The 144,179-nt window shown below is 46.2% G+C and overlaps 1 protein-coding gene across 2 annotated transcripts; it reads left to right on the top strand.

The window, feature by feature from the left end:
* Positions 1–55,379: 55,379 nt before the first annotated feature.
* On the top strand, positions 55,380–142,838 carry LOC146809627 (beta-2-glycoprotein 1-like). 2 transcript variants are annotated; one of them, XM_085616479.1, is made up of 8 exons: positions 55,380–55,499; positions 105,907–106,056; positions 128,861–129,046; positions 129,508–129,619; positions 130,408–130,484; positions 134,828–135,007; positions 137,537–137,734; positions 141,455–142,838. In XM_085616479.1, exons 1-8 carry the CDS (start codon positions 55,427–55,429, stop codon positions 141,517–141,519), a joined length of 1,041 nt encoding a protein of 346 aa, XP_085472605.1. In that variant the 5' UTR covers positions 55,380–55,426; the 3' UTR covers positions 141,520–142,838. The 2 variants fall into 2 exon arrangements, with proteins under 2 accessions (XP_085472605.1, XP_085472606.1); XM_085616480.1 differs by lacking the exon at positions 55,380–55,499 and adding an exon at positions 104,190–104,287.
* The last annotated feature ends 1,341 nt before the right edge of the window (positions 142,839–144,179 follow it).

The following is a 144,179-nucleotide window of genomic DNA, read 5'->3' as shown; positions in this document are numbered from 1 at the left end:
AGTGCAGAAAGTCGATGGTGCAGACCAGCAAGATCTGAGGGACTCACCCAGTGGAGGTGAGTGAGGGCAGACGTGGAGCAACCAGGGGAGCCCTTTGAGTTGATAAGAAAGTCTTTGGGGACCCACAAGTCAACAGGCAAGGGATCGCAAAGACGCCTCTTGAGGAAATGCTTCACAGAAGCCCACGGTCACTCGGGACGGGGTAGGTCTCTGATTTTCACTGCAAAACCTGCTGGAGGCTTGGGCCATAAGTGGTCCAAAGCACAAGTTCGTAGAATATTGTGAAGGGGTTGTACTCGACAATAGTGCACGGTACCTAGGTATTGCTGTTTCTCGTCACTCGTGGAGTCCACTCACCTCAGCTCTGCTGGGAACTCACAATGGCCATCGAGAAGTCAGGAAATCTACTTTTGGGGCTGCAGGGACTTTGGACTCCGGCGGGAGCGGGAAAGTTTGCGACCGTTGATTAGAGTTTCTGGTGCCTGCCAAGCAGGGAAGTCACTCCTTGACTCCAAGGGAGAATCTTCTGTCTTCCAAAGGTAGTGGAACAACGAAGGGCCAAGATCCTTCTTTGTAGACCGTCGTCCAGGGTTATCTGCCTTGCAATGGCAAGGTTTGCTATCTTACACTGAAGATAGGGGAGGGACTAGCTCTAGGACCACTCCTCTGGGAGAGTCAGGGTAGGGGGTGGTTACACCCACTTCCCTTTGTCCAGTTGCGCACCAGAGCAGGGACAGGTAGCCCCTGAACCGGTTTGAGCTGACATATGCACAGAGGAGCCTACTGCTCCCCCAGTGCAGGACTTCAAAGCACTCTAGAAGTGCACCCACCCAGCCCCAATACACTAAATCCTGTCTGGAAGGTAGTGACACCTCCCTGTGACAGGATGCCTATTGTTGGGCCTCGTCCACTGCGAGTTTCAGTCAGCAGCAGGAGGGCAGCCCAGTGTCTGTGCTGGTGGCATCCATTTTGTGATGCCAGGGCTCTTTCAGATTTCTACCGTGTTACCACAGTAGGTACATTTCGTCCCCTCTAGAAGAGTGGGATCATACTCCCACACCAGTTACTGGTGTGGGGGTATGATTCCAAGTTGTTTGACACCAAACACGACATGTTTTGATGCAGTTATTCCAAAGTTAGCATTAACCGGGAGGTTATAATGCATTTAAGAGTATATGGTTTAACCGCATCCAGAAACAGCCACAAGGAATAGACCCTGCCAGCTGCAGAGGGGCCCTGCTCAGGCAGAGGTACCCCCTCACATTGTAAACCAAGCACCCTGCCCTCAGGATTTATAGGACCTGCCATAGAGGTGGCTGATAGGTTTATATGTGTGTGTATGGTGAGATATAGGAACCTATACCTCTGTGAGGAGTGCTAACACTACCTCACCCAGGCTGCAGCAGCAGGCCTGTGGTGTCAGATTTAGTCTGTTTACCAGGGGTGGCATAATACATGCTTCAGCCCCTGGTAGGCCTGTGAAGTACCTATGCCCTTGGTACCTAGGGTACCATATACTAGGGGCTCATAAGGTACCACAGTATCCAATCACTAGTGCATCTAGTATGCACTCAAAGTTGTTTAGAGAGAACAGAGAGACTGGGGCACTGATTAGCAGGGACCCAGCCTGACTATAGCCAGAAACCAGTGTATACATCAGAAAAAAAGGTGAGGGCAACATAAGTGCAGGTCCTACTCTCCTACACAACCCCCCCCCCCAAACGCAGGGACATTAAACTAACCTTGACCAGTTGAGCCTTCATGTTCTAAGTGGAAATACCTTGAGAGTCCATCTGCATTGGCATGTTGGGTCCCAGGTCTATGTTCCACTGTATAGTCCATCCCCTGTAGGGAAATGGACCACCCAAGCAGTTTAGTATTTTCACTATTCATCTGTTTGAGCCATAGGAGGGGCTTGTGGTCAGTCTGAACTATGAAGTGAGTGCCAAACAAGTATGGCCTCAGCTTCTTCAGGGCCCACACCACAGCAAAGGCCTCCCTCTCTATAGCTGACCAACGATTCTCTCTAGGGGTCAGCCTTCTGCTTATGAAAGCTACTGGCTGGTCTTGGCCTTCATCATTAAGTTGAGACAGTACAGCTCCCACACCCAGCTCTGAAGCATCTGTTTGAACAATGAACTTCTTTTTGTAGTCTGGACTCTGCGAGATGGGGGCAGTGAACATTGCCTGCTTGAGGTCATCAAATGCCTTTTGACAGCTAGCTGTCCACTGAACCTTTTTTGGCATTTTCATAGAGGTAAGATCATTTAAGGGGGTCACTATAGATCCATATTCCTGAACAAACCTCATATAGTACCCAGTCAGGCCTAAAAAGTCTCTAACCTGTGTCTGGGTTGTTGGAGCTACCCATTCCATTATGGTCTGGATTTTGCTCTGCAATGGTTGAACCTGACCTCCACCTACAAGGTGGCCCAGGTACACAACCTGACTCTGCCCTATCTGGCACTTAGTGGCCTTGATAGTGAGGCCTGATTTTTGCAGGGTCTCCAAAACATTTCTGAGGTGGACCAGGTGATCCTGCCAGGTGGAACTAAAGACAGCAATATTATCTAGATAAGCTAAGCAATAAGTTTCCATACCAGTCAGAACTGTATTCACCAACCTCTGAAAAGTGGCAGGTGCATTCTTCAAACCAAAGGGCATCACCACAAAGTGATAGTGCCCACCAGGGGTTGAAAATGCTGTTTTGGCCTTGGCATCATCAGCTAACTTGATTTGCCAGAAGCCAGCTGTTAGGTCAAATGTACTGAGGTACTTGGCTGAGGCCAAAGTATCTATTAGTTCATCTGCCCTGGGAATTGGATAGGCATCAGTCCTGGTGACTGCATTGAGGCCTCTGTAGTCAACACAAAACCTAATTTCTTTCTTACCACCCTGGGTATGAGGTTTAGGCACAAGGACTACTGGACTAGCCCAAGGGCTATCTGAAGGCTCAATTACACCTAGTTCCAACATTTTCTGGACTTCAGTCCTGATACAGTCCCTGACATGGTCAGGTTGCCTGTAGATTTTACTCTTGGCAGGCACACTGTCTCCAGTGTCCACCTCATGGGTGCACCAGGAAGTCTGACTTGGGGTCAGTCTAAACATATGTCTAAACTGTTGCAGAACTTGTCTGCATTCAGTTTGCTAATGATCAGTGAGGCTGCTTGCCAAAGCAACAGCATCAACTGACCCATCGTCAGGGTTCTGTGAGAGCAGGTCAGGGAGAGGGTCACTCTCTTCCTCCTGGTCCTCATCAGTTGCCATGAGCAAGCCCATGTCAGCCCTGTCCACATATGGCTTCAATCTGGTGACATGGAGCACCCTAAGGGGGTTCCTGGGAGTTCCAAGATCCACCAAGTAGGTGACTTCTCTCTTTTTCTCAACAATGATATGGGGCCCCCTCCATTTGTCCTGGAGACCTGCTGGGGCCACAGGCTCCAACACCCACACTTTCTGGCCTGGCTGATAAACAGTCAGGACAGCCTTTTGGCCATGCCAAACTTTTTGTAATTCTTGGCTAGCCTCAAGGTTTTTAGTTGCCTTCTTCGTGTACTCTGCCATCCGGGCGCGGAGACCAAGTACATAGTCCATCACATCCTGTTTGGAAGGTTTGAGAGGTAACTCCCAGCCCTCCTTCACCAAACATAATGGGCCTCTGACAGGGTGCCCAAACAGAAGTTCAAAAGGGCTGTAGCCAACCCCCTTCTGTGGGACCTCCCTGTATGCAAACAGAAGGCAGGGAAATAAAAGGTCCCATTTTCACCTAAGCTTTTCTGGGAGGCCTTTAATCATTCCCTTTAGGGTTTTGTTGAATCTTTCAACTAACCCATTGCATTGTGGGTGATAGGGAGTAGTGAACTTGTAGTTTACACCACACTCCTTCCACATTGCTTTTAGATACCCTGATATGAAATTTGTACCTCGGTCAGATATAAACCCACTCTGGAGAAGACTCCAATGAGGGCTCTTGCCACTACAGGGGCTGTAGTGGTCCTGAGGGGAATTGCTTCTGGGTACCTGGTGGCATGATCCACTACCACCAGGCTAAACCTGTGCCCAGATGCTGTTGGAGGATCAAGGGGACCAACAATGTCAATCCCTACCCTTTGAAAGGGAACCCCCACCACAGGTAGTGGTTTCAAGGGGGCCTTTGTTGTGCCACCTGACTTGCCACTGGCTTGGCAAGTGACACAGGAGAGACAAAACTCCTTGGTGTCTTCTGACATGTGTGGCCAATGAAAATGAGGGACAAGCCTGTTCCAGGTTTTGTTTTGGCCCAAGTGTCCTGCCAATGGGATATCATGTGCTAGGGTCAAGAGGAACCCCCTAAACTTCTGAGGTATTACCAACCTCCTGGTGGCTCAAGGGGTAGGATCTCTAGCCTCAGAATATAGGAGTCCCTCATCCCAATAAACATTATGGGACCCACTAGCATTCCCAGCAGCCTCAGCAGCAGCTTGCTGTCTGAGGGGTTCAAGAGAGGGGCAGCACTGTTGCTCCTTACTCAGATCTTCCCTGGAAGGTCCCCCTGCCCCCAAGAACTCAACCTGACCAGGCTCAAGTTCCTCTGGGGCAGTTCCTTCTTCAGGCCCTGCTTCTTCTCCCTCAGGAGGGGAATCTGAGATCTGAGACAGAGGGGAAGGCACAGCCTTAACCCTACACCTCCTCCTCTTGGGTAGCATCTGGACCATAGTTTCAGGATCCAGAGCTGGTTCAGTTTTATGCATTTTGGCCTGCGACCTGGTCACAGCAAATACCTCTGCAGGTATGCCCAACATCTCAGCATGAGTCCATAATTCCACTTCAGACCAGGCTGAAGTCTTTAGATCAGGCCAGGGTTACTCATGGTACGGCCCGCGGGCCGCCAGCGGCCCTGCAAGCCTTCCTTGGCGGCCCGCGGACCTTAAAGACATCCTACCTGTGTTTTAAAAAAAAAGAAAAAATAGTGTTAGCAAACACCAGCAGCCCAGACTCTGAGACTCTGCTCTGAGGGGGAAGGGGGATTCCAGTGATTGTCAAAGTGGAGATGCAGGGGCCTAAGAGGTGAAATACAACAAAGCTTTATTAACATGTAAATGGTCTTTTAAAGACCTGTGAAGTACTGGGGTGCTCTGTGCACGCGCTGGGAAGCTTCCTCAGCCCCGGCTGAGGGCTGACACACACACAGGGTGAGATGACAGAGGGTGATGGAGGGAGGGGGAGGGAGACAGAGGGAGAGGGAGGGAGACAGAGGTTGACAGAGAGAGGGAGACAGAGAGGCGCAGTCTGGGGGAGACAGAGGGAGGGAGAACGAGGGAGAGGGAGGGAGAGGAAGGGAGGCAGAGAGAGACAGAGAGAGGGAGGCAGAGAGGGAGGAAGAGAGGGAGACAGAGGGAGGGAGACAGAGGGAGGGAGATAGGGAGAGAGACAGGGAGAGATAGAGGGATGGAGACAGAGGGAGGGAGATGGAGGGCGGGGGAGGGAGGGAGACGGAGGGAGGGAGAGGGAGGGAGGGAGAGGGAAGGAGGGAGACAGAGGGAGGGAGAGAGACAGGGAGGGAGATAGAGGGAGGGAGACAGAGGGAGGGAGGGAGGGAGAGGGAGACGGAGGGAGGGGAAGGGAGAGGGAGGGAGACAGAGGGAGAGGGAGGGAGAGGGAGGGAGACAGAGGGAGGGAGAGAGACAGGGAGGGCGACGGAGGGAGGGCGACAGAGGGAGGGCAACAGAGGGAGGGCAACAGAGGGAGGGCAACAGAGGAAGGGCAACAGAGGGGGAGACAGAAGGGGGAGACAGAGGGGGCGACAGAGGGGGCGACAGAGGGGGGCAACAGAGGGGGGGCAACAGAGGGGGGTGACAGAGGGGGGGCGACAGAGGGGGGTGACAGAGGGGGGGCGACAGAGGGGGGGCGACAGAGGGGGGCGACAGAGGGGGGACAGAGGAGGGAGGGAGACAGAGGATGGAGGGAGACAGAGGATGGAGGGAGACAGAGGGTGGAGGGAGACAGAGGGTGGAGGGAGACAGAGGGTGGAGGTTGACAGAGGGGTAGGGCGACAGGGTGGGTGACAGAGGGAGGGCAACAGAGGGAGGGCGACGGGGGGGAGAGACAGGGGGAGAGAGACAGGGAGAGAGAGACAGAGAGAGAGAGAGAGCGAGGGAGGGAGAGGGAGGGAGAGGGAGGGGGAGGAGGAGAGAGGGATGGAGAGGGGGAGGGAGGGGGATGGAGAGGGGAGAGGGAGAGAGAGAGAGAGAGAGAGATGTGTGTATGCCGGGTCTGCTGCAGGGACCTGTGTTCAACCTCATGGTCACAATTTATTTTTGCTTTAGCCCCGCCACTCCCCCTCTGACGCCGCCCACACCGGTGCGGCCCTCGGCCACAAACCACACTGTAAATTTGGCCCCCGAGAGAAAGTTTGTGAGCACCCATGCTCTAGATCATTGCCCAACAAACATTCGACAGGGAGGTCTGCACTGACCACTACCTTTTTGAGGCCAGTTACCCCTCCCCAGGAGAAATTCACAACTGCCAGACTATGGCTGGTCCTGACATTGCTTGCATTGGTAACCTGGTACATTTCACCCAGGATGATTTGTGCAGGGTCCACCAGATCCTCTGCCACCATGGTGACACTAGCACCTGTGTCCCTGAATGCCAAAGCTTGTTTGCCATTTATGATAGGTGCTGTTTGTACTTGCCCAGATTACTGGTGCTCACTAGCAATGACATATCAAGGTCTCCCTCACAAACTAGCAATGCCTGTGTTGGTCCTCTGACTAGGCCGGAGTCCACATCAGAACCCATGGTCAACCCTACTACACCCTTATTCTGATTACCACCTCCACAAATGACTGCACTAGGGGGAACAGGTGCCTTAGGGGCTGGAGTGGTGGTGGTTTGGTCTTTGTACTTGGTACAATCAGAAGTCCAGTGCCCTTTATGTTTACAGAATTTGCACCAGGGCTTCTTTTGGCCTTTTCCCTTTGTAGACTGTGAATCCCCACCAGATGCAGATTTTTGGGGCCCTTGGAAGACTTCTGGTCTTTTGCCTTATCCCCACCTTTATCTGAGCCTTTAGGATCTTGCTTCTTGGTGTCACCCCCTTGGTTCTGGGTTTTCTGCCTCACCCTGGTTCTGACCCATTTGTCTGCATTCTTTCCCAATTCTAGGGGAGAGGTCAGATCAGAGTCCACCAGGTACTGATGCAACAACTGTTTTTGGCAATTATTAAGGATCTATTCTCTCATGATAAGATTATACAATCCCTTAAAATCAGTAACTCTACTACCAACCAGCCAACCTTCCAGAGCCTTGGTTGCACAATCAACAAAGTCAGTCCAATCCCGAGTCTGTGCTTTCTGGGTATCTCTGAACTTCAACCTGTACTGTTCAGTGGTTAAGCCAAACCCATCTATCAATGTACTCTTCAGGGCTTCATAGTCATTAGCATCCTCTTCTCTAACAGTGAGGAGCTTGTCTCTACCTTTATCAGAAAAGGAGAGCCACAAGATTGCTGCCCACTGTTTCTGGGGGACCTCTTGAACTTTACAGGCCCTCTCCATTGCAGTTATCCATCTGTGGATATCATCCCCACTCTGGTAGGGAGGAACAACCTTGGACAGGTTCCTATGGTCTGGAATGTAATCTCTGCCTCTAGGGACACTGTTGCTTCCACCAGGGGTATCTAACCCCCTCTTTTCTAGAAGCTCTCTGGAGCTCAAAGGCTTCTCTATCTAAGGCCAATTGCTTGGTTCTGAGGGCAAGCCTAGCTTCCTCATACTGGAGCATCTTGTACCTTCTTTCAGAGGAGATCTCTCTGTGTAAGTATGAGTTCCTCTTATGGACAGAATCCTTGTCAGAGTGATATGAGTGGTTAGATTCCCTTGAAGGGGACCTAGGCCTCTCTCCCACTCTGTCAACTCTCTTAGGGAGAATTTCTCTGTCCTGTTCAGACCTTTCTGGGTCTGGCCCTTCAATCACATAATCCAGGTCATCTTGATTTTCATCATCAGACCCAGAGACTATGGCTGACCCACCCCCTGATCCAGATCCACTAGCTCCTATAGCTAGTCTAAGATCATCTGCTACTAGTAGATTTATCAGGTGTTGTGTGGAGGGACTCTGTCCTAACCCCAGGTGTCTTGCAACACACATGGCCTTCAAGTCAAAGAAGGTCATGACCTTATACTGGGGTTGGGTGGACCCACTGGCTCCATCCCTTGAGGACATTCTAGTGTTATGCAGTGTTGCACTACCTACACTAGTTTGTGGCCTACTGATCCTAGCTTGAGCTGTAGCAAGGGTGTGCTATCCCTTCACAAACAACTCTAAGTTCAGTAGAACTTATTGATACTAAGCTTGACTTTTATATGTACCTTGAGTACCTTTAGTGGTTTTCAGTTAGTAATCCAAATAGAGATTTTCTGGTAAAACAATGGCAAGCTGGAATTCCACACGCTGCCCACCAATGTTAGAAGTTGGCCTGGCATATGCTGGTCACTAGTTATAGTGGCCACCTTGCACCAGTCCAATTCGACTCTTATGGTAGATAGGTTTAAGACAACCTTTTAAAGAAAGCTATCCTAGTGGTAGCTGTGGAGAGCAGCCTTCAGGCTAAGTCTCTGAGGAATGTAAAGTAGCTTGTTTTACCTTATAATCTCTTGAATTACCAAATGAAAGGACACCACACAGGTATATATATCAAATATATGTATTTATTACTAGACACACTCTACTAATCTCTTTATTAGATTAGAAGCCAGGAACACATTCAAATATCAACGTTTCACAATAACTTAAGCACAAATATGGCTGGGGCCCTAGGGGCGTACCAGACCATATACTAAAAAAGAGGATTAGGAAAGTCGACTTGCAGAATGACAAGGCCGAGGGCCTGTGGAATCGCTGGGGCTTCACTACTGCAGTGAAAGCAGGTAAGTAACAGACCCACGGGAGACGCATGCAGTGTGTGAACACAGCCGCGGGTTCCCTATTGATTAAAATGGAGCAAGTCGCGGTTTGATTTTTAAAGTTTTAGGGTACTTCGAGGAAGTCTTCAAGCAAGCCACTTACAAGGTAAGCAATTCAAGGGCCAACACACACTAGGGCACCGGAGTGCTTGAGTTACCTCACCCAGGGAAGCCGGGTGCATAGGTGTCTTTTGGTGTCGGGTCGCGTCACTTTTTTCTATGGAGACCAAAGAAGACTTACAGGAGGGCAGCACAGTGTCTGTGCTGGTGACATCCATTTTGTGATGCCAGGGCTCTTTCAGATTTCTACCGTGTTACCACAGTAGGTACATGTTGTCCCCTCTAGAAGGGTGGGATCATACTCCCACACCAGTTACTGGTGTGGAGGTATGATTCCAAGTTGTTTGACACCAAACACGACATGTTTTGATGCAGTCATTCCAAAGTTAGCATTAACCGGGAGGTTATAATGCACTTAAGAGTATATGGTTTAACCGCATCCACAAACAGCCACAAGGAATAGACCCTGCCAGCTGCAGAGGGGCCCTGCTCAGGCAGAGACACCCCCCCACATTGTAAACCAAGCACCCTGCCCTGCCCTCAGGATTGATAGGGCCTGCCATAGGGGTGGCTGATAGGTTTATATGTGTGTGTATGGTGAGATATTAGAACCTATACCTCTGTGAGGAGTGCTAACACTACCTCACCCAGGCTGCAGTAGCAGGCCTGTGGTGTCAGAGTTAGTCTGCTTACCAGGGGTGGCATAATACATGCTTCAGCCCCTGGTAGGCCTGTGAAGTACCTATGCCCTTGGTACCTAGGGTACCATATACTAGGGGCTCATAAGGTACCACAGTATCCAATCACTAGTGCATCTAGTATGCACACAAAGTTGTTTAGGGAGAACAGAGAGACTGGGGCCCGGATTAGCAGGGACCCAGCCTGACTATAGCCAGAAACCAGTATATTCATCAGAAAAAAAGTGGGGGCAACATAAGTGCAGATCCTACTCTCCTACACACACAGACCAATTTCTCCACCTAAAGAGAAGGCCGAAGTAGTAAACTTCAGCAAACACACCTCACTCTGGGATTCCACCTGGTGCCTGTCAAACCCGGACCACACCTTTTCTGGCAATCTACGCAAAGAACCTTAGAATAGTAATTGACAACTAACTCATCATGATCGGCTAAGTGAGCACAGTCTCTTGTCTCCTACTCCCACACATTTAAGGTGCTCAAGTAGATCTTCAAATGGCTCTCCATCAACGCTCCCAGCACCGTCACGCAAACCCTCATCACCAGCAAGCTGAACTACAGCAACGTATTCTGTGCTGGAATCAACACTCAACTGACCAGAAGATCCCAGCCCATAAACAACTCACTGGCCAGGCTCACCCTGAACCTCCCACCACACACTCACATCACCCCACAACTCAAAGAGTGCCCCTGTCTCCCAATCCACAAATGAGCACTCTACAAACTCCACACACACACACACACACACACACGCACGCACGCACGCACGCACGCACACACACACACAAAAACTAAGCCTTATCCAACATTGGCCCCATGTACCCCAACAACCAAATAAACTTCCACAAACCTAACAGACATCTTCATTCAGCCGGACTCCTACTTGCACATCCCAGCATATGCTGAATCATATCCAATTGTCATGAGTTCTACCTCGCACCTAAAGCCTCGAACGACCAGCTACTGCATAACTGCTCCACAATTCTTAAATTCTGCAGGAAACTGAAGACCTGGCTAGACGCGGCTGGCACAAGTAACAGAGGTGAGGAGGGGCGTTGAGTGGACAGACAACAGGATAGAATAACGTAAACTAAAAAAGAACTAAAACCACTTACATTGCGCTCGCCGCTTACCTATGCCGGGCATGCCTGGATCTAGCTCTTTATCGCAGATCTTGGTGCAGCCCATACAGCTCCTGCTTCCGTGCCAGGATTCACTCCTGGATGAGTTGTGCACTATACAACACACATAACATGACATGACATGACGTACCAGTACAGCTTATACTATACATCGGAGAGCATACTCTTATCTTAAGATAGTGCTCTACCCTGGAGGTCATATTCTTTTTGGACACCCCCTACTATACACTGGAAATCATGCTCTATACTGGAGATGATCATATGTTCAAAGATTACTCATATTATACATTGGATTACATACTCTACACTGGAAACCATATCTATGCGCTACATCTCATACTCTATCTCCATCCAAAATTGTACTCTACACTGGAAATTGTAATCGATAGTCCATAGTTTAACTTTGCTGCTCCTGCTATACACCGGACTTTGTGCTCCCATCAAGAGACTGTGATGTACATTGGAGATTGTACTCTACAATGGATGCCATAACCTTCCCTGGAACTCATACTTTACTCTGGAGATTATACGCTTCAGTGGAGACTGTACTCTGGACTGAGTGTTGCACTTTGAAGCTAATTACAATGGAAAAGTCCTTTGCGCACACATGTACACATAAGACATTAGAAAGCTCTTTGCCTACAGCAGACTCATCTTATTTTCTCACTGATGTACATAAATGACTTCTAAGCTAAGCACTGAACAAATGCTCCACTAACCTTATGCAACCAAACACAAACAAACAATATTCACAATCAAATAATCACACTCTCAGATCGGTATGAAATGGCACCTAAAGTAAGAATGCTGTGCCATAATATTCAAATACCAGCAACAACCTAAAATACAATAATATAATATAAGATAACAAAACATTTATACATAACTCAGACGGCTCATATATACTACTCACTATCTTCAATAGACTGACAACATACGACTGCTTAAGACATCCAATGAGTCAAACACTGCCTGAAGCTCATCCAGACTTAACTAAAGTTCACCCAATGGGTCAGAATGGCTACTACTCTCCAAAATAAATAAGCACCAACTAGGGTTGCCATCTTTCCCAGAGAAAAATACTGGACACCTGTTCACATTATAATATTATAATGTTCTGCAAAGGCCCAGATTTGATTCTTAAGTAGAACTTTATATAAAATAGTCTGGATTGAGTTTATCATGGGTTTTCTGTCTTTGTTTACTTTAATTAACAGTCACGGGCCATAACGCCATCTGTAAACCCCATTTACAGTGTTTTCTTCTATCATTTACTGTTTAAATTATGTACTGATAAAGGGAAAAAATACAAGATTTGAGTAATATTTTTTCTTTTTTGTACCTTCAGGGACTTTAAAATACTGGTCATGCCAGGATAAAACCGGTCAGGTGGCAACTTTAGCAACAATTAGTCCACATCTGACTCAATAACATGATAATGAATGGATTTGCACCCCAACTTTAACCCAATGCCATGTTACTTGGACTCACCCTAGACTCCCAACTCACTGTCAAGGAACACATTGTGAAGCACTACTAAAGAAAGATAAACCATTTCTCCCAGAAAGCAACGTCAGAACTGCTGATCATGCCCTCATATTCTCACTTCTGAATGGTGGCGGCACCCTTCCCCATGGCCCAACTTCATATTGTCCCTGTCTAAGGACACCCTGTACACCACAGCACATCTCACCAATGCTTGAAGAAATATGGCCATATCATCCTGATAGAACTCCACTGGCTTCCCTAGCAGCCAGCAACACCCTCAAAACTGGTTGCATTATCCACAGACCCATCACAACCGGCACCCAGGTTTATATGGGTGGCAAACGCATAACCTCCAGTGACTCCTGACACACCTACAGTCAGGACAGTATCAGACAGCCGAGGGGCAAAAAGAAAAAAACAAGGAAACAGACATTCTCCAGTTATGCAACATCTCACCATACGGGCCCTGGAACAGCATCCAAGTACCCATCGTGGCTGGCCCATCGTGGCTGGCCCAACCCTTCTTCAATCTAGGAAATGGTTGGAGACACACCTCTTTAAAGAACACTACATCATGAATGATGCATTAACAGTCCACCCTCACACTGAGCCATCTTCAACTCCAGTCGCTGAATTACTGTATTTTTGTCTATGGCTCTGTACAGCATTTCACTGCCTTGTAGCTATGCAATACTGCATACACACATATATACATTCATTTAGTACACAGACATAGCAAATGCCTAGGCAATGCCCAAGTCAAATGATCATCTTGGTGGGATATACTGCTGTGGTTTAGTGATGAAATATCAAGAATACAAATATCGTGATGCATAAATATCTTGTCAAAAATATAAATCACAAAAATATTGTTTTCCTACACATATAAAGCTAAGTACAAACATATAAAAAAACTGGTTCACACTAATATCACTAAAAAAGACAAAAATATAGATTTTTAAAAGAAATATATAGGTCAAAGTAGTAAATATTTAATATTTTAATATATAGCATAGCTCTAATGTAAAAGACATAAATATAAGTAGCATTTAATACTATGGGGCCGATTCCGATCCGGGTCGGAGGGGCACCAAACGCAATCCGGCTGGAAAAACTATGAGCCGTACGCGTGTTTTCCGCCCGACTCGTACAGCTGTTCGAGCGGGCAAGTACGATGCGAGCTACATGAAATTCACCAACTGAGTCGTTTCTGGGTCCAAACCGCTCCATACGTCTCGGTCGGAAGCTAACCGTGGCGTGCAATGGATGCGATTTACGACGAGCCAGTACGATGCACGCTTCGGATAGCCTGTGCGAGCCGGAGTGTCCGGGTCGCAAAATGTCCGGGTGGTTGCCTTTGGGGGTCCGCATCGGACCCCCTGTCACCCGCAGCCCTACGACTCGGACACATGGGGACACCCAAGGGTCCCCCCAACACAGGCATGTACGGTGCAGATGGCACTGACGCGAACCCACTGTAGGGGGCACCCTTCCGCGAGACGTACCCATTCAGTCAATGGGAGCCCATGTACGCGTCGTACGACCGGCTCCCATTGACTTCTATGTCTGGCAGCATACAGCCGCATCGTACTCGCTCGGTCGGACTGCAGGAATCCGGCTCGGTCGGAAAACACTCCGGATCCGGCTCGGTCGGAGTGCCTTCCGACCCGGATCGGAATCGGCACCTATGTATACATAAATACTTACACAAACTTACACACATAAATATATACTATTAAAAAGAAATGTCATATTATATTACATTTTTTATGTTTTTTAAAATGTAGTAATGTGAAACACATATATATATACATAAAACATAAAATAATTAACAAATTAAGTGAAAAGAAATACATTGACTACAAATAATTAAAAATGTTTAAAAAATGATATAAGTATATGCAAATAATATAAAAAGAATATAAATGTAAACAAATAATATTACATATATTTAAACAATATTAAAAAAGTAGCAACATCTGTGAAAAATGTACTATTCCCACTTCAGTCTGTGCAACAATAGGGAAAGCGCTGGACACCGGGGGAGTAAAATTTACTTTTTCTACTCTAGTCTGTGCAACAGTAAGGAAAGCCTTGAATACCAAAGGAGTAAAATTTACTATTCCCACTCCAATCTGTGCAACAGTAAGGAAAGCGTTGGATTCCAAACGGGTAAAATATAGTATTCCCACTCCAGTTTATGCAACAGTAGGGAAAGCGCTGGGCACCAGAGGGGTAACATTTACTATTCCCACTCCAATCTGTGCAACAGTAGGGAAAGGGTGGGACACCAGAGGGGTACAATTTACTATTCCCACTCCAGTCTGTGCAACAGTAGGGAAAGCGTTGGACTCCGGAGGGGTAACATTTACTAATGCCACTCCACTATGTGCACCAGTAGAGAGTAGTTCACTTCAAACAAATAACATACTTTAACAAATCTATTAAATTGCAAATTATATAATTATTACAATTTGTAATAATTATGATCAATTAAAACCCATATTAATTAAATTAAAATGCCACACTATATCCTCACAAACATAACACAAACAATTAAAATGTAATTGAAATAAAAAAAGTATAACACAATGAACATATTAAGTAATAAGTCAAACAATTATTAATAAATTATTAAATGCTTTTAAATTTATTATTACTTAAATAATTTCCCACCATAGTCTCCTGCAAACACAACAAAGCACACCTAACATATAACATAACATATTACATTATTAAATAATTTATAAAATTATCAATAATTAAATATTTCAATACAAAATTAATAATTAATTCGTATTTAATTATTGCCAAATTAATTAATGAATCCTCTACAAACTAAACAACCCACACCTTAAATGTAACTTAAAAAATATAACTGTGCAATCTACATAGTTAATTATCAATTAAATATTTAATAATATATTAATAGTTAATTATCAATAAATTATCTCTTAATTAACTTCCCACCCTGTACCCTTAAAAACCCAGCAACCCGCACCTAAAATATACTTAGTAAAAATATAATAATTACACAATTTACATAATTATCATCTAAACAATTAATAATAACTCAATAATTCATTATTAATTCATTACACTTAATTAACTTCCCACCCTTTACCCCTCGAAACCCAACAACACGCATCTAAAATATGACTTAAAAAATATATTTATTACACAATTTACATAATTATCAATTAAATAATTAATAGTAATACAAAAATTGATTATTAATCAACCAAAATTAATAAGCTTCCCACCCTTTATCCCTCTCAAACCTAACAAGCCGCCCCTAAAATATAACTAAAAAAAGATATTAATTACACAATTTACATAATTATCAATTAAATAATTAATCAACTTCCCACCCTGTACCAATACTAACCTCACAGCTAGCCACAGGGAGACGGGGAGTGACTTGTGGTGGACCTCCCCCCTTTGAAACACCGTCGGTCCAACATTGAGCTCTATGTGGCACCTGGGGTGAGAGGGACAAATTCTTCCCCAGGTTACTCACTTAGAGGCTTTGAGAAGGAAGGATGATTGTCTGTGCAGCCATTGGATATCGCAGCGGGTCGGATAGGCACAGCTGACAAGAAAGAGCCGCCATTTTAGAGTCTCCTGATGGTCGCGGATAGTTGGGCCTGGGATTCGCAGAGGCCTCACCCGGCTGGGGCCTATCTTGTGTCGGAAGCTGGACTGGCGGAGTAAGGTCTGCAGTAGGCACCACAGGTAACCGGGCCCTTGGGGTCATCGGTCTGCACATCCGTGAACTGAGATCGAGTGGAGTGCTGGGACCGGTCTCGGCCCTGCCCGACAAACACAGGTTGGAGTTAGCAAACCGGGGGCAAATGGACAGACGGTCAGGCCACGGAGGTGCCATTGTCACAGCACCGGGAGGGGGAACCGGGCCAAGTTGAACTCGGATCAGAGGAACCGCTCACGAGGAGCTTCATGGAGCAACTCTTCACTAAACTGCGGGATGTATTTGCGGCGCTGAGACAGGAGGCCTCCATGGATCTGAAACTGATCAAGAAGGATATAGGCGAGCTGGGAGACCAGGTGGACACCTTAGAAAAGGCAGGCAATAGCAGGGAAGAAGAGCTTCACTCACATGCTGGGGAGTTGATGGATCTGCGAGGCAGCAATGAAGAACTGTGCACATGACTCAAGGACTTGGAAAACAGATTGCAACGCTCGAATATACATATTAAGGGGGTTCCTCTCTGAGCAAATGTGGGATGGCTGGAAGAGTTTGTGACCCGGCTCTTCCGACATGTGGCTCTGTCATTAGAAGGTCAAGAGATTGTTCTGGATCACACGCATAGGGCGGTTCGTCCGGCGAAGACCAGGACAACCCCAAGACATGCTCACATGCCTGCACTCCTACCGCCAGAAAGAAGCCATCATGGCGGCTACCTAGGACAAGACAACTTTCCCGTTTGAGGGCCTACAGGTGGGCATCTACCAAGATCTCTCCCAGCTCACGCTTCAGCGCTGCCGGTCCCTGCGTTCAGTCACTACTTTCCTGCGGGATCATGAGATACGCTACAGGTGGGGGCATCCATTCAGGCTATTCTTTGTGTGGGACAAGGAAACGCACGCAGTTAGAACTCTTCAAGAAGCATAGAAGGCCCTGGGAGTGAACTTTGTGGATGGGGACTCGAAAAGCCTGCACCCAGACGAGGAAGAATCTGTCCGGGCCACAACAAAGAGACGAGGACGCCGCATTGGGAAAGACACACGCACACGACCCACCAAAAAAGAAAGTCAGAAGGAACGAGAGGCATTTCTACAGCAATTACAAGTTCGAGACTGAGGCGGAGACCACACGATGGAAAGAGGAAGCCTTGGGAACTGTTACTAGCTTCTGAGAGCAGTTTGGTTACCGGTAGAACCGGGACAAGTTTTGAGAGCGGGGCCCGTATTCCACCCACTGGAGGTCCAAATGGGGCTGCATGGCCATTGGCCAGATGAACCCATGTGCCAAGGCACCCATGGTGTCCACAGGAGGGCAGTTCTTTTGTAAATGCCATGTTACACAGTCTTCTCTTCTATATGTTTCCTAAATTCTTCTTTCTTCTCGCGTCTCTATGGCGCACTATTTCACCGGTCAGGACTTACGTTGAGTGGGTACTTCACAAGCGAGATCTGCTGCAGGGGCTCCGGGGGAAGGGATCAGAAGTTGAGTGAGGTCATCGGGGCTTGTCACACATGGGGATGGCCGATACACCTGACTGAGCACAGACTTGGGTGGAGGGCCACGAGGAAGGGTCAACTCACTAGGCCTGGACTACCACAATTACGTAACCAACCTTCTAATACTCCTTACGCCGGGATGGGAGGGACAACTGTCCCCCTGTTACACAAAAGGGGTTTTGCTGGGTTGGGCGCTCTAGGCCACACACAACATCCAGCGGGGACAAGAGCGGGGGCCACAGACAATCGAGAGGGAAGGGACTCCGTGTTCGATGCATGTACAGCCACTTTGCCTCCATGATGCCCCATAGCATTTCGATAGTGAGCCTCAATGTGCGAGGCCTCAATTCTCAGGTGAAACATAGGGCTCTCTTGTCTTACCTTAAAGAAATCAAATGCGATATTTGCCTTTTACAGGAAATGCATTTAAAATGCATCGACTGGACATGTCTCCGGTCCCGTTGGTTCGACCACCAATTTCTTCCGTCCCTGTCCAGGAAGAAGGCAGGCGTGGCGGTGCTCTTTGCAACACACTTCCCTGGGGGGATACTAGGGGTGCAAATGGAAATACGGGGTAGGCTGCTGTTCTTGCGGGCTAATGGGAGGTCATTCCTACACTTTGGCAACGGTCTATGGGCCCAACGAGGGACAAGAGGTGTTTCTTAAGGACGCCATAACCTCGATACTGGAATCCTCCGGGGAAAACTTTATAATAGGGGGAGACTTAAATATAGTACAAGACTCTGCTCTTGATAGAACCACACACCGGACGGGAGATGCCAGGGCGTTATCCACATCCATGCAGCAGTGGCTGGGGGAAGTGGGTCTCGTGGATGCCTGGAGACAACGTAACCCCGAAGCCCGAGACTACACCTTCTTTTCGGCGGCCTACCTTAGGGATCCTGGATACATCCATAGGCATTGCGCCACTATCAGACCATGCACCCATTAGCTTCTCTTGGAGCCTGGAAGGGGATAATCAGAGACACAGGGTATGGCGCCTTAACCATAAATTGCTTATGTACGATGCAAATATCAGGGAGATCCAAGAGGCCATACAAACCTTTATGGACCATATTGATGATGGTCAAACGCACGTACACCTACTATGGGACACATTGAAGGCAGTCATCCGAGGACAGTTTCTGGCGATAGCGGCCATATTGAACAGGGACAGGTTAGAGAACTGGAAATGGTAGACAGGGCAACAAGAGCAATAAGGACACGTCACCAGCTCACCAATGCTCGCAAGCAGTTGAAAGTGTTGGATCTCGACAGGGCGGAGTATTACCTGCTCCGCACCAAACAACACTTCTATGCCGGGCGGAATAAGGTGGGAAAGTTGCTGGCGTGCCAAGTGCGCTCACAAATAATGCAGCACCATATAGATGATATAGATACTGGACAGGGTGACACAATACAAAGCAATGACTTGATAGCTCTCGAATTTGAAAAATTCTATACAACGCTGTACACGGCTGATCCCTTAGATGAAACAGCAGCAGCGCCATGTGTCACTCAAGCACCGGTCACCTCTCTACCAGCCTTGGACGCAGATAAATTAGAAGCAGACATCACACCAGACGAAGTACTGAAGGCGATTCAAGGTTTGGCATCAGGCATTATTATAAATTTCTGGCTCCGAGCTTACTTCTGATACTCATGCACATTTTTAACTCCTTCAGTACTGAAGGAACGATTCCCACCTCCATGCCTAGGGCCACGGTGGTGGTCTTGCCCAAACCGGGTAAAGACCTGAAGAAGTGCACATCATACCGCCTGATCTTGCTGCTGAATGTCTATCTCAAAATCTTCACCAGCATATTGGTGGCTCGCTTAGCATCACACATGCAGTGGTTAGTAGACCCGGACCAGTCCGGCTTTATCCACAAGCGGAATTGTAGTGATGGCTCCCGTAGACTATGCCACCTTATTGACAAGACCCAACATTCACAGAAATCAGCCTTGCTCTTGTCGGTTGATGCCGAGAAGCCTTTTGACCGTGTCCGGTGGTCCTCTCTGCGCCTGGTCTTCACGAGATTTGGCCTGGGACCGTGATTCCTGCAATGGGTCAATAACACATATAAGGCCCCTGAGGCAATAATTACCGTAAATGGGGTTCGATCTCAACCTTTAAAATCGGGAGAGGCACCCGTCAAGGGTGTCCTTTATCGCCGCTTCTATTTGCTCCGTATATGGAGCCCTCCACGGAACGTATTCGTCAACAAGCCGACATCGCTGGGATTTATATGGGGGATAGGTGCCAGTGCGGTCAGATAGGTACATTGACCCACCTACTGTGGGATTGCCCCAAGATACAGCCCTTCTGGGACTCTATACTGCCTGACATAAATAGCACCTACTATACTGACATAGATACCATGATTTCCAAGTTACATTTTTGTAGGTCTCCCGAATGCCTTAATGTACCCCTTGAACTCCTGTAGGGGGAGAGCCATTACACTAGCTTTAGGGGCGGCCAAACAGGTGATACTGATTAGGTGGGGCAAGGAAAGGGTTCCCACCAGTTTGGATTGGTTACAAAAATGATAGGAGTTGGTAGGAATGGAGAAGATTACATCCAGCATAACTCACAGTCTTCCTCGCTTGATAAAACCTGGAAATACACACTGGAGTTTTTATCTACTAAATTTAACAAGCTTACCGTCCCTATGTACTTACGTGTTCTTGGCTTCACGAGAGATCTACCCGAGACCAGACAACACCCCTGCAGCAGAACCACAAGAAGGATGATGAAGCCCACTAGACATGCTTGATAGTACCAAGGACTGATCCTCACACAACCATCTCATGTTTCTCTTCATCTATACTTCTAGCCTCTATGCCTTTTCTCTTTCCTAAAAATCTGACGTCTTTCCACCAGCCAATTGGTTGTAGGTGGCGAATTGGTTTCTCCCTTTTGAAAACCAATAATGAGATATAACCCATAAATTAAATTTAAAAATAACTAAAAATGACAAACCGTATTGAAAACATTAACAACAATTATACAAACAATTTATAACATAAATTTAATATATAAACTAAAATACATAAAGATATTTAAAAAACAATATTTTTTATACATATATTTTTGTACATTATATTAACAACCCTGATATTTTTGACAATATTACTTACCTTAAAAAAATCAATATTTTGTAAACGATATTTCTGCATATTTGTGTGACTCAATAGTTTTGGTATGATATTTTGTACAAATTCCACTGCTACTTTAACCCCTTCCCTGCTCATGACGGAACCGTTCCGTCATGAGCCACGGTTGGCGTGTGCTCATGACGGAACGGTTCCGTCATGACAATCCTGTTGGCGGCCGCTCCGCCTGCGCGGCGCTGTTTCCCCGCCTGTGCGAGGGGACAACGCAAATGGGCGGAGTCATGACGGAACCGTTCCGTCATGAGCACAGCTCAACTGTGGCTCATGACGGAGCGGCTCCGTCATGAGCACAGGCCCACCACGCTGCCCCCCTGCCCCCCCCAGCGCTGCAGCGGAATGTCCGCGGCAGCGAAGGGGTTAAGCAAACATCTAACACATTGAACTATCAACAACAAAACTTCAATCGTAAACAAATGCAACTGCAACCAGACTGATGTCTTGAAAAACAACTCATGAAAAGCAGTCTCTGGCCTGGTCAGAATCCTCGTAGTGATGATGTGAAGGAACTCCATTGATGCTGCAAGGGGAAAACGGCCTTAACAATGTGGGCTTAGCCCCGCAAGCCGTACCTTGATTGCCTTAACCACTTATATGCCTTAACAACGCATATGCGTGGTTAAGGCAATGCGCTGTCTAGTTGCTGAGCGGAAGGGAAAGACAGGAAGAGGAAAACTCGGACTCGGAAGACTTGGGACTCTGCAGAGGACACGATGAGGTAAGTGGAGATGAAGCTTCGTCTTGGAGGGGGTAGTTTTTCAGGGCAGGAGTAGGTTCTAGGACTAAGGAGGGGGTCGGGGTAGTTTTTAGGGTGCGGGACAGTTTTTAGGGCAAAGGGCAGGGGGAAAAGGGACAGTTTCAGGGCAGGGAGCAGGGTCGGGATAGTTTAGCGATGTAGGGGATAGTTTTTAGGGCTCAGGCCAGGGAGGCTGGAGTCGGGGTAGTTTTTAGGGAATGGGTTTAATTTTTAGGGCTGAGGGCAGGGGGAAAAGGGACAGGTTACAGGGCAGGGTCGGGCAAGTTTAGGGTTGTTTAGATAGTTTAGGGCTCAGGGCAGGGGGACTGGGGTCAGGGTAGTTTCTGGGGTGTGGGTTTATGATTTAGGTCTCAGGACAGGCAGAAAAGGTAATAGCTTACAGGGCAGGGAGCAGGGTTGGGATAGTTTAGGGATGTAGGGGATACTTTGTAGGGCTCCGGGCAGGGAGGCTGGATCAGGGTAGTTTTTGGAGTGTGGGCTTAACTTTTAGGCTCAGGGCATAGGGAGAAGGGACAGTTTACAGGGCAGGGATGTAGGGGATAGTTTTTAGGGTGCAGGGCAGGGGGGCTGGGGTTGAGGTCGTTTTTTGGGTGTGGGCATAATTTTTAGGGCTCAGGGCTGGGGGAGAAGGGACAGTTTATGGGCTGGGTTGGGGTAGTTTAGGGATATATTGCCACCACAGAGACCATATTTCTCTGCAATTGATTTGATTCCCTTAGTCAATATCCCTCATGTACCTGTTTATCCACTTATCAAAAAGGAGAAAAAGATTTGCAGAAACAATTCCAAGAAAATCTCAATAAGAGACTTATATGTTATGTTATGTTATGTTATGTTATCCAGAGCTTTGTTAAGCGCTCAGCTACTCAGACAGAGTGTCCCGGCGCTGACAGACCCTAGACCACAAAGCTTCTACAGAGAGGAGGACTTACATGCCGAAAAGTCGAGTTTTGAGCTTCTTTCTAAAGGTCGTCAAGTTATCACACTTTCTTAACGCCAGAGGGAGGGCATTCCAGGCGAGTGGCGCTAGGTGTTTAAAGGAACGCCCTCCGATCCGGGCACGCCTAGTTGCCGGGACCACAGTGAGGGACAATGACGCAGAGCACAAGGATCTGGTGGGTCGATAGAAACTGATCCTCTTTCTCATATAGAGAGGGCCAATGCCATGAAGCGTTTTAAATGTCATGGTAAGTGCCTTGAATTCAATACGCTTCTTAATGGGGAGCCAGTGCAGGGATTGCAGAAGTCCCGTGGCATGGGAGCGATGGCTAAGGCCGAAAATAGCTCGCACGGCCGAATTCTGCACGACTTGTAAGCGCGAGAGAAGGCACTTAAGGAGACCCAGGTACAGGACATTGGCGTAGTCCAGCCTGGAGCCTATCAAGGCCTGCACCGTGATCTTCCTGTGAGCGATGGACAGAACAGGAAGAAATTTTCTTAGCATTTTTAAAATGCCAAAGCATTGGCCAACTAGGCTCTGGATCTGCGGTTTCAAGGTGAGACAATTGTCCAACTTAACGCCGAGATTTTTGGCCACCGAGGCCACATCCGCAGGGGGAAACATGTCAGCAGGCCACCAAGACCTCCAACACGGATCAGGAGGGCAACCAAAGAAAAGAACCTCCGATTTATCAGAGTTACATTTTAGCTGATTGCAATGGAACCATGTAAAGACCGCGGCCAAGCAGCTCTTAATACGGTCTCCATTGAAATACATATTTTTGCTGCACGTGAAACGAAGCTGAGTGTCATCGGCGTAAGAAACAATCTGGGCTCCAAAAGACTCGACCAGTGCAGCCAGAGGGGACATATAAATATTGAAAAGGATCGGACTTAGTATAGATCCTTGAGGGACTCCTACTTCCAGAGGCGGCACTGTCGCCGAGTGCGGAGGTGCCCAGACTGTCTGTTGGCGGTTGGTCAGAAAAGACTTAAACCATTTAAACACCGTACCTCCAACCCCGAGCTCCCCAAGACGGGTCAAAAGGCGGTCATGAGGAACGGTGTCAAACGCCGCCGAGAGATCGAGTAACACCAACAGTGCTTTTCCCCCAGAGTCCTGAACTTCCTTGATGGCCTCCACCACCTCTAACAGAGCGGTCTCTGTGCTCATGTTCGTACGGAAGCCGGATTGGGTGTGGTGTAAGAGGCCATGGGCCTCCACAAAGTGAGAAAGGACAGACTGGACGTGCTTTTCTGTCACTTAGCCAAAGCGGGGAGTAAAGAAATATGCTATTCTGTATTATATTATATTCATCCATGGAATCGATTCTGCCCCCGATGTTGGCAGTTGTTCTGCATCTTGCTGAGGTGAGAGGTAATGGATGGCAGTTGTTCTGCACCTTTTTCCCAGAAAACATTTGCGAATTCTTGGTACACTTGAGATAACTGAGAATCTTCCTAGTCAGTAGTTGTTGGTCAGTACCACCACCTTGGGAAAACATTACTGTAGACATTTAGGAAATGAGAAGTTTCTTTTAGCCTCTCAATAACCGGATTGTGTCTTCGAAGCAATGTGGTACCTAAAATGATACTGAATGATGGTGCTGCTATGATATCAAAAGAACTAGGGTCTAGGGGGCCGATTCACAGAAATAATCTGAGATAAAATCCTAAACTTACTACTTTTGGTATTCACAGAAGGCATTTAGTAGTAGTAAAGTCAAGACTCCTAACTTTACTACTACTAAATGCCTTTTGCCCAAAAAAAGCAGAGACATTAAATTTACCAACAGTACTGAGTGCGAACAACACCATTTTACCAACTGTAATAGTAGGAATGTAATATACATGATTACCTGACCATGCAAAATGCAGTACATCGGAATGACAACACGTCCAGTAAAAATACGCATTGGTGAGCACAAGAGCAACATTAAATGCAAGAAGACAACAATCAAAATGGCATCACATTTCTTGGAGGTAAATCACACCACTGAGGACATAAACTGGACGGTCATTGAACAGGTGAACAACGAGGCAACACTTTTTGAAAAAGAACAATGGTGGGTGTTCCATTTGGGAACACATATCTCAAGACTTAATGATGACATCCCCTGGGGACAACTCAGATAGTGATTCCCACTTACCCCTTTTCCATCTCCCTATACCAGGCCGCTACCTATTAGTGGTCTCAGGGTGTGAAAACCAATGATAAACGTTGCCTGGATTTTAATGACAGTCAAAGCAAGCTAATTTTGACATGAAGTTGCCATACATAAGGAGGTGTCACCATGTAAGGGGCCTTCGTTGGTATTAAGCTAGCCAGGTTGGGTATGCATACCCTTATGAACGTGTTACCGAGGGCATTTTTTGTAACCAAGTTGTGTCACTCATTTTTTCTCTTAGGATAGCAACCAATGCATCAAGCCACGATTATTATAGCAAAAGTGCGTACCACTGACAGCCACTACTGATCTCATACAGGCGATAAAACGCTAGAGACTGCGTTCTTAGAACAAGGTGAACCACTAGGTTTGTCCCCTTTTTTCAAAAGTGTGCGTTACAGCTGGACAGTACAGCTACTATTTACAATAGTCCCACACCAGCATTATAGATATGCCGTAATAATGGTTAGATCCCGTGTATTATTCCAAGTTGGGGTGTTACCATAAGTATTATGACAAGTATCACATATAAACTTACGCTCCCATGAAGATAAGCAAATACACGTAGATGCAGAAGCACCCGCGTTTAAGGGACGAAGAGTTCAGTTTTCAAGTGGCCATTTTGTGACAGTTAGCACTCCAGCTGAGATGTGGGACCTTAACTCCATAGTCAGGCGGAAGTCGCCTAGCCTACAGGCGGAGAGTGCCATTACGGGCGGCCATTTTGGGTTTATTTAACATTTCAGCCTTTTTCTTTAATCGCGGGCGCAACGCGTAAGGGAATATTCACAATGCTTGATTCTGGTCCAGGGAAGACATGGCTTGGCAGTTCGGGCTGGACTGTTCCCATGAGGCACAGGGTCAAGACTGATTTGCGTATGGCCATGTCTGAACTAGGGTGGCGTGGTGAGCAAAATAACGATGGATTAAACCCGGATCTGTGACTGGGGGTGAATGTTTTGCCAATGTGCAACATTCCGTCCATCACCTTGTGTGTTTTGCTGTTCGCCCTATGTGGGAAGGGTATGCCCCGACGTGGGTCCCGTGCTCACTACGCCACTGGAGTCAAGCTATCCTGGCTGATGACGGCTGATAGCCAGAAACCGGTCTTAGGATGCTTGATTCCGGTCCAGGGAAGACATGGCTTGGCAGTTCGGGCTGGACTGTTCCCATGAGGCACAGGGTCAAGACTGATTTGCATACGGCCATGTCTGAACTGAGGTGGTGTGGTGAGCAAAATAACGATGAATTAAACTCAGATCTGTGACTGGGGGTGAATGTTTTGCCAATGTGCAACATTCCATCCATCACCTTGTGTGTTTTGCTGTTCGCCCTATGTGGGAAGGGTATGCCCAGACGTGGGTCCCATGCTCACTACGCCACTGGAGTCAAGCTATCCTGGCTGATGACGGCTGATAGCCAGAAACCGGTCCTAGGATGCTTGATTCCAGACCAGGGAAGACATGGCTTGGCAGTTCGGGCTGGACTGTTCCCATGAGGCACAGGGTCAAGACTGATTTGCATATGGCCATGTCTGAACTGGGGTGGCGTGGTGAGAAAAATAACGATGGATTAAACCCAGATCCGTGACTGGGGGTGAATGTTTTGCCAATGTGCTACATTCCGTCCATCACCTTGTGTATTTTGAGCTATCTCGTCACCCATGGTGTACGCAATGTGCCTTTCTTTACCCTCAAAGGTTCACAGGTAATTTGGCAAGTCTACACTTTTTAACTAAGAGCCAGGGAAGATCATGGATGCCAGAGCAAAGATGCTCTCTTTCCCAATTCTATGGAGAAGGCTATAGTTTGCTCCATTTTGTGCGCTGTGATACTTGTAGTCTTCAGTTTCTAAAGATGTAAACAGCATACATATGGCCATAGCCAACGGGGGCCTGTTGGGGACCGGTCAGTCCACAGTGTCCTGTGCCTCCCCACGATAATTGCCCACTAATTAATAAATTGAATAAAGCACCCCCTGCTGTACATTATAGGTATATTAAAAGTCACAGAGGAGTTCCATGACCCTATAGAGGAAGGAGGCTGAAGGCCTTTATAAGGTTATGAAACCTTGAGACGACGTACAATATCCTTATGTACTGCAGGGGGTACTTTAACCCTTATAATACATGGTCACACCATCTCCATTCCCACAAACCACTTAAATCCTTGGTACCAGCTCTTTCATATAAGAGAGAGAGCATGTTTGCCAACATGAAGCATACAAATATAATCTCCCAAATTAAACGGCGAACAACCTTTACAACGCGGTCGTTACACCGCAATACATTTACATCGCAGCCATTACAACTCAAGTCGTTACTTGGCTGGATGGCGCTACACACTAAGGAATAGTATGATTTACTATTCAAACACCTACCCTACTGTTACGTAAGCTGGAGTTAGAATAGTAAATCATACTATTCCTAAGTACAGCGCCTCTACCGCAAGTCATTGTAACCACTTGCGCTGTAATAACTGTGATGTAACTTACCGCAGTGTAACGACCGCGTCGCAACGACCGCGTCGTAACGCCACATATTAAAAAAATAAAAATGTGTAGAAGCATGCAGAAAGATTCAAACTTTTGTATATGTACCGAAGGAGTCAAAAAAATAAACATATTGCCATAAATATATCTTATCTTGTAATGGCTGTACAGCTAAACAACAGATGAAAGTAAACTGTTGTTTTAATTATGCTCCATGACATGACCTGCACTTCCTCTGGCTGTGATGTCAGAACTCAATTGTAATAATTTATTACAGTTGAGTTCTGATGTCATTTCTTTATAATCAGAGACAGGATGGGTAATAACTCGCTGATTATAAAAAAATGAGAGACAGCTTTTATACAGGGATTGCAGAATGCTATGTATAATAAGTTTTGTCTAGACTGTTTGCAGTGCCTCAGAGTGGCCCTGCACCTGGTCCTGCTGTTCTATGAACCAGGCCTGGGAGAGCAGGCAGGGGAGATGGAGAGGCGAGGAAGTCAATGGGGACAGGAAAAAGAACAGAAGGGAGAGCCGGAAAGGTGGCATGGACAGGGGAGAGAAATGAATAGTAGCCGGGGAGGAGAGCAGGAGCGGTCTGTCCAGTAAGAGCAGGCGGCATGGATAGGAGAGAGCTAGAGGAGGGTAAACCCCAGGGACTGAGGGAGGAATGGGTTCTACAGGTAAAGGGGGTAGGGCAAAGAAGGAAGAGAAGTGGAACGGGAGCAGGGAAGAAAGGTTGGGCAAATATCTGAGGGCAGACTAAGGCAGGGGACAGGTTTGATGGGTGCCCAGTGGTGGAGAGGGTGTCTTGAGCTGCTCCAGCCAGGCTCCTGGTAGCTGCTGTAGGTAGGGTTAGCACCTGGCTGATTTTGTACCAGCATTACTAGTATCTTAGTGTCCAGTATAGTACAAACATTATAAAAATCATCTAATGCTGATAATGTTCCCCTCATCAGGACATATTTTACACAGTGAATACAAATAAGATGACAACACTTTAAAATGTGTTCTAGAGCTGTCTTAATGATAGCTGACTGATAATTAGAGTAAACCAAGACAGAATAGCTATGTTAAGAATTATTACAAACAATTTGGTATAAAGTTCTTTTAATATATCATGTCGGAACATTACAGAATCTTAAAATGTAAACACAGTGCTGGTATTTTACAAGATGGCAACCCTACTTGTAAGCGATGGGTAGGGAGAGGATATACTGTGAACCTCTTTGAGGTTGATCCACAGCACCTGATCTCGTGCAATGCCCGGCTGCACTGGTAGTTTAACCAAGAGCCCCCCCCCCTCTGCTCTGCCAGTGCACCCTATGTCTTCTGCAGAAGCACCTGCCATTGAAGGCTGGGGACCACACCCAGCTCTGCCAGTGCATCTCTACCCAGTCCTGCAGCACCTGGTGTCGTGCAATGCCCGGCTGCACTGGTAGTTTAACCAAGATGCCCCCCCCTGCTCTGCCAGTGCAGCCTATGTCTGTTCTGCAGAACCACCTGCCATTGAAGGCTGGGGACCACACCCAGCTCTGCCAGTGCATCTCTACCCAGTCCTGCAGCACCTGGTCTCGTGCAATGCCCGGCTGCACTGGTAGTTTAACCAAGATGCCCCCCCCTGCTCTGCCAGTGCAGCCTATGTCTGTTCTGCAGAACCACCTGCCATTGAAGGCTGGGGACCACACCCAGCTCTGCCAGTGCATCTCTACCCAGTCCTGCAGCACCTGGTCTCGTGCAATGCCCGGCTGCACTGGTTTTTTAACCGAGAGCCCCCCCCCCTCTGCTCTGCCAGTGCACCCTATGTCTTCTGCAGAGCCACCTGCCATTGAAGGCTGGGGACCACACCCAGCTCTGCCAGTGCACCTCTACCCTGTCCTGCAGCACCTGGTCTCGTGCAATGCCCGGCTGCACTGGTCGTTTAACCGAGAGGCTCACCCTCTGCTCTACCATTGCATCCTATGTCTTCTGCAGAACCACCTGCCATTGAAGGCTGGGACCCACACTCAGCTCTGCCAGTGCACCTCTACCCAGTCCTGCAGCACACCCTCCTAATCAGAAGCTGAGAGGAATTAGATATGTGCAGGAGTGCACAGAAAGGCAAAATGAGAGGAGACATGTGAGAGTGGAGCTGTAAGGGAGAGGCAAGGAGTGGGAGAAGTTGAGAGACAAACAGGAGAGTGGAGGCTGTGCAAGAGGAGAGAAGAAGGAACATCTCTGGCAGTGCACTTCAATCCTATCCTGCATCACTCCCTGCTAATCATGCACTGAGAGAAACATACATCCCTGCTAATGCATCCCAAACCTTACCTGTTGCCCCCCTTCAACTCCTGCCCTCCAGCATACACAGAACTGTCAGTGCCCCCAAGCATGACCTGCAGTACAATCATGTATCCAAATCTGGACCACCCATCAATGCTGTAAACAATACCCCCTGACATTCCTGCAATGTGCCAAACATAGCTCTTCCAATGCTCTTCAACCCCTCAACGAGGCGCACATGGTTCTGCCAGTGCGCCTCAACGTTCCCCTACAGCAAACCCTGCTATTTCTCCACTGAGACACACACATACGTCATGAGGTGCACCTCAATCCTATCCTTCAGCACACTCTGATACTCAGACATTGAAATTCATCAACACATTTACTAGTGCTCCTCAAACCTACCCTGCGGCACACCCAGCTGATCATCTGCAGAGACTCACAAGGAGCTCTGCCAATGCACCTCAAGACTGCTCTGCTGCACACCCAGCTGATCATGCACAGAGACCCCCATACAGCTCTGCCAATGCACCTCAGGCCTGCTCTGCTGCACACCCAGATGATCATCCCCAGAGACTCACAAGGAGCTCTGCCAATGCACCTCAAGCCTGCTCTGCTGCACACCCAGCTGATCATGCACAGAGACCCCCATACAGCTCTGCCAATGCACCTCAGGCCTGCTCTGCTGCACACCCAGATGATCATCCCCAGAGACTCACAAGGAGCTCTACCAATGCACCTCACACCTGTCCTGTAGCACACCCAGCTGATCATGCACAGAGACTCACGAGGAGCTCTGCCAATGCACCTCAAGCCTGCTCTGCTTCAAATCCAGCTAATCGCACACAGAGACCCACATGCAGCTCTGCCAATGCACCTCGAGCCTGCTCTGGTGCACACCCAGCTGATCATCCACAGAGACTCACAAGGAGCTCTGCCAATGCACCTCAAGCCTGCTCTGCCGCTCACCCAGCTGATCATGCACAGAGACTCACAAGGAGCTCTGCCAATGCACCTCAAGCCTGCTCTGCTGCACATCCAGCTGATCATCCACAGAGACTCACAAGGAGCTCTGCCAATGCACCTCACACCTGTCCTTCAGCACATCCAGCTGATCATCCACAGAGACTCAGAAGGAGCTCTGCCAATGCACCTCGATCCTGCTCTGCTGCACACCCAGCTGATCATGCACAGAGACCCACATACATCTCTGCCAATGCACCTCACACCTGTCCTGCAGCACAGCCAGCTGATCATCCACAGAGACTCACAAGGAGCTCTGCCAATGCACCTCAAGCCTGCTCTGCTGCACACCCAGCTTATCATCCACAGAGACTCACAAGGAGCTCGGCCAATGCACCTCAAGCCTGCTCTGCTGCACACCTGCTGATCATCCACAGAGACGCACAAGGAGCTCTGCCAATGTCTGCTCTGCTGCACACCTGCTGATCATCCACAGAGACGCACAAGGAGCTCTGCCAATGCACCTCACACCTGTCCTGCAGCACACCCAGCGGATCATCCACAGAGACTCAGAAGGAGCTCTGCCAATGCACCTCACACCTGTCCTGCAGCACACCCAGCGGATCATCCACAGAGACTCAGAAGGAGCTCTGCCAATGCACCTCGATCCTGCTCTGCTGCACACCCAGCTGATCATGCACAGAGACCCACATACATCTCTGCCAATGCACCTCACACCTGTCCTGCAGCACAGCCAGCTGATCATCCACAGAGACTCACAAGGAGCTCTGCCAATGCACCTCAAGCCTGCTCTGCTGCACACCCAGCTGATCATCCACAGAGACTCACAAGGAGCTCGGCCAATGCACCTCAAGCCTGCTCTGCTGCACACCTGCTGATCATCCACAGAGACGCACAAGGAGCTCTGCCAATGCACCTCACATCTGTCCTGCAGCACACCCAGCAAATCATGCACAGAGACTCACAAGAAGCTCTGCCAATGCACCTCACACCTGTCCTGCAGCACACCCAGCTGATCATGCACAGAGACTCACGAGGAGCTCTGCCAATGCACCTCAAGCCTGCTCTGCTTCAAATCCAGCTAATCGCACACAGAGACCCACATGCAGCTCTGCCAATGCACCTCGAGACTGCTCTGGTGCACACCCAGCTGATCATCCACAGAGACTCACAAGGAGCTCTGCCAATGCACCTCACACCTGCCCTGCAGCACATCCAACTGATCATCCACAGAGACTCACAAGGAGCTCTGCCAATGCACCTCAAGCCTGCTCTGCTGCGCACCCAGCTGATCATCCACAGAGACATACAAGGAGCTCTGCCAATGCACCTCAAGCCTGCTTTGCTGCTCACCCAGCTGATCATCCACAGATACTCAGAAGGAGCTCTGCCAATGCACCTCGAGCCTGCTCTGATGCACATCCAGCTAATCATGCACAGAGACTCACAAGGAGCTCTGCCAATGCACCTCACACCTGTCCTGCAGCACATCCAGCTGATCATGCACAGAGACTCACAAGGAGCTCTGCCAATGCACCTCACACCTGTCCTGCAGCACATCCAGCTGATCATCCACAGAGACTCAGAAGGAGCTCTGCCAATGCACCTCGAGCCTGCTCTGCTGCACATCCAGCTAATCATACACAGAGACTCACAAGGAGGTCTGCTAATGCACCTCACACCTGTCCTGCAGCACATCCAGCTGATCATCGACAGAGACTCACATACAGCTCTGCTAATGCATCTCAAGCCTTCTCTGCTGCACATCCAGCTAATCATACACAGAGACCCACATACAGCTCTGCCAATGCACCTCACACTTGTCCTGCAGCACTTCCAGCTGATCATGCACAGAGACTCACAAGGAGCTCTGCCAATGCACCTCACACCTGTCCTGCAGCACATCCAGCTGATCATCCACAGAGACTCACAAGGAGCTCTGCCAATGTACCTCAAGCCTGCTCTGCTGCACATCCAGCTGATCATGCACAGAGACCCACATACAGCTCTGCCAATGCACCCCTTGATACTCCTTTCACTCCACCATACACCGGTCTGCCAATGCCCCCCAATCTGTACCTACAGCACAACCAACTACTCAAAGCTGGGACCCACACACAAAGCAATGCTAGTGCACCTCAATCCTGACCTGCAGCCTTCCTGCTATTCCTGCAGTACTCTGTGATTGCATCTCAACCCTGTTCACAGCAAACCCTGATGTTCCTGTGGTATGACAGGCACAGCTCTGTCACTGCGTCTCAACACTGTATGTACTACGTGGCACCTGTGCACAGCTCTACCACCGCGCCACAGAGCACCCCCTACTGTTACTGCACTGAGACCCTCACCTATGCCAGTGCAGTTCAATCCTGACCTGAGCACCCCTGGCCATGCCTGCACTGAGAATCACACACAGCTCTGCCAATGCACTGTAATCCCATCCTGCTCACACCCTGCTAATCCTGCACACAGCCTCACCCGCACACCTGTCAATGCACCTCATACCGGCTCAGCAACACAACCTGCTTTTCCTGCAGTGATATTTACACACAGCTCTCACAGTGCACCTCCGGCATGACCTATTACAACATGCCATCCAGTCCTTGGACCGCCCGACAGCTCTGGTAGTGCACCTCATTCCAGCTCTGCAGCACAACCTGCTTTTCCAGCAGTCATATTTACACACATCTCTGCCAGTGTACTGCAGTCATGACCTGCATTACAACATGCCATCCAGTACTAGGACCGCCCGACAGCTCTGGCCATGCACCTCACCATGACCAGCATTACAACTGCCATCCAGTCCTTGGACCGCCTGACAGCTCTGGCCGTGGATATCAGCCGTGACCAGCATTACAACATGCCATCCAGTCCTTGGACCGCCTGACAGCTCTGGCCGTGGATATCAGCCGTGACCAGCATTACAACATGCCATCCAGTCCTTGGACCGCCTGACAGCTCTGGCAGTGCACCTCACCGTGGCCAGCATTACAACATGCCATCCAGTCCTTGGACCGCCTGACAGGTCTGGCAGTGCACCTCACCGTGGCCAGCATTACAACATGCCATCCAGTACTGAGACCACTGGACAGCTCTGGCCATGTACCTCACCATGACCAGCATTACAACATGCCATCCAGTTCTGAGACCACTGGACAGCTCTGGCCGTGCACCTCACCGTGACCAGCATTACAACATGCCATCCAGTCCTTGGACCGCCTGACAGCTCTGGCAGTGCACCTCACCATGACCAGCATTACAACATGCCATCCAGTACTGAGACCACTGGACAGCTCTGGCCGTGCACCTCACCGTGACCAGCATTACAACATGCCATCCAGTCCTTGGACCGCCTGACAGCTCTGGCAGTGCACCTCACCGTGACCCGCATTACAACATGCCATCCAGTCCTTGGACCGCCTGACAGCTCTGGCAGTGCACCTCACCGTGGCCAGCATTACAACATGCCATCCAGTACTGAGACCACTGGACAGCTCTGGCCGTGCACCTCACCGTGACCAGCATTAAAACATGCCATCCAGTCCTTGGACTACCCGACAGCTCTGGCCATGCACCTCACCATGACCAGCATTACAACATGCCATCCAGTCCTTGGACCGCCTGACAGCTCTGGCAGTGCACCTCACCATGACCAGCATTACAACATGCCATCCAGTCCTTGGACCGCCTGACAGCTCTGGCAGTGCACCTCACCGTGGCCAGCATTACAACATGCCATCCAGTCCTTGGACCGCTTGACAGCTCTGGCAGTGCACCTCACCGTGGCCAGCATTACAACATGCCATCCAGTCCTTGGACCGCCTGACAGCTCTGGCAGCGCACCTCACCCTGACCAGCATTACAACATGCCATCTGGTACTAAGACAATCTGCCAGCTCTGCCAGCGCACCTAACTTCTGACGATCATAGCTCTTACAATATATTCCAATGCGATGTCAGCACTGAGGCACGGTTCTCCTGCTGCCCCTCAGTTGTGACCTAGAGCTCATCACGCTCTCCATTTTTAAGAGTCTAATACCATTTGACTGCTCTGCTAATGCACCTCAGTTCTACACTTTACAGCTGCTCCTGTCAGTTTAACAGAAGTATGCTCACACAGCGTGGCAGTGCACCTCATTCCTGACTTGCAGGCAGCCTGCCATTCCCGCTGTGACATCCACATTAAGATGTACCATTGCACCTCAACTCTTGCAAAACCTCAGCTGTCTCCTGATCAGTGCTTAATATGAGCCAGTGGTTTCCGGTGCTCGGCACCGGCACTTATTCGTCAACACCGCCACTTATGAAAGGTGCCACCTGGTGGCGCTGTTTCTGTAATTTAGAGACGAGCAGCACAACTAATAAAAATAAGTAATACATGTCGCCCAAGCCATTCTTATAGCTTTGGGGGCCTCAATCAGTCTAAATTGTCACACTTGTAGCAGTGTGATGGTTAGTAGTTGTGAAGGTACTGTCATTAGCAGTGCCAATGGGTGGTGCAAGCGGCAGTGGCATCCTAACAAGGGCCCTGGCACTTTTTTACAAATTAAACAATGCTCCTGCTATTCCTGCACTGAATCCAAACACCCAGCTCTTTGCAACAGGTCCTGTTGAAAAGATGCAAAGTCGATGGCCAGAACCTGAATTTGTGTTCAATCTGTCAAGAACCCTGTGAGGCTCACGGCATTAGAAAGATCCTAAAACCAGCCATACCCACCCACTCACCTCCAGAAAGATAGCTATATTTAGATAGCAGCACAGATGAAGGCAGTATGATCCCACAGCAGGCTTGACCTACTATGGGAGAACTGTACATTAACCATGTGTGCATACCCCTAGCGCATGATGGTGTCTCCTCTTACCTGCAAACTATTGCAATGCTGAGCTCAGCCTGAAGTCGAAATGTAAAACAAAGAGACTGACATGGAGGAGCTTAGAACAGATGACTGACATGGGGGAGTTTCGAACAGGAGACTGACCTGGGCGATCTTAGAACAGGAGACTGACATGGAGGAGCTCAGAACAGGAGACTGACATAGAGGAGCTTGGAACAGGAGACTGACATGGGGGAGCTTAGAACAGGAGAGTGACATAGAGGAGCTTACAACAGGAGACTAACATGGGGGAGCTTAGAACAGGAGACTGACATGGGGAGCTTAGAACAGGAGAGTGACATGGAGGAGCTTAGAACAGGCGACTGACATAGGGGAGCTTAGAACAGGAGAACGACATGGAGGAGGTTAGAACAGGAGACTGACATGGGGGAGTTTACAACAGGAGACTGATATGGGGGAACTTAGAACAGGAGACTGACATGGGGGAACTTAGAACAGGAGACTGACATGAGGGAGCTTAGAACAGGAGACTGACATGGGGGAGCTTAGAACAGGAGACTGACATGGGGGAGCTTATAATTGGAGACTGACATGGGTGAGCTTAGAACAGGAGACCGAAATGGAGGAACGTAGAACAGGAGACTGACATGGAGGAGCTTAGAAAAGGAGACTGACATGGGTGAGCTTAGAACAGGAGACCGAAATGGAGGAACGTAGAACAGGAGACTGACATGGAGGAGCTTAGCACAGGAGACTGACATGGGGAGCCTCAGAACAGGAGACTGACATGGGGAAGCTTAGAACAGATTGATATGACTGTCTTTCAGCATTTTAAAGATCATAAACCCCTGTTGCTGTTTACTACTAAATATCACTTCATTTTCGTATCTTTTGCTATGTAAAGTGCTTGGTGGCAGTAGATGAACCTAATGACAGGTGGACTGCTGAGTGAAAGAAGGGGAACTGAAAGAAAGCAGCCACTGAGAGAGAAGAAGCAAAGAAAGTAGAAGGATCCCTTCCTCTCTGTGCCCTTCTTTTTCTTGATGCTTCTCTGAAGGTAATTCTCTGAGACAGGCAGCTGTGGTTATCTACTCATATCACTTACCATACGTAGAACACTTTTTAGTGGTGCTCCACCTCTCCTAGGTTCAGTTACTTCAGAACCTAATCAAATAAACAACACATATTCATCTGAGAGGAGGTTCGCCCTTGTCTTCAACACCTGATCAAAATCAGTACAAAGGTTTTGACTTCAGAAAAACTCTTATTAATATATCAATTGAGTCCTTCAAACACAAAACGATCCCATAAGTATTCTCATACTTTGGACATTTGGTCTTGCAGACAGGACGTATATATCACAGCACTCCTACCTTGAGGGATCCACCAATAGTCTGATTGTCACATCAGTCTTCTTAATCACATTTCATTCAGTCTTCTTTATTCCATTTCACAATCATTCTTTAAAACACAGATACATCAGCCCAGCCAACACATTTCGTTCCACAGGAACTGTAATAATAATTACAATACAAACCTATTCATAAATTATACACGTCGACTTCATTAAAACCCAAACCCCCTCTTCTCACTTCATATTTTCTTGACTTATCACAAATTACATCCAAATATAGATTCAGTTGTGGATCCCCTACTTATGTAGTAATTCTTATAATCAAAATATGTAGTACTCTGCCATAACCATTGGTGCTTGTCATTCCTTCCAAGAGTACAACATTATGTGACATTGCAACACATATGAATACTAGGATGTATTTGAGTATCTACTTGTCACAGAAGATGAACTAAAAAGGTTATTCTTCTGTGTAATATGTTTATACTTATTGTTGTAATTTTGTGGTGGGCCTTGGGTTATTGATTCTGGTCTTCCACATCAGTCTTGCAGAATGTGAGATAATAATTTTGTGCGTTGTATTGTGAGAAGAAGGGGGTTGGGGTTTTAATGAAATTGATGTATATAATGATTTTATGAATAGGTTTGTATTTTAATTATTGGATATGTATATGTTTTTACAGCCCTGAGTAAGCCCTTGTGTGGAACGAAATGTGTTGACTGGGCTAATATATAAGTGTTATATAGAAGGATTGGGCCAGCCTTTCAGAGGCACCAGCATGTGGAAAATCTCTGCATTCTAAATCGAAGAATAGGAAAGGTCCAGAGTGTTATGGTAAGGAGGTAAAGTCACAGGCTTGATTGGCTTGGCGAGGCCTTGGCTTACTGTTGGATGTGGCAAACTCAAGGTGATGATGGACAGGGGGGCTGAAACTTTTCAGACACTCACCCCCCAGTCACAGATCTGGGTTGAATCCATCATCGTTCTTTAGCTCGCTTTGCCACCCTAGTTCAGACCCAGCCTTACGCAAATCAGTCTTGACCCTGTGCCTCATGGGAACAGTCCATCCCAAACTACCATCTTCCCTGAACCAAAAACAAGCATCCTGGGACTGCTTTTGGGGTAACACCCCTCATCAATCAGGCTAGCTTGAATTCAGAGGCAAAGTGAGCAAGGGACCCACGTCTGGGCGTACCCTGCCAACTTAGGGGGAACAAAGCAAACCCATGGAGATGATGGACAAAATGCTGAAGCTTTTCAGACACTCCCCCCGTCACAGATCTGGGTTGAATCCATCATCGTTCTTTAGCTCATTTCGCCAGCACAGTTCAGACCCAGCTATATGCAAATTAGTCTTGACCCTGTTTCTCATGAAAACAGTTCAGCCCGAACTGCCAAGCCAGGTCTTCCAAGGAGCAGAAACAAGCATCCTGGCACCAGTTTTGGGGTACCACCACCATTCATCCAGGCTAGATAGAATCCAGTGGCAAAGTGAGCAAGGGACCCACGTCTGGGCGTACCCTGCCAACTTAGGGGGAACAAAGCAAACCCATGGAGATGATGGACAAAATGCTGAAGCTTTTCAGACACTCACCCCGTCACAGATCTGGGTTGAATCCATCATCGTTCTTTAGCTCATTTCGCCAGCACAGTTCAGACCAAGCCATATGCAAATTAGTCTTGACCCTGTTTCTCATGAAAACAGTTCAGCCCGAACTGCCAAGCCAGGTCTTCCAAGGAGCAGAAACAAGCATCCTGGCACCAGTTTTGGGGTACCACCACCATTCATCCAGGCTAGATAGAATCCAGTGGCAAAGTGAGCAAGGGGCCCACGTCTGGGCATACACTTTCAACTTAGGGTGAACAAAGCAAACACGAGGAGATGATGGACGGAACGCTGAAACTTTTCAGATACTCACCCCTCAGTCACAGATCTAGGTTGAATCAATCTTCGTTCTTTAGCTCACTTCGCCACCCAAGTTCAGACCCAGCCATATGCAAATCAGTCTTAACCCTGTGCCTTATGGGAACAGTCCAGCCCGAACTGCCAGACCAGATCTCCCCTGGACCAGAAACAAGCATCCTGGGACCAGTTTTGAGTTAACACCTAATATCAGCCAAGCTAGCTTGAATCCACATCTGGGCATACCCTGCCAACTTAAGTCGAACAAAGCAAACAGAAGGAAGCCTGTCAACGTGAAGCTCTGGTGAATCTGCCATATGCGCTACAGCAACAACCAGCAATGCAAGTTCAGCACATCGTGCTGCAGCAATGACAGCCAGTGGAGACAGCCAATGTGTAACTCCAAGAACAACTAACACCCGACTGGATCTTCGTGGTACAGCCACTACCACCTGCACCACTCCTTGACCCTCATGGCCTCCTCCACCGTGAACTGGACTCTTTGCACCGGACTTTGAGAAGGTAACGGTTTCAGAAGGATTAAGAGGTCCTTGTATCCAAACCCAGCTCCATCATGGTCGGGCTGAACATGTGACTTTACCCCGGTGTAGCACGACCAGATGACATTGAGTGGCGCTTTGTGCCAATAAGTGCTATATCTACTTAAAACATTAAAATTGCATATCTCTGGTTCTACTAACTAGATTTTTGTCATTCTGGCATCATTTTTCATTAACATTGTATTTATTACATTTTTCTCTGTTTTTCTAAATGGGTGTGGGATTTTAATTGTGTTAGTTTTCACTTTATTACTGTCTGTTTGTGTGCTGCATAATTACTTAACACAGTGCCTCTAAGTTAAGTCTGACTGCTTTAGTGCCAAGGTACCAGAAGGTTAAGTTCAGGCTCATTTAGTGATTTTTTTGGTTCACCCCGACAAGGATTGTATTGGTTGCTTGAGTAGGGTTTCCACCTCCCCCCCCCCCTTAACCAATAACTTGATTTCGTACACTTGTGTGTATGTCTATGCATCTTTATTATGCATTTCCATTTCACTGTGTCATCAATTATCATTTACCATTTTTGTCAATTTGTATTTCTCTTTGTTGTCAATGTCGATGAATCCATATTGTTATTTTCTTCATGTTTCTTTGTAATTAAAGTTTCTTTCTTTTTGCTGTCATTGTGTATGTATAATTATTGGTTATTTCAGTTCATATTTGCTTCTAGTGTCGTTAAAGATTTATAATCAATTCTCAATAATTCCAAAACATCAGTGTCATCTAGTTCTATTTATTTCTGTAGTCAATCGGGATGCATCTCAGTCTGAGTATTTGATGAGTGATGCAATCATCGGTGATCTGCTCCGGAGCTGCTGAAAGACTCATTAGTCACTGCCTCTACACCCAACCTCCCTTAACTATGTCGCCTGGACTCTACATTTTATGGATTTCCCCCCTGGAACCCATTTTTCAAACAATCTCATATTAGATGCCGAGATGACTCTACGTGGTGTTTGTTTATTGGCATTGGCCCGAGTATCTACGTGGCCCCACCTGGGTTCTGGTCCCGCTTGCTCTAACACTTTTGGGCCTCTATAAAACACTTTTCTTCCACTGCCGGTCTACCAGAACTGAGCTGCTTCCCTGCCCCCTGTTCTTTTTTTCTCCCCTCCCTTCCCTCCTTCTTATACTGGGGTCCTGATCCCCTATATTTGATTATGCAACTGTAACTAATGTAACCATGCAAATCTGTTATCTTTGTTATTCCCTACTGCAGAAACCTGAGTAACATGGCTGATGCCCGGTGGAGCTGCTAGACAGCTATAGAAGCGATTGGCCCTGGTTCACTCCCTCAACCATCACCTACCCAGCCGGACATTAAGCATAGTTCTCCTCTTCTCCCCTTTTTGTCTCCCTCTGCCCCCTCCCTCCAAATTGGTTAGTGTCACCTTGTAAATATGGAAAATGGCGCTGCGCCACTGGAGCATCAAAAAAGGTGACGCTCCGGTGGCAGTGAGGGCTTGTAAATATGCCCTCCATGTTATCTTTGCCATTAATATCAATGTGTATTTGTCAATTAATGATATTTATTTTCAATTTCCTTTTATCCCATGCTTATTTCACTCTGTCTAGAGATGCTTGAAGTCTCTTGTAGGTGATGGATGGACCAATAGTTCCAGGACTGTCATCTCACAGACCTGTCCTGAACAACTGGCCTCCATCTCCAGCTAACAACAGACTGGAGTCAGCTTACATTGCGCGGAGAAACAGAGATCAAGAAGTAGTGATTGTATGTCAAAATATTGAGGAAAAAATATTAAGTGAAAAAAGATCAAGGCCTAATTATCAAGAACCAAAATATTGTAATGTAAGTGCATATATGTAGGCCTCAGTATTTTGGACCCATGATGTTTATGTCTTTCATATGCTGGTGAAACACTGATGGGGTACTCATCTGGGTTAGGATGTGCCCAAACCTCCTCCAAATTGGTCTGTCTTTGGAAAGGGCAGTGAGCAAAACCTAGAATTTTGGTACAGAAATTCTCTTCATTAATATTGCTATTTGACATTTGCATAGCTCCCTGCTTTGACATGTGTGGCATCTTGGCGCTCCATATTGTCTATCGTATTGCACGCTGGGTCATGCATTCATAGTCGTAAGTGTGTGGATTCAGGGTGGCCTTAGAGGGAAGAGGGTGCTGTCATTGATGTGGTTCCAAGCAGGGCTCTGAATCATATACATTGATACTGGACTTGGGCGTTCATATATTGGCTACTTACACAGGCATTGGTTGGTAGAAATGATTTCAAAGATGTTTGAGTCCACTCAGGTAGCCAAGACCAGCACTTCATACACCGGGAAGCTGTGAAGACTCCTCTTGAAAATAAGAGTTCAGTGGTAGTAGGTGACAATTATATGTGGGTGCCATGCTGATGTGAACATTTGGATGCAGAAATGCGAGATGGGAGGCTGCTGTTGCTACCAAAGTGCTTCTCAAAGGGGAGTAAGCGTTGGGAGTCAGCCAGAGTACAGTGGGAGGCTGAGGCGGTACCCAGGTGTTACCATGGGTTTCACAAGGAGGTAGTTGGATGAGGACTGAGAGAGAATGGATGACTAATGATGTTTTTTTCTGGTGTCTCTTTCTATGATTCTTGGTAAATCAGGTTGGAACTCCCTACCCCCGGGAGGCATGAACCTATGGTACCACCCGGCTTACAATCTTGTATGTACAATGTATATGGCATATTTGATACTCCCAGAATTCTGATTTTTGGCACATTCTAGCACACATTGATCATTGTCGTATGTTGACTGAGAGCCTTTTTTCGCATTGTGCGTTACAGCAAAAGCAAAGACAACCACTTGTTATACACCTGTGATGAGGTAGAGTGCCTACTAATCCCCTGTGGGCAGGAGATGTAGTTACATACAGCCATACTGCTCGTCAGCTACTCCGGACGAGAGGTGTGATCAGGGAGGCATGGAGTCAACAACCACATGCATGGAATGTACTCAGAGCACACACATGGCAACTAAACACGTTTAAAGGATCAGCAGGTGGTAACCTTCAGAGGGACAAATCCTGCTGCTTGCCCCTGTTATGGCTCCCATACCCACCATGCTTTCTTTCCAGAACTGAAAAAGAGAGGGCACCCTATACTTATTATAATTAAGAAAGTTTATAAAGCGCACAGCCACCCCATGGAGGTTTTCCAGCTCTAACATCAAATAGGAACTGCCAAAACACACATCTCAGAACAGCTGGGTTTTCAGCTTTCTTCAAAAGATTGTGAGTGAGGGACATTGCCTCGGCTGTTCTAGGAGGGAGTTCCACAGCTTGGGGCACTGATATATAAACGAAAGCTCTCCCAAACATGACCGTTTTACTGTTTTATGTTTTACCTAAATAATGGGAAAAGCCAGTGTTGCAGGGATTCTGCACAAACACAGAACTATGCACAGGATTATGGGACCTTGGTGTATTGGGAATGGGTCTTCCTACCACAAGCCCAGGACCGACTAGCTATATTGTCCCACTTGCTCTCCTACTCACTCACAGAGAAGCAAGTGATTACACACCCCAGAACACAACACTCCCAGATCTCTCAGGAATCGCGGTACCAAGACACACCCTTTCGCTCGCACTCTTGCATTTGTCCACAATAAGATCTGACAGAGACACAAAACTGTTTAAAATATTTATTTTAACTAACGTGCCCTAACATGCAGTTTACGTGCCACAACAAGCAGGAAAATGCATAGTACAAATATAGTCAGCATAGCAGCCAGTCCATAAATCATGAAGGGAGATGTCATCATAACAAGGCAATGGAGCCTAACCTCCCTCCCCTTGCTAAGAAGAAGTATCGTGATATGTTAGAGGATCGCTGGGCTTTGTTAGCAGACCCTATACCTTAGCCTATAGATGGTGGATCTACATCATAGGTGCTGTCTCGCCCTTCTCCCTGGAAAGGTCCATCTCCATGTGTGTCCCACCTAATTTGTGTACCCCCCTAAAAACTAAAGTACATTGTCCAAACAACAGCTGCATCAGTATGTTTTGTCTAAGGGCTAAGGTCTGGCCAGAACAAAATAACAGGGGGCATTGTTGTTTGACCTAGCACATAATGTTCAGTCAAAATCCCAGGAACATGCAGTGTATGAACATAGTGTAGTAACGTGCGCAAAAGCAGCAGGCAAGCTGCAACGTGCTCATGCTAAGTTATTGGAAAACGACAATGTCCCTATGGGCCATGTGACATCAGAGGAACCAACCACTAACTGGAGAGTGTTCAATCAAGAACAGAGATAACCCTGAAGAAGCTGGGGACCTAGACTCGGGACAGGCAAGAAGCAGGTTAGGTGGTGGGAGCATGAAGTCCTGATGGCCTCCTTTTCTTCTCCCCAGGCAAGCACTTCTATGAAAACTATGAGGTTTGTCTGGATGGTGAGAGGCCAAAGAGGGAGGGCGAGGGGTGAGGAAGCAGGTTGGAGGGAGTATGGAGTCATTATGCCCTCCTTTTCCTCTTTCTCTGGTACAATCCAGGGAATACCCTGACATACTAAAGACTCATGCAGAATCATGAAATGCTACGTCCTGAACTATATGTTAGAGTCCCAGCAACCAAAAAGAGTTTGCAAGGATCTATGTAATGTAATAAGGTGAACTAATTGTCACACATGAGGGTAACTAGGGGATGTATTCCAAATCCAAAATGTTGATGTCTAAAATCTCTACAATCAAACCAAAATCAAGAAGTGATGAACCAAATGGAAAGGTTTTCACACTAAATGTCATGTTTGTTGAGTAGATAAGACGAATCACTGCAGCAGAAGACGAAGGGTTTTTCCAGAACATGGTACCTATCTATGAGAATGTCATGAAGTGCAGCGCAGCAAGCCACTTTGCTGCGCTGTGTAACAGGGAAAGGGCAGGAATACACCGTACTTAAGGAAATGCAGCGCATCTCTGCCTTTTCCTCTGTGGTGGCGCCCTTTTGGCAGCCAAGCAGCAACACAGGCACCCTCGCGCCACGGTGCAAGGCTGCCAGCATTGCATGGAGGGTTGTTTTTGTGCAGGAAGGAAGACCTTCCTACACAAAAACAATCCTGAGAGGCATATTCCTCTTTCTATGTGTGCTGCAGAATGCAGCACACATGGAAAAAGGAAGTAACAAGGAGAAATAAAGATATTTTTCCTCATTACACCTCTCCTGGGAAGGCGTATTGTTTTGGGCACATTCCCTGGTCTACCAGTTATGGAAAAATCTAAGTTGGCAGGGTATGTCCAGACATGGGTCCCTTGCTCACTTTGCCACTGGATTTAAGCTAGCCCAGCTGATGATGGCTGTTAGCCCGAAACCGGTCCCAGGATGCTTGTTTCCGGATCAGGGAAGACCTGGCTTGGCAGTTCGGGCTGGACTGTTCCCATGAGGCACGGGGTCAAGACTGATTTGCATATAGATGGGCCTGAACTGAGGTGGCAAAGTGAGCTAAAGAACGATGATGGATTCAACCCAGATCTGAGCTAAAGAACGATGATGGATTCAACCCAGATCTGTGACTGAGGGTGAGTGTCTGAAAAGTTTCAGTGCTCCGTCCATCATCTCCTTGTGTTTGCTTTGTTCCCCCCAAGTTGGCAGGGTATGCCCAGACGTGGGTCCCCTGCTCACTTTGTCACTGGATTCAAGCTAGCCTGGCTGATGAGGGCTGTTAGCCCGAAACCGGTCCCAGGATTCCTGTTTCGGGTTCAGGGAAAACCTGGCTTGGCAGTTCGGGCTGGACTGTTCCCTTGAGGCACAGGGTCAAGACTGATTTGCATATAGCTCGGTCTGAACTGAGGTGGTAAAGTGAGCTAAAGAACGATGATGGATTCAACCCAGATCTGTGACTGGGGGTGAGTGTCTGAAATGTTTCAGCGCTCCGTCCATCACTTTCCCAGGGCAGAGTGCGGCAAAACAGCAATTTGTGCTGTGTTACCTTACTCCAGATTTATGGAGCCACTCAGGGCCATGCAAGGGTGTCTTGTGGAGCTTAATATATCACATGTAAGGTTTGTGTCGCTCTTGCACCACGTTGCGTGGTACAAGAGCGACACAAACCTGCTCATAAATAGGTCCTCATGTTTCTTCTGAGATTTGCTCAATGAAACTGGTTATCAGTGCGGATTCTAGCAATTTGGGGATGGCATAACAGTGACTAACGTGGAGCTTAAATAACATTCTCTGATGGACCATTGCTGAAGTAAGCAGCTACTTAGAGAAGTCTGTCAGGTTACAATTCATTGGCCCAATTTACAAAACCGTTATAAATCTACACCTGTACCCCATGTATGGGTTGAGGTGTACCACATTTGGCAAGTCACAAACATTCCAGTAGTACATCTGGAAAGTTGCACCAGCCACAGTTTTCGGGCATACTCCTGGAAGTTGTATACACTAGACAGTTGCTCAAGGGGAAGGTGGTGTAGTGATTTAATTCTAGCCCACTTTGTTCGCCTTTAGTTTTACATTTTAAACATTTTAGGCTGCCTCTGTTTGCTCTACATAGCCACACATAAAACATTTGTTTTGTAACATTATTTTGAGAATATGCTGTATATGTTATTTGTTATTCAAGGACTCCTCTTGGGATTTTGTCTGCAGATTTTGTACAAGGTTGCTGGGAATACATAACAACATAGGGCCATATGTATGACGAAGTGGCGGAGCGTATCGTTAGCCTCCTGGGGTTAACGACACGCTCGGCCACGTCGGAAACGCAAGGCAGCATCATATTTACAAGAATGTGGTGCAGCCTTGCATTTCCCCCTGCGATGGCACTAGGTTTCACAACTTAGCGCCAACGCAGGCACCCTTGCACCAGAGTGCCAGGGTGTCTGTGTGCAGGGGAGGATTGGTTATGTGTAGGAAGGTGCCCCTTCCTGCATATAACCAATCCTAAAATGCCATTTTGTAACTTTCATGTGTGCTGCTTCATGCAGCACACATGAAAGTTACAAAATGGCATTTTTAAAAAGGTTAGTTTATGTACAGTAAGGGACACCTCCCTGTTAGGGGTGGGCGGAATTTGCGAAATCCACTTTCGCAAATGATCGCGAAAATGTTTAAAATTATCGCAAACAAGCGGAAATATCACGAAGATGCGGATTTTTTTTCCCGCATGTTCGCGAGATTTTCTGCATGGTTGCGGGTCGCCAACTTACCCATGTGGTTGCTCGCGGGCGCGGCCCTCTTGTTTTGAGTTGTCTCGCGGTGCATGATCGCGAGAAGAAAGACGTGATCGCGCGACGCATGACGTCACTGCGGGCGCGAACTGTCGCGAGACAGCGCAAATGGCTAAAAACAATCCAACATCTCATGGAGAACGCGACCGGATCAAGAAAACTTGTCGGCGAACGCAGGGATTCAGGTAAGGCGATCGCGCGCGCGCGAGAATGTATTATTTTACAGCGCGAGCAAGAAACAAATTATCGCCAAGCTGCGGAAAGCGGAAAGTTTGACATTTTCGCGCTCTCCGCGGAACGCGAAAATGTCAAATTATCGCAATTTCCGCGAACGGAACTAAATTTTTGCCCAGGCCTACTCCCTGTATATAAACAAACCATGTCATTTTGCTTTTTCCATGTCTGGTGCACAAGGCAGCACACATGGGAAAAGCAAAAATGAGGAGAAATAATGCATTTCTCCTCATCTCGCCACCTTAAGACCAGGGTTTTCCTGGTCTTCATTTTGGCACTGCCTCCTATGTACGCCACCCTTGTACATAGGGGGCAGCGTCAAATACAATGGGTGTTGCGGTGGAACGCCCACCACGTTTGTGGCTTAACGCTGCCTTGTACATAAGGCAAGGCCCCTATCGCCACGCGAACATCACAAAAAGTGATGTTCCCGTGGCGATAGGGGCTTGTACATATGCCCCATAGTGTACTGTTTTCTTTGCATGTTCAGCAACAGTTCCTAACGTTTAGACATAATACGGTCTCACAGCTGCATCTCCAGCACAATAGTTTTATCATGTAAACTGTGTATCATCCCTCTGGGGGCTAGATACAAGAATTCCAGCACAAATAACTGCTCTGGAATGGCAGCAGTGCCTGACATGCACCCCTGGGTAAACTAAGTTTACATTCAAGATGCGGACCACCTACCTGCATACACCAGGAATGAGGTCCTAGGCCAATCCAAGAGATTGCAAATAAAGCCCTGTGCTTACATAGTAAGGGTAGACCTAGACGGATATATAATTTGCCATGGTGGGGGTGTTTGTCCTATGCAGTCTGTTAGTAATGCTGATTACTTTGTTTAGTTGCATCACAGCACATTTGCTTCATAATAGACTACAATAGTTTCAATAAACATGTTGTAAACTTTCTCTGTGTCTTCCTTATGTTTACTACGGGCATACATGAGTAAGTAAGTGAGTAATGCAAGAGGAGGATCTGTTTCTACGGTTCCCATGAGCACTAGAGGGTCATATTCGAGATTGCCAAAATCTCTTGTTATTCTGGGAAGGTTAGGAGTTCAGATGAGGCACTGTGAGCTAGCCAGGATTGGGCCAACAGGTACTGACACCGTAGAGAGACGTCCTAACACACAGTTCTGCTTACTGCATAATCAGTGCAACAGTGGCAAAGATGTACAATTGCACATTTTGTTCTTTTTTCTTTGCCTAAGGGTAATACCTACATTTCCTTTCTTGTAGGTGGGGCTGTTCCATTCCCTTTCCCAATGTGGAAAGAGATTACTACAGCCTTTTACTAGTGCAGATCTTTGACCATCTCCAGGATGGGAATGGTTAGACAGGTTTTTGTGACGAATCAAAACTGATGTGTTTTTGGGCGTTCACAAACTTTCAGGCAAACAACACTTTTATTGTGATATTATTCAACCACTGGATAATAATATGTGGGAGTAAATGGATCTACGCGTGCAAGGTAATCTTTTATGAATGTCTTGCAGTCACAAAAGTACTTTTACCCAAAAATATCTTTGATAATTGGGCTGATTATGAATTGCATTTTAATGTGCATGTAGTACTCAAACTGGCATGCACACATGTCAAGTAGGTGCGTTAATGTAAAGAGCAGCACGTAGGGTAAGCACACAGCAGGAACCAACTGATTAGAATACAAAAAATAATTGAACAGCACAGAATCCAGGGATAAAGAATGTAACAGGATGTTAGAATAGGAAACATTCTACTTACAGACTGCAGATGACAATGCAGTAGGTTCAAACGTTTCTTCGCCTATAACCTGAAGAAGAATACATATTGCCATTAACTTTAAGTACAACTTTTCAAGTCAGACTGTTAACCTGGCCTTTTCAGATTGTGAAGGTGTTTTCTTCTGCCTAGGCGTTTCTAAGAGCTTTACTTTTTCTGGCTCCTTAATCTATCGTGCCCCAGACCCAGATGGTAGCTGGAGTGTATGGATGGCAGAGGTAATATCCCACTATATTCTTAAATGAGCCAATTTCACCATTTTATGGTTTTAAATCTTTTATTGATTTTGAAACAAGAGACAAAAAGACCCTCTGCTCCCTGAGGACAGTGCAATGAAGACAATAAATGTCACATTAGATAACATTACGAAAGTAAGATGAGCGGAGCGGATCTGTGGGAAAAACAATAAGTGGGATGGAAAACAGAAAAAACAGTTAAACCCAACTCTACCTCCCTCCGCCCCCCACACCCCCTCGTCCACTGAAAAGAAAAAAAGGGGGAAAAAGGGAGTACTCAGGAGATCAAGGTGGCTGCTTGGGCTGACGTGAGGAGCCAGCTGGTGGGATTTGTGTATCAGCAAGGCGAAGAAGTCTGAGGTATCGGGGGCATGTCAATTCTCAGAACTCCGCCGTAAGCAAGGTCAAGAAGGGGTGCCACAACTCCGGGAAGTCAGACCCTTTGCCCTAAAGTGAGGGTGAGCTTTTCCATTCCCAGCACCTGCCAAAGCCTCTGTAGCCAGCTGGAGTGCGTTGGCGGCTGGGTGGAGCACCCGTTCGCAAGAATATTCTACGTGGCTGCGCCCAGTGCAATAGCTATCAACCGGCCCCTCCTAGACTTTAGGGGGTATGTTATAGGATTAGGTAGACCCAGGAGAATGTATGCGGGGAATCGCGGGAGTTGTGTATCAAAAGGGCTGTCTACCTCGTTTAATATGTGAGACCAATATGGTTGAATGCGATCGCAGCTCCAGAGAAAATGCGTGAGGGTACCCACTTCCCCACAGCCTCTCAGGCAGATTGCGCTCTGTCGGGGATCAAAGCGATGGAGGAGTTCCGGTGTGTAGTACCAATAGGTGGCTACCTTAGTCAGTGTCTCTGTGAGTCCCATGTGGTATGCTGAGTGCCGCGCTCTATGGTAGATGCCCTCCCACTCCTTATGGCTAAGTGTTCGCCCTAGTTCCCGCTCCCATCGCATTCGACCAGCGTTGTAGGTGACAGTAGAAGTCAATAATAGCTGTTTATATAGATCAGAGATGACTTTTTTATCGGAGGTGGAGGTGATGAGCCATTTTTCGTAGGTGGTTAAAAGGGGCTGAGCGCCTGGTTTAATGTGCGGCTGAAGCGCCCAGTGCCGAAGTTGGAGGTAGGGTAGGCGTTCCGATTCCGGGATTCCATAGTATGTTTTGAGTTGTGGAAATGGAATAATCCCTTCCAGGTCAAAGAGATGGCCGAGGGATCGACACTCGGTGGGACGCCATGCTGCGAAGGCCTTGGGGTCGGTGGCTGGATGAAACTGTGGATTGTTAAATAGGGGCATCATGGGGGAGGAAAAGGAGGACAGCTCGTGGGCAGTTTTTGTTCGGTCCCAAGCCTCCATGATCATGCCCGTGATATATGACGCATAGAGATTAGGTGGCCTATTTGCCTTACCCAGGAAGGGGATGCCCTGTAAGGGCATGGCAGCTACCGCCTGGTCTTGAAACAACCAGTGTTTCTCTGACTCAAGGCCATTCCACCAGATATCGGAGTTGTGAAGCATAAAAGTAGAGTTGGAAGTCGGGGATCCTGACACCCCCCCCTCCGGAGGGAGAACCGCGACCGCGTGCTTGAACCGGGGCTTACGGCCCTGCCAAATGAAATTTGCTAACTCAGTTTGTGTTTGTTGGATCCAGCCTGGGGGGGGGCAGAGGAGAAGGGTCCGGAAGAGATACAGGATCTGAGAAAGGACAGTCATCTTGGTGGCAGCTATTCTGCCCAACCAAGATCGGGTGTGGTGTTTCCATTGCCCCAGCTCCTTGCAAATGTGTGTGCGGAGTTTGGAGTAGTTGATATCAATAGTAGTCGGTATGGTGGGCCCGAGCTGAATTCCCAGATAGGGAATCGAGGAAGTTGACCACTGAAGAGTGTGTTCGTTCTGCAGATGAGCTAGCGTGTCCGTGGAGAGAGAAATGTCTAGCGCAATGGACTTATCCATGTTGACCTTAAAGCCGGAAGCTTGTGCAAAGCTGTGCAGTTCTATAAAAAGGGCGCGCATCGCGGAGATCGGGTTAGAGAGGGAAAGCAGGATATCGTCAGCGTAAAGGCTGATGGTATGGGTATCCCCTCCAAATTTAATTCCCGTGATGAGGGGGTGACTCCTGACCCACAGAGCTCGCGGCTCCATATAGAGCGCGAAGAGGAGAGGAGAGTGAGGGCACCCCTGCCTAGTGCCCCTACCTATAGAAAAGCGTGAGGACGTCTGGCCATTCACCTGAACCGTCACTTTGGGTAAGTGATAACAGTTAAGAATCCAAGTGCGTAGCTTCTCACCAAGGCCAAATCGTTGCAGGACCCGCTCCAGGTAGGGCCAATGTACCCTGTCAAAGGCCCTACGCATCGATGGCCAGCAGCAAGTATTCCCCCCTTGTGCGGGATGTTTTCTCTATCAGGTGGAGAATTCTCTTAGTGTTGTCGCTCGTTTGCCATTCCGGAATAAAGCCGGCCTGGTCCGGTTCTACCAATTGTGTCATATACGGAGCGAGACGGGTAGCGAGTATGCTAGTGTAAAGTTTGATATCGATATTTAAGAGGGAGATCGGTCTATACGCGCTGCAATGCATCTTGTCTTTCCCGGGTTTCGGGATGACCACCAATGATGCTTCTAGCATCTCCTCCGGGATGGCCCCAGCCTGTGCGAAGGTGTTAAATAAGTTGCGCAATATAGGAGCTACTTGGGAGCAAAAGGTTTTATAAAAGGCCGCTGTGTAGCCCTCTTGCCCAGTGATTTGCCAAGCTTAAGGCAAGAGATCGCTGCGATAACCTCCTCCATACCTACAGAATATGCACAAGAAAGGGCCTAATTCACAAATGGCATTTTGTAGTATGCAAAATAATACTGCCCATGAACTACAACATTCAGTTCCCTAACCAATGGCCAGAGACCTCTGTCTATGCCTTCCTATCTTTCCAGTACAGAGCTGCCCGCCACTGCGGCGGCAAGCTCTGCACACATTGGTATATGAATTAGAGGCAAAGGTGAGAAGGACCAGGTTGAGTGGTGGGAAAATAGGGAATAGTTCCTATACTGGGAGTGGGAAGGGTGTCGGGAAATTTAAGTAGGGGTGGGAAGGGCCATGCAAATACAAAACAAACACTCCCAAAAAAAACAAAAGACGATTGCAATTTATAAAATACACTTCTAAAATTACTATGATCCCTAAAGCTGTAAAAACAGGTTAAAATGTACTCCAGTCCAGCCTTGGCGTAAGTCAAGCTGCACACATGGCCAAACACTTGTACTGCAACACACTACCATGTTTCAATTAGTTTTGCAATTTAAGATTGTTTATATGTACTTTTTTAGCTCACACACACAGACATATATTTACATAATTTTAATTATTTTAAATTGGAAAACTAATTGAAGCATGGACATGCATACATATATTTACATATGTGTGAGTGTATTTACCTTTGTGAATTGGTCCCTTGATGCTCTGGTTGGGGTGCAAATTATGCCCTGGTTATATAGCAATTTAAAGAATTTCACACAAATTAATCTTAGTCAAAGACATAAAAACTTTCATTAGTTCTTGGTTAATATCATAAATACAAAGTATAAACACAGTGTGTGAAACAGGCAAAGGTAAATAAATCCTCTATATGTTCCTAAATACTTTCAGTAATTTCAAGAAAAGATGCCAAACATTTCTGGATGCATGTAAGTAAACGTAGCTAGGAAGGGAGTGGACACAGGTCTGTGAGGGGCATGGGATTACATTGTTGTCATACAGAAGGAGGCGGCCCATGAAACGGAGCCCCATAAACTTGTGAGATCACATATTACGTTGACTGGTGTGAGATTTTAATTTTGAATTTTAATTGTTCGGGTGCCTGTGGGCCTAATTGCTCAATCTCTGGCGCCCTCATTTAATTAAATTACGTTATGGGGAGTAATTCTATTTGTTCTGAAATGGGATCACTCCAGGCAATTTTTATGAAACATGATGGTCATAAACCTGGACTTTATCGCTTGATAGCATGACTCTATGCTGAAGGCAAACTATTTCCATGCTGGCTGTAGAAACATTTCAAAGGATTATCCATGCATGGCAGTAACTCAACTGTGGTTGCAGCAGGGCTTGAGAACCACGGATCGATCCGTGTGAATGTTGATCAGTCGAATAGAAACGAAACAGTACGCTAACCTCTCATGATGCTTTGTCCCCCATAGCCCCATTTCTTCCTCTTTCAAAGTGTGCGGCATTTTGATGCACACAAAAATAATCCTACATGCAACATAGGCACCCATGGTGTAAGGGTGTCTGCCTTGGCGCTAGGCTGTCAAGAGAGCGCCAGCACAAGGGAAAGGACAGGAATGCGCTATATTGACTTAAATACGGAGCATTCGAGCCCTTTCCCTGTGACACAGTGAAGCACAGCAAGGTGACTTGCTGCGATGCGCTGCTCTGTGTCAAAACTCAAAAATGAGGCTAGATTAACTTTTAATGGTATGTGGCGTGTTAAAGATTACGCATATTTAGGAATTCTAATTCTAGGTAACTTAAAACACGAATTCCATCTTAAAACAAGGATAAAACCCTCAAAAAGGATTTCAGAAAATTGAATTAGGAATTGCAGAGATACCTCCACCATGGGGGCCTTTGACTGGTTGACCCAACGTTGGTGAAGTTGGAGATTGGTCCATTGCATTCCTACGGCCAACCTAGCAAAGAGGTGCACAGTTCAGTGAAGAGGCGCACATTGGGTACCCGAAGACAGGCACCTTCGATTTCACCTCAAGTGTTTAGACCCATCTTTCTGTGGGGTCAGCAATCGGGCAATGATTGGTGCCTTCATAGCTTTGATGTAAGTCAACCATCCAGGTCAACATTTCCTCCTCCAAATGGCTGACCACTTAGAGGGGCAGCCAGCGGAAGGAGGAGCCTGGGAAGCGAGGCGCTGCACGCATCCCTGCCTCGCCGCGGCCTTCGCCTCCTAGGTGCAGCACTGATCGCAGGTCCCCAGAAGCCGCTTTTGAGGATGATGCAATTGGGCGGAACAGTTCCTGGGGCCAAGAGCCATGACCTCTGCTACCATCCTATGGGTATGTAGAGGGCAGTGTGAGTGAATGAGCATGCGAGAGAGTAGGTCCATGTGTGTTACGGAAAGATAGGGACACAATAAAACACAAGTCAAAAACCTCAGTTAAAAAGATCTCTTCTGCAAATGTTCTGTATTCTAGGTAGGACGCGTGCTATGACTGAAATAATGGTGGCCCATCAGGGAAACAGCACGGGGATTCTTGGTCACATGCTAGCCATCCCTGTGTAATAGGGGCCTAACCATGGCTTATTGCGGGCATTCATTCTGACGTTCTGACACATTCTGCATAATTGTAACTCAGCCACGTAGGAGGTAAACCTGACTCTTAGAAATCCTAGTTTCTTTTCATTGCAGCATCTGCAGTCATGACCACCGAGAAGAGGATTACCAAAGGCAGTGATTCGAGTACCAAAGTGCAAGTTAATTGCTACCCTGGGCTACATCTATTTGACATCCAAGAAGTCCCCACGCTCTGTAAATCTCTTTAATACATTGGGGGAAGCCTGTCCCGCCTGCCTCTTCTTCACAGGTACTGTGCAATCCGTTCACTGCTTAGATACCAGAGCAGCACAGCTTGTATCTGACAAAGGGTGCACTTTGCCCTTATTAGATGCTTTTTGACACAGCCAGTCGAGCAATCAGTACAAAATACCTGTTTTAACTCGAGAATGTGTCCCTCGCATTCGCTGAAGAGTTTGCTGAAAAGACTTCCGCTCTGACAAATGGGGGGAAATCAGTCCAGGGGGACCCTGGAGCGCTGTGACCCCCTGTTTAATAAGAAAACATTGCAGATCGAGTTGAAATGGCATTCCTGTACACTGCAGAAAAAGTAACTCACCAACACGCTCCAAGTTGTCTCTTTTTGTGAACACAGCATACACAAATTCTATGCAAAGTAGTTCAATGGTTTACACACTTGCTAGTGTGATTAGCAGATTAAGACCCCCAGAATGGAAAACTCAAACTTTCATTCCTCCATTGCTGCCCTATAGCGTTCTATTAAATTATATAATTGGGGAGCCTGTTTCTTACAGCGCTTAGAAACTAAAAAACTGCGGTACGAAGTGCTATTAAAAAGAATGCGTTTTTTTCTATATTAGAACCACGAGAAGCACAAAGCCTTCATCTGCACCACATCATGGTGCGTTGTGGCTGATTGACCTTTCCAACTAATGCTCATCATTAGCCATGAAGAATGTAGTGCCTCGTGCCACAGTGTGTCCAGAAAGCTCTCATCTTCACAAGTGTCTTATGAGCAGTTCCGGTGCACGCCTGCTGTGGAAAAGGCAGCTTCCCTTGCATGGTTAATGCCACTGCTAGGATTGATGGTGAACGATTGCACAATTCACACAGCATGGCGGCTCCTAAAACTACACTGGGTGTTTCCTTAGAGTTCATGAGCTGTCCCGAGAGAATGGAGTGTCTGAAAGGTCAGTAGGGCAGGTGAAGAGTTGCCTGGAATGTGAGTCTTGCTGCCCTTGAAGAGGCACCGGCCTCTTGGGAAATGCCTCTGATGAGCCGGTTATTCAATGCAGACTCTTCCGCCAGACAGGCCCCTGTGACATCACACCAGTATAGTCAGATAGACAGCTTGCCATGCGGTACACAGCCTCCAGAAGCTCAGAACAGTCCCCTTTATGGGGAGTCCGTTCCACAGCTTACAAGAAGCCTGTGATCTTCAGTGTGACCTTCCCTCTGTACTCAGCAATGTGACGTGGCCGCCTGTTGATGTTTCAGAACACACACTGACCAAAAACATTCCTACGTGGATCCAAGGTTCACCAGGAAACCGTATATGTCGCCCACTTGTCAGCATGGCCTTTGGCACGTTTTCCTCCCCTGCCCTGTCAATGAACCCCTCCCCAGCGCGCTCCGGCCAGCCTCCTTTACAGTCACTCATTAACTATCCTCTGTTAGAAATATTACAGATTTCGGAGTTTGGGCAATGTGAAGTCCTTCAGCTTGTTGATCCTCCAAAGAACCAGGAGCATGTCTTCTTGCATCAATCTTCTGCTTCCCCTTAGCTCCATCCTCCTCACCATCTCTTTAACGAATGGGCAAGGTAAGGGATGCTTGTCTGGCTCTCGGAAAACCATTTTTTGAGGTATTCGAGATTGCTTTGGATTAGATTGCAACATTTATATAGCGCTTCCTACCTTTATGAGGGAAGCTGAAACGCTGCCTGCATAGGTAGCATGCTACACTCTGTAGGGTGTGTGGTTGGAAGGATGCTGTCTCTGTTTTCATCCTATATGGGATGTGTTTCTATATCACGTGTGATGACATCTGAGGTGCGGTTATTGTGATGGGACGCAGTGCTTAGCAGTGAGATGGATGAAGACGCGTAAGAGATAGGTGTGCAATGTATGTTTTTCCTTAAGCCGGCTTTTCATAGTCCACTTAGAAGGTTACTGCACTGGGTCACAATACAAAAAAGAAACAGCAAAACCAAACATACGCACCAAGTGTGTATGTGACGCACCTCCCCTAAGGAAGAAACAAACGTTTCCCACACAAATATCCCACAGAAAGTACAATGCTTGGAGTATTACACTTCAAGGGTGTGCACCACCACTGCTCCCGCTGTTTCTACAGAGCAGTCTTCTCGACTAAGATAACGTTTATCACAACTGTGGGTTGCACTACCAAACCCAAGATCCAAAGAATAATTTGGCCCATCCAATGTTGTTACTTTTAAATTTCTTTATTCTTCTTTTCGATAAAAAAAAAGCCATGCAGCCAACGCGTTTCGTCTCACTTCAGAGACTTCATTAGGGCTCATTAATTGATATGCGTTTCAAGTTTTTAACTCTGTTTTGAAATGCAATTACGCTGCGAAGTTCAAACTGTCTGTAACTCCGCAGTCGGACTGTACCCTCTATATCCAAGGTAAGTCGATAGTGATTGGCTCCTGTGCCTGAAAAGAAAGTTAAAAACCATAGGAGTTTTCAACCTCAGGCCGCCAGGAATCCACATCTTAGTCCATGCGCTCGAGCGCTCGATCACATGGACTAAGAATTGGATTTCTGGCGTCCCAAAGTTGAAAACTCCTATGGTTTTTAACTTTTCTTTGTATATAGAGGGTACAGTCCGACTACGGCGTTACAGACAGTTTGAACTTCACTGCGTAATTGCATATCAAAACAGTTAAAAACTTGAAACTCATATCAATTAATGAGCCCTGATGAAGTCCTCTTAAGTGGCACGAAACGCGTTGGCTGTGTGGCGTTTTTTTTATCGAAAAAGAAGAATAAAGAAACTTAATAGTAACAACATTGGATGGACCAAATTATTTACTGCACTGGGTTGTCCATTCTCAGACATCTTATTCTAAGTTTGTTGTCCTGAGCAGGTATAAGGTGGGGGAAGAAATGAGATCTGCTGTATCGGACTTTGTTACTGTCCTCCCATATGTGATTGCAATTGTGAGCTGTCAAAAGCAGTCATAGTTTTAGCAAGTTGGGACCCTCAGTGATTGACTAAATAGCCTTGCCTCCACTTGCCATTTAAAGCTTGAAACTTTACAGTGTACATGTACTGGCATCAGGCAGGGAACTTGATGGATGTGCTTGTTTTATTTGTCCTTTGCATGGTGGGTGCTGTGTGGTTGTTTTCTGCAGCTACAAAGGTGCACTACTTTACAGAGCTCTGGGTTGACATGTGGAAGAGGTTGTACATTGCAAAGGTCTTGTTCAACTGACAAAAGAGGTTGTAAAATATATAGGCCGGTCTTCACCAAGATACGAAGAGACTGTACATTGTAGAGTTCTTAGTAAACTGATGGAAGAGGCTTTCCAGTATAGGAGTTGTTTTTTGCCAAAAATCAGAAGAGGTTGTACATTGTCGAAGCCCTGGTTAACCGAAGAAAGGAAACAGCATTGTTATGTTCAAAGTCAACAAATAAAATAGCTTTTCTATTGAGGAGGTTGGTGATCATCAACAAAACAAAGGCTTTCCATTGTAGAGGTCGATGGATGGGAGAAGCTGTATGTTGCAGAGGTCTGTGTTAACAGGAAAAGGGGCTGTGGGATGATGAGATGTTGTGTACAGAAGGATGAACCCAAACTAACCAAGGAACTATGTTGGCAATGTAATTCAGCCTTCTGCTCTCACTCACTAAAATTAAAACTTACAACTTATTAAAACTCACCCTACTGAATGCAGAACTCCACAAAACTTGACCCCGCACTATGAGGGAAATGTTTGTAAGGTCCTACCCTAGACTACGGAAAGGTGCAGCAATGCCATATTAGTGGCATATTGTTCAGTGTACATGAGCTATTTAACAACATGCTTGACATGCTAAAGAGTAGTGCATCTTACTCCACCCTTTTTAGAAAGTGATAGTGTTTGAATGAAGTGCAGGAGAAGGGTATTCCAGGAAGGGTCCCTGAAGGAACCAAAAGTAAGAATTACGAGCAGAGAGGTACAGAGGGCCACTACCCCCCAAGGGACGCACAGACCTCAGGAGAAGGGTTGGTCCTTTCTCTAAGGAATAACTCCTATAGGCAGCTATGTACCGCATCAAAGGCTTCTTACACAGGTTAATAGAAAAGATCTGGAGAAACTATCTGAAAGAGTGGTGACACTGGCACAAATGCTCTCAGGGTCAAGAGGGATGTGGAAGAAAATAATGAGAGGGAGCCAAAGATCCATTTAATTATTTATTTTATTTTAAAAGTTTTATATAGCGCTGGCTAGACCCGGAGGTATAAGAGTCCTTTACATAAGGTTTCACAGATATTATAAAATTACTTCAGTTACACGTTACATCAGTTACTAGAAAAACATTTCCAGAGTGTAGTAGACTAAATAAATGGAGTTTAGAAGGGTAAGGGGGTGGGGTAAAGGGGTAGGAGTTAGACAGAATGGAGAGACGAAGGAGGGTCTGCCCACAGTCCGGCTGGGTAGGTGACGAACGAGGGGGAAGTCAACAGTCCATCACCTCTTTAGCTATCAGGTAGCTCCACCGGGCATCAGACAAACAGCTAGGTCTCAGCAGGAAAACAATAAAAGAGCAAAAGTAGCGTCGGGGAAGAAACAAGACAAATGTCAGAAGTCCGGCTGGGTAGGTGACGGCCATGGCGGTGTGCCGGAGCCAATCTCCCCTATAGCTTTCGGTGCAGCTCCACCGGGAATAAGCCATGTATGCGTTTCGGGTTCCACCATAATAGAGAGAGGAACAGGAGGTGATCCAAAGCCAAGACTCGAGAGGGGTAGGGGGTAGGGAGAAAGGGGAGGAGGGAAGTAAGGTCAGGAGAGAAATCAGTCCTGGTGTTACTGGGGAGAGCCATCAGCTACATTCTCCAGCTGGCCACTGGGACAAAGATGGTGAGAGTATAGGTGATAAGTCCACAACCCATTTCCTCTTTAGCTAAACAGGTAGCTCCACGGGGCATCGGTCAGCTAGCTAGGTCTCAACGGTCAGGAGGAAGATCCAATAATTTATGTCATGATGGGATCATCCATCACAAAGCAGTCATTCTTCACAACAAAACCAGGGCCACATCACAAGCAAAATAGAGCAGCGAGTCACCCAGGATATCGCACCTCCCCAATCTATCCAATGGTGGCATTTTACTGCATGCACCAAACCAAAGCACCTGCCGCTCTCAAGGTGCGACCAGAGGGTCCAACAGAATCCAAAATACATAGATGGCGGTGCACCGCAAAAGTTAACGTTTATTCCAACTCCAAGTTGTATGTAATCCAGAACAACTTTATTTTTCATTGATGATAGCATAGACAGCCAACGTGTTTTCTTCCTAACACATGAAATTCATCACGGCAAGTAGATGGAGACATAATATTCGACCCTGGCTGAATTATTCATATCAGCAGGAGATATGAGGATCCAATACAATTGAGGGACCGGGTTCCCAATGAGTGAAATTTGGAAACCGAATACCATATTTGACGGATGTGCAATTCTACTTGCCCTGATGAACTTCACGTGTTGTGAACGAAACGCGTTGGTTGTCTTTTGCTATTATCAATGAAAACTAAAGATGTTCTGGATTATATACAACTTGGAGTTGGACATGTATATGAATGGACTTTAACTTTTGCGGCGCACCACCATCCATGTATTTTGTACAAAACCAGACCCATCATCATGGAAAATAGGTCTCTGGGGCTAGACTCAAGGACCTCAGAAGCTGCTGATGCAGTTCTGGATGACAAAGATAAGGGGTGTATCCTTTAAACAATAAAGGTGAATGCAACAATGTCTTGCATAGACAATAAAATAAACTGCAAGGACCTGAAGCTGGAGTTTATAAATGCACGGAGACTGATGAACAAAATAAAAAAGAGTTTAATCAAAAGAACGTATTTCAATGACTCTCCCCTGTAGAATGCAGCCAGTGTCTTCCATGTAGAGAACGGAGCCAGTGACTGCGGACCTCCAGAGATGGTGGCAGGCAGCATGTGTCAGGAGTGGTGACATTGCCGGTGTCAAGATGGCTAATAGCACTAGCTCCTGCATACCCTTGATACACACTCCTTGCTTGGTATCCACAACAATCTTTGAACATTTAAGGCCCTATCATCCCATATCTTCAATTTGAATTGTGCTGTTTTTCAGAGGAGCTGTCCCATGCATCTCACTGTCTTCCAAGCACCATGTTTGATAAGTTACCTTCTCAAAAAGTTGGGACTTTGAGAGTAGTATACAAGATGCATCACACATACTACTTTGAAGTTGGGGCACTTGCTCATGGGCAGCAAACTAAGTTGACGTAAGGCCATGAGGCACGTTGTCAAACTTCCTTTGTGTTGGGAAATGTTGTACCAGTTCTCAATATATTACAGCTTGAAAATTCTGTTCCTTGTAAGAACAAGTTAAACAGAGCTAACAAAATCTATCCATGACGAGCTGGGAATGCGTAAAAAAACATAGGAGTTGCATGGTAACATCCACGCAACGCCTTTGGAATGCATTCCTAGCGCAGATTAAGCGATTTGCGCTGTGTTGCTTTACTCAAGATTTATGAAGCCACTCAGGGCCACAAAAGGTGGCCATGTGTGGTCCATAAATCTCTCTTTTGTGTTGTGTCACTCTTGCCCCAAGTTGCGTTATGCAAGAGCAATGCAACGGGCCTGTAAAGTTTCCGACAGTGTGAAATGGATGCAAATTGGGCGAAACATGGGATAGCGCAAGTACGTCTAGGGTGCCACAGAAAACCAGTTCACTAAAGTCACATGCACTCGATTTGCATAGTGTATTAGAATCAAATGAAACAGGCACAGTTATCAAAAGAAGTGTAAGATATTTTCACACGTAATACGTGTAATGTTTGCAATAACTGATATATATGACAAGACTGACCCTTGACAATGCATAGGTTTTTGGTGCTTGCGCAACATAGCATTGTGTTGTTTTAGACTCTTGGTAAATCTGATTTATGGCTTTTAAAGTCCTTCCAATAATCCCAACTTCCCCCCTCTACTGATCCCAGCCACTCTTCTGTTGTGCTGAAGCACATTTTAAATTTGTTCAGTGTAGCAGGGAGTCATCAGGTGAGCTGGAAGACACCCTCCTATCTCCCTCACCCTGCCGCTCCTGAGCCCCCTCCTCGCCTCTTATGTGTACATAAGATTAGATGCAGGCCTAGGGCAAGGTTAGAGCCTTTGCTGATGTGGTCCCTCTGCTGTTATTCTATGATAAGGCTCGGCTCATGTCATAGTCTTTTTTTGTCTGATCTGCGGGTTCATATCTAGACTCAGTGGCAGGTCAGAAGTGACCAGCGCTCATCCTCACCTGGTGATTTGTGACTTTGATCTGTGCGGACGGGTAGCTGGTGTCTGGTGCCGAGGGCAGGCACTTCCTCACACAAGCCAAAGGAACGACTCACCACACAAAAAGTTCAATTAAATAATGGCAACCTTTTGACAGTCCCAGCAAAGAAGCCAGTGTCTTGCTTCATCTCACAACCACCCGAGCGGCGCTGCAGCACATAATGGGCAGTCTGCTATGCTTGTGTGGCTACCACAGACATGGCAGTTCGGGCTGGACTGTTCCCATGAGGCACAGGGTCAGACTGATTTTCATATGGCCATGTCTGAACTGGGGTGGCGGAGTGAGCTAAAGAATGATGATGGATTAAACCCAGATCAGGTGACTGGGGGTGAGTGCTTGCAATGTTCCACTCCGTCCATCATCCCCTTTGGTTTTGCTACCACAGACTTGCCAGCGGCCTTAATCCACACAAGCCCTAGACCCAGAACACAACATGATTGCAAGTGTACCAAATGACTACCCGTAATGATTCCAAAGCTGCTAGAGGTGACTCAGCTGAGGCTGGCGCTAGTTATTTGACTGACATTTCCTCAGTACGACCCCCCCTTGCTGAGGCAACGACTTGTTGGGATTTCAGACTGATTTTCTAAAAGGCCAGTTCATCCGTTTTTGCCTATTTAAATGACATCATCCACAAAGTGACGTGTGACTTTCTCCTTCAATTTCAGGTCTTGTTATAACTGTGCTTCACTGTACTCCTTTTAATGAATGTGCAAGGAAGAGAGTCTGAACTAGACCTGTTTGTGTTCGTTCCTGTTACCTACATAAATCTCTGAAGCAGGCACTGAGCTATCTTACCAGCTGTAAAGAGCTGAGAAAACCTAAATCTCTGGTCTAAACCCAAACCTAGGGGCATATCAGCAAGGCGAGGCGATAGAATTAATGCCGCTTTTGCGGCCGTTTTCGGCCGAAAAGCGGCGATAATTTATCGCCTAATTAGCAAGCTCACGCTAACACGAGAAAACTTGCGTTAGCGTAGGAATTCCTAACGCCCAGCTTTGCATCTCTAATGAGATGCAAAGTGGGCGTTCCTGACCTGACATGACAGGAGAAATGTCACTAAGCGACATTTCTCCTATCATCAAGCCCCACGCTATGAAGCATAGCGGCAAGAAAAGTAGCGATAACCCCTGTTATCGCTACTTTCCTTACGCCTGCTTCGGGACTGACTTAGCCATGATATCCTATGGAAGGTGGATATCATGGCTAAGTTTGTGGGGCCCTATCAACAACGTCATATTGCATGAGATTATCGCTGGGTTTCCAGCGATAATCTCACGTTAGGCAGTTAGCGCGAGGATTTTTATCGCTTTTGAGATAAGCGTTCCTAATAGCACGCTATCTCAGCGATAAAAATCCACGCTAGCCGGCCATAATTATCCTAGCGCTAAGTGCACTTAGCGATAATTATCGCCGGTTGTTGCTGATATGCCCTCTAGTCATGTGATGATGTGAAGGTGGTCTGCAAAAGTGTGATACCTTAGCTGTCAGTCAGAATGATATGTGGAGGAGCCATGGCTAGGAGACATATGAAGTCAGAATGAGACAACTCATTTGTCTCCTTTTGATCACATGAGCAGGAGTGGCCCATGCAGGTAAGAACAGTGGGACGGAGAGGCAGGGTGGGGAGGAGTCGACAGACGACGATGAGGGGATACAAATTTAAGTAAAAGAAAACCACTTACCTTGCGCTTGCTGGAGATGCGGAGAGCGCAAGGTAAGAGGTTTTCTTTTTTTCCCCCTTGTCATCGTCTGTCAACTCCAGTCCAGTCCCACTCCTCTGCCCCACCGCTCTTACTTGCACCGTCGCTCCTGCACATGAAAGCGATAAAAACACACAGGAGAAGCAGTTGTGGGGTGACAACGCTTCTTAGAACATTAGAATATTGATCACTCTCTTAAAGACAATGGAGTGCTCCGGGCTTCTACTGGCTGGTTGAAGCCTATAGAGCAACATTCCAATATATATTTTTTTCAGTGCTGTTGCTGTAAATAAAGGGCTCTTGCAGCTCGAGGGGATTTAAACCCCCTTGGACTCCGAGATGCATTTGCTTTTACAAATAACAACATTCTGCCCTCGGGGGGCAGAATGTTCTAATAGCCTTAGAGCCCTTTGTAACAGGTTATACTGGCCATTAAAGGCCCGCTCCCTTGTTAATGTCCGGTAGAGCCCCGTACGTTGGGCCTTAAGGCTATATTACAACACTGTAACGCTGGGAGCTCCAGTGAAGACAGTGGATTGGCTCAGGGCCAATAATGGCTGGTACAGACCTTCTGCTCCAACATTCAAATGACCTCTTTCAGTTTCTCCCTGTTGATTTTATAACATTCTACTCATGGCTGGAATGTTTTAATGGCGTTATAGCCCTTCTGTCTCAGGGTATAATGCTTGTCAAATGCTCTCTCCTGTGTTATCAGTCCTTGCCTGCGGCGGTCTACAAATCATAAAGAAGTCCTTTAATAGCCTTTATAACTCTTGGCAGTGGGCTATAATGCTATATTAGCAATTTCTTCAGAATAAACAGTGCTTCACTAAGCAAGAGTTAGGCTGTAACCGATTACCAACTGACACAGATTCAGGACATCATAGTATTCCATATAAGAAGATACCAATCTGCTTTCAAGACAAGGAGGTACAGATTGGGCCATTCTCCTCTCTCACAAATACATTTAAAGGCAAAGGTGGGGGGCAGCAGGGTTGGGGAGCAGGGGGCAGAGGGAGCAGGGGGTGGGGGTGGAGGGAGCAGGGGGTGAAGGAAGCAGGGGGTGGGGGGTCGGGGGGGGCCGGGGCGAGGGAGAATAACATTTAAAAAAAGACAAACAGAACAGATAATTTTGCTTCATTTCCCCACACATATACCAGTACACCTGCCCTCTGATGTTATATGAAGCTCATTCATCATGTATTACACTGTTGTAGCCAGACGACCTTTTGGTACCCCGCCATGGATTGCTTTTTCTAAATGTTTTCAGCTGTACTTTCCTGCTCGGACAAACTCCTAATAAAAACTTCTTTGAATGTAAAATAAAAGACAAATAAATTTGAAAACAGCATACACCACAGTTTAGGTATTCAGATGTAGGTGAAATGAAGGTTTGAACTGTTACTCTGATTGAGAGCAGGGTCAAGTTCTCCCGACATGTTTAATGTTCTGCCATCATCTCTCTTCCACGGGCCGGAAGGCTCAAGTTCACTGCTTCATCAGAAAATGCGCGCCTGGAGGGAGGATACCAACATTTCGACGTCATTCAATTGTCTGGCATAAATATTGTGGCTTAAACATTGTTTACAAAAACACCACCCCATTGGAGTTAATAATAGAATATGCACCCAAAGGGATGATATTTTGATTGCCTACATGTAGGACATGGTATTTATGTAAGGCAATATTTTTGTATATAAACTCTTAATGGGCAGCTGGGCAGGAGCTCAGCCCCAGCTTCGGCTGTGCACCGCAAGAGCCTGGCAGCTCGCAGCCTCGTTTTACGCATGCGCAGGAAACGCTCCCCACACAGCAGCAACAAAGCTGAGGCTTCGCCTCAAGCTGCGCAGATTATTTCCAGTTGCAGCACTTTGAATGCTCCCTTGTCTTTGAAGCACCATTAAACAGATTAGAAACGCAAGGAGAGCTCTGCAGGGAAGTCACTGCCCATTGGCTCTTTGTCCCTGGCAAGGCAGAGTTGTGATACAGCCGAATGCTCTCGCCCTCCATTGCACGCACCCAGGGTTGGGCTGCCCTATAGGGCACTTAGGTAGTGACCGATGGGCTGGTCTGACAGGTCAGTGTGTGGGCCAGTTTGTGTTCCTGTTTTATGGTCTGCTGGGCCTACTTTTACTGTTGATTTCTCTGATATTAAAACAAACATTGCTTGCAGCAAGCATAATTCCGTGCAGCCTTCCAGACCTTGCACAACACTTAAACAGCATGTCTTTGCAAGTTCAAAACTGCCCCAAGTGGCAAACATTGCCCACTTTCTTTTTAGCTGTGTAATTCATTAATCAAGGTCACTTTTATTTTGGTGCCCAGGCCCACTTTCTGGTCCAGTCCGACCTTGCACACACCTAACAGCACTAACAGTGCCATTGCAAGGGTGCCATGGCCCTAATGCACACAGGGGAATTTTGTCATTGTAAAATACACTCTTAATTTAGCTGCAGTGGGTCCCTCACAATCCATAGCCCTGTTCGCTATTTCGGTATAAAAAAAAAGAATGCTTCTATGGTTTTATAATGTTCAAATATCATGAAATGACCATTTATGTGAAGCATCAGATGGAAAGAAACACTGCCACAGGCAATAGGTCTCTTCTTGTCCAACTTTTGACTTTGGCAGTGCTTTGTTCTCAATGCTGGGCAGCATTTGCAACAACAACAAAAAAGTCAGACATAACTTGGAATGGTAAATAAAAGAGCTGTAAGTGGCAGCATGGCTGCCGGGATCACTAAATAATTAAAAAAAATGATCAGAGGCGCAGAGGCTGGCGGGATGCAATGTGGAGTGGGCAAGAAGGGGCAGAGGGGAAGCAGAATAGAGCAGGAGGGGCAAATTAAATAATTATGAAGGTGAGTGGAGGAGAAGAGAAAAGCAGCACATGAGGGAGAGGGTAACACAGAGTGTTGAGGGATTTGACAGAGGTTTAAGCACACGAGATACAGAACAAGCAGCACACAAGAGCGAGCAATGTGGAGCATGGGTGGGCAGATATTTGACTGTGGCAGATTCACACGAGGGAGAGAGCTGGAAAACACATGCACTGTCATGGAGTGCTTACCTACAATTAATAAAAGTAGTTCCCTAAATGTGAATAATGGAAGGATACAAGTCAGGCATTCAAAAGGATGGTAAACAGAGAAAGTCAAGCCATTGAATAAAAAGCAAGCAAATGAGGGTGACTATGAAGCCAGTAAGCAGTGCATGAGATCTAAGTGCACTAATGGGATTACTTATGAGAGGCTTGCGCTGCTAGAGCGCCCCTTATTTTGATGCTCCGGCAGCACCGGCCTCTCAATCATATCTATGAGGCGATGTGCAGCCACTCTGCATGGCCTCATAGACATGGAGTAAGACAAAGCAGCGCAAGTTTGTTTTCACAATCAACACTCATGGATTTTGACGTTGCCCCGTATTTACTTTATCACGTAAACAAGGGACAGCACCAAAACCTTACGCCTCCCCAGAGCAAGCGTAATGAGGAGGAATATTAGTATTTCTCCTCATTTTTTCCTCTTTCCAAAATGCCTCTCAGGATTGTTTTTGTGCAGGAGTTGCCCCTTCCTGCACAAAAACAACCCTGCCTGCAACGGAGGCACCGGGTGCCTACGCTGCCTCTAGACAGCAAATTGTGCGCCAGCACAGGGAGAAAGGAGAACAATGCACCGTATTTCATTAATACAGTGCATTCCTGCCCTTTCACTTTGGCATAGTGCAGCGAGGCAAGAAGACTTGCGGCGCTGCCCTACACCTATTTCTCATAAATGAGGCCCTAAGATTTCGATAAGATTATAATAGGTTTTTCACAACCACATAGATGAAAGAGCAATAGAGAGAGGATTGGAAAACACAAGAAAGGAAAGTTGGGTATTAGGGAAGTTAAAAAGAACATAGACAGGAATGTGTAATCCCGTGTGAATAGGATGTTTGTGAGTCTTTCCGAATTCTTCAGTTCATGGCAGTTTGGATTTCTGTAATGATATAGCATGTCTCATAATTTCAGACTAAACAGTATTACATCTTCTAGCGGAATAGACGTAGACCCACTGTGTGTGATATTGTAGTTTGTCAGAGTTTTTCCATTTGTTGCACATTTATTGGAAGCTATGTTCACCGCAAGTGAAGTCAGGCTGATTTAGATTAATTTTGGCTACTAGGGTTGACACATGACCATGCAGCCACGATCAGTAACAGAGTTTCGAAAATTAAAGTTAGTCCCTTTTTGGGTTTCATTTTAATATTGGAATACTTTGAGCATCTAAACATTTGATGGGATGGGTTTCCATGCTCTGTATTGCAGTGCCAGGAAGTGTCATTTTTGTGCAGACCTATTTTGAACATTTTGTCGAAGGCCCATGGGGGACACTTGGATACCGAGGATGCTTAAGTCTGGAAGATATTTTCCCTGTAAAAATGTAGGGATCCCAATGTTGCCAGTTTATTTGTTAATACATGACCAATCTTTAAAAGTAGGTTATAAGCTTTTTAAAAGTTACGAGTTGCTATTTTTCTGTTTTATCTTTGCCGTGTTTAATGTAAACATTAGGAAGTTGTCCATTTGAGAGTACAATTTTTTGGGCATATTTAGGCAAATGACATGACAAAGTGTTACCATCTTCTCATAAATCTGCTAAGGACACTGTCCGAGGACATCAGTTGTTCCAATCATGGTCATATGTTTAAATCCTTGAAAATACGTTTTTGTTCCTCGGAGGGTGTGGGTAATTTCAGTGATCTGAGCTATGTGTTTATTTATCTAGTTTATGCAGTACACCAACTTTTTTAAGGCAATGCTTAATTTTTTGAGTCCTTGGAGTCCTTATAAAGAGTTGTATTTTATAAATCATTTAATGCCATGTGTAACCATCTGGTTCACTTTTACAAAGGCAGGTTAGAGCCATTCTAGTGCTGTGCCTCCCTAGAGGGAATTGTTTATTTAAATGTTTTCAATTTCAGAGGGAAGGCAGGGAAATCTCTGAGGGAGAATTGAAAAGGAGTAGTTGATAGTGTGATTGTCATTTTAATGGCCTCTATCGTTCCCCATCCAGATGTAATATTTTGGTCACTATGATTCTGTCAGAACAGTAAGGTATTGAGTTGGGTGTTTAGCTTTCATTCCGATTGTCTCTTCATCATCTGATTCGAGGAGTATAACTTAGGGCCTCATTACGATGTTGGTCGGAGTTGCCTCCAACCGACATCGCCGCAGATGTGGAACTGACCAGCCTCCGGTCAGCAGTCTTGACACCGAAATTAGGAAACGTCCGCGCATGGTGTGGTTGCAAGCTCATGCTGCGATCCGAAACTGCCCGCAGCATAAGCTCCCTTTGCAGAAAGGAAGGTTTTGCACATCTCTGCAGGGATGTGAATTGGGACACTGTAGGTGCCCTCCAGGGCCACACCATAGGGCCAAGGGAGAAGGGAGCCCTGCTAGGGGCCCCCAAAGAAACTTTACGAAAGCTTTTTTATGTCGGAAAGGCCAACATGGAAAGGCTGTCGTAAACCGACATCATAATCCCGATGGCGTGAATGGCATCCTTAAGGGATTTTGAGTGGTTTTCGACTGGCGCTCGTCGGAACCGAGTCGGTTTCCCCGGCCCGTATACACTCCAACTGCCGACATTGTAATTCGGCGGTCGGAATGTAAACCTTTCATGTTGGTCAGAAAGTCGACCGACATCGAAATAAGGCCCTAAGTATTTTGATGGGCTTTAAGTCCAACTCAAGGCTTTTTCTTCCATCATTGGTTTGATACAGTTTATATCAACAATTTGCGTTATTTTTTTTAATTGAATAACCAGAAACAGTAGAATATCTAGCAATAGAATTTAATATTGGTGGATTAGACTCTTCAACATCTGAAACAAAGAGGATGCCATCTTCCAATTAAGCTGCACGTTTCTATGGTTTGTGTACATTTTCTATGCTTTCAAATTGTTTTTTCATTCTAAGCGATGCTACCAGTAGTGGTTGCAGGCAGTGAGGAACAAGTGAGATAATACTAGGACCCCTTGAGGAGTTCCTTGTTTTATCTCAGATGGTGCAGAAGCAGTGTCTAGGTTACCTTAAATTTAATCAGTAAGGCATTTGGCTTACACCTAAACCCCTTACACTATAGATTTATATATCACTATGGAAAAAGGTATACAGCATTTGTTGCATCAACATCAATTGGAGGTAGTCAGGAGCAGCAGCTTCTACCCCTTACGTAACCTATTAGACCGTGGCACTGCCTTTGTTCCCTCAGTTAGAGGTGGCATCTAGAAAGTAGCAGGGATAGAAATAATGAAGACTGTTTACTTATTGTGTGGTTCCTTCCCCTGGCGCTCCAGCAGGCACCACAAAATCAAACAGGAGTTTGTACAGGACCATGGTTGACACAACAGGATGACCCTGTGATGCCCCATGGATCAAGAGGTGCTTAATGCTGCCAATAACATGTTAGAGTGTCGACGGGGCATCTTCCTTAATGCATAACACATTGTCACACCTGACTTACAAATGGGTACCTGTTCCAAGCACAGGAAGTGAGTAGTGGGATGTAGTTAAATGTGACTGTTTTACATGATGTACATTCTTTTTTCTATTTTACAAACCAGCCTTAGATCAAGACACCCAAGTATGTGAACGTGTCCTTATTAACCCTAAATAAGGTCTACATTAGCTTCCAGTGGTCACTACTTCCTGTTTCAAGTTTATAGGAAACAACACAAATATTGATTTCATTTCAATATCTTGTTCAAAGTGCATGTTTATACCCTATTGTTGTCTCCAGACCAGGCCGTGTGAGCATGCCAGGGAGCGTCCATTCAGGTTTTTAACAGGAGTGAGGAGTGACCATGTCTCTGATATCGCGAGGAGGCTGTTAGTTGATCAACGTGTTCTCGTTATCTTTCAGCCTTTGTACCCTTTGTTTCCAGAGTATGGAACCCTTTACACAACACATTTGCCATTTCTAAAATGATGGTTCACACTCGTACAGCATTGCCATTTCTTCCCATTTCATCAGGACACTCTAGTCCTATCTTCAGTTTATAATAATAACAACCTATTGTGTTCTGGGAGCTGTAGTCATGAGTTGACTCTGTTGAACCAGTTTGACTGACATACCGAGTGTAACACCTCCGGTCCCAGGCAAGGGTGCGCAGGCCTAACAGCAGAGCACACACAAGGAACATCCACACAGATACTCGGTCCGTGCCATCAGCCACGTGCGCTGATGTCACCCTTTATTAAGTACTCCCTGGTCCGCGCCCGGCCCAGGGAGGTGCATACAAACATTGTATTGTAGAGCCCAGGTGGCTCACCACACCGAGTAACAAGGATCCAGAACAGATACTTATGCAGCCAGTTGGCAACCATACTCTAAAATGGCATATGCATATGAAATATTAAGATGTTACCTAAATCAATGGTATTCTTTTACAGTTCTTAATTTGTAAAAAAAAAAAAAAAGTGCCAGTCCCTCGTCAGGGGGCCACTGCAGCTTTCACCACTCATTGCCCCTCTCAGCGCTGCCAATGGCAGTACTAATGCAATTACTAATCATCACACTCTGACAAGTGTGACAATTCAGACTATTCCAGGCCCCCAAAGCTATCAGAATGGCTTGGGCAGCAGGTATTTTCTTTTATATATATTGAATTATTCAACAACTGTTGGTGTGCTCATCTATAAAGTAGACAGACGGCGCGACCATGTGGCAGACTGTTAAAAGCTCCGGTGTTGACAATTATGTGCTGGTGCCAAGCACCAGAAACAACCAGCTCAAATTAACCACTGTCTTTTTATCAACGACTCAAGTATGCAAAGCTCAATGGAGCCACTAGGTTAAAACATATAACCTTAAGGTTTCATAGAGGCCTATGCAATGAATACTTTACTATACTGCACTCTCTTACTGAACATTTTTGCAATTTTCAAGGATGCACGAGTTTACACATATAGTGGACAGTATAGAATATTGCATAGATAGATCTATCTACTATAGGCGATGCCTTTCACTCATGCACAATTGCCTCATATCAACACAATTTAGTTGTGCCCTCACATAGACTCACATTACTCCAAGACGTTTAGGGGTAGGTGACCTGGGGCACAAGCCGGATGAAAAAGCAGAAAATGGTCTGCGCCCACCATCGAGACCAATGTACTTTGCATTCTGCTATGTTTTTTGTGATGGAAGGCAATAATCCATATATTTCAAAGCAGTGTGTGTGTGTGTTGCAGCCTGGTGCCTCACTACCAGTGGCTTGGTCCTAAGACCAGCAGCGGCCTGTGCAGGTAAGAGCGCTGGGGCGGTGGAGCCGGCTGGGCGGGGGATTTCAACAGACGCCGAAGAGGAAAATTTATTTATTTATTTATTTTATTTTCCCTCATTGTCATCTGTCAAATCCCAACCCAACCCGGCTCACCGCTCTTACCTGCATGGGCCACTGCTGCCAGAGACTTGCCCTTTTGGCCACACTTAAATCTCCCTATTTACACATAGCGACACATCCACTTCCACAAAATGGCAAATTCCATTAATCTGTTGTCCCTATTTTCAGAACTCTTAAAATCTTTTGTTCCACAAACTGAACCATGAATCCTGGCCGTTTCACCGACCCAGAAGCCTTGTTCTTTTGCTCAGTTTATTTTCATTATATTCCTTAATTTTCATTTGCTTCTCACAGCACGTGGCCGTAAGCTTTACTGCTTCCTAATCAGTCGCGGCCGGCATGATTCGCACATGGTGGGTGCGGGGGGGCGCGCCGGGTGGCGGTCGCGCGGGGAGGGTGGTTTAATTAAAAAAAGAAAAATTTTAAACGTACCTTTGCGTCCGTCCCAGACTCCCACGTCGTGTCTCCTGCTCTCTCTCTCTGCTCACAGGAAGCAGAAGCAGGCAGGCTCCCTCTCCTCCCCTAAGCCAATCACAACACTGCAATTGCAGCGTTGTGATTGTCTAGGATGCCGTCTGTACAGGCGTCTATGGGGAGGCCGTTTTCTCCTTGTACGCTGCGCAGCAGCCTACATGGAGAAAACGGAGAGTGCTATGACCAGGGCCGACCAAACAGCCAGCGCCCATAACATTGGGCAAGCCACTCCTCCCCGACCCGCCTACCTGCCTGCCCCCAGCCAGGCATACCCGTCTTCTGATTTCTCACAGTCCGAGTAGCAGAAACGTAAAATGGTATTTACCACTTTACGTTACTGCTTCTCGCACTGCGACGCCCACGTGGAGGAGCCTCCCCTGTTCCTAATCTAGGATGGAGAGCACATCCACACTTCTGGTTTGCATCCCCACCGACACGATTTGGAACCAGCCTTTCTCCCTCTTAATAGCTGAACTTATGAATATGATGTGTCTTTTGTACTTTTTTGCAATGATTGCATCTCTCTAAAGTACACTACCGCAGTTGGCCAGTGGCAAGCACACCTTGAGGCCCGTGTTGAATACTTCCATTTGAATATTAGTTTTAGGATAACCTAAAGCTGTGGTTTTGTGTGAAATACAATGTCTCTTAAATCACTTTTTATTTCAGAAGATGTGGAATTGACACCTCTATCAGGTATATTTTCATCAGGAAACCTGCCCTCACAAAAACATATATTAGAACTAAAATAGCCCTGCTAGCCTCATATATGTCCACAAACCTTATTTTGGGCTATTTAGTACAGGTGACTATCAGATCCATTGCTATGTCTTGTCAAACTGGATAAAGGACCATTGCTATCCAGATTGTTCCGGCACCATAGACCTGCAGAGCAATCCTTTGGTTTCATGGGAGTCACAAACATTTTTAAGTTGCTACCAGTGATGTTATATGCCAGAACTCTTGCAGTATGAATTCAGGACCCCAGTAGATTTCTGGCCACCATCATTCAACTCAAAAGTATAGGATATTGCAGGGGGCTTGTATGTGCACAAAAATCAAACATCGCAGTGGTACAGCTGATGGGTTCAGTTGATGAACCATTATGAAACAGTTTCATAAAGCGCACAGATGCTCCTGGGAGTGTCCCGGCGCTAATCCAAGAGCAGGACAGATTACATGGTGAATAACCAAGTTTTTAATCTCTTCCTAAAAGTAGGTTCTGACGTTTCTCGTTCACCGTCCCATCCACATTTTAAAGAAAATTCATGCATTATGGACACAAATGACATTATATTCTTGGTAGCTTCAGTAGTACTGGTCCACCAGACAAGCCCAGACTAGATTGTGGAACTGAGCACAGCATGGTACTCCTCAAGCCCTAGGGTGGGATCGCTATGAATGAGAGAGGTCAAAGACTTCACCGAGAATATTGTGAACCTTCCTAGTACCACTGCGTTTCTAGCAATTGCATTCCCATAACCACTAAATGTGATTTTATTGTAACTGCAGAGTAGAATGCAATATAACATACACAGAAAGTGTATGCACCTTTTCTGCATATCTAGATGTGAAGATGGGGCCCCCCGCCCCCCAAAAACACAAGCCAACCCACCATCTCCAACTGGACACTGATCACTGCCGAAGAGACCGCCACGACCATTAAAAACATCCACTCGGGCCACCACCGACCCCTGCCCCCCTCACATCTACCATAGAGCCGCACACGAACTACAACGCACCATCAACACCACCTTCAAAATAGGAGCCTTCCAAGTCAACTGGAAACACGCAGAAGTCAGACACCTGCTCAAGTAGCCCACAGCTGACCCCACTGATCTCAAGAATTAACAGCCCATCTCGCTCCTCCCTTTCGCAGCCAATTTGCAGAGAAAACAGTCAACAGGAAACTGACACGATTCATTGAAGAGAACGCCGTCCTCGACCCTTCCCAATCCGGATTCCGAAGCAACCACAGCACAGAGACTGCCCTACTCGCCGCCACAGACGACATCCACACCCTTCTGGACCAAGGCCACTCCGCAGCCCTCATCCTACTCGACCTATCAGCGGCCTTCGACACCGTCTCCCACCACACACTAGTCGCCAGACTACACGACGCAGGCATACAAGGAACAGCCCTGGACTGTATCAGATCATTCCTCACCGGAAGAAGCCAAATGATCAGACCCCCACCCTTCCTCTCCAACCCTACGAAAAACACCAGCAGAGTCCCACAGGGTTCATCACTGAGCCCCACCCTTTTCAACATCTACATGGCCCCCCTCACAGCAATTGTACGACAACACGCCCTCAACATCGTATTCTACGCTGACTACACCCAGCTCATCCTCTCCCTCACCAAAGACCCCCCCCCACTGCCAATCTCAACTTCCAGAAAGGAAAGCAAGACGTTGCAGTCTGGATGAACAGCTGCTTGAAGCTCAACGCCGAGAAGACAGAAATCCTCATCCTTGGTACCGCCCCTTCTGCATGGGACAGCACCTGGTGGCCGACCACCCTCCGAAGCCCACCTACCCCCTCAGACCATGCCAAGAACCTCAGCATTGTACTCGACTCACCACTCACCATGAACCTACAGGTCAACGCCGTCACCTCCAGCTGCTTCAACACCCCCCACATCCTCCTCAAGACCTTCAAGTGGATCCCCCCAGAATCAAGGAAGACAGTCACCCACGCACTCATCACCAGCAGACTGGACTATGGAAACGCACTCTACGTCAGTATTAACAAGTCCCTACTCCGCAAACTCCAGACAATACAGAACACTGCCGCCAGACTCGTCCTCGGCATCCCCCGACACGAACACATCAGCCAACACCTACGAAGTCTCCACTGGGTCCCCGTGGAGAAAAGAGTCACTTTCAAAACCCTCACTCACGCCTACAAATGCCTACACAACAACCAACCAAAATACCTCAACTACAGAATCAACTTCCACGTACCCAAAAGAAACCTCCGCTCTTCCAACTTTGAACTGACCAAAACCCTGCGCATCCACAGAGCCAGAGCAGGCGATAGATCCTTCTCTCACATTGCAGCCAAGACCTGGAACGAGCTACCAGCAGACATCAGACTCGCCCCCTCCCTGAACACCTTCAGGAAGACCCTCACGACCTGGCTCTTCAGCTAAACAGATCTGCGGACCCCCCCCCCATCCTCCCCTCAGCACCTTGAGACCCTCACGGGTGAGTAGCGTGCTTACAATTCCCTGATTGATTGATTGATCTTTTTGCTGCTGCTAATGAACATGGATTTCCAAGGCAAAGAAGTGACATTGCCACATTCTTCGATGCATTATAGAGACAAGTCTTTTTATGTGTTCTTGTAAGGTTACAGGCCTTGCTTTATATTAGCAGGGCATTGAATCCATGGAGTGCCTGGCCTGGTGAAAGTATAAGATCCAGGAAGCATGCTTGCTTCTTTTCTAACCAAAGGCATTCTAATTGTGCCAACAAATCAAACATGTTTAATGGTTTGTTTTCTGAGCTTCAAATTAAAAGATGAGAGGAGGGAACTTTTTCATTTTCTGAAGCTCTTTAATAAACACAGCAATTGAAACTTGGCTGAGAGTAGTACTGACATTGTAAGTCCCACCTTGAAGGAGAAGAGATGCATGACACTAGGCTTCTGTGCACCTCCTAAAATGCGGGCCTGACCCCTCCTTGCGCCATAGAGAACCATACATTAGAAACAGATGGAAGAGACTGGCATTTGGGGCAGAGTGGACGCACAGAGCCACTGCTGGCGCGATGCTCAAATATGAGTTCCGACTTCGGTCCCAATGTCATGATAAGGTATGCAGCGAAACGGTATACCATTTGGCATATGCAAGTAAGCTAATAAATATATACTCTTAAGCAGCTGGTTATAACTCATTTAGGTATTAGGCTAATTAGGCACGTGTGATAAAATGTGTTTGGAGCATATCTAACCTTTGCTATAATGCATATATTACTTGCTGACAATATTTACAATCATTGGTATTCACATTATATATAGATGTGTAGTGTATGATAAATTACCGTATAGTGTAAAATACGTCAGTGTGCGTGAGTGCCTGCATATATGTGTGTGTGGAGGGTGGGTGGGGGGTTCGTCCCTTTTGGACCTCAGGAAGTATACCCCAATAATTTTAGGCTATCACAACAATCCTCAATTTCTCAAAAAAAACGCCCAAAAATATTTCCTGGACATTTTACACGTTTTTTCCTATTTCCCGACCAACTCTAAATGAGGGACCTATGGTACATTTAGAGAAAACCTTGTACCCATTGGGTTCATTAGTCTCGAGGTGGCGACGGGCTGGACCCAATGTTTAGAGAAGTAAGGGGCATATTAGCAAGGGCAGTATCGCCGCTTTAGCGGCACTTTTTGCCGATAAAACGGCGATATTTTTATCGCCCTATTAGCAAGCGGTCGCTAACAGCTGTTAGCGACCGCTTAATGGCGACAGCGGCTGTTTTTTTACCGCTTTGCATGTCAGCGATATTTATCGCTAATGACATGCAAAGTAGGTGTTCCTCACTAAAAGTAATAGGAAGAAGTCGCTAACACAACTTCTCCCTATTAGCAATGCCCGCGAAGAGATAAAAAACTTGCGCTAACCGCGATTATCGCTGGATTTTAACACCTGCTAAAATCCTGACTTAGCCATTGTTTTCTATGGAAGGTGGATTCTACGGCTGAATCCTCACCTGCCTATTAGCGACCTTTTTCTTAGCGATGGGAATTCATCGCTGGAATTCCCGCGTTATTGCTGGAGAAGCGCCGCTATCGCTGGTTTATCATTGCCTTGGAGATAAACGTTGATAATAACGCGTTATCTCCGCGATGTAAACCAGCGATAGCCGGCGATAAAAAAATACAGCGCTAAGCGATGATTATCGCTCAGCCTTGCTAATATGCCCCAAAGTTTTCAAAATGGAGCTGCCATCAGTTTTCATCAGTGTATTCACTCGCCCGCTTCTTTGAATAGGCTCTCTTACCTATGGCTGTCACCAGTGCTTTTTGTAAAAGGGATAAACCTTCTTAATTAAGTTAAGTGCATAATCTGCCTCCTGGTCAAGGAGTTATGTCGGCTCAGCTGATGCAGGGTGGAGGTCAGGGGTTAACCTACGTCAGCTCTGCGGGGTCAGATGCTGGTGTGTGGCGCTACCAGTGGTGCAACCGGTGTACAGGCGCCGGGGCCCAGAGGAGTGAGGGGGCTCTTAAAGCCTTCACAAGTTGCAAGGATATTTTAAGCCAGCATGCTCCGGCTTTCTTTATATGTGGCAGTGGCCCAGCTCTGTTTCCTCTCGGTGGAAGGTGGGGAGGCACCGGGTACGGAAATAAAAGCAGCAGAGCCAGGCTCCAGCAGAGCATGGGATTCAAAGGCTGGATTCCCGACAGGAGAGGGCTCCAGGTTGTCAATGGCCAAGTTGCTTTATAATAGGATGACTGCATCATCAGTCATCCAATTAGAAAGCAGCGCCGCTCCAGCACGCGGAAGGCTCGGTGCCGAGAGGATGAGGCAGAGCTGTGACTGCAGAGTAGGGTGACCAACTGGCATTGGTGCAAATTCAGGACGGTGAGTGTAAAAATTCAGGACAAAGGGTCAAAAATCAGGACACAAATTCAGGACAGGAGGTCAAAATTCAGGACAAAACTTCAGGATAATAGGTAATTTTTAAAGACACATCAGAGGAGGTCGCGCAATAGTATATCAGTAACCCCAACCATATCCAAACATACTCAACCATTTGTAAACCTATCCATCATGTATCCTTCCATCTATCATTTCACTCATCCATTCCTTCATCCATCCTTTCACTCATCCATCCATTATCCATCCATCCACCCATACACCCTATCCATCCAGCCATTTACCCTTTCACCAATCCAGTCATCCTTTCACTTACTCATCCATCCACCCAGTCACTCATCCTTCCACCCATCCACCCTTTCAGTCATCCATCCATCCTCCCTTTCTCTCTCTATCGACCCTTTCACTTAGCCATCCTTCCTTCCATCCATCCACCCACCCATCTACTCATCCACTCATGACTTCATCCATTTACCCTATCACTCATCCATCCTTTCTCTCATCCATTTATCCTTTCACTCCTTTACTCATCTATTCATCCTTTTGTCCACCTACCCTCCCTTTCACTCACTCATCCATCCTTACATCCACCCTTTCATCCGTCCATCCATTCACCCTTGCACTTATCAATTAATCAATCCATCATTTCACTCATCCATCCACCCACTCACTCATCATCCACCTTTTCACTCATCCATCCTTTCACTCATCCATCCACCCTTTTACCCATCCAGCTACACTTCCACCCATACATCCAGCTATTTACCTTTTCTCTCATCCATCCTTCCACTCACTCATCAATCCATCCATCCATCCATCCTCTCTCATTCTCCATCTATTCAATCTTTCATTCACCCATTCACCCTTTCACTAATTCATCCAGCCATCCACCCATCCCTTCACTTACTCACTCGCCCACCTTTTCATAATAATTTTGAGCTGAGCCTTTTTGAGAAGAGGCCCATCAAGAACGTCATCCTCGCTGCAGGAGCCATTCCAGGACTGGTGCAGAAGCCACCCAGGACGGAGACAGGATCCAGCACAGGGGGGACAGGAGCCATCACAGGCGGGGGTGGGACAGGAGCCATCGCGGGGGGGGGGGCAGGAGCCATCACAGGAGGGGGAACAGGATCCACCAGGGTGGGCACAGGGTGGGCATGCAGTATTCTAGTATCATCTTGGTCTCTTCCAGGGTGGGGTAGGGCTCCTCACCCCCTCCTGGACAAGACAACGAGACGACAGGCTCTCTTTCTCCTGTTTGAAAGCTTTATTAGAGAAAAATAAATATTACAGTAAGGTGACATCAGCAAATATGAGAAAAGAGGTACAAGATGGGACAAAGAAAATAGAAGCAGCCAATATCACAGTGAAAAATAAAGCATTTTTAAGTTATGGGGAGGGAAGATGGGGGGGGAAGGGAGGAGAGAAGAAAACAAAAACATGGTATTTATCGTAGAAGATGGGTAAGCAATAATAGGAAATACAGTAAATGGCACTCAGTAAGTACAGTAAAAAACCATCATATGAGTAATTGCATGAATGAAACAGAAGTATGAAGAAGGTCAATACAAAGCTAAATAATTACAATATTGAGACTGAAAAATATCATGAAAAACTGCAGGCAAGAGTACATGTGTTCAGGGGGGCTTGAAATTATCCGAAGATAGTGGAGAGTAACTCTTTTTGGCGGATTGATCAAGGTATAGAGTAAGAGGTAGCCAGTAAAATTCAACATTTCGGGAGGGTTTACAGGAGGAAGCAAAGGCAACATCAAGTCTGTGTGAGTGACATACAAGATTCCACCAACAATTGAGAGACAATTTGTTCAGAGATTTCCAATTAGAGACAATATGCTGTAATGCCAGAGCCAACATAAGGTCAAAAAGACCGCGAGAGTGTGGGGGGAGGTCTAAATCCTCTGAAAGGCTACCAAGAAATACTAAAGAAGGAGAAGATTGAATAGAGAGGTTGAAAATGCGAGAAAGGCGAGAGAATAGCTGAGACCAGAAAATACGAGTTGAAGAACAGAAGAAGAAGAGGTGGAAAAGATCCGCAGAAGGGGCATTACAGGTCCAACAATTAGATACAGCATCAGGTTGAAAGCGAGAGATAGAAAGAGGAGAAAGGTATAGTCTGTGGTAAAAGAAAAATAGGGATTGAGTGAGAGAGGCAGTACGGGAAATCTTCAAGGATCGAGCCCATATTTTGTCCCAGAGAGAAGTCGGCCATGAAGAATGTAAGTCTGTCTCCCAAGACAATTCTAATTTTGATTTGAGACGATCTGGATTGGGGGCTGAAAAGTACCGGTAAATGATGGAAGCTTTAGGAGTTGTAGAAAGGACAGTGAGTAGAGAGGAAGATGAGGTAGGTAGATCTTCAGAGGGGAGAGAGTAATAACGATCTAGGATGGTTTCCATAAGGATAGGGAATTTCTTTGCAAAAGAAGGAGGGCAATGGAATTGAGACCGAAACGCAGGAAATGAGCAAGGGGATGACCCATCAAAAAGATGACGTATCCAAATGATACCTTTCGCTCTCCATGAGAGCCATGCAATAGGTCGGTTGTTAATTAATAGAAGTGGATTGTACCATATAGGCAATAGTAGGAAGGATTCCTGCGTTACTGAGGAAGGTGAAACTAAAGGGCGCAGAAGAGAAGAAGTATGCTTGAATAAAAGGGGATTAAGGCATGGGGCTTTAGAAGTAAAACGAATTACTTCTTGGAAAGAGTACGGAAGCAGTAGTTCCTGTTCAACAGAAAGCCAGAGGGGAGAAAAAGGGGAGGGTTCCTGAGATAACCAGCGGGAAGCCTGTCGAAGGGAGAAGGACTTATGATAGAGGCGAAAGTCTGGAAAGTTGGTACCACCATTAAGTTTAGATTTACGTAAGTTGAAAAGCGATATGCGGGCTTTTTTCTGCTTCCAAAGAAATTTGGACAACGCAGAATCAATGCGACGGAAATAGGAGTTTGGAATATGAAGTGGGAGCATGGATAATAAGTAAATCAAAATAGGGGCAATCATCATTCTGATGGAGTCAAGACGGCCCCACCAGGAAAGAAATAGTGGATTCCAAGAGGTGAGTAATGAGTCTATCCTAGATATGACTGCATTCATGTTGAGTTGAATGGAGGAGGATATAGAGCTAGAAAAAAGAACACCGAGATATTTAATTTTTGTAGAATTCCAAGCAAAACCAGTAGCCGTGAAAAAGTGGGGGAGACAAAGTTTGGTTAAAGGAAGAATCTCTGTTTTGTCCGAGTTTATTTTGTAACCGGAGACCAAGGAGAATTTCTGAAATTCGTCTAGAAGTGCGGGGACTGAGGTAGGCGGGTCAGAAATAAATAAAAGAATATCGTCAGCATATGCAGACAGTTTAAGATGACGTTTACCGTACGGGAAGCCAGAGATGGATGGATTATTGCGTATGGAGGTAAGGAAAGGTTCAAGCGCTAAAATAAATAAAAGAGGTGATAAGGGACAGCCCTGACGAACACCACGTTGGAGTGTGAATGGGGAAGTGAGTTGACCATTAACGAGAACAGATGCTTTGGGCATAGAATATATCAAAGAAATATAAGATATGAATTTGGGGTTAAAGCCGTGCCATTTTAAGGAGGCCAGAAGAAAAGACCAGTCGACTCGGTCAAAGGCTTTCTCAGCATCTACTGAAATGGCTGCAAGGGGAATCGATAGTGAAGGGGCTTTACTTAAGACATTAAGGAAGAGTCTAGAATTATCCGAGGTCAAGCGGCCTTTAACAAAGCCGCATTGTTCTTTCCCTATAAGATATGGCAGGAGCGGGTCAAGGCGAAGAGCTAATAATTTCGCAAAAATTTTATAGTCAACATTAACTAGAGATATAGGTCGATAATTTTTACAGAACTTAGGGTCTCTACCATCTTTAGGGATAAGGCATATGGTAGCGTCCTGAAAAGAGCCTTGGGCTGATCCAGTAGAACAAAAAGACTGAAATAGAGATAGAAGGTGGGGTAAAAGAAGGTCTGAGAAATGTAGGTAAAATTCAACTGGGAAGCCGTCAGGTCCTGGGGTTTTCCCCTTAGTGAGGGAGGATAGAGCAGAGGAGAGTTCCGAAATCGTAAGATCAGAATCAACGGCCGAAATATTAAGGTGGGAAGTATCTGGATGAGGTATGTTGTCAAAGTAGGATTGGATAAAGTCTGGGGTGGGAGGGTTTTCCGGAGTATATAAAGTCTCATAAAAAGAGTGGAATTGTTCCAAAATTTCTGCATTGGTATGAAGAAGTACATTAGATGGGGAATAAATAGAATCAATATTAGTACGTTCTTTACGAGATTTTAAATAGTTGGCTAACAGTTTACCTGATTTATTTCGACCTCCATAGAAACGCGCGCTGCTCCGGAGAAGAAAAGAGGAGGCAGAGTCTGTGGTAAGTTTGTTAAAGGCAATCTTAGCCGTAAGCAATTCAGGAGACATAATCTTATCGGAGGAAGTATAGAATTGATGTTCCAGAGATTTAATATGTGCAAGGGTGACTTTACGTTTTTGAAGGAATTTTTTCTTTTTTTTAGAGACAAAGTCAATAATGAAACCTCGGGCTGTGGCCTTGAAGGAATCCCAAAGAATATGAGGTGGGGTATCAGGCGTAGAATTAAGATGAAAAAATTCAGAAGCAAAGGCACGAAAAGAGGAGGAAAAAAGAGGATCAGTAAGAAGAGAAGAGTTGAAGCGCCAGCGAGAAGATTTAGGGGTAGGAGGAAGAAGGTCGAAAACAGTAATAATAGGAGCATGGTCAGAGATAACAATCGGTTCAATAGAGGAAGAAATAAGATGTTGAGAAAGAGATGAAGAGAGAAAGATATAGTCCAAGCGGGAGAAGGAAGCATGAGGAGGAGAGAAGAAGGAGAAATCCATAACGTCTGGGTGAGTGAGCCTCCATGAGTCTACAAGATGAGTTTGGGTAATAGTGTCAAGGAATTGTTTATGTGGTTTATGAGGGGAAAAACGAACAGAGGATCTTCGGTCTAAAAATGGGTCAATGATCTGGTTACAATCTCCACCCAACAGAAAAGCATCATCTTTATGCTGAATACATTTTGCTGTAATGGAAGGCCAAAAAGAGGAGTCAAAACATGTGGGACCGTAAACATTGAGTATCGTAAATGGGATATTGTTAATTAGTAGTTTAGCTAAGACCCAGCGTCCCTCGTCATCCTTTTCTTCTAGAACTACTTTACACTGGAGTCGCTTATGAATCAAAATGGCTACTCCATTCTTTTTCTGAGAAGCAGGTGAAAATAAAACAGTTCCAACCCATAGTCGCTTTAGCTTTAAAGATTCGATGTCAGATAGGTGAGTTTCTTGGATAAGGGCGATATCTGGATTGTAAGAGGAAAGGTGGGAGAGTACTCTTTGCCTTTTGATAGGGTGATTAAATCCTTTCACATTCCATGAAACAACTTTGAAGGTGAAAGCTTACTAAATTGATCTAAATCAAGAATTGCAAAAGCATACTGTACATGTAATATTAATTCAAACTGTATAGAAATATTAACCATAAAACTCTTCAAAAAGGAAGAAGGAAGAACAGGTAGAAAAGGAAGAAGAAAAAGGAAAAGGGAGGAGGAGAGGGGTGGGAGAAGGGAAGGGAGACCAGTGGGGAAGGAAGAAGGAAGAAAAGAGAGAATGCATAGAAGACAGTACAAATCCAGAAGGATGACTGTATTAAACATACCTGAAAGAGAAAAAATACACATAGGGAAGGTGGGGAGGTGGTGATGCTTTACAAGACGTACAGACCAGGATCAGGAGGAGAATCACATCGAGACCGCACAAAAGGAACATGGAATGGGACAAGGTGTTGAGAGGAGTATCCGATACATATCCGTCTGGGGAGGAAAAAAGGGAAAAATGTTAACCTACATAACATGTAGACGTAAAAACAGAAGTCCAGAAAGTAGAAAAAGAAAATAGAAGGATATATAGGAGATGCCAGAAACAGATAAAGGAGAAAAGAGATACGAAAAGAGAATGTAAAAACTGAGATGAGAAGTAAGGAGAATACATGAAGTCAGAGACAAGCCATTAGGAAGACAAACAAGTTAAACAGTAAAAATCCAATTCAGCCACTGGTCGAAGCAGAAGAGGAGGCGTCCATCCCTTCTTCGCGGTGTAGAAGAAGAAAGTTCCTTAATTCTCCAGGTTCCTGAAATGACCAAGTCTTTTCTCGATAGGTGACTCTGAGAGTACAAGGATGAAACAAGCCATATCTTGCTCCTAAGGCGCGCAGAGAGGGACGCATAGCCAGAAATTCTTTACGTCTGGAGGCAGTGACGTTAGAGACATCCTGAGATAGATATACTCGTTGACCTTGCCAAGACACTTGTTTTTTACTCCTCGCAGCTGAGAGAATCAATAAAAGATCTGTGTATTTCAGAAATAAAATGATGACTCCACGAGGTTTTGAGGAGGAGCCCGTTCTGGCACCTAGTCTATGGGCTCTTTGTATACTAATGGAGGTGGAAGGTGGTAGGTCTAGAAGTTTCGGCAAGAAAGTGGTGAAGAAAGTTACTGGATTATCTCCCTCAAGATTTTCCGGCAGATTGTAAATACGGAGGTTATTCCTCCTATTTCGATTTTCCAAATCCTCTGTATGCTTTTGGAGTGAGAGGACTGTTTTTTCTAAAGAGTCTATACGTTGTGTGTTAGACTGAACTTCAGGAAGGTGCTGTTCAACAATAGAAAGACGGGCATCCATATTTTCCCATTTATCCTTTAAAAGCTGCATATCTGAACTCGTTTTTTCAATAAATGGGCGCAGCGCACGCAATTCCTCTAGAATTTGGTCAGTAGAAGAATGTGAAGGATTGTCTTCTGGCGTAGGAGAATTTTGCTTGAGGCGCTTGCCCGCCGGAGCGGGTGGGGAGGACTTACTGGTGTTAGTATGAGCCAATGATGATTTTGGAGTCGTCATTTTCGCAGATGCAGTGGCTCTATTTGTAACAGATGAAGATGCTCCTGAAGTACTCCCCGATGGTGTGAAGACAAATTTAGGTTTGCGTAAGTTGACCATAGAAAGAAATGAACGTGCGACAATATAGTCTCAATTCCCTGTGAGACGACTAAAGGTGCATGTGAAATGTTCCAGAAATATCTCCAAAGAGAGGGTGAAGCACCAAGACGTAACTCAGTGGAAAAGGCGACAGGGAATTAGATTGTGCTAAATAACGAGTACAAAAAGGGGAGGATGACTAAAATGGAAGCACAGGAAGGAGCATCCTGAAGTAGCTGAGGCGCAGGAGAAACGGGCAGAAAGTCTCAGAGAACGTTGTTGTCATAGCGTCATGAGGAAGAAATTTAGGATAAAAAGTATTTCAGAGCAGTGAGCATGTTAGGGCGGGAAACATCCAGTTGTCAGGGGTGAAGCGCCGTAAAAACTGCGTGTTTGGACGTTTCCTCTAATGTGGAGGAGGAGAGAAAAAAAAAAATGCAGCAAAGGCGTCTTGCGCAATATATATAAATCTCACCCCTGAAATGAAGTCGGTGTCTGATAGTTCATTGGTGTCCAGTGGCACATCGTGTAATGACAGCTCCTGTCAGCAGAGGCTCCGATGTTCGGAAGAGCTTCAAAATGGCGGCTCCGTGAGGGGCAGGGAATTCATCGCGGAGAAGGGCGAAAACGGCTCCACCAGCGGTGAAAAGCTGCTCCGCTGATTCCGTAAATGTTCCGCCAGCCAAATCCGGCGACGGTGCTCAATAGCGGTCCCGTTTACATCGGGAAAAATACGCCGTGAGGTGATCGATGTGGCGGAGCTCCGTACCTAGTCGGCCATCTTGCGCGGCATCCAAGCCACGCCCCGACAGGCTCTCTTTCTAAAATGTTAGTTTTGCCATCCCCCACTGTGATGTACAGTACTTAAAGGAGATACTCCAAGAGAACTGATTTAACTGATTGTTCTCCATACTGTGTTAATCAGTGTGGGTGCGATTGTGCCATTTCTTTATTTTATTACATTATAGACTGCATGTTTGAAGAACCGAGGTTTGCTTACAATTTAGTTACAGTAATTAAGCTCTGTGAAGAGAACCACGTGCTGCCTCGCCTCGGTGTAATCAGGGCCGGTTCTACGACTTTTGGGGCCCTGTGCAGAAAGGGAATGTGTGAGGCCCCTCTAAATTGCAGAGACATGACGCATTCAGGGCTGTTTGCATCTGAATAGATGCCCCTGCGCCTGACGCTGCAGCCCCTCCCTCTCAGTCACCTTCAAGCACCTCTTAACAACACATCAAGGGCTGAAGGTGTGAGGGTTGCCATCACGCTGTGCCTCTCCAGTGCTGCTGGGCATCTGAGCTTTGGTACTGCATCGGAGTCCGTTACACCCGACCTCAACAGCATTAGAGTCAAGCAGGGAGGTGGGTGGAAGCTGTGCCGGCTTAGGGTGGTGCGATCGGTGCCGGTTAAAATTACGGACAAAAGGCGTCCGTTAAAGAATCCTTCACGGACAACAGACAGACGGCCGAAATTACGGACTGTCCATGAAATTTACGGACGGTTGGTCACCCTACTGCAGAGAGTGCTTGTGCCTGGCCAGCGTGGGCATCTATGTGCACAAGTGAGGGGCAGAGCTGTAAATGGAATTGCTTCTGCCAATGTTCAGCACCGGCAGTAATTAAAAACTGACTTTAAAATCATGTCCTTAACTTTAAAGCTGAAAATACCAATCAATTTCCAGGAAATGAGTGTAAAAATGTTTGAGGAGTTAATCCTCGCCAGTGATGCAATCCCTGTTTACATTTCGAATGTTTTACTTCATCTTGCATGCTCCATTTTTTTTTGCTGTTTCCAGATTTTGATATCGGCATTTTTTGTTTTTCCTTCAATCATCACTCTTGTATAGTGTAAACAGTCTCGGCCGGTGCAGGTAAGAGAAGTGGGGCAGGGGTGGGTCGAGGGTGGGGTGGGGGGCAGTCGACAGACGTCGAGGGAAAATAAAATTTTAAAAAAAGAAAACCACTTAACTTGCACTTGCCGAGTCAGCGATGCAGCGATCGCAAGGTAAGTGGTTTTCTTTTTTAAATTGTGTTTCCCTCATCATCGTCTGTCGAATTCCGCCCCCACCCGCCCCCACCCTGACCCACTGCCTCTCCGCTCTTACCTGCACCGGCCGCGACTGCGTGTTAACCGAAAACTGAGTTGCCTCTGGGCGCCAAGAAGCCTTCAGGCATTCCGGCGCTTCATACATAATATCAATATCTAGGTGTGTAGGAGGAGTCAGTTTGTGGATGGGTGTTGAAGAGTGGGCACAATGAGTGCTCTGCCACTGAGGCTGAAAGCAGTGTGAGTTTCTCACAGTCCCTGTCAGTTGCTCATAAAGGTGTTCAGAATATACTCATCCAATCCTTGGCCTCTCTACAGAGCGCACAGACCAATGGTGCTGTATGTGGCAATTGCAATCAGCATTCTATAGGAGAGGAAGTAAAGGAGAAATGCACAGCTGCTGAAATATTGAAAGTGTCAATAGAAAAGAAAATGGCGTGCATGTGTGTGTCAGGAATCTATAGGGGTCCAGTGGGACCGGGGCCAAGAGGGTGGTTGGGGGCCCTGCGCGCTCTGTCCTCACTTCAGATTATTTAACTGCGACCCCAATCTTTGTGTGTTTTTGCAGGTACCCACCTGGGGTCTGGGCCTGTGTTTACTCTTCCTGGAGTTAGTGTTTTAGTGTTATGAAGGGTGAGACTTGGAGGTGTGCTGGCAGCTTCCAAGGCTGTTATGTGTGGGGCTGCAGGATACAACAGATTTGCCTTATTATTTTTCATTCCGTGTGAAGCTGTTGGCAGCGCGTTGGTCTTGGAATCCGAAATGTTTGGAAGCATCTTATGCATTGATAATGATGGCAGAAGGTACTGAAATTTGCAGAAGACTGATTGTGTTCACGAACATGTCTAAGTGAAATGTATTTATATATTTGTGGTCTTTTATGGTCTGGCTTGACAGCGTAGCTGTCGCCAGACACTTAATTAAGTGAGGAACACTGGAGGGGGGCTTTTGCTCCACCCACATGTTGGGAGCCAGGAGTACGTGTTTTAAATTGGGCAGACGTTGTGTGCTTCCACCAAAAAAAGTGCATTTCCACCCCCAGCTGTGATCATTTTGTTTATTAATCCAGTTTCTTGAGTTTGAACATTTATGGGCACACATATGACACTGCACAACTATTCAAGTGCTTAGCTAACTAGAAAATGTATGGGGTTTTTCTCTGGCAGCAGCACAGGTGGGAGTTGGGCAGTCATTAACCTACATGGATTTGTAGGTCTAGCTTGAAACTGCAAAGGTCACCGAACCTTTTAATCTTAAACAATATTATTTTATATTTTCTTCCACACAAATGCATATCCATTCCTATGCTATAATGCTTCACATCACCATACAACATTAATTTAAAGCCAGATCTATTGACATTGCCAATGCTTGTTTAGAGTGGAATTAGCCATGAGTGATAAAGCACTTTATAAACTGCAACAAAAGATGCTTTAAATCAACGGATGAGAGAGCAGTTGAGTTGCATTATTGAGGCAGTGAGTCCTGGCGGCAGATTTTGAAAAGGTGAGTTTTCCAATCTTTTCTGAAAGTGAGCTTGACTATTATGTAACACGATGATGCGCGATATTATGTGGGGTATTGTTTCATTTAAAAAAAAATCAAAAACACATTTTCAATTTCAATCAGTAACCCAATTTGGAAAGAAGATGATTTCTATCACGATGACTCTTCTTTCTGTTATTTGAGCTTTTAGCCTCATCACACTCCAAAACGTCACTCTCATGGCCTTTTTACAAGCTCCTCCAAATGAACACTAGCATAGAAAAATGTCAGTCTGAACACCAGTCTGAAATGAGGCATGACCACAATAGGGGCACTCCACAGTATTTTTGATTTAGGTCAATGGCTTTGTGTCTAGGGAAAGAGAGAGTTTGCTTCAAAGTAAAATGTCACTTTGCCGTTGTACGCATGGATCTTCACTCCAAATCTGGTGGTCACATGAGGCGCTATGGTACACATGCATCAAGCTAAGAAATAGCGAGTCCTTATTTGCGATTTTTAAGGAATCGCAAATAAAGATTCGCTATCTCCTATGCATGATGCAGATACCGAAAAAACACTGATTCGGTAAATATCGCAAAACGCGTTAGCGAAAATACCCCAAGAACTCGCTATTAGCTGAAAACACACATATTGCGATCTCGCAATTAGCGAGATCGCTAATAGCGAGATCGCTATTTGCAAGATCGCAATTTTAGAGAGTCGCATTGGGAACAGCCTGATGACATCAGAACCAGGAAGTAACTCTTCCCATGGTGCAGTCTGTGTCCATAGGAAGCCAGAGCAGGAAGCTGAGTGCCTGTAAAGAGCTGTGGAGAGGACTACTGTGCATCCAGACCACTGCAAACCCAGAAAATGGCCAATACATCAGCTGAGGAGGGTGCAGGTGCCAGGAAAAGAAAACTAAAGTTCAGTGAGAGGGAACTGGAGTACCTCATTGAAGATGCAGTGAAGAGCCATGACAAGCTCTTTGGGAAGCTCTCCCTTAAAGTCCCAGAGGCAGAGAAAAGATGCCTCTGGAACAAGATAAAGTCAAGGGTCAATGCTGTGGGTGTGACACACCGCAGCATCGATGATTTAAAGAAACGCTGGTACGATTTGCGCAGCCGTGCCAAGGAGCGAATTGCCCAGAGGCTGAGGGAGGCTAAGAGCACCGGAGGAGGACCATCGACAGCCCCGGACAACACAGCCCTGGAGGACCTGGTGGAGGGCACAATCCTGCCGGAAGCAGCTGTGGGGGTCACGCAGATGGATACATCCGGCGCAGCCTGCAGTAATGAAGGTAAAAGGCACTATGATATACCCATCAATGTACATTATAATAGTGCCCATACAGTAATAAAAAGGCAGGCAGCTGTAACCAACCCCAGTCCACAGTCCATATACAGTTACTAATGCATCCTGGGAGTTGTAGTCCCCTGAACCAAGTAGTGAGTCACATTGCACTTTGTGTGACCATTGTGCCCAATATGCATTACAGGCAGCGAATACAGAGAGTGAGAACGTAAGAGCAGACATAATCACCATGTAGCTAAACATTATCCAATGAAATTTTAATCCTGCACTGTCTCACACCACAGGTGCTGAGGAAGGAGACAGTGATGGGAGCGAATGCAGGGAGAGCGCCCAGTCCACCGCAGAGCCTGCCGTTGCAAGACCAGTCACACCTCCCAGCACATCCCAGGCACCCACACGACGCAGGGCTACAGTCACTCCCATGCAGCCAATGGAGAGCCCTCCTGAACCTGAAAGGGCAACTGCAGAAGGACCGCCTCATGTCAGGTCCACCACCACCACCCCGCAGACACCCGTCCCGACGATGCGAAGACGCAGGGCAAGGGGACACACAACTGCGCAGGAGCCATCGACTCCAAATGTCTGGGGACCCGTTGAGCTGCAGATGACAAGGGTGCAGCGCCTGCAGGCACGCCACATGGGATCCATCAGCCTGCAAATGGCCAAATTGAACAAAAACCTCTCCACCATGGCAGAGCGCATGAGTGACCTCACTCAAGCAGTTGTGGAGGGCAACAGGGACACCAACGCCACATTGTACGAGCTTGTGCGTGTGATGCAGGAGGGACAGAACACCGAGCGGAGGAGGCATCGGCAATTCATGGGGCGCCTGGCTGGATTGACACGCTCCAACCACAAGTTGAGCAACGCCACTGCACTGCTGTCACGTCGGTCGGTGGCAATGCAGATCGACATGGGACATTGTTGTGGGGACGTGGCCAGGGCCCTTGGCCAAGTTACAATAGCTGTAGAGCAGATCCAGGCTGGTGTAGGTGGCTTCAGCAATGCTACTGGAGATGAGGGGAGTGAGGGGGCATCCAGCGTCAGCAGCATGTCAGCGCCAGTCAGCACCGGCAGAAGGTGTAGTGCACGACGTTCTACACCTACAATTCCACCAATGGGTGAGGATGGCGCTGCAGGAGATAGGCGCTGCGGTGTGCGTGGGAGGAAGCACTGAGCACTCACATCCCTTCGGACAATTGGCCATGGTGGCGTAACCATGGTCAGGACATACAGAGGGACTGCCAATGGAGTCCCAAACCTTATTCTTCATAGTGCCTCGGTACATGACGTTAATGTATCCTTAGGCTACATGTATGTTTAGACACACAAGAGTCCATGTGCAAGTACAAATAAAAACTTTGCATTTGATGGATGATCGTTTCTGTCTCATGATTACGTACCTTTGAAGTGATGTTGGGTGATGTGGGCACGTATCAACTGCCCCTCCGCATAGCTTGCAGGATGCAGGTGTGGTGGGTGTACAGGGGGCTGATTGTCCGCAGTGCCGTGGCCATCTATGGGTATGCGTATCATGGGAGCTACGATGGGCTACATTGCACATGCTGCCACTATCCGACAGCAGGTCACCGGCTGGTCCTGCATTGCAGCACCAGGTCTGTGCAGTATGTGGAGGCGACTCTTGACCTATCCAAATGTCCTTTCAATCACATTACCTGTCCTGGTGTGTGGTGCGTTGTACCGCAGCTCCAGTTGGGCGCCTTGGTTCAACTATGGAGTCATGATATAGTACCTCACCGCGCATGCACTGTCACCTACAGGGTAGCGGGGAATGTGTATGTGTCAGGTTTGCATTGCCATTACAGAATGCTTTAGTGTGCATGAGTATATTGTCTGACCTAGCAGGTGTCCCTCGCCATATCCCCCCCTGAGCAGGCATGTGTGTATGCCAATGTATCGGAAGATGTATGGATCATTGATGCTCCAAGGAGATTGCGCTGCGATGTCCGACATGATGTCATCCACATTGCACATTGGTTGGACGTTGATGGAGTGATAACAATTCCGGTTATGGAAGCTCTACTCATTGACTGATGGTGGACATATGGGTCGTGTGTGCCAACTAGCCATTCATATCACATTAGGGAACTGTGCAATCCTATATGAATGGAGTCTGGGTGGATTCAATTCCATTTGGGTTTTGGGGAGGCTGATGTGGTCGTGGGTCTGAGTCATCATGGCAGCCAGGGAGGTTCTCTAGACACGTGAGTGGGAGCCTAGTGATACCCCTCCCGCTAATGCCACTACCCCCTGGACACCTCCTGATGCAAGTAGGTGCAGGCAACATTACACCTGGACATGGGGACGGGTCCTCTGTGTTTAGCGCAGCATTGGTGTTTCCAATTTGGCTATGTGGTTGAGTTTTATTGCAGCGTTGATCATGTACTACTCATATATGTCCTCTTGGGTGTGTCACATCTGAGTGATGCGCAGGCAGAAAGCCCTCTCCTGGAATCTCCTTCTGCCCTGGCCTGCTGCATGGGTCCTCATCCTCCTATCACACAAGTAGTGTGCCGCCTTTGTGTGCATCCTCTATGGACTCATTGGTTAGTTGCAATAGCCCTCACCAGCTCCATCATTTGTATTGCAGTTAAATGGCAAAAAATAATTTTTACCACCTGCTTCTGATTCTCCTTATTCTGCACTTGCTAAAAAGCGAATTTTGATGAAATCGCTATTAGCGATTTTTGATGCATCCATTTGCGAGTTTTTTCTGCGATTCCTTATTTGCTCCCGCTAATCTGGTTGGTGCTGATTCCGATTCGCTATCTCTGGTATCCCGGTATTTGCGAGTCGGTATTTTAGCGATTTTCAGATATTTGTTTGATGTATGGGGAATCGCTTGAATGCGCTCGCAATTAGCTAATCGCTAATTTTGCGAGCTGTTTTTGGCTTGATGCATGTGCCAGTATATCTCAGACCACCCTCCTTGGTTCTCGCATCATTCTCTTGTCTCTCAGATCATGAGAGGCTTGAGTTCAAGATGGCTGAACCCCTGCTCCATGTGTTGACAGTGCCCCCTGCAAGCATCGATACCGCAGCACTGTTGATAGCAGGCGGAAGATGTCTCCTTCTCATGCATGCGCAGTGCAGATGTTGCTTCCTTGCAAAGCTCCTTGGCAGAAGGGCTCTTGTTGATAGCGGTGAATGACTGAAATTGAACCCAGACAAGCCTGGAAATAGTGGCTGTGGAGTCCGAGTGGCACATGAAAATGGTCCACAGAGTGTACAATCACCAGGCCCAGATTGTTTATTCGCACTTCCAAAATAGCTGGACTCAAATATATTTGGTAACCGACCATGTTAGTGAAGGTGAAAAATTGGGTGAAGGAGTCGTGGCTGCATCCAAACTAGGGTTCTTAAATTTCAATGCACTCTTACCTGCTTGCAATGGCAAATTAATTGTCTAAAGTGACTATGATCACAAATTATATGTGGTGCTACCCCTTGAGGGAAATGTCCAGCTAGCATAAAACACACTTCCAGTGCTTCTCTCTTCATCGTGATTTTGGCAAGATTGGATCTGCGCAGGTGTTCTGCGTTATTTCTGTTCTAATTCCAGATGGTCACTGGGACCTAGTAAGGATTTTGGACATAGACACTTATAATCTTGTTTGATTTGCCTAAGGCTTCCTCAGTTACGCGAGTTCAGAGATGTTCAATCAGAGGAGTGATATCCCATTGGATGAGGCCTAGCAGCACCCTTGGTAGCTGAGCAAATCTCTCTTGATCCACTTGTCTTCCTCCTCAATATTCCAGGTCTTGATACTCAGAATCAAGTTTAATGTATTTTATTTTATAATATAGAGCAGCTCACGTTTTATGAATACATTTTTAAGGTGCACATAAAATGAACACTCGTGATTATTTCAAAAAGCAGGCTAATGATTCCCCATATTGTCGATGGGTACGCGTTTGCATCATTCATGGGACTAAACCCATTCTAGTAACAGGACAAACTCTCATTTAATGGGCTATGTGTACTGTGTGTACCAGAGGAGTGCAGAAAACCTGCAACATATAGCAGGTCTACCTACTGTTTTGATACTAAATGTTGGGCTAGGGTTATGTGTTTGGCTCCCAAGTACTTCTCAATAAACAACAGAGTCAGCAAATTCCCAAGGTATTCCATGTGGCTGACTCCACAGATGCTACTTTGCAATTTTTGGTCCCAATGATGTCCTCAACACCAAAAATGCCTGAATCAATGCTTAAGGCACATTGGACATAGTAAACACCGGCGTTCACTAGCATTCTTCTTCACCAAGCTTTGTGTAATGTGGAAGAAGCAGGGTTAGACTTTGGTTAAAGAATTTTGATTTGTACTTACGGAAATGTTTAAAATGAGGGTAGCCATCAAACTGAGCTTAGTCAGGCTACAGGCATTTTTAATATTTAGCTAAATAAAAATAAAAATATGTTGATATTATTGGGCAGCGCACTTAGCGACGATTAACCAGTGCACATATAGGTCGCATGACGACCCGGCCTTTCAAATAAACAGATGGCTCCTTCCGGGGGTCAGCTTCTGCAGTGCAATTTATGCTCTACCCTTGCGGCCTGCTCTCACTGGCCCGACAGGGCACTCGGTGGCTATATGGAAGGTGGCCAACAGGAGCTTGGGCTGGGAGGGCAAATTACGCAAGCCACGTCGCTATGGCACAGCGAAAAACTTGGTAGATTGATCCGGTCCAAGGGCTTTGACAAGTGGGACCTAATTGGCAAATCTAAGGTTGGCGATCTCTGGAAGTCCGGAGATGTACTGTCCTTTGATCGATGCGGCAAGACTACGATCTAGCCGCGTCCGAATACTTTCGGTATCTTCAGATTAGGCATGCCCTGCTCGCGGCTCTCCCTAGAAGTAGTGATCTCCCCGGCTCCTCCCCGCTTGAGGATAGGCTACTCGACGGTGATCTCCCGGAGAAGGCCATCTCCCTTGTCTATAAAAATTCAATAACAATATGGCAGACCCCCTGATCAGCCTGCGGGCTAAGTGGGATCACGATGTCGCAGGTCTGGATGACGAGGGGTGGCGGGCGGTGGTGGCTTCCCCCTGTGAGGTGGCCATTTCCTCCCGACTTAGACTGGTCCAACTTAGGCTACTTCACAGATTCTATCTGTCGGGACCCCTGCTGGCTCGCATCGGCTCTGTTTCAGAGGGCAGCTGTGTGAGGCAATGTGGGCAGGAAGGTACGTTTATACATACTATCTGGGAGTGTGAGTTATTCCAGGGGTACTGGTAATGGGTGGTGGGCCGGATGGAGGAAGCACTGGGGCAACAGATTCATTGTAATATAAAGTTAGCACTGTTAAATGTTTGGGACCCTACTGACTTGAACTCTACAGAACAAATATGGGTGACGCATGGGCTCATGGTCGCTAAACGTAATCTAGCAAAGCTTTGGAGGGCTCCGAACCCGCCAAAACTTGTGGACTGGTCTAACGATATGGATTGGTGCATGGTGACCGAGAAATCAATCTACGAATCGAGGGGATGCCCTAATAAATGGACTTGAGTGTGGGGTCAGTGGAACTCTTACAGAGAGAAGATTTGTGCACCGCCTCGGACCAGAGAGGACGCTGGTGTGGGTCTGGAGAGTGTATAAAGGGACTATTGGCTGACTGTTGCACTAGGTGCTCTGGGTGAGGTTAAAGCCTGACCACTGTATGAACCGCCTTGATTGCAATTGTGTTGTTTGTATAACATGCCTTTTTCTTTCAATAAAAATTTAAAAAATAAATATGTATATGAAAGTATCTGGAGGTCCAAATGTCAGATTTAGAGGTGGTTTTCTCAGAGAAAGATACCCTGTACTCTCAAGATCTTTTATTTTAACCTAGGGTTGTTGATCATGGAAGTGTGCCTGCATCTCAGGCTTCTGGAGGGCTATAATGGGTGTTGGTTTTTGGGTCTCCTAAGCCAAAAATCTCTATCCAGACTACACAAAGTATAGCTTTTGATTCTAATGATATATTGGGATCCAGTTGAGTGACTTTAAAGCAGATGGCATACATTCCTTCTTGCCTAGTTTGAGGTGTATCTTTGCCGACTAGTGTGATTGACTTATTGCCCTGTGTATTTTCTGTTTCTGTGATGGTTTAGTTCAGTTGCCTGTGGTAGTCTGGGACGTATGTCCAGAATCTGTTTCAAGGATATCAATGAACGCACTCCTTAAATTTGTAATATTGGGCAAGGCCAATGCTTAAACTCAAGGAAGACACTTTGGCTTGCGAGGTGCGTGCTTTCTCTGAATCAAGTACACAAAGTCAACGCTCTATACAGGAGCTCTGTACAAGTCGGGAGCACCTGAAGAGCCACATCAGTCGTCTCACTTCTCTCGTGATGGTCTTGTGAAGTAGTGCCTCCTGGTAGGCAGGTCCCTACTCCGACCGGAACAGGACACTATCTGTTTGTCATGGTTATTTTGAAAATTAGCTAGAGAGGGTTTGGCCCATAATCAGAAAGGCTAGACAAATATTACAAGCACACAACAATGCACATGCCAGTTCTGATTTTAGTTGATCATTATTTCATTAGATCACACATGACACTTGTTGTGACCAAAAAACATACGTTTATATTTCTTTTCTTTCATTTTAAGAGTTAATTTTTTTCTGTTATTGAATGTGTTCACTCTTTTTTGAAGCACTGAACTCGAGCTTATTCATTTGTTATGTAGAACTTGTTGTCTATGTCATGTCGAGGTCTTGTCCAACGATATAATTAGTGAATTAAAACATTTTTTTATTAATGTGTCAAAATGTAGTTTTTGGTCTGTTGACATATTGTTTTATATGTTATTCTTGTGAACTGATGTAAATTTCCAAACAGTTGATTTTTTCATGAAAAAATGAACTCTTAAAATGAAAGAAGAGGAATAAAAACGTATGTTTTTTGGTCACATCAAGTGTCATGTGTGATCTAATGAGATAATGATCAACTAAAATCAGTACTGGCATGTGTGTTGTTGTGTGGATGGTTATTTTGAAGTCACCGCTATGGAGTGAAGTTCTGCAAATAAAGCTGGCATGGTAGGACAAAACAGTACGTGAATGGGAGGTTGGGTAACCATTACTTTGTGGAAATGATAGCCCAAACAATGATGCTCAGCATCTCCAGTCTGTCCCACTCACATCACATGATAATAGAAGCCGGCTTGGGATCAGACCACAGGGCTGTGGATTCTAGTTATGCGGATGAATGCTTTTTTATAAACTTGGAAGCCAGACTTCGAATTCTAGGCGCTATCCAATGAATGAAAAGTCTTCTCTGACAAATGTGAGTATTTGTGTCAAAACCTACTTGGTTGGCAATGGAATCTTAGGGTTCTAAGAAGTGTGTCCTGCTAAGAACAAGAGGCAGGGAAGGCAAGAAATGAAAATGAACTTGTATAGCGCTCTTCTACCCAGAAGCATCTTGCTGCTTGGCGCGTGTATTTGGGCTTTTGAAAGATGGCTACTCAGAAAGAGAAGCCCAGCAGCAGCATCTCTTTTTAACTCCAAAGCCGTTCTGCAACCCTCATAATGGTTTCTTCATTTCCTGACCCGCAATAAGCTATGCCCAAACGCACTCATTCATTTCTGTTGCACTGTTCAAAGTTCAGTGTTCAAATTAATCTTGGACAGATACGTATAAGAACAGGCCATTATATCCCCAACTGACTCATTTGAATAGGGATCAGATGTGTTTTAAACATCAGCAACACTTTAAGGCAAGGGGACTGGTCTCTGTTCTATCTGTGCTGTTCAGTCACCCCACCACAAGACTAACCTTGGCCTAACCTTGGCACCCTTAGAATATTCAAAGGGATGCACATCAGGCTTTCTAACATGAAACCCATAAACTGCATCAATCATCTAGCAATTCATCCCCTGATCTTGATCAGTCATTTAGCAATTCATCTTCTGCTCACCCTGGTGATGGCATATGTGAATTAGCTTTGTGATGCAATACCACTTTGCTAGACATGCTTCCTATCCTGGATTTATCATCTAAAGAGCATAACTGCTGTTGTATTCCCTTTTACCCCACGTCTCCCCTGATTGAACCTTTATCTCTTGAAGGTAAGATCTGCCCTCCATCACCTAGAAGTAACTTACCCTCCTCCTCTTCCATGGAGACACAGAGCATCTCATCAGCCACTCCGCCTCCAGCCCCGCTACGGCAGAGGCACAGGAAGAGTGTAACTCTCTTTCCCTCTCTTCCCATCTGTTTGCAGGAGAGGCACTGTGCCCAGCAGTACAGGCCTCAGCCAAGCTGCAGCCTCAAATAGCATGCGTTAGCATGACAGAAGAGTGAAAAGCAGGGTGCAGCTGGGGGCACATGCATAGATGGAGTTTCCTTACAGACCATTGCTTCGGAAGGCCAAGAGGGCTGGAGCAGAGACTTGACAAGTGGCTTACTTCTGCTAAGAAAAAAACAACAAATAGAGCAATCCAGTATCCCTAGGAACCCGGGTGAATAATATGTTAACATGTAAAATGGCCTTTTGCTGCTGAAGAAATACAAGAAATACACTCACAGTCACTGGATGATGTCATCAGTGATGTCATTAGTTACGTCATTTGAAATTTCACGAGTGATGTCATCAGTGATGCCAACGACCATGTCATGATTGATGTAATATGTGAGGTCATACGCTATGCATTGCGGGGGTGCGAGTTATACTTAGCTCATCAATAACTGTTGAAGTTCACATGTTTTTTTCACAAGTAAAACTTGAGTCTAACTCTAACATCCCCTTAACCTTTGTTTTTTCAGTAAAATTCTAAGTTCTCTTTTATTCCATTTCCTAACTCTAACATCCCTGTAACCTTTGATTTTTTGTATTGAATTTCTAAGGGCTTTTTAAAGTGAAGTAAGATGCCCATTGCACTGCACAGTGGGGGTGAAGTTGGACGCACAGCCTGGCATTGTGCTTCCCCCACCCAAGCTTCCTGCTCCTGCCCCCAGACCCCTACTTGCTATCCATTGTCCATGACCCTGCTACCTCATTAGAGCAGTGTGTGGCTGTTGTTCTGCCACTGCCCTTCCTGCCTGTCCTAAACAGTTAGCTTGTTGCCCTATCCACTTCCTCTCTACCTGGTGGTGTCCGAGTACATGTACCAGCCCCTCCCTCCTGGTCTACATGGTTCAATGTGCTGCATCTGCCTTCCATTTAGCTCGATTTCCCTGCCCACTCCTCTTGCCCTCTGTTCCCCAATTCTATGCAGCATCATAGTCCTCCTGCTTAGCCTCTGTTCTTAGCTTGCTATCCCTTCTCTCATTTCCCCTGCCCTCCGATGTCTGTGTGCGTGCCCCTGGTCCTTCCTTTTTGCTCACCATATTCTATGGACCTGCCATCCTCCTATCTACTCTGAGTGTTCTGTTGAGCTGCCACTGCCCCTCCCACCTGCCTAGCATAGTCAGACGACTGCCCCTCCCTTCTGTCCTCCATGGTCTTTTGTGCATGCCGCGGCCCCCTCCCTCTTTCCCACCATGGCCATTGTCCTGCCACTAACCCTCCCACTTGCCATGCATAGTCTTCTGTGCTGCCACTGCCCCTACCACCTGCCTAGCATAGTCAGACGACTGCCCCTCCCTTCTGTCCTCCATGGTCTTTTGTGCATGCCGCGGCTCCCTCCCTCTTTCCCACCATGGCCATTGTCCTGCCACTAACCCTCCCACTTGCCATGCATTGTCTCCTGTGCTGCCACTGCCCCTACTACCTGCCCTGTGTGGTTAGCTTGCTGTCCTTGACCCCCGCCCACCTTCCCTCCATTGTCTCTGTGTATGCCATTATAGTCTCACTGTTGCCCTCAATGGTGTTTTGTGCTTTCAGTGCCCATCCCACCAGCCCTCCATGGTCAGCTTGCTGCTCATGCCCTGCCTCCTTGCACCCTGCCCTTCGTTTTCCATGTGCAGACCCCTATTGCCTCCGTCCTGCCTTGTTTGATCCGCTGTCATTCCCCTGCCCCCTCCCTCCTGCCCTTCATGGTCTGTTATGCTGCAACTGTCCCTCCTGTCTGTCCGCTATGGTTAGCTTGCCGCGCTTGACTCTTTCCCCTCTGCTCTCTGTTGTCCATGTGCATAGCCCTGTTCCCTCCCTATTATTTTGCTTTGCATGGTCTGTTTGCTGCACTGCTGCCCACTTGCCCTGTGTGATGTATTGTGCTGCCGCAAACTCTGATGCCTGCCCGGTATGATTAGTTTGGTGCCCCTGCCCATCTCCCTCCTGCCCTCTCTTATCCGAGTCTGTGTCCCAACCCCATTCCTCCTGTCCTCCATGGTGCAATGTACCAATCTTGCTGACATTTTGATCTTGGTAAGGGGGAGATTTTGAAATAACCTGGGAAATTGATTGTCCCCAACATTTTTTTTTATTTTGCATTTTTATATAATGTGAGATCAACCCAAAGGTGTTGGAGGGCTTTTCATGAGCTCCAGCTACATTACACAAGGACACATTCATTTATATATTTTTGTATGCACATGAAGATTAAGTGATTTTCCCAGAATCACAGGAAGTTGAGCTGACCTCAAGACCCGAACCTGGTTCTCTAGCTCCAAAGTCAGCAGCCGCCACCCGTACTGCATTTATGCCCGGATATATTCACATATATCTATCATATCTCATGCCTCCAACTCTACTGCAGGCCTACCGCTCTGATATCTACATATGTTTGGCATGTTCACCCTGTCCCTCCAGTGTACCCATTGTCCTGTGTTATTTTATTGTCTTCATCACATCTCCCCTCATCCTCCCATGAGCTTCAATTCACCAAAATGCCAGGGATGGCGGAAGTGACATCGCACGCCATTTGACCTTCACTTTCATTCACACACACATGCTTACACATTCACATACACAAACATTCACACATACACACATTCACTTTTGTAGTATATCAATAGGAAGCGTACTAGGACCCTGATGGTGCCAGACATACTCCGGGACAGGAACTACGTGAGATATGGAGGGGGTGGTTGGGGTGTGGTTCAGGAAGTATGACGTAATGGTCACTTGGTGCATGAATGCTAGAGAATAAAGTTATGCTCAAATGAAGCTCCTGTGTGTGGCGTAATCTATATCTCATGCTCCCTGCCTGGGGAAGGAGCTACAGCCCTCAAGCATGAACACAACATACATTTAAAAGCATTTTTTACTTAGCTCAGGGAAGGTCATATTCTACCTAATTGTGCTCCATTGTTTATTACACTATTAGTGAACAATGGGGCATATCAACAAGGGCTTTATCTCTCCTTTTTTGGCTTTAAAAGCCAAAAAAGCAGAGATTAAACCAGCACCCTATCAACAACAGGGTGCTAACATGCAAATTTGCATGTTAGCACCCTTTTACTCTACGCTTCCCCTTGCATCTCTAATGAGATGCAAAGGGGGCGTTCCAGAGTAAAATAATAGGAGAAATGTCGCTAAGCGACATTTCTCCTATTATCAAGAATGTCGCTAACCCTGTTAGAGACAAAAAAAGCAGCGCTAACCGCGGTTAACGCTGCTTTTTTACGTCTGGTATTTTTCTGACTTAGCCATGATATCCTATGGAAGGAGGATATCATGGCTAAGTTTGCCTGTCCCTATCAACAAGGTAACGTGAGATTATCGCTGGGTTTCCAGCGATAATCTCACGTTAGCCTGTTAGCGTGAGGATTTTTATCGCTATTGAGATAAGCGTTGCTAATAGAACGCTATCTCAGCGATAAAAATTCACGCTAGCCGGCGATAATTATCCTAGCGCTAAGTGCGCTTAGAGATAATTATCGCCGGTTGTTGTTGATATGCCCCAATATGTCTTTCATTATTAGTGTAATAAAATGCTGACAGTAAATAAGGAAAGTGGAACGCCAACCCACGCCCATGGGGACAAGCTGCTCTTGTGTTCCTGGCACCGATTTTGCCACGCCTGAGGGCTGAGGCCACAAAGGCAGTGCCAGGGGTCTCAAGGGGCAAGCTAGAGGTCGCAGCTGTGACTCCTGTCTCCTGGTGCCCCCTAAATGACGGCCATGCACCCCCCTTTGTAAATGTTTCCCATCCATCCTCTGATGTTATATACCAAGTGGGCTGTCATGCAAACATTTCTATCACGTATCCGTTTCTTCCTCTCTACTATATTCATAGCCCTCTAGTATTTCAAATGCCCTTTCGTATCTAGCCTCTTTGTCTTCTCTTTTAATGTAATTGCATTTGTAATGTGCAAACGCCCTGTGGTCCGGGGTTTCCTTTGGCAAACATTCTTAAGTGATGATCACAGCTCGACAAAGTTTGTCTACAGAGTCAGCAAAAAATGTGCGCTTCATTATCTACCAAGTGTCCTCAAGGAATCCGCAAGATTGAACAAGCTAAAAATACAGTTGTGGCTGAGCTCCGAGCTGCTGCTGCCGCCGTGTGGGTATTTAGGAAACTACAGCAAAAATATTCACCCACAGACGACGTATGTATTTGTTTAAACTGAAGTTTGTCGTGAAGCGCTGCAACCACTTTACGATTGCTTCAGAGCACCTTGGTTGCGTGCAAGAGGGAGATCGGCTCAATTTCTGGGTAATGAGGGACAATTAGTTGGCCTGGTAAGATCCGCTGATAAATCCAACGCGCCCATGTATAGCCTTGGAGAAAAATATACCAAACCTGATTGAACAAAAGAAGTTAAGGGCGATTTTGATTTTAGTACCTAAATGATGGTGCCTTGGTCCAAAGTAGAAACAAGCGCGTGGAAGTCTAATCATACCACTGCTCGAGGATATGGGGTTTCAGCAACCGCCTCAGCTTAAACAAGTCAGATGTCAGTTTCAAAGACTGCGACAGAAACATCCACAGAGAAAACCAGTGCATGTCGAGAGTGGGTTTTCATGGCCTTGTAAATACAGACCCTTTTCACTCAGCACTTTGTGTGAAAGGGGCATGCCATGGGTGTTGCTGTGGGTGTTCTCAAGCAACACCTATAGATTCTGCTGCATCGCCAGATTTACAACAGTTCGTAAACCTTGGAATACTTTTATTTCTCCTCTATTTTTCCTCTTTCTATGTGTGCTGCATTCTGCAGCACTTATAGAACGAAGAAAACACCTCTCATGATTGTTTTTGTGCAAGAAGGTTTTCCTTCCTGCACAAAAACAATCCCCCCTAAAACGCAGATACACTTACACCATGGCGCAGCTCAGGGGAGAGCTCAAGGATACCTCATATTATTGTAAATATGATGCATCCCTGTGCTTTGAAATTGATGCAGCACGGCGCAGCCAAATGGCTTGCAGTGCTGCACTGCATTACTTTATTGTAAATAATGCTGAGAGTCCTTAATCGGAACTTCTTGGAGCAAGTCAGCAAAATAAACAGGAATATATGGGGCATATTTAAAAGCCCTTAGCACCACCGGAGTGTCTTTTGTTTTACGCTCCTGTGATGCTTTGTGCCCATATTTACAAGGCCACGCAAAGTCACTTTGCTGACTTTAGACAGCCCTGTGAATATGACCCTCTTTCACGCAGTACTGTGTCAAAAGGGCGTGAAATGGGTGTTCCTGTGGGTGTTACCACGCAACACCCATGGCTTTTTGACACTGCCCCAGATTTACAAGGATTCATATATCTGAGGTAGTGCCAAAAACTAACATATTTCCAGGGGAGGTGTTAAAGTAGCACAACGAGGAGAAATACTTTTTTTTCTCTTTGTTTTGTGCGCCTTCGATGTGTTCTGCATTCTGCAACACACGTAGAAGAAGCAAAATGCCATTAATGATTGTTTTTGTGCAGGAAGGTGTCCCTTCCTGCACAAACACAGGAACCCTTGCACCGTGTTGCAAAAGTGCCTGCATTTGCACACAGCTGCTGTTTGTGCGCTGGTGGAGGGACGAGAACAGGCATGTGCTGTATTCTTGTCAATACAGCACATCCCTGTATTTTTTAAATGACGCAGCTCGGTGCAGCAAAATTGCTTGCGTCGCCACGCTGCACCATTTAATTTTAAATATTCCTCTATGTTTACTAGTTGTTAAGAATCTTGTAAGAAGATATGGAGCAAAAAAACATGGCCAGGTAGTTAGCCACTTGATCATGTAAGTGTTTCCGGACAAGACAGACTATTGGAATTTATATCTTTCCTTTACTAGGAGCCAGCGGAGAGATACCAGTGCAGGCATCTTGTAGTTGTTTTATTTCAAACCAAGCATGAGCTAGTGAGTTGATTTGTTTGGGAGGCTGTTACAGTATTTATGACTGGAGGTAACTAGAATAAGCACAGATTTAAGCAACTTTCTGAGAGCTTGCAGGAGACATAGGACCCCGCTGAGCAGACACATATCAGGAATTCCTATGGGAATCCAGTATGAAGGCAAGTGGTACCATGTAAGTGCTTTATAGAGTTGGGGGTATAGCTGATCCCCGGGTGCCAACATGTGATGCTGCAAGATATGTAGAGGAATGGTCCCAGTTTAATTTGATAGGCATGTTTTTCTAGACAAGAGGAGAACAAAGATAATGCTGTTTTTCTGATACCTGCTTAGAGTGACAGGCTTTTAAAGATAACATTCTGATAAATTATGTCCAATGTGCCAGAGACATTTAAAAAAATTAAGCCACATCGTAGGACTTCATGCATGGAATACAATGGTTCCTCCTGATGGAAGAATTTAAGGAGTGAGGTCTGCAACCCAGTTAGTTATTATGAAGAAGGCAATTTAATTGCAGGTGTGGGGAAAATTGGCAAGCGGCAACTGTTCTACAGTAGAGATAGGTCAGTAGATGAAAATATGCTTCAGGGCACATGGGGTGGAGCCGATCAAGAGGCAGGTGCTCGCTAGACTGATGAATAGACGTAACAATGGATTGAAAACCAAGTTACTCACTTTTTTATTGCAGGCCACCTATGACCGTGAAGATTTTCTGAAGGCCTCATATTTTACATTATTTTCCTAAGTGACTAAAGTGGACTCCTGAAATGGGGTGGAATAATGCATGCGGTGCAGTGGCAGGCAAGGCGACAATAGGTGAGACACAGTGGTGCATATTTACAACCCCCATCTTCCTGTGTCTAATTTGAGGCGGTGGTGTCCAGTGCTCAGCACCAGCACTTAATTGGTTTCCGGTGCTCGGCACCGGAACTTAATTGCTAACACTGCACTTATCACAGTCTGCCACATGGTGGCACTGCTCATCTAATTTAGAGATGAGCAGAACAATAGTTGTTCCTGAATACAATATAAATTAGAAATTATTAATACCTGCCTCCCCAGCCATTTCTTTAGTTTTTGGTACCTGGAATAATCTGAACTGTGACACATACAGGTGAAAGAGTTGTTTTGTTACTGTCATTGATAGCGATGTTGGACATTGGGTAGTGCAAGCTTCAGTGGCCTCCGGCCCAGGGCCCTGGCACTTATTATTTTACAAATTAAGCACTGCTATCACCAAAGGAATGTTACTTTTAATTGCGTTCGTGTAGCGATAGGGGCATTGCCTTATTTACAATGCGGTGCTGTTTGGCTTAATGCCCCCTTGTAAATAAGGAACCCTTTCATACTATAATTAGAGTGAAATTGGTGTGCAATGGGTGTTGTGCTGGGTGTTCCACAGCAACACCAATTGATTTTGACACTGCCCCCTATTTAGAAGGGTGGCGTAAATAGGAGGCAATGCTAAAATTAAGACCAGGGAAAACCTGGTCTTCACATGGCGAAACAAGGAGAAATGCTTTATTTCTCCTCATTTTTGCTGTTTCTACGTGTGCTGTACTGTGCAGCACACATAGAAACAGCAAGGCACGGGGAATGATTGTTTATGTGCAGGAAGGTCCTCCTTCCTGCACATAAACAATCATTAAAAAAATGATGATTTGCAACTCCTATGTGTGCTGCACAATGCAGCACATATAAAAGTTTCAAATCGCCATTTGTGATTGTTTATGTGCAGGAAGGAATACCTTCCTGCAAATAAACAATCATTTCCTCAACACAGGCACCCTTGCACTATGATGCAAGGGTACCGGCGTTGACGCTAGGCAGCTTAATTTAGCTCCAGCTCTAGGGAAAACGCAGGGATGTCCGTATCTTTGCAAATCTGGCTCATCCCTGTGTTTTCGGAATGGCAAAGCGTGGTGTTCTCATTTTGTGCTTAATGCCACTCTTCGCCATTCCCTTGTAAATATGCCCCAGTGTGTGAGCTTGAGTGTCTCCTTAGACAGCAATGCATGAGCTAGAGTTTGTTGGTTTTGTTTGTTAGTTTATTTATTTAGCACGGCTTATCACCTGTGAGGGTATAGGGCGCTGTCCATGGGTATGGTGAGATTAAGTGATTTGCCCAGAATCACAGGATGGTGCGCCAACACTTAGACTCGACCCCGGCTCTGCAGCTTCTGAGTTGGCAGGTCTGGCCACTGCGCCGCATCCTCTCCACTCCACAGTGTCAGAATTAGGACTTTTTTGCCAGTGCTGCAGTTTCACGAAACTGTACAGTTGTCGATTAAACAAAATTTCACCTGCAGAAATAATCAACCATTTTCTAATTGTAACCTGACCTTTTGACATTAACTACAACAAAGCCTTTAACCAGCTGATTCCTGTCAATATCAATGTTGGACTCACGGAAGGTAACTGTTTGCCCCTTACAGGGATGCCAGAAGCGTGCCCGCCACAGAGAGAGGACCTGACTGCCGGGAGAGGTCAGACGTGCCTGAGGTCCTGCCTCCAGGACAGAGACTGCTCGGGGAAGAGACGCTGCATGTGCGATGGTGACTGCGGCATGAGCTGCGTTATGCCAGGTAGGGCCAGATTGGTGGACATGCCCAGGTCAGTCTACTCTTCTGATGGTCATCTTCTTCAACTTAACTCTCATGAACCAGAGAACTTTTGTATTTTTTGTTGTTTACAAACGTAAATGTAAAGTAAATTCTAAAAGTGGGCCATTGGTTGAAAGAACCCCAAGTTGCCACATCTCAAGTGTGTGTCACTCATCCAGTCTTGCTTAATCTTTTACGTTCTTGTGATTCTGCTTTTTGCATTACAAGCACAACAATTACTTCAAGTCCCAGAATCCAAAGAACAAATCAGGCCAACTGGGAAAGCATGAAATCTCTTGGATTGGCAAGATACTTTGATGCATAGAGGAGATTCTTGCTCATGTCATAAAATATACTATACTCACCTAATTCTGTGCAATGAGTGGTGCTCTTCATTTTGACTTTATCTTTTGCCTTCCTTGGTGATCGCCAAGAATGTCCCCAACCCTTTGCACACCTCTTTAAATTACAGAAGCATGGCCCTTAGTGCATGTTTGTCCGACATGAATTGAAGTTGACGCAAGGGGAGGAGCATTAGGTCCAGCTGTTGGCACAAAGATAACATGTAGTGTACAGATTTATTGTGTGGGTTGCATCACAGGTGTCTGTAAAAATCACTGATCACCATCACTAGTTTGTGACGGAGTAACCCATCGGGCGAACTCTAAGTCAGGCGTTTAGTGCTTAATTAGGAATGCGGCAGAAGCAGGTGTAAATCTGAGAATGTCCCATGACACTACACACATTGGGGCATATGTACAAGAACTTAACACTGCCGTAGCGTCAATTTTTTGACGTTATGGCAGCTTTTTGTTTATCACCTTATTTCCAGCGTAAACATGAATATTTTAGGTCACGACTTCTGTTGCCAGAACTTAACGAAAATAAGATGCAAGGTGGACATTCCCATGCAAAAACTGCCGCTAACCCCACTTTGCGATATTTACAACGAAATTCCCATACGACGATAACCCCCCAAAACTGCCGCTAAGTCATGGTAGAGGCAGTCTTTTAAGACCAGAAAATAGCTGGTCTGAAAATTAGTGGAAACACTTGGGTCCACATATTAGGTGCTGGACAGTGCTGCAAGGAACAGTGCTGCACTGTCCTGAGCCAAAACAAAAGGACAGGGATGCTCCCTATCAATAAGATAGGACGCATTCCTGGGCCCCATTCATGAAAAGTGTTGCATCGCAGCGACAAAACAGTGTTGCGACAGTTTTCACTACAGCCTCCTTGTGACACCATGGATGCGTCGTATTCAATGTACGGTGCTCCATGTTGCAATCAAGGACAGATACGTATGGAATTCTGACGTATCTGGCAGTGCTAAAGTCATGCATTGCTACAGTTGTGTTGCAAGCATGATGCAACTCCAGCAATGCATGGGGCCAGCCTATCCCTATGGCACTGCGTCACCCGAAGGCGGAAGGTTTTGACGCAGTAGCGTCCTAGAATTGTCACAGTGAAATCTGAGAGACTTCACTGCGCCAATCCTACAAGGCTTTGTTACCTGGGAATGCCCACCCTGCATACATCATACCTGACGCAGGTATTATGTGGCATCGGGCTTCACAAGGTCACACATATGCCTAGACGCGTCACTTTTTAAACTCGGCGCAACGTGGTGCAAGATTCATGCTGCAAGTATTTCCAGAAAATGATACACCGGCGGCATTAAACTGCCAGAAGGGGCTCAGAATTAGGCGCCCCTGTCTTTTTCCCCTACAATGACGCACAATGGCTGCCATGCGCCAACGCAGCCACCTTTGAGCCATGGTGCAAGGGTGACTGTGTTGCGGAGTTGATTGATGTTGTGGCTCCATCTCTACTCGAGACGTCTGCAGGTGCGTCTGGACTAGTGAAGGGCGGGATTGAACCAGTTGGCTTTCTTGGATTGTTGTTTGCCTGGTCTTTTCTTGAGGGTGCCAGGGTGTCGGCGCAGTTGAAGATCCATTGGTGGAGGTTGCACGCTGCGGTTTTGGCATCTGTAAGTGTTGGCGGAGTGGTGGTGCTGAGGGAGTTGACGAGAAGTTCTTCAGTGGCCGTGATTCAGCTGCGACGGGGGGGAGGCCGGTGATGATGGCGGTGGTGTACGGTGTGCTTGTTGAAGGGTGATGTATACAATGATGGTCGGTCCAGGAGAGTTCTGTGGTGTAGCTGTAGTTGAAGTTTCCGCTCGCGAAGAAGATGGACTCGAGCGTGTGTCTGGCTATGTGGGTTGGTGCGATGACTAACTGCTTATGTCAGATGTTGGCGAGGGTCTTAGGAAAGGGGTGGTTTTCTGGTCACTGGGGTTATCCAGGTGGAACTTGAGGTCTCCGAGTAGGATGTAGACAGGGGATGGGAGAGCCTGGGGTGCGATGAGGTCTACAATGGCATTAGTGAATGGGGGTTCATGGCCCGGGGGGCCTGTAGACGAGGGTGTCACGGAGGGTGGTGTTGGGGTTGGTCCGGATCTGAAAGTAGAGGGGTTCCATGATCGCCGTTGGGGAATTAGAGTGCGTGATCAGTCGGAGTGTGCTTTTGTAGACGATGGCAATACCTGCTCCTGGATGGTCGGGTGGTCCTTGTGCGTGATTTTGTAGCTGTCGGGGATGGCGATGGCGATGTCCGGTCTAGAGCAGAGGTTTGTCCAGGTTTCCGTGAAGAAGGCGGTGTCTGAAGAGGTGGCATCGAGGAGGTCCCAGATTTCTGTGGCGTATTTTTGGAGGGATGCAGTTAAGCCGGTCAGGTGCGTAGTTGGTCAGCTGGGCGACAAGAGGCGCTGGTGTGCTGATGTGGCAGGAGGGCGTTTGCAGTTTTGGCAGGCGCAAGGTGCAAAGGTATTCTTCGGTGATGCTCGATGGCAGGCGGTGTGGCGTCTAGCATTGAGGGCGAGGAGGGTGCTGGCGTCTTAGTGGTAGAGTGTCTGAGAGGCTGGGTCCCTGGTGCTGGGAGTGGTACAGGGGCAGACGGACTTCCCTTCGGCACACTAGTGGCACCCCCGCTGTTCATGGCCATAACGCGGCTGCAATTAAGTAGTGCTGCAGGTGGGCTGGACAGCTGGGAGGTGGGAAACGCAGGAAAGGACACTGGAGGGGGCAGGGACGCGGGGAATCGCAGCTGCAACGAGGGACAGAATAGGTAAAAATGAACTGCAAAAAAGCACAGGAAAAACAAAGCAAAGATAAAAAAAGACAAAGGTAGAAAAGCAATGGAGAAGAGCAGAAAGATAAACAGAACAGAACAGCAGAAAGCAGGAGGGCAGTCAAGCTGCGGAGCAGTGACACTCTACCACTGGACCACCAGGGATGAGGCGCAGGTAGGAGTCTGTGGGTGGAGGAGGGACTCGAACACCTGACCTCCGGGTCAGAGGAACCAGCAGCAGCAGATGGTGACAGCAGCAGCAGCAACAAGGCAGAGCAGCGCTGTGCGAAGAGGAAGTCCACTAAGGGTTAGTCCCCTGAACACCCAAAAGCAAACTAACAGGGGGCAAGGAGAGTCAGAACCACCCAGTTGCCTTTTCCCATCTAACAGTGGTGACCAGATTCTGTGTTCCCCAGTTCCCCAGCGAGTAACGGCAGATCAAGCTGCATACCCAAGGGCCTGGGCCCGAGCCAGCCCCGTACCCCTCGCACACACTGCCACCAACGGCCGATTTCAGCGACTTGAGCCAGTTACTAGAGTCCCCCACCAGTCTTGTGCGGTGCCCTTGGTGATGTAGGTCAGCCGCAGCGCAGGGATTGCTCTGAGCATGGTGCGTGTCACCTACAGGCACAAGGCCTGGGCCTGACTCACCCCTGGGCCTCCTCCGCTACGCGTCCCAACTTCTCCTCACCTGGACAGTGACACCGGGGCTCAATGCGCTGCACTCTGTCCAAATCTGTGACTCAGCCAGCAAGAGCCTCAGCCAGGTGGGATTTCACAAGCTTAGGTAGAGCAGTCGCCGTCAAGTCTGCTGGGGAACCTCCCGATGCAGGTGATGCAACAGAGCCCCCTCAGGCGTGACGTTGCAGCACACCCACCACATAAGTTTAGCACAGCTCAGGAGCCTCACCCTCCACAGCGTCCGACCAGCGCAACATCCTCCGGCCTGTGATGCACAAAGGCGTGGCCCACCATTGGTAATCTCCTCCATGCACCCCGGTGTAGTGGTGGCACCTGGTATGTGATGCAAACCGCCCTACGTTGGTGCGCAGGGGCGCCTCTACCATTCACAGTTCCAAGGTGCGCCAAGCGGTCTTCTCACACAGGTCAGCAACGTGTCTCCATGCGACCTGCCAGACTTCACCACCAGTCAAGGGCGATGGCCGACGCCTCAATGTCTACCGCCATGGCTCAGCAACTCCATAGCATCCCTGCCTCCCACTCCGGGTCACAGGCCCAGCGAGGCCTCCTGGGCCGGGGGACTGTCCCCGCTTTCAAGGTCTTGTCTGCCATGGTGTTGCATGGTGGGTTCTATGAGAAGTGATGCATCACTAGTTTTTCCCAGCGATGCACCTCGTTTCATAACTGTAGCCCTGAATCGGCATTTCTTCTTCCCCTGGGACTCTGGCTGGTCATCTTGGCTGTTGAGGGGTTTGGGGTGGGGGGTTTATTGATGTGTGCTGCACTTGGCCCTGGCTGTCACATTCTGCATTCCATTGGTTTTATTTCCTATTTTTCATTGGAGGTGAACTTATAGGCTATTTTTGCCTCTAGAGCCCAAAAAAGTCACATTGGGCTGACGAACGTGAGGTTTTTTTTTGCAGCTAATGGGGCTATCGTCACTTTTCTCTCGCTAACGTCAAAATTGTTATCACTTTGACGCAAGTGTTAGCGGCAGTTTTCACCCTGGCTAGCTATTACTATCGCCATGTAGCGACATATTGTACCTACATCGCTAACAGGGCGATAGTTTTTGGTGATAGGCCGCGTTAAGAAAACTGCAGCTAACTAATGCTAACGCTAGTTAGCGGCAGTTCTTGCACGTATGCCCCATTGCTCCCAAGGCCCTTTCATTAGTCAAGCAAACACTGGGTTTTGAATGACAGAGTCTCTGCCGGTGTTGGTGACCACTTGTCAGGGGCCTTTCCTGCAGGAGGCCACTGCATACCATTTATTGGATGGCCCTCTTTATGTCTGTCCCCGTTTTCTCCTTTGTGTGACCACCAAGTTAACCATTGCAATCGTGAAAAGGCAAAAAAAGCACAGCGACCTCCAGCTCACAGGGAAAAACTTAACAGAATGTCAAGGTCATTGCCTTTTTATATGACATATAAAATTCTTTGGGGGTTTGCTTCTGAAGAACAAAATCATGTCTGCCATTATATGGGGCCTCTAAATGTGGTGGGAGGTTCACTGCTGGGTGGGAGGGCCCACCGAATGCTGGGGAGAGGATGTCGTCCGTCGGCTAGACTGCCGACTTTGGTGCTGTAAACCAGGGTTCGAGCCTCGGGGTCGCGTCCACATCCTGTGATTCTGGGCAAATCACTAAGGGGCATATTATCAAGCCAGGCAATAAAATTATCGCCGCTTTAGCGGCAGAAAACTGCCGCTAAAACGGCGATAATGGGCTTGATAATATGCTCTATGGAATTCCAATTGAAGCCCATGTTAGATGTCCTTCACATTTAACATGGCCTTCAATTGGAATTCCATAGAGCATATTAGCAAGCCCATAAATGCCGTTTTAGCGGCAGTTTTCTGCCGCTAAAGCGGCGATAATTTTATCGCCTGGCTTGATAATATGCCCCTTAATCTCCCTGTGCCTAAATATGTAATGTAAATACGGTGCTCATGTACAGCTCTCCAATACCTTCGGGTCGAGTTCGCGCTATATAAAAGATGCGGAAAAAAAAATGCTAGCTTTGGGTTGTACTGTTTGTCAGGGGCTCCTAGGTTGCTGCCCACTGATCCTGGAGACCTCTGCTCCCAGCTTTTCCCCTTTATCAAAATCACTTTATACTCGCACAAATACGTAATCACTCTTTATCCAGTACCTGCCAACTTAAGGGGTAAACTTAACACCAGTGTAATGCCCTCTGGGATAAAATAGAGCAGAAAGGAAGCATCAGAGACGTGTGTCACATTATAGAAGTCTCCACACCCACTCGGTTTGGGGTTTCAATGCATGCCAGTCACATATTTCAACCTTCAAACATCTGAGACATGGGGGCAGCTCTGGGGCCAAGACTATGGAATCAAATAAACTCAAAACCGAGAGATGCATAAATTACATGCGATTCAGGAAACACCTGAAAACTGAACTCTTCAAACTGGATTCTAACTCAACTTCATTCTGGAGAGGGTGCATGATTGGGGTCGTTCACCAGTCCTTACCCACTCAGACTCTAACCTCCCAAACCCTGCCTGGCGTTAACCTCTTTGCCATGTAAACATTCATCACTCTGAAGCAAAGCAAACTGCAGAGCTTTATAAAATGACTACTTAAATGGTGCATTGTAAGTCTAGGTTGTAATTCACCTCACAGTGGCGAGAAAACCCAACTGGCGCTTTACATAGTCCTTATTTACTGTCAGGTTTTTGACAGTAGAAACACCCCATTTCCCATAATTGCTCCCCCACCACACTACTCCCACTCCCCACTTAAAGCTACTTTCCTTTAAAACATTTCTGCCACAGCATCAAAGCACGTGCACAGCCCATGAAAATGCAGCCTTTTTTGTCACTGTGCAACACCCTCCTTTTAGATATAATAGGGGGGTCATCATTTTGTGGTTCAGGGTGGTAGCCATTGCTTCGCGATGCTACTGCTTCTAACCCTTCTGACTGATTTAAAATCCAACTAATTTACCGAATTTGACAACTTATCCTTTAAAATACTACAATACCGAGGTGGGAGAGCCTTCCAAGTCAAGGCAGTGCAACGCTGGAACAGGCTGCCAACCTCCCTCGCAGCAAATGGAAATCTTCTGAGCTTTAGGAAGAACCTAAACACGTGTCTCTTTCCAAAATAAACAAGAGAGCCTATGAAGCTTTTTGTCTGTAAAAAAATAAAAGTGGCCACTCTCGTAGTCGACTGGTGGTTTCTGATAGTGCCAAGATGCCTGTTAGATGAACGGCGCACTTTACAAACTGACAATAATTATCTGCTTGATTTGAAGGGGTATGGGCTGCTGATCAATCATGGTAACCTGCCTTCTTTTGTGCATGCTCCTTTCACGATTCACCGGTTTCACCGCTGATTCTCTTCCAAACCCCGGGGCCCTTTTGTGTGGTGGGGACACCTTCACAACTTACCAAGATAAAAGAAGATAAATAAGAAAACATAGAGTAGCTTGGATGATCAGAATTCTTTGTTCTGCCAATCTTTCCACATTATTGAAGATCAATACCATGAAGGAAAAATTAGCAGAGTTTGGATATTATAGAAGTCAGGCATTCCTGAGTGTTTGAAACATTTATTTCATCATGATCACTGATCCAAGATGGAGGTGTCTTCAGTTTACCCCTGCAGTGGGTTCCCAATGCAAGATGGCAACAGGAAACAAAACATTTTTGCTTCCGGTTGAACACTGGAATCAGTATAGAAAGAACTGGAAGGCTCACACACCTTGCCTGGCAACTGTGCATGTTGCAGGTTCTCCCCTCTGGAATGCCCTCAGTGATCTGATCAAGCACAACTCTCTTCTAAAAAGCACCCGGCTCCCTCTTCGAGTACCCATTTGTTGTGTTCTAGTTTTCCCCTTTGGTTAATATTCTAGCCTATGGTTCACATTCTACAATGTGCTTTGAAGACTGATAAATCGAAACTCCTTCTCTTTTCATGAATATTGATTCCTTTGGTGATGACACCACAGCCACACTGAAGTTATCAAGGGCATGGCTCACCTCATGTCCTTTATGGGTGATTGATTCCATGTATGTAATGAAAGTCGTCCAACTCAAGGTCACTCATAATCCTGCCTATTTGTAGGCTTAACCTCCATATTTCTTTACAATCTTAAGTGTCACTCCCCCTTCTGTATACCAGTAGGGTGTTATCTGTATTTCAGTCTTGTGATGGAGCCTGTACCAGTGTTTCTCCTTTTCTTGTTTCTGGTCCCTGTTTCTGCTATAGCCGTTGTCAGGGTGCACAGTACTATTGTGTGTTCTGACATTCGGGTAACGGTGTCGTGTAGTTCCTATAAACCTATATATGATCTGCGCGTTTTGAGTTGACAACATAGACTGTGGGATTGGTGTTCAGACTGATTCCAGACACCCCCATCGGTTATCTTTGTCAGTATACCATCTATCTCACAGGGGAACAACCTTTACAACGCAACTTTTACAACGCACTACCATTACAACGCATTTTTTACAACGCATAATCCATTACAACGCATGATATTACAACGCATGACACTACAACGCATTTTTAAAAACTACCTTTACAACGCATTCCATTACAACGCATACTACCATTACAACGCATACCATTACAACGCATAATATTACACTATACTATCCAACACTTACCCTACTGATGCACCCCCTGGAGTTAGAATAGTAATTTTTACCCCTATACTATCCAACACTTACCCTACTGATGCACCCCCTGGAGTTAGAATAGTAATTTTTACCCCTATACTATCCAACACTTACCCTACTGATGCACCCCCTGGAGTTAGAATAGTAATTTTTACCCCTATACTATCCAACACTTACCCTACTGATGCACCCCCTGGAGTTAGAATAGTAATTTTTACCCCTATACTATCCAACACTTACCCTACTGATGCACCCCCTGGAGTTAGAATAGTAATTTTTACCCCTATACTATCCAACACTTACCCTACTGATGCACCCCCTGGAGTTAGAATAGTAATTTTTACCCCTACACTATCCAACACTTACCCTACTGTTGCACCCCCTGGAGTTAGAATAGTAATTTTTACCCCTATACTATCCAACACTTACCCTACTGATGCACCCCCTGGAGTTAGAATAGTAATTTTTACCCCTATACTATCCAACATTTACCCTACTGATGCACCCCCTGGAGTTAGAATAGTAATTTTTACCCCTATACTATCCAACACTTACCCTACTGATGCACCCCCTGGAGTTAGAATAGTAATTTTTACCCCTATACTATCCAACACTTTCCCTACTGTTGCACCCCCTGGAGTTAGAATAGTAATTTTTACCCCTACACTATCCAACACTTACCCTACTGTTGCACCTTCTGGAGTTAGAATAGTAATTTTTACCCCTACACTATCCAACACTTGCCCTACTGTTGCACCCCCTGGAGTTAGAATAGTAATTTTTACCCCTACACTATCCAACACTTACCCTACTGTTGCACCCCCTGGAGTTAGAATAGTAATTTTTACCCCTATACTATCTAATACTTACCTTAAATGTAATTTAATATTATGCGTTGTAATGGTATGCGTTGTAAAGGTAGTATGCGTTGTAATGGTAGTGCGTTGTAAAGGTATTTTTTAAAAATGCGTTGTAGTGTCATGCGTTGTAATGTCATGCGTTGTAATGGATTATGCGTTGTAAAAAATGCGTTGTAAGTGCATGCGTTGTAATAGTGTGCGTTGTAACGTCATACATCCATCTCACAGTGTCACTATAAACTCCTCTTACCAAGGAGAGAATAGTTCTTGGCAACTATCGAACATGACAACTCTGTCCCATCAGGGATCGTGGAAACAGTACAGTCCTTTTCGCTCAGTAATTCGTGCTCACTTTGTCTCAGAGAGATACACAGAATAAACGGTGGGGACGTTTTTCAATAAGCATGTATTGAACCAGCGTCATTGTAGTGTAAAATTGGTGTGCTGAAACAACCATAAGACAGAAGCAGATATAAATGATTATAAGCACCAATAGAGTAAAAGGATGGAAGATTCCTAACATAGTGCTAAAACCATGAATAAAGGCAGGTATATAAATACATGGCAATAAAAATGCGTACTCCTACAATGCAACCCTAACTAGATGTATCTACGTGTACCTAGCATGTATGTAGGTGTAGAGCCAAGAATCCCCCTAGGCTGAAGCCAACCCCATTACCTGAAGTGAGAGACTGTGGGACCCCGTCTTGATCTCGAGATTGAAACCCCGAGAGGGATGTCAGACGACTGCGAGCTGGAGTGTCTGCGTGCAGGAACCTCAGCGTCTCACGTCAGTGTGTCAGCATGGAAGTCTTTCTCCTCTGCCTGCCCCAGCAAAGATATGGTGTGTATATACCCAAAAGCTACCCTCAGGGGTTCTACCTTGCTGTGTCATTTCAGCCGAGGATGATGGAAAGGATGACTCTTATACATAACTATTATGCAGAAGATGGTAATCCTGCTATGATTCTGAGAATCCTCATGCATGATATATGAGGCTAGTTTTCTGGGAAAGCCACACAACATTTATGCAGCACTTTAACTAGGTAAAAGGTCAATATGAAAAACCGTTCTGTAGTACAATGGCAGGGAAAATGTAGGTGAAATGTTAGGTGACTACCCAGGCCTATCTTGGGTTACATTACAAAACATAACAGCAGTGCAACATCAGCCAGATCCAAATCCATTAAAGGTTGTGATACTTGGGCTTTTCCATCTCTCCACTGCATTTGATATGGTTGGCCATGTAGCGCTTCTTATCCATCTTTAATTTGCACGTAGAGAAGGAAGCTGGGGTCTTGGTTTGCTTCGGTCGTTCGTATTGGGTCGGACCCAACATTGAATTCTGTGGGACCTCTCAACCCTTGTGTATGCTTTTATTTATAGAATTTGCAAGTTGTACATTGCAGAGAAATCTTCATAGTTAGAGCAACATGGGAGACAGATCAACCACTAATGGGAAGAAATTAGACAAAACTCTTGTGCATGGCGCCAGGTGTTTATATTTTTGTGAAAGAGGCACATGTCTTTTGTATCTTGATGAAAAGGAGGCAGAGTTCCAAGGGGGTGCAGCTCAAGCCCAGAAGGTCTTGTAAGAAGAAACACTGATCCAGTTCGAGGATGTGAGAGGCACTTGAGTAAAATAAAGCGAGATTTTGTAACCGTGTCTAAGGATGTCTTCCATGATAGGCATAGACTGACTATTTGAACAGCTGGAGCGAAGAATGTCTTGTTACTTACCGGTAATCTTCATTACCCCGATTAGGGTTCTCCTCGTCCCAGTCCTTATACAGTGAGGCAGACCTGCCTCAACACAGACAATCAAAAACGCTAGAAACAACCAAAAACTAAAGATCAGATAAGCCCCTCCCACCCACCACCATGCCAGTTATCAACAAGTCCCAGACACAAACACAGCGGGAGGGAGGGAAGGAAGAGGACTGGGACGAGGAGGACCCTAATCGGGGTAATGAAGATTACCGGTAAGTAACAAGACATTACCCCCTCATGGGTCCTCCTCATCCCAGTCCTTATACAGTTAGGAACTCACAAGCAGAGAACCAAGAAGAAAAAACACAGGAAACCAGGGATCCATGCAAAAAGTCCAAAACTTTTAATCAAATAAATGATCAACGTACAGCAGCATTCAGAATTCCAACAGCAAAACTGTCAACAGATGCATTCAAAAAATCAAGTCGATAATGCCAAAGAAATGTGTGATGCAATTGCCAAGTGGCCGCCCTACAAATCTCCTAGATCGAGACCCCCGCCGCCTCAGCCCAGGAAGCGGACACAGAACGTGTCGAATGACCCTGCACCTGAGACGGAGGAGGCCGATCCACAGACTTATAGGACTGGCAGATCGCCAAACGCACCCATCTACTAATCGTGGAAATGGAAACCTTCTTCCCCTTAGCCACACCCCCACAGGAGACAAACAGGGCAGGAGAAAGCCGAAAGCACAGCAAACGCTGTAGGTAAATCTGAAGATCCCTGCGAACATCTAAAGAAGAGGGAACGAATGCATCCCCCTCCATATGCAAATCAGGAAGTATCACCTCCTGTTGCAAATGGAATTTGGAAGAAACCTTAGGTAGAAAAGCCGGATCAAGCTGTAAAACAACCCGATCCTGCAAGAACTGCAAATAAGAGAAAGAAATGAGCAAGGCACCCAATCACACAACCGACGAGCGGAGGTGATGGCCAGCACAAAAGCCACCTTAGAGGACAATCACAACAAGTCCGCCTCCAACAAGGGCTCAAAAGGGGGCAACTGCAGACCCCGCAAAACAGTAGGCAAATCCCAAGAAGGCATGAGCACAGGAGAGACTGGACGACGAAGCCTAAAGCTCCGAAGAAGCCGACTCACCAAAGGGGCAACAACCTCCAAGGAAGCCCCAGGACTCCGACAAGCACGAACCGCCGCCCACTGAGCAGACAAAGGAGAAGGGGAAAGGCCCTTTAAAAAAACGTCCCGGAGAAAATCCAGCACAGAAGCAGGATCCCCAAGCACAGGATCCACACAATGCAAAGAACACCAAGAGACAAAAGAGCCCCAATGACGACCATAGCATTTAGGGGTCGAAGGCCGACATGACAACTGGATGTCACAAGCCACTACAGAAGAGCAGATCAAAGACTCCAACGTCAACCGCTCAAGAGCCAGGCCGTCAGATGCAAATGACGAAGGCAAGGCAGAGACAGGAGCGGAAACTGAAGAGGAGCAGAAACCAAAGGAAGCCAGACAAACTGGCCCCTCTGGCCACAACAGGAGAGGAAACCAAAGGCGGCAAGGCCAGAAGGGAGCAATCAATAGGACCATCACCCTGCAGTCTCCACCCACAGCCACATACATCAAATATGGCCGTGGGTGCCGGACGCTGCTTTTAACTCCCAGCGTGGGAACGACCCGGAGCCAGGACATCAGGAGAGCTCCCCGCCCCAGCCTAGCACATGCGCGGGGAGCGTCCAGACGCCGGAGCAGGAGCGCGGCCGAACGGAGCACCGGTATGGCCGTGCAGAGAAACAAAATCAAATAGAAAACAACACAGGAAAAATGACCTTTTCTTATTAATTCAAAAAATGTTTTTTAAAGACTCACGGCACCACAACTATCCCGCAGGAAAACCGGAACAGAAACAGGAAACACGGAGCACCAGCATTCCGACCGCCGTCGGAGCAAAAAAAAAGGCATGACGGCGGGTGGGAGGGGCTTGTATGACCTTTAGCTTTTGGTTGTTTCTAGCATTTTTGATTGGCTGTGTGGAAGCAGGTCTGCCACACTGTATAAGGACTGGAACAAGGAGGACCCGTGAGGGGTTAATAAATGTTTGCATCTCCTATGCAGATTAATCAAAGAATTAATTCTCGCTGTTTGTGTCATCCACCTTGACCACCTCTTTGCAAACCTTTCATGACCGAAAATAGTTTGCCATTAATTGAATGTCTCCTTAGCTGATTAAATCATCAAAATCCCTAGGATTGATATTTCTTTCCCAGCTGAGTCTTTCATTGTACATTGTCTAAACAAGAAGAGTCATCTATCTGACAACATTGAGTAGTATTCTGTTTTCAGATGGTCAGCCCTAGCTTGTGGTCCTTCGTTTAGGCTTTCAATCAGATGCATACATTTTTAGCTGGTGAAACTCCCTGGCAGAGCTGATCTCTGCTCAGAGGGTGCCATGGTTGAAACCAAATTTTGGGCCCCACCTCTACTTGTCCTCTTTAATTACCTATCTACTGAAAATTTTAGAGGAGTAGGAAGAAGGTAAGTGATGGCAAGATTAAGGTGAGCTATGAAAAGAAAAACACATCAAATGAGACAAGGATGCCAACAGTGTTCGTGCAATAGTGTTTAAACATACTTTTCTTTGAACCTAAGTTGTGGGGGGACTGCAGCGCCCTGGGCGTGAGCCCCACTCGCATCTGCTAAAGGCCTTCATATTGCCAACAAGCTATCTTAAAGTCAGCCAGTAGGTAAATCCAGGATTGGGAAACTTTGAGTACTAGTGCAATGGGAGAGCCACCTGCTGGCATTACCACCTCAAATTGAGTTTAAGGCTTTCTGTTTTAGCTTTAAATCAGTCCCATGTGGTCATTCTACTTATATAAGTGGTGACCTTCAAATTTGTACCCGTCAGTACATCCTTCCAAGATCCCAGTCCATGCAACTAGCAATTGTTTTAGCAAGAAAATGTGCTTCAAGCCCTTTACTCTTATCAGTCAGTCAGTGATAACTTTATTTCGGCCATAAGACCATAAAAGTGCACATAAGTACATCGTCAAGTACAATAAAACAATAAATAATGTTACATTTTAAAAAGAAATTAAACAACAAGTTATCATGAGGAAAGTGGATACAAAAATTAATTTAAAAAGATTCGTCTCCTGCGCCACATGCCATATAAATAGCGAGATACTGCAAATATAATAGGGGGGTGGGTGTCATAGGTTAGAGTCCTAAGGGCCTGCTTAAAGTGACGAAATCCCAAATTCCTACAAATGGGAATTAACCAAAATTTTCTAATTGCAGAGTATACAGGGCAGAAGAACAACACATGTGAAACAGTCTCCAATTTGTAATTACATGCGGGACAACTTTCCTGGTTCTGCGTCTGCCACTTAGCTGAAAAGGACCTAACTGGTAAAGTACCATGTCTAAGCTGGATATATAATTTTCGAGCAAGCGGGGGTTCAATTAGGTCCATGAATTCCTCGAATTTTGACTCAGATTTAACTGTGAGGAACTCAGAAGTCAATGTACCCACCATTGTAGAGCTCGATAGTATTTGGAAATTCCGTATACATATCAGGGAAAATAATTCTTTCTTTGATAGCCCGGTACAAAATATTTCTGGGGAAGCCCAGAGTTCCGGGAGTCCCAGACAGGCACTAGCTCCTTTGATATGTTGGAGCCAGGGGATCTTTTTAGATTTAAGGAGAGACCAGATCTCAATGAATTCAGCTCTGTATGAGGCCAGTTCGGGAACCGACCACAACCTTTTCCAATACAAGATTGGTCTGGCACTTACAATCTCATCTATTGAGACTAGGCCAAAATCAAATTTCAAGGGAGTCAGAGGCGTACTAGAGGGGAGCCCTACAAGTGTTCTTAAGAAGGACTGCTCAACCTTGGTAAGGGTCTCTATTTGCTTATGTCCCCACAAATCAGCCCCATAAATTACGGCCGCTCTGGCTTGTCGACAAAAAATCTCCAAAACAGGTGACACTGGTTTATAGGTCGATTTTTTGAAAACTTTATTGAGACCCCTCACCAACTGGGAAAGCTTAAGCGTCGACTTGGCTATCTGCTTATCCCAGTTAAAATTCTCAGTTAGAGTAAGACCCAGGTAGACAAAAGTTTTAACCCTTTCAAGGGGAGTGCCGTATAAAACTGGATTTGGGCGTACCCGCTTAGGGGGGTTGAAAATCATAAATTTTGTTTTCCCCAAGTTGATTTCCAATCCCCGCTGCTCGCAGAACTTTACAAAACCATCGAGTGTGTTTTGAATGCCCGATGATGTTCTAGACAACAACAGAGTGTCGTCTGCGAACATCAGAGCGGGCACTCGACCTGTTGCCAATTTTGGGGCATCATTGTTTATCACACAATTCAGATGGTCCACAAGACCATTGATGTAGAGACTAAATAGTGTGGGAGCCAACACACACCCTTGGCGGACACCTTTGTGGACAGGAAATCGATCAGTAAGGGCACCATGCTTGCCACATCTCACCTGGGCAAAGTTATTTTCATGGAGCCTAAATAAGACTACTAACAAATAGGGCGGAAGGCCCAGATCAGCTAGAACCTGCCACAATTTGGCTCGTGGGACTAAGTCGAAAGCTGCCCGCAGGTCCAAAAACACAAGGTAGAGGCTGCCACCCTCCACCTTGGCTGTTTTCCAATACAGGACCTGCAGGCGAAAAATCTGATCGACAGTAGAAATGCCAGCCCTAAAACCTGCCTGGAAGGTAGAAAGGATCCCTTTCTCTTCAATCCACTCCAGGACCCTATCCAACAAAATCCTCCCCATTAATTTTTGGGAAGTATCGATTAGGCTAATGGGCCTGTAGTTGGAAGGGGTCAATGGGCAACCCTTTTTTAGGATAGGGACGATTTCAGCTCCAAGCCAAGTTGGAGGCACGTTGTCCCCCTGCAAGATGCAGTTAAATAGGGTAACCAAATAGGGGGCCCATATCTTTGGATGTGCCCTGAACAAGTCTCCAGGCAATTTATCAAGGCCGGGAGCCTTGTTGGGAAGCATCTTCCCTATCGCTGTTTCCACCTCAGTCAGAGTAAAAAGATCAGCTGGATCACAACATCCGGAAGGTGGTAAAGGTTCGAGGGTGCCAATAATTAAACCATCCTGATCTGGCATACCGTATAAGTCACCAAAGTGACTTTCCCAGATTGAGGAGGCAATATTAGGTGCAGGAGCGTGGTGTTGCCCACCAACTCCAGTTGCTACAATGGACCAAAAAGATTTGGCATCATTTCGGCTAAGTGCCAAACCCAGTTCTTCCCACATTGAAACCTCCCTTTCCTTCTTCGCATCACTAATTGCTTTTTTATATAGGGAGCGATTTACCCTAATGACTTCTCTGTCGTTGGTTTTAATGGCCAGCAACAGAGCTTTTTTGGCCATGCGACAAGTCATATTAAACCAGCGAACAGTTGTGGTCTGAAGCTGAGTTACCTTTTTTACCGGAAACAGTGTATCTTTTAAAGCCATAACCAATTGGCCATGTATATCGATAGGGCTGACCGATGTGCCAGTTCTCCCCATTTCTTCAAGAAATGGTATAATAATCTCGTAAAGTTCCGCAAGTTTACTATCGGACATTAGGATTCCAGACCATTTGACCCTCCTTCTGCAATTTGTAATAATCAGTGGACTAATTACTTTATTTACGTCCGATTAAGGATTTTTTAAGCCAAAGCTCCCCGGTTTTAGGGTCAGTGCTAAGGCATTATGGTCACTATCAAACCTCTCAATGACCTCAAATTTATGAATCCTATCCCAATACCTAGCTTCAATAAAAATATAATCAATTATTGAAGTATGATTTAGTCTGTTAAATGTTGCCTTCCCAGGTCTATCTGGACTCACCCTGCCATTGCATGCTCGCAGTGATGCTGCTAGGGCCAGCGACTGCAATTGCAAGACAGGGGGAGTCCAGACTTTAACCAACGGCATCAACGGATCTGGGATATTCCATAATAGATCCACTTCATCTGCATCTCCTAAATTTGGGTCCCAAAGGGGCTCAAAGTGACAATTAAAATCCCCACCCAGTAATATCACAGTGGAGGGGTCAAGTGGCTGCATAAGTTTGGACAATTCAGCAATAGTCTCAGATTCATGGCCCCGCTTATTAGGCCTTGCATAAACATTAATCAATGCAATTTTAGGGCCATTTACTGGATCCAACAGAACCAGTTGAACATCCCGAGAATTGGTTTGAATTTCAAGTGCCTTTACTCCTAGGCATGTACCAACCCATATGGATAGACCACCCGAAGGTCTGCCCCTAGTGCTCATACTTGCCAAGATATCATATGTTGCAAAGCCCGAGACCACACTCTCATTAAGCAGCCAAGTTTCCTGGAACAAACAGATATCAAAAGTGGCAATAAACGCACCCCAATCAGCAATAGGAAGCTTGTTTTTAAGGCCCGCCACATTCCACGAAAGGATTCTGACATGGTCAGCAACCATGACGTTCTTAGATGGTAAAAAGTCCAGAGAACCATTGGAATTTTTCAAGGTGGGGATACCAACACCAGCCCCTTGGACAGGTATAAAATTTATGGGGAGACAAGGAGTAAAAAAGGGGATAAAGGGGAATTCAACAGGGGGTTCTAGAATCTGGGTCCCCATACACTGTTCGGATCGTACAATTAGGTCAGGTTTGCCAATATCCAATGGGCTGAAAATATCATTTGGATTAGGTTGGGCAAAAACAGGGGGTGAATTAGTCAGTGACCACATATGTCAGTCGCATCCGTCGAGGCCAGAAAGAGCTTCATATCTATTTACAGCCTCTAGCGGCGTGAATGTTATCAAGTGGTCCATCCTCCTGTTTCTATTCCCATAATTCCTAGGCGGTATAGTATCCCACCTTGAGGCATTATCCAAAACTTTTGGAATAGGATTTGGTTCTTGAAATGTATAGCCATATTCTGGAGGTGCACATAGGTTAGTCTGGGGGAAGTCACAAACTGCGGGGTACCCAACTCTAATCCCTTGGGTTCTGGGATAGAAGTAAGTAAGTTCGAGGGGGACAATAGAATAACCAGGATTCCCTAGTGGCCAATTTAGGATATGTATAACAGCCTTGGGATCTCTAAAATTTATAACCATTAGGTCCCCCTTGATATCCTTCGCCCTGCTTCCTAGCCAAGGGAGTCGGCGTACATGGAGGATCTCACCATTAATATTATAAGGAAGGGGACGATACTGTCTCAGCCAGTGTACTGTTTTATTTTTGAGTTGAAAAAACCCTTCCCTCCTGCCATCTGGTAGTTTAGGAACTCCCGCTAGTATAACTACGTAAGGAACAGATTCAGGAGGTAGTTCAACTTGGGGCTCCTTACATTTTGTATCCTTAACAGTACTAGAACTCCTATCAACATCCATATTTCCCACACCCTGAATTTTTTCGGCCCCATATGTTTTGCTAAAAGCAGATGGGACTGAATGCCTTACAGGTTTGGGTGATATAGGCATCTGTTGCCTGAGATCTGGAATCGTACTACCTGCAGTTGGGCATTCACTTGAAGCAGGAATAGACAAAGGCGTAATGGCTACAGGAGGATGGGCTAGGACCGGTAGGTCCTTAGCCTGCCCCACTTTACTACAAGTAGCCAGCTCTAAATTCCGTAGCCTTTCCTCGACCCTCTTCAGCCTCTCAATGATTAGTAGAATAAATGACCTTATGAGATGTTCAATATTTGCAAGCTGGTCAATATGCTGTATTTCCTTAGATGGACAGTATGAGGTAGCGACCAGGGGAACAACCTTTACAACGCAACTTTTACAACGCACTACCTTTACAACGCATTTTTTACAACGCATAATCCATTACAACGCATGACATTACAACGCATGACACTACAACGCATTTTTAAAAACTACCTTTACAACGCATTCCATTACAACGCATACTACCATTACAACGCATACCATTACAATGCATAATATTACACTACACTATCCAACACTTACCCTACTGTTGCACCCCCTGGAGTTAGAATAGTAATTTTTACCCCTATACTATCCAACACTTACCCTACTGTTGCACCCCCTGGAGTTAGAATAGTAATTTTTACCCCTATTCTATCCAACACTTACCCTACTGTTGCACCCCCTGGAGTTAGAATAGTAATTTTTACCCCTATACTATCCAACACTTACCCTACTGTTGCACCCCCTGGAGTTAGAATAGTAATTTTTACCCCTATACTATCCAACACTTACCCTACTGTTGCACCCCCTGGAGTTAGAATAGTAATTTTTACCCCTATACTATCCAACACTTACCCTACTGTTGCACCCCCTGGAGTTAGAATAGTAATTTTTACCCCTATACTATCCAACACTTACCCTACTGATGCACCCCCTGGAGTTAGAATAGTAATTTTTACCCCTATACTATCCAACACTTACCCCACTGTTGCACCCCCTGGAGTTAGAATAGTAATTTGTACCCCTATACTATCCAACACTTACCCTACTGTTGCACCCCCTGGAGTTAGAATAGTAATTTTTACCCCTATACTATCCAACTCTTACCCTACTGTTGCACCCCCTGGAGTTAGAAAAGTAACTTTTACCCCTATACTATCTAATACTTACCTTAAATGCAATTTAATATTATGCGTTGTAATGGTATGCGTTGTAAAGGTATTATGCGTTGTAATGGAAATGTGTTGTAAAGGTAGTTTTTAAAAATGCGTTGTAGTGTCATGCGTTGTAATGTCATGCGTTGTAATGGATTATGCGTTGTAAAAAATGCGTTGTAAGTGCATGCGTTGTAAAAGTGTGCGTTGTAACGTCATACATCCTAGCGACCAATTCCACCGATGTAGGAACTGTATTAGAGGCGACCTTTGTAGTAGGTGTGATTACTATGGGGGCCTTAAGAGTAGATGCATCTAAATTAGTGGCATTAATTTTTTTTTTCCCAAATTCGGTGTGGCTTATCCTAGGTCTGCTTGAGTCTCCCCCCTTTTTCCTCCTTTTGTTTAGTGGTGGACCAGGAACTTTGGAAAACAATAATTTCCTAGTCTTCTTTTTAGCTATCACCGTGTTTGGCAAAGGAGAGTTAGCAATCTCTTCTATGTCCACTAGAGAATTAACATGAGTGGAAATAGAATTCGTATGGGCATTATCATGTGGGTTAGGTGGAAAACTTCGGGGGGAAAACTCCCGCAGGAGTACAGGAACGCTATCTAAAGACAGCAAGTCATCACTTTCATTACAGGGGCTGACATCAGGCAAGGTAGCTTGTTGAATTAAGTCTATCAAGGGCCTGTTCTTCAAATATTCCACTGACTGGCGACGCTCAGCCCGTCGCACAGCTAGAATATCTTCCTTCCCTCCATCTATGGGAACTTTGCTAAAATAGCAATCTAGTGTACCTTTCGAGGGACCCCCTACCTTACTCAATGTCATGGAATCGTCACTCTCGGCCATGGTTGATGAGTGGTATAATGTACTGTGTATGACCCTCACACAAGACAGAGTTTGACCCCACCCCGGCCTCCTCTGGCCTCTGAGGGCCCGCCCTTTGCCCGGGCTTAGCCCGGCGCCGCCCGCGCGCGGTCCCGCGACGCGGGGAGTGTCCTCCAAATTTAAATGCCTCCTGGCGCCAAATCGGTGATGTCGATGACGGCTTCCTGCCGCAAGGGATCTTGGGGGTGGTAGTCCCTCCCGCTCCGCGGTCGCGCCGATGCAAGGAGACGCGGCGGCGGGGAGAGACCCACAGGGCAGCAGGAGAGCGCGGAACAGCAGTGGGCACAGCAGTCTGGTAGGGTTAAATTATTTTTCTACAGCGCGCCCGCTCTGCCGAGAGTGTCCTCCAAATTTAAATGCCTCCTGGCGCCAAATTGGTGATGTCGATGACGGCTTCCTGCCGCAAGGGATCTTGGGGGTGGTAGTCCCTCCCGCTCCGCGGTCGCGCCGATGCAAGGAGACGCGGCGGCGGGGAGAGACCCACAAGGCAGCAGGAGAGCGCGGAACAGCAGTGGGCACACCAGTCTGGTAGGGTTAAATTATTTTTCTACAGCGCGCCCGCTCTGCCGAGAGTGTCCTCCAAATTTAAATGCCTCCTGGCGCCAAATCGGTGATGTCGATGACGGCTTCCTGCCGCAAGGGATCTTGGGGGTGGTAGTCCCTCCCGCTCCGCGGTCGCGCCGATGCAAGGAGACGCGGCGGCGGGGAGAGACCCACAGGGCAGCAGGAGAGCGCGGAACAGCAGTGGGCACAGCAGTCTGGTAGGGTTAAATTATTTTTCTACAGCGCGCCCCTCTTATCAACTCTTATCAACGGAGGAGGGATTAGGAAGACATTTCTGGTGCCATCTAAGAGCAAACTAAAGACTGTGGGGCATATTAACAAGGGCTTTATCTCTGCTTTTTTGGCTTTAAAGGCTAAAGAAGCGGAGATAAAAACAACAGGGTACTAACATGCAAAATCGCATGTTAGCACCCTTTTTCACTACGCTTTCCTTTGCATCTATAATGAGATGCAAAGGGGGCGTTCCAGAGCAAAATAATAGGAGAAATGTCGCTAAGCGACATTTCTCCTATTATCAAGCTTCACGCTAACCCTGTTAGAGACAAAAAAGCAGCGCTATCCACGGTTAACGCTGCTTTTTTATGTCTGCTAATTTTCAGAGTTAGCCATGTAATCCAATGGGAGGTGGATTACATGGCTAAATCCATCATGGGCTATCAACAAGGATTTCCCTATCCTTGTAGTTTTATCGCTGCATTACCAGCGATAACCTCCCAAAATGCCGCTATCGCTGCATTTTTTATCGCCTAGGCGGTTAGAGTTGTTAATAACGCGATAACCAGGCGATATTATCCAGCGATAGCGGGCGTTAAAAAAATTAACGCTAAGCGCCCTTAGCGTTAATTTTCCCTGTTCCTTGTTAATATGCCCCTGTGTTCTTCAGAATTTATCGTGAGGACTTACTTACCACTTCGAGTAAGGATACACGGACTGTTAGTACTCATTTTGGCAATGGAGGAATGTTTATTGATTTAAGAGTTGTTTTGCAGTTTGAATTCCAGAGACGGGGTGTTGTCGGTGTGCCTGGACTGTCAAAACATGAAATGCATCTTTCTCTTTGTATGTCTCTTGCCTGAAGCTTGATGCGGCCCTGTGCTCATAAATTCTCTTAATGTGACTGTGGGCAATCTGCTGAGTTTGAGTTAAGTGTGCACGATAATTACGTTACTAAATAATAACCAAATAAATTAATACCTCGTTGTGTTATATTATGACATCCTTTTGCGCGTTTCCTCATAATTTTGAGCAAGATATCTCAACCACTCTATTACAAGTATCAGTCGACTTAAGCTGGCCAGTTCCCACCTCTCTGCCATGGACTACAACTTGTACTACCAGCTTTATCCTAAAACGCATTCTGAAGATCTTGATGAATGGCACACGCGAATTCAAATTTATGCGATGGGTACTCAGAGCCTGAGGGCTCAAAGGCATTCAGAGATTAATGCTTCAGCTACTGACGAATGATCTTACTTACATGCAAAAGAAAGCAATATTTGTGCTGTTTATGGTTTAGAGTCAGCATAGGACAGCATGCGTAATTGATGAAATATGTGTATTGGTGGGCGGTGCAGCACTGAACAGAAACAAAGAGGCACGCAAAGGTCACTGCACAGGTGTACTTGGTAAATAGAGCCACCTAACGTGATATTCTTTGCATTTTAGCCCGCAGCTGCCCATGGCCCTTGACACTTGACAATGCGGACACAAGTTTGGTGAACCAATCGAAGTTCTTTGGAGCTCAGATGAAAGTGGCTTGCCATTCGGGATTCAAGATGGCTGACGGACAGGAAGCAGCACTCATTCGCTGTCAAGGAGACAGAAAATGGAGCCAGGCATTGCCTTGTGAAGGTACCAATTTGTGTGATGCCATATTTCAATATTGACAAGTGGCGAGTTGTGATTGTTATGTCTTCAACTGAGTAGATGCCAAGATTACTTTACATTATGACACATTCATCCTTCATGGCCAATTACAACAAGACCAAAACTGTTGCCTCCAACTTCAGAATGCCCCACTAGGATCTCTTGAGTTGTTGGAATATCTGTCTGATGATTCACTGTCTACATATTGGAGAGCCTAATTAATTTTCATGCTACTGAACAAGCAGATCTTCTTTACTTTTCCAAGGAGGTACCAGATTCCAGAAAGTACGTCCTTCTAGAACACATTATTGGAACAAATCTAGAATTACATGTGTTCCCAGGACTTTAAATGAAGAGACCATGTATTTTGTCAAGAGTGGAAACGTATATCTAATCTGTCCTTTGATTCAATGTCCTATGTATGATGGCGTGTGTTTTTCTTACAGAGGATCTAAATTCCGCTGCCTCCTGCGACCCTCCTGCGAGGATTGAGAGTGGATTTTATACCGGCTCCTCCTTCCGGGTTGGAAGTTCTGTCCAGTATTTCTGCAAGGAAGGGTGAGTGAACTCTGCGACTGGACGTAGATGGTAGACATGGACATTGATAGTGTTTTCAAGGGACAGGGAAAGAGGAAGTGGTAAGATAAAGAGGGCTTTGGGAGGACCTCATATAGATGGCACAAAGCGGAAGTAGAGAATTGGGAAAACCAGCCCAAACAAAATGGAGATGTATCTCACTATTACTTGCCTCTGGGTGGAAACAGAGCTCAGCAGATATTATTATATATTATTGGACAGGGACCAACCAGTCAGAAATGAGTATGTAGTACATTTATTATTCAGTACACCCAATTCAATCACAACTCTTGCCCTGATTGTGTTGGGATGAATCTAAAGCCCAAAAACTGAACCTGGTCTAGACAGAATACCGACCAATGCCAAAGCACAGTACTGAATCCACCAGAAATGTCAATACATGAGTTGAGATCACGTCAATTTATTTCTGCAAATAAAAGAAGAAATATTGACATGCCCACTCCCTTCCTCCTTAGCGAACCATTCCTGAACAAGACAATGTCGATGTGTGGTAGTGGTAATAAGTTGGGTGTAGTAGTTCCCTGCGGAGTTAAAAGCAATAGGCAGGATAGCTGCTGTTCATCACAGTGTATGTGCCACAAACAAATGTGCAACATTATACTACTCAAATGTTGAAAAGTAGTCAATGAACCAACCGTGTGGGGGGAGGAGTATTGATCAAATGTGTACCGTAAAGCTTAGGTCTAGCTCTGGTCTTCCGACAAGTGAAGGTGCTCACTGACATACGCTACCCTTTTCACATGTCACAGGTATGCCCTGGAAGGATCTGCCGTCAGTACATGTCAAGAGAACCTGACCTGGTCCCCCGCCGCACCCACCTGCAGACGTAAGTTGCTTTGATGCTCAGTCCCGCTCTGCGTGTACAGGAGTCTTTCTAAATCTCTTGTGTTTGGCTCCAGAGATGCTTATGCCTCCTCCCTTTTCCAAATGATGGCAAATAGCACTCTGTTAGCATCAGTCCCTCTAATGTTTATGGAGGGTGGGCAAAGACCCCTCTAGTCAGACGGATGAGAGGACAGTATCCCCTTTATTGTCAGCCAAGCAGTGGTGTCGCTTGATTCTCCACCACAATGACTGTTATCATGCCTATCCGCTGTAAGTTGTCACATACACTTCTAGTGGGGCCCCCCATATTACCTGTTAACCCCTCTGCCCGCATCCACTTTATCTCTATAAGCATCCAGGAGGACAGGCTTCATTGGAACTCTTACCATTATAGAGAGGGAACCACTCACAATATATCTTTTGATTGATGTATTCATGGTTCAGTGAAGCAGGAATGTTTTCTAATGGGTGGAGGGAGTTTTGACCTCATATTTAACATTCCTGTACTGATGTAATAAGAAAATGGGGGGCATATTTACAAGCCCCTATCGCCACCACAATGTCACTTTTCACGACGTTCCTGTGGCGTTGGGGGCTTCGCCTTATTTACAAGGTGGCATTAAGTCACTTAACGTGGCTTAATGCCGTCTTGTGAATAAGGCCCCCTTTCATGCTATATTTAGCATGAAAGGGGCGGGCAATGGGTGTTGCGGTGGGCGTTTCACCATACACCTATTGATTTTGACGCTGCCCCATGTTTACAAAGGCAGCGTAAATATGGGGCAGCGCCAAAATTAAGACCAGGGAAAACCTGGTCTTAAACAGGCGCAACAAGGAGAAATGTTTAATTTCTCCTAGTTTTTGCTGTTTCTATGTGTGCTGCGTTGTGCAGCACACATAGAAACAGCAAAAGGCCATTGATAGTTTATGTGAAGGAAGGCGACCCTTCATTAAGCATTAAGCAGCACACATAGAAGTTACATAGAAATTTCTAAACGCCATTTAAAGATTGTTTATGTGCAGGAAGGAAGACCTTCCTGCACATAAACAATCTTCCCCTCAACGCAGACACCCTTGTACTATGGTGCACGGGTGTCTGCATTGGCGCTAGTCTGCTAAATTTAGTACATGGGGAAATTCAGGGCTGCACCATATTGTTGTAAATATGGTGCAGCCCTGTGTTTCAGAAGTGGCGGAGAGCGGCGTTAAGCCAAGTAGGCTAACGCTGCGCTCTGCCATTTCATAGTAAATATGCCCCTGGGTGCCCAATAGGTCGGGCTACAAGGAGAATTTTATTCCTGTGGTGACTCTGATTTTCAGGTATTAATGCATATGGTAGTGAGATAATCATTGGACAATTTTGATACACTGTTTCGGAGTATTACTCCATCACCACAAAATCTGGAATCAACCAGTTAAAAATTGGCTCAGGTCCTAGCCGTACACTTTGCCTGGTTGAGGGCGTGCATCATAGTTCCTGTTTCACATTTGAGGGAAAGACTCATTTGTTTGTAATATTATGTACCTGTTATTAGAAAGTTATTTTATCCAAAGTCTTTCAGGATGAACCTTTGCGATGCAGTTATTATAGCTCAGCTGAACCTGGTGCGCGTCAATTAAAGCAGGCATGTGAGGTGTCAGTGCTAAAGGTCTGCCTTATTTGAGAAGAGGCCCAACTGAAGCCTTCCTGGCTGAAAATTGGTACCCACTCCTGTGTGTCTTATAAGGAGTCAATTCTTATTCAGTCACTGACTTGAGGCATACCATGTTGGGACAGGTTCATTTTAAAAAAAAAGTATGCTATTGGACTTTATGCCCAGCTTTGGTTTCCCTGTTCTCTGTCTTTAAGCTAGGCTAGTGCTGTGTCCGCTTTGGCGAGAGTGTGCTTTACTGTGAATATTGTGCCAACTTGGCAAAGGTTCTAGAGCCTGCATATTTTTGATCCATTGCTAATTTTAGTTAAGTTTCATTGTGTCACAAGTTAAAGTCTCCTCTGATCATGTTTTTTTGGCCCCAGTCTGCAGTTGGAGGGTCAATTCAAGGAGCTGATCCAAGAATGTAGTATATAATCCTAAAGGTAGTAGATCTCCACTGAGATGAAGTGTTTATGGTTGATTGTATCGACCACTAAACACTTGGGGGGTGATTAGAATGTCAGGCAGACCGATACGCCCGCCATCTCAACCTGATTTACCCCCGGCCATATTATGATGGCAGGGGGTAACCAAGCGGACGCAAAGTGAGTCTGCCGCTTTACTGCCGGTCGGCAATCGTTCCGATTGCCGGCCGGGAGGAGCTGTGGCACAATATGGTGGCGGTGCCCATTCATATTAGGGTGCATGTTCTCAAAGGCCTTTCCATGGCGGCGATACCACCATGGAAAGGCTGGTGGGGATGTCCTTTGGGGGCCCGTTGCGGGCCCCCGGGGGGAAAGGGGATGGGGTGAAATTGGGGGCTTCCCATGGTACCCCCCTCCATTCCCATGCACAAGGTGGCAGGCACCGCGTGGTACCTGCCATGTTGTGCATGTTTATTTGGCACTGCTGCGGGTCCTGCTGTAAGCCTTACCCGCCGCAATGTCAAATATGCGGAATGCGACCACCAGGGTGGCGGTCGCATCCTAGTTAGCGATGCAGGACTTCCGCACGTCTGGCGTCCGGTCCCAGCACCGCGAGAATGGCGGGTGAACCAAAGTCCACCCACCATCCTAATGGGCCCCTTGATCTTCTGTGTTAGATAATTCTGTGCAGATTAACATGACACTGCAGACTAGTTTTAATGAGCCACTCCTGTTAGCCTTTCTATAAATGTTTTTTTGATCTGTGGAGGAGGTAGTCGTAAACTATGGCAGTGTTATTGCTGAATCGTGTAATTGCATGGCTGTTAATCTTGGCTCATTGCTTACTGGGTCCAGGTTGTGCCTTTTGGCAGAGAGGATGTTGATGAGATGCTGTTTTATGCGAAGGCTGCTTTCCAGAGGAGTGTTGCGCATGATCAGATCGTTGAGGACATTCCAGCACTTCATTGTGGTTACTATGATGGTGGTTCGTGGCGATGACTCAGGGGGTAATGTAAGGTGATTTTGTAGGCTTTGGGTTGGCGTTAATGTAGCATGTGTCGTTGTGATAACCGCGCGACCATCCCAAGACGTCATACATAGGTTGACGCAGGAGAGCAGTGGTGCTTGGTTTAGCTTGTATAAGATTATTGGAAGTTCATTCAAAGACTGGCACGCCTTTATCATTGGCCGGATTCACAAGTGTTCTATTGGCTGTGGCAATTATAGTACATTTTATGAGGGACACAGCTTTGAGTTCCATGTCAAGTGGACCTCTAAGCTCTTATTTGTGGAGAAAACTTTCTGGAACATATTTTGCCACAGCTTAGGGTAATTCAAAATTCAATAGAAGTATCTTGGTTTCCCCTGTCTTCGGACTTATTTAGGGCGAGGGTCAGGCATGCCAGTGTGGAGCTTTTCAGCTTGTGTTCTTGGATATTGTACTGGTTGGGTATGTTATTCAAAATCTCCCCAGGAAGGCGCTAAGAAGCCAGCGTGCTGTATCACATTTTCCCTTGGAACGAGCCTCCCATCTGGCTGGTGGCAAGGAAAGGGGGACCTTTTTTGCTTAAATTGTCTTTCCCAGGCCCTGTGCTGGTTTCCCATAGATGAATCTACAGAAAATGCAATGCAAATGGCTGCTTCATTCATCTTCAAATACCCATTACTTCTTCTATACAATTAATGTGGTCTGTGAGCATTATTTTAGCACCGTTCATTTTCCCGGCATAAACAAAGGTATATGTATTAAAATAGTCATTTTTTTCTAATTGGCCTACATGTGATTTACATGTGGTCCAATTAGAAAAATAATGCGTTGTAACTCACAGGCACAAGTAACTAGGCCCTATTCTGTGACATGCCTTATGACCCTATACCCAGTGCTTTAAATGGGCAGGTACTGAGTACCTGCAACTGTTTTATTCGAAAGGATGAGTAAAAAGGGGATGCAATACTATCAGTGTGCCTTTAGTACTCTGGGATGGTGAGTGCTGGCACTTTCATGTTTCAAATTCAGGCATTGCCTATGCTATGATAAACACTAGTAGCTAACCAAGAACGCTAAAGTACCTATGGCCCATAGATCAAACTTGTACTGAATACCAAGGGTTGATGGAAGTCTGCAGATAGTATCAAGGGTGCATGCTATAAATGTGTGGACTAATGCAGCAAATATGGTTGGCCTCTGAGTAAGTGCTATGTTTATAAATGTATGTCATTGCTCATAGTTGAACAAATGAAAGTGTCATGGATTCTCCCTTAAACATTTCCGCGCATTCTTTTAGAACTTTTCTGCCCCCCTCCGGGTGAGATCACCAATGGGTACCTGGTAGCAGTTGAGAAGCCGCAGTACAGAGTGTACGAAGTCATCTACTACTTGTGCAAGAGGAACTTCTTCCTGGACGGGGCCAACAAAGTTTCCTGCCAAGCAAATGGCCAGTGGTCGGCGAGTCCAGCCTGTAGAGGTAAAAGCGGGTATTGTGTAGACAAGGGGAGTTCATAGATTTCATTTCTGCAGTGATACAACATCCTTTCTTTAGATTCTGTAGGCTGATGTCCTTTGAACTGCCTACAACCACTGGAACCGATAAGTCTTGCAGCAGCGACAGCGCCTCCGCTAAGGCGGAGGAGCGTTCTCCCACTGCTTTTCAGCAGTGCAAAAAAAGGGTTAAAAAAATAATAATAACACAATGTTATTATCATTTTATTTTTTAGTGCAAGCCAGGTTAGGGGGGGGGGATGTCAGAGCAGGGGGAGGAGGAAATATGTGCACCTAATTCCTGGGCCAGCTAAACATTCATATGCACTTAGCATGTTCTCCTCCTGGCTGTATCACTGTTGCGATGGTGTACACTTTCCCCCAAAATATAAATCAAGCCATTGGCCTCCTCGTTAGTCAGCTGTGCCCTGTGGAGTCAATAGTACTTCTGCTTTTTGTGTGTCTGAAGCAGGCAAACAGGAGGCCAACCACATGACCCTTGGAGAGCAGTTCTAATCTCGGAGTGCCAGGAGCATTCAGGGGTCCTTGAGTCCTTATGAGAGTCCTTCATCAGCAGGAGCCAGAGTTTGAAGTTAGGATTTTTCTTTCAAAAGGAGTCTACCCAGGTCCAGGAATGCACAGAGGAGGTGGTCAATCATGGAAGTGCCATATTTATCCTGTGCACTAGTCAATGATTGGAGGAATTCTACTATCCAGTCCTGCCAAGTGTCTTGCAGCACTTCATCTTTGTCTTACTTTAAAATTACCCAGGTGCTCCTGTACCACCAGGAAGGCCTGTCTTCTGCTTCTTGGTAGCTACCCTACCTGATAGGGTCAAGCCTAGTTTTCATTTTCACTGTAGCAGGAGCCTAACTGACTAGGATGTCCAGTCCTAGGGATGAATAGAATAACATTTCATTTTTCGGCATCCCCAAGTCCAAAGAGGTAGTGATAAAGCTGCCCTTTGTTCTACCAACTGTTCCTGCCTACTCCCAAATAGCTAATCCTTGCTAAGTGGCCAGCAGCCAGCGATAGTGTGCTTTATAAATACACATAACATACTATGCATTAGCCTCTCCTGGGTCCAGAGGTATTTCATTGTCCTTTCAGCCAGAGTTGTTATCTGTCCCAGCCAAAAAGGTATATTCCAGCTCTAAAAGTGTGATAGGTGAGTAGAAGAACAGGGTTTCTCTCCTAATGTGACTATGGATGGGCAGGCGGGTCCTGGTGATGAATAGGAGAGTGCCTCCCTGGAATCTCCACGTTAAAAGAGGTTGTGCTAAAGATGTGCTTTGTTTTTCCAACTGTTACTGTCGCATCCAGATAGTTAGTCCCTGCTACATGGTCAGCAGTTAACACCCATTGGTGTTTATATAGATTAGCATCCTTCCCTGTGGCCCTACAAGGCACATTTTAGGGATTACATACATTCATAAAAGTAGGCGTTTGCTACATGGCAAAGGCATTTCCCCTGCTATATGCCACTGCAGTGTATTTAAACTGTAGTCTAGCCAGGGTACAATGGTGCTAGTGGCAGAAATATATTTTTGTCATACATGTGGGTGGTGTTAGTACACACGGAAGCCCACATATGGCATTTAACTTTACATGCCATAGTTTCACTGAAGGCACCATTTACAAGGGACGTTTTGGAAAGTTTAACAGCTCAAAGAGGTGATGCCAATGTACAGCACATTATAGAGCGGAAACATTCATTATGCTACAGTTTAGCAGTGATAAAGTGCACAGAGTCCTAAAGCCAACAAAATAGGATTCAGAAAGTAATCTGGGGTGATTTATGCAGAAAATCTGGATTTGCTATAGAGAACATATGTCCCCTTTCCTCTGGGCACTGCACTAGTTGTCTAACAGGGGCCAGCTCTCAAGGCTGCATGTTGGGCCTAGCCTTTCTCACAGAAGCATAACTCACCATCTAGACGTCTTTGCTCTGAGGATAAGAACACCCTTATTCCTGATTGCCAGGTTTACAACTGAGAGCATTGGCGGTAGAAGCAAGTGTGTACAGGCAGCCAGTACTACCTCTGAAAGTCTCTCCCCATCAGGGCACACCAACCGGTGAGCATCTCTCTGTGAGATATGCCCTTAAAACACTTCTCTTTAGAGCCTAGGTTGTGATGTCACTCCTTACTGCTGTGCTGGGTCAGGCAGCCTGAGTCTCCGGCACGAAGAGGATACATGGGTGGGGAATGTTATACTCTATACATGATCCATAACATAACACAGCGTAGCATAACATATAACATAGTAAAATATGATATAGCATAATATTTAGAATAAAATAATGTAACCTAGCATAACAGGAAATAGCATAACATACCTTAGTATAACTTTGCATGACTAAGCACCTCATAACATGGTGAAGCGCTGTCCAGTTATAGCTTTAGCTAGCATGTCATATTATGCAGCTGTGCATGGCTGGATGCTGAGTGGATGCAGCAGTACATATTCCCAGGTGTGCTCACGCTGTCCTTATTCTGCTCTCCCCCTCCCACAGACCGGTGTAAGATCACAGCTCAGCGAAGCCGGGTGCTGTACAAGGGGAAGAAGCTGTGGATCAGCGAGGTACCAGAGGGGCTGGTGCACCACCAGGAAACAGTCACGTTCTTCTGCCGCAGCCAGAACAGCAGCTGCAGCTACAAGGTGCCATCCCAGTGCTTTGATGGTGAGCTCCCTCTGCCAGCATGCTATGATGGTAAGAGACCTGCAGAGGATGTAGGGTACATGTTCATATTTCAAGAGATGTTCATATTGTTATGGACTAGGGAATGAAGTCTCCAGTAAATAGCAAACGCAAATCACATATTTACTGAGAAGTCAAAACTCACACGTTAATTTGATAGTGAGTTTCAATTTGATTTGATTATGAGTTCTGACATAGTTCACTGTGAGCACCTAAGTACATATATTGCTGTATTTTATTAGTTTGCTTCTAGTGCTATAAACTATGACTACGCAAACATTAAATCAATGCCTGCTATTGTATAGCAGAAAGTACATTCTACATTTCATAGTTTGTGGCATGAACATGTCTGCTCCACTCTCCCAGATGGAAAAACATTGCAAGCAATTTAAAAATCTAGTAGAGTATGTCTGAAGAACCAGTTACTTACCTTCGGTAATGCCTTTGCTGGTAGAGACTCTATCTAACTTCAGATTCCTCACATTGTTAATTTCCCCAGGCACCAGCCTGGATCCAGAAACTCGAATTGTATTTCCCTCACACACAGACAGGTGGCGTAGTCTAACTCTGTGTCAGGTCCGTCGGTTTCGGATGTGATGTTTGAGCCACTATAAGACTGCCTATTTCTCACATTGACATCAGTTCCTTTTTTTATGCACCTATAAACTGAGAGGCAGGTGTCTATGTTGAGGCCTGACCTGCCACTAGAAGGGGCGACAGAAACCACCACAGACATGTGATAGGGAACTAACCCAGTGCAGTCCCTCGAGATGGCCCAGAGTCCTGGTGGTGGCTCACATGCCTCTTCCACTTATTTATTTCCTCCGGATGTCCTCTGTGTTGCTGATTTTACAGGTGGGAGTTAGTGCAATCTTCGGAATTGCACACCAATACTGACGTGATCAAGGGAGAATTTGTTTGCTTTCTTTTATGCAACGCTGGTCGCTCAGGCTCAGGCTCATAATTTGGGGAAGGCCGCACTTAAAACATGATAGTGTCTGTTCTAACAGGCAACTGCACAGTGGCGGTCGGTGACATATAAAACGATGAGGCGGTACATACAAAAAAACAAACACATACATTATGAAAGCACATTACATTAAAAATGCCAAGAAGGAAAAAATAAAACTTTCACTTACCTTATCCTGCAGCACGTCCTCAATGCTCTCAGTCCCTGACTCCAGACACCTCCGAGCGCGACGTGATGTCACACAGCCAACTACTTTATCCAATCCAGACGCTGCTCTCATGCTGTGAAGCAGCATGAGTGAAAAGCCTCTATATTGGATGGAGCAGGTTGTCTCAGCACTCCAAAAGGTACTGGAGGCCTTTGCCTGCTCTCCAACCCAGCTGTCTAAGACAGCTCGGTTAGAGTGGTTTGAATTGCACAAATCAGGTTAGCTGTAGTAAGATAGCTGGCCAAACTTACATGCGTACTTCAAACGAAGAGGCCACTCCTCATTGCTGTCAATCAGCAGCAATGATGCACTGACCCCGCCCCCACAGTCCTTTCGGCAGAGATTAGAAAATAAAATGGTAATAAAATCTTTTATTACCTTTTTATTTTACACTTTGTCTGCAGCAGTGTGGGGGGTGCTGTAACTGCACTTAGGTTTTTTTTTGTCAGTGTCGAAAATGGTGAGTATAGGATTCCGGTGGCAGTACTTCACTTGTAACAATTTAAGTGCCTGGTCCCAAGGCCTTTCACTGCAGCTGGCACCATCTACAGTTCCTGACATTTCTGCCAAAAGCCAGTGCTGACCTCTTACGAATCGTCACACTTAAATAAGTGTGAAATTTTGGACAATTCTAGGACACCCCAAGCTCTAGGCAAGGCCTGCAAGTGATAGTTTTGTAGATGTTTGCAGTATATTCAATTGTTAAACTCTCTGACGGGCATTGATCAAAAATAGTTTGGGAGCATCGATAGATGGTGTACTCAGAAAAGTGTTGGCGTTTAAAAAATAAGGGGTATATTATCAAGAAACGGCGTTAAAATTATCGCCGCTTTAGCGGCAGAAAACTGCAGCTAAAGCGGTGATAATGGGCTTGATAATATGCCCTTGAGAATTCCCATAGAAGCCCATGTTCTGGTGTCAACCTGGGCTTCTATTGGAATTCTCTGCGGCATATTATCAAGCCCACTGCCGCTAAAGCGGCGATAATTTTAACGCCGTGCTTGATAAAATGCCCCATCGTGCGGGTGTTGAGCACCTGCAAACACCGCCACAAACCAAGCACTGCCAGGTGGGCATATATGCATTTATTAGTGCAGATTTCTCGATCACAAGTGTGAAGAAAGCTGCACTGGTAAATGCAACCTAATGGGATGTAGGGGGCATTCTAACGCATGATTTAACTTGAAAGTTTGGGAGCACCTAGAAACATGTACATTTGTGAGAATTCCTACACTTTGATCCAACCCATTTCCACCCTGGGTATTGTTGAAGATTTATTCCAGCCAATGGCTAAAGTCATTTTTTTAAAGTATGGACCGGAAAAAAAGGGGTCACCCACAGAATTGCTGAGGATTTAGGGCAAGAGCTTTCTCCATTGGGCAAAAGGTTTCAAAGCAGAGAAAATAAGGGTGCATTTGACAGCAGAGAAAATAAGGGTGCATTTGCAGAGGAGGCCCCATTTCCTCTGCGGATTGCTGTACTATATAGAATTTCGCACAGCAAGCATATGGGACTGGTAATTTTCACATGGCATCCCCAGCAGTAAGCCTGGAAAGCTGTGCCTGGTACAGCTTGCCAGGGATGCCAACCGGCGTTCTGTTGAGAAGGAAAAAACATAAAAGTGCACTCAGGGGAACTGTAAATCTCCACCTGTACGTAGGTGTTTCATTTTTTATTTTTTATGGATGGATCCCAATGTCTGTACCCAGAACGTAGCTGCTTGTAATGGTACATAAAGGGACGGCAAGCAAATTCTAATGAGTTCACTGTTGAATATCGTCAGGAAATAAAATTTGTGACCCTCAAAACATGCTGATATAGGCAGACATATTTTCCCTACAATAAATTAGATTTTTAGGGCCTCATTTGGGAAAAGTGCAGCATGGCTGCATGAAAACAGCGATGCAACACTTTTCAGTGCACCCTCCTTGTGAGACCATGGATGCGCCATATTCTGTACGGCGCTCCATGTCGCAAGCATTTACAGATACGTCAGGAATCCTGACGTATTTGTAGGGGCAAAAGTGGCTCATTGCTGAGGTGTGTCTGAAAGCGGATGCAACTCCAGCAATGTGTCTTTACACATGGGGCTGCCCCATGTGAAAGGGCATGTGTCACTCCTTACGCCTGCTGTGAAGCAGGTGTAAGGATTTGAAGCAGTGGTGTCCTAAAAGTGGCGTAGTGAAATCTCATAATTTCACTGCTCCACTACAATGAGCCTTTTCAGCGGCGGAATGCCCTCTCTGCATACATTATACCTGAAGCCGGTATAATGTAGTGCAGGGGTTTCCAAAGTGACGCATCTGCCTAGCTGCGTCCCTTTGTTAATATGGCAATGTGTGGCACATATTTTACGCCGCTGCAGTGTCACAAAAAGTAAGGCAACTGCTGCATAAATGGCTCATAAATAAGGCCCTTAGTTGCAAGTTCCGATGTTTTTAGTGCAACGACTTTGTGCATCCCAGAATATAGTCTAACATGCGTATTTGCCTTCCCCTGCCCTCAAAACTGTGAAACACCTCTCTTTTCTCATGAACCTTCTCTTGCTTTTTAGAACCCACCGTGCTGCAGTACCATTTTTTCCCCAAGAAAGTGGTGTCAGAAATTGCTGCATGCTGAAAAACGAAGCAAATTACAGTTTCTTGCTGAAAGAATGGAAACAGAGGCGGGCACCGCACATCCACCTCAGAGAGTTACGCCGTTGTTTACCTGCAACACTGGGCAGCCTAGCTTGAGGTTCCAGACCTCACAAGAAGACTTACTGCTGAGCTGGGTTCCAACGTGCTTGCAGTCTTAAAATTTCAAATTCCATAATGTTATACTGACATTCCATCACTGGCCTCAACTTGCCTTCCAACATATGACTACTCACATACCTGGGAACTCTCAAACGTTGTCCGCAGAGAGTCTTAGGGATTTCAGCCTAGTTTTATGGTTTCAGAGACAATTTCTCAGGGTTAGCAACATTCATCATGTCTTAACCGTGTTTATTACTGTTGACTTGCTTAATTTTTACGATGCCGCTTTGCAAACCAGCCCGATGGTATTCTGTTGTAGTTGTATGAACAATTGAATCTTATATTGTGCATCTTTTGTCAAGACCACAAATTATTATATTCAATAATGTCACCCAAGACCGCAATCGGCAAATCTAACAAACCACTCTGTGGTGTCACTCAAGACAACATCCATCACTTCTATGATGTCATTGAAGATCAGTGCCAACCATGTTAGTGATGCCACACAAGACTACAACCAACTCCAATGATACAACTCTCAACCAATGCCAACAATTTGTAGGAGACCACTCAAGATCAAAACCAACTACTTTTGTGGAGTCCCTAGGCACCACAGCCAACCATTTCTGTTACATCACTTAGGACCACAATCAACCATATATATGACATCACGTAAGAGTAGCACTAACCGGTTTCATGATGCCACTCAGGACCAAGCCAACTACCTCTATGCCACTCAATACCACAGTCAACCATTTCTACAGTGTCATTCAAGACCACACCCACTCATGTCCATGATCTCATTCAAAAGCAAAGGCAACTACTTCCATGCTGTCTTTCAAGGGCAGTACCAAGTACTTCAATGCAGTCTCCTGAGATCACAACCAACGCATTCTAGACAGTCATTCTTGAGCACAATCAACCACTTTTAAGATCTGTATGACATCACTAAGGGCAACAATCAACAACTTCTAGAATGTTTGTCACTCTAGTACAATCAATCATTTGATGATGTCTGTGGAGACCACACTCAAGCACTTCTGCAACTTAATCCAGGCCTATTAACATCCTCAGTGACATCACACACGTACTCCTGAGAAATTACTGAATCACCTGCAAATGCATCAGTCAATAGTAAGAGTTCTTTGAAAGCTAATTTGGTGAAGATATAAAGATGATAATGCATGTGGTGACAATGAGATTGTTTGAGCCTGTGAAGAAAATTATTTTATTGTTCTTTTATGGAAAAATCTATGGCAGACTCTTTTTGGGATGTCTCGCATGTGGACGCTCACAGTTGCTTGAGGAATTTCAAGGAGCGGTTGGCTGCTGGTGACCTACAGTAGGTGTAAGTGACTGAAATATCGTCATTGCAGGTTCTTCTTAGCAGGCAGGGCGGACTGTGAGTAAATGAGCTGCAGTGGCCCAGGATGCCTCGATCTGCGCCGCAGCATTCACCCCACGCAGACCAGCACAGTATGCGCCCGAGCTGTGTTGAACTGCCTGTGTGTGGCCAGTAGTTGTTTACATGCGATCATGGGATGGAGGAGATGCAGCACAGACGTGTGAGGCTCATAGCATCTGAAGAAACATGATTGTCTTCAGAAATGCTAAAAGGGCAAATTTGATAATGTTTCTGGAGTGCCCCTACACCTGCAGATGACTGTCCCTAAAGCCTTTGAAACAGATGACCAACTGGGCATTATCCTAGTAATGGTGAGGTTTAGTAGCGAGTTCATCTCCATACGTAAGACATGAACTTTACCAATCCAATCGGAAGAGTGCAGTACATTCTAGAACAAAATGGAAGATTTGCAAACTGGTGGGTGCGTCTGAAAGACCTCTCTCAATCAGACATGGCTTTCTTGGTGGATCTTCAGATCCTGCTGTAGGTCATTGTGTGTCTATGAGACAGTGAATGGCAGCCAGATCGATGCAATAAGAAAAGAACTCCGGAAATGACTTCATAACTGCGAGTTCGTTCAAGGGATAAGGAAATAGCTGAGCAATCAGCGTGAACGCTGCAAGCTGCAGGGTTGAATCCTGCTAGCGCCGCTCAAAATTCCAATCCTTCCTTCTCAGGTCGTTTAGATGGGCGTCAATGGGTGATAATAATACGGTAGGGTTATTTACTAAGGGCTGCATGTGTGTTCCCGTGACACTGCGTAGTTGTGTGATCCTCCCACTGGCTTTTATAATGGTAAGCACATCGAAGGACTGCACTACACGAGCACCTGCGTAAAACCTTAGTAAATAAGCCACTGTTAATTTTCAGTGCTTCGAAGCTTAGGACTTTGACTTCAATCTGCGTCAGTTTCCCTGCGCCAGCATTCAATATCCTTGCGCCACATTGGATGCGCCGTATTTACAATACGGTGCACAATGGCACAAGAACTGACAGATGAGTCAGAAATTCTGACGCATCTGTTGCCCAAAAGTCACTCCTTACTGGAGTTGTGTCACAAGCACGACACCACTCCAGCAATGCTTGGGTGAGGGCTATACTTAATACACTGCATCACTCCTTACGCCTGCTTCACG

This window comes from Triturus cristatus, chromosome 7 (genome assembly GCF_964204655.1).
Source record: "Triturus cristatus chromosome 7, aTriCri1.1, whole genome shotgun sequence".
Lineage (NCBI taxonomy): Eukaryota > Metazoa > Chordata > Amphibia > Caudata > Salamandridae > Triturus > Triturus cristatus.
The sequence above is the reverse complement of the archived record's forward strand: the minus strand, read 5'-3'. Positions and strand labels throughout refer to the sequence as shown.

Bases quoted from the DNA above. Each gene is read 5' to 3' on its own strand.
- LOC146809627 (XM_085616479.1), top strand. From the start codon at position 55,427: ATGTCTTCTTGCATCAATCTTCTGCTTCCCCTTAGCTCCATCCTCCTC. The intron at 129,047-129,507 runs GTACCAATTTGT...TTTTTCTTACAG, and splicing joins CCAGGCATTGCCTTGTGAAG to AGGATCTAAATTCCGCTGCC. The intron at 137,735-141,454 runs GTAAGAGACCTG...CTTGCTTTTTAG, and splicing joins TCTGCCAGCATGCTATGATG to AACCCACCGTGCTGCAGTAC.